We start from the raw sequence: 135,113 nt of genomic DNA on the forward strand, positions 1-135,113 counted from the left end.
TTTGTACAGAGTCATGAGTGTTTGAATGAATGAACAGCTTGAGATCATCAGCATATACCAAAAATTTTGGATTTTCTGACAACAGTGGTTCAAGTGCTGCTGCAAACAGTGTTGAGGACAAAACTCCACCCTGCGAAACTCTCCTAGTTCTTTTAAAAGTCAGCTGCCCACCGTTGTGGTGGTGGTACACTAGCAGTACCCTATTGGTTAGGATTCCGGCCAAGACCTGAAGGAGGTTCCAGTAATATTGAAATGAAGCTGCAGTATGTGCAGGAGAGCATTTACTGAGAGGTATGCAGCCTTTATATCGAGGAAGATAACATCTAATTGACTTTTATTGTGGAATGCCTTTTGTATTTCAAAGAGAGTTTGGAGCAGGTTAGTGATTGTAGACCGCCCATTGATGGCATTGCGGCGATATGCAGGTCTATGGCTGAAACAGTGATCAACGAGCCTTGTGTGAATCGTTTTTCGTAAAATTTTCAGAAGGGAGCACCCAATCAAGATTGGTATGTAATCCTTCAGAGATTTTGGACCCGGCTTGACATAGTAGGATTTCCAGATTAAAGGCGTGGAGCCACTTTTAGAATTTCATTAAATATGTAGTAAAGTATATCAATAATGTAAATACTTATGAAGTTTAGGTCTGCGCGTAAAGTGGAATTTTTACGGAAGTGCTAATGAGCAAGCTTTTAATTCTAGTCCTGGATGGTTTTATGGCTTTAAATGCAATTTTCAATTAAAAAGACCTTTACAAAGAAAAATAACTGAAAATCAATTCTTTCTTTAAGAAAAACGAGGCCGCAGCATCTGTCAAGTCCTTTTTACAAACAGTTTATAAACAGTTGGTGACTCGAGAACACGAATTATGTGGGAGAGAGGGCAAAATGTACACGGAGTGACGAAGGGGTTGAGCCACCAATTGTTTTCTGTTTAGTAATATTTTTATACTTTGTTTCAAGCGATAAATAATATCTTAAAGAACGTCTGTACTTTTTACGCACATAAATAATTCCCCCCTCCCCTTTTTTTCTCTTCTCAAATATATGCCATTGCAAGTCAGTACATACAGAGGTTGATCGACCCCATTGTTCATCGCGGTTCTAAGAACGTAATTACAACGAACAACGAGGATTTCCTGTATTTCATAAGGCAGTATGATCTATATGATATCCTCGCGTACATTTACTTATCTCCTAAATAGACACAGTTAACTAGCAGGGCAATGGAATAATACATTCATAGGATAATATATATTGTATATTTTTACCTCATAGTTCGCACTCCAGTTTTCAACTTATATTTCTTTGTACTTCTACTGCTCTCATATGTTCATTGTACAATTCAGTCTTCCATAATCATGTCATCTTATTAGTATATATTACTTTAAGCTATACCTTTTTTTCCCTTCTTTAGTTCATTTTAATATTCTATACTTATACGTCGATATGTCTTCCAACTGGCATGGAGATTCTTCATCCAGATGTGGCGCCTGCCACACATATGGATGAGGAAATCTTACAATTTTTATAATGTTAACTTATGGCCAATAACAACGTATGGGTGCAATCTACGCAACCATATATTGTGATTGTTGTTGCTAGAAAGCTTTCATATATTTTTACGCAGGTTTCCAAAAGTTAAGTTGCAACCATGTTTTGGTTTTATTTAAGCTTAATTGAATCAAGTTTTTCATAAAATTTGACCACCTTATGTAATCTAGTATTAGTATTAGTACTGGCAAAATGATGATGCAAGGAATATATAGAAAAAAAAATTTTTTTTTTTATTTTTTTACCCATTTCATTTGTCCAATCCTTTAAATTTAATAAAACCGACCACCTTCACAAACTAAGTAGAAGTTTATTCCAACGATCAATTATTCACTGGCTGAAAGAATTTCCTGGAGAACGTTGGCAACTAACTTAGTAATGGTGTCCTTTAGTTCTTAATTTCAATGCAGATAAGATATTCTCCCCCCCCCCACATACACACAAATCAAGAGGGGTAGGTTGATGGCCAAAGTCCTGCATTTACGGCATCAAACATTCTTAGGGCTATACTAGACGAGCGCTCGAAGAGCGGCGTCGACGACGCCTTCCAACGCCCAGTTTTAAAGGAAGCAGAGGGTGAAGGCATGCAAACTAGACGTGCACTTCGAACGCCGCGTATGACGACGTAAGCGGGCGTAAAACGCCTATCAAAGCCTTCGGACGCGTTACAAGCGCGTACGCCTCGGCATTTGCATAGCCTGAGGAAACATTCTCCCCTTGCATGTGGTAAAAAAAAAAAAGGTAAAGTGCAGCCATTATCAACCCACTGCAGGGTGGAAGCCTCCTCAACAATTCATGCTGAGGGAAATGGACCCTAATCTGCCACGCTGGTCCAGTGCGGGTTGGCAGATCGACCGTATTCAGCAGTCAGGGGCTTGAACCCCGGTCTACTCAAAGAGCGTGTGCTACTGCACTCCCGCTCCTGCCCACTCGGCTACGGAGGCCGTGCTTGCATGTGGTGGTTGGCCTTAATTGGTTTGTTTATTATACTTTGGGGAAGACGATGTTTCGCACAGAGGGGTTCATTTGTGAGGTGGAAAGAAGGCCTCCCTTGTACAATACGTCATTAAAAGACTACTCCAGCAAAGAAATAAAGGCAAAGTGTTGTATTGAAATTGGAAAAGAGATGTTTCTGAACTGAGATGAACTATTCCCTTGTATAAGGCAATGGTCAGGCCACACCTTGAGTACTGTATACAGGTCTGGAGGCCTCATTTCAAGAAGGATGTAGAACTGCTGGAACGAGTACAGAGGAAGGGCAACAAGATTAGTGAATGTAACAAAGGGTTGCTCTTACGAAGAAAGGCTTAAGTTTTGCAAATTACAGTGTCTAGAGACTAGGCACCGGCGAGGTGATCCGATAGAGGTGTATAAAGCTTTGAATGGTTTGAACATGCCCAGTGCCGATGGGATTCTTCCTCTTGCTCAGAATAATCACCTGAGAGGGCATAAATTCAGATTGAGGAAAGACAGATGTAGGATTGATGTGCGGAAATTTTCCTTTAGCCAGCGAGTAGTTGGTTGGTGGAACAGATTTCCACCCCTTGTTGTGGAAGTTGATAGCCTAAATAAGTTTAAGGCTCAGCTGGACAGGTATTTCGAACGAACGGAGGGATGAAATGGAAGTGGTTTTTTTTTTTTTTTTTTTTTTTGGCTGATGCTGCATAAGCTCGCTTTCTTGCATCATATGCCTCTATTAATGCTAATGCTATGTAATGATGAGAAGAATCAGAAAGCTCAGTTCTGAACCTTATATTTATTGTAAATATTACTTCTATTTTAGTACTGTTCATTAGTTAACGAAATACAAGTTTGTTCACTTGTAGGGACAATTTATTGGTAGATTCTGGGTTCTTTGTGTACGGAATCACGAATGTACATAATTTAAGTCTATAAAGAACCTTATTAATATTAAATAAGATGAAAACAGTAATCGGAAAACTGCTAAAGAATATCCACTGCAACAGTACAACTAATGTTGGCGTTAACAAATGAGAATCACGTACGGTCTCTCTCTGTCTTCTTCCAAAACGAATTTTAAACCTTTCGTTTCAAACATAACTTCGGTGTCTTTCTTTTTTGAAAAGTATTGTGAAAGCAATGCAAGGCATGTAATAAACCACAAAGTGCAGAGTCGTTGCCAGCCTGATATAGGAAAAAAAAAAAAAAAAATAATAATAAATGCACGCAACTGTTTCGTGGCATAAAAAACATGACCGAAAAAATTGCAACGTATTGTTTTTGAAAAACGAAAAGATCGTCCTTCGTATCTTCAATGTGTATTGCATCTACTAACACAAAATCGAGGAAATTCATAAGAATCTAGGAAATAACGATAACGTATATATCCAGTAAAATATCTAACTTTAATTATAAATACTTTGGAGCTTTCAAGTCTGAACAAATAGAATGGAAACTTTAGAGGAAAAAAATATATATATATATTATTATTATTAATTATTATTATTATTATATTATAATAATAATTATTATTATTATCTGTTTATTAACCTTAGGTTCACCCCTTGAACAGCCAGTGGGCTAGGAGGATGTACAAATATATATTTTTTAAATACAGCGTACAATTTTATACAAATTTTTGATATTTAATATTGTTTAGAAAATTATATTCACTTAATAGCAGTAACTTTAAAATAAAATTGATGTTAAATTAATATTGTAATTACAAATACAGATTGTCCTACATATTTTTTCTGTCATTACAATTTGTTTTGCTTTATATTTTTGCATTAAAAAATTATTCACATTTCTCATATAAGTATAGGCGCCTCCGTAGCCAGGTGGGCAGGAGCAGCAGTGCGTAGCACACGCTTCTTGATTAGACCGAGGTTCCAGCCCGTGACCACCAAATACGCAGGATGCGGAAAGGTCAGGGAATGACCACTGCATATCCCCGGAGCAATATGGCCTTAGTTGCTAATGCTCCTAAAAACCAAATAACAACAACTCATATATGTTTTAACGGACACAAGAGTTGTGCGTGCGAGGGCACAAGGTATGCCATTCAACCATTAAACTGGTGTTCATTGTTGCTGCATGGACGTGCGTAGTTTTGCCTCCAGCGCTTATCTAGACTTAAAACAATTGCCTCCAAGATGGGGTGTGGTCTCATGACTTGGCAGCAGTTCATGGCTCTCGAATTACACAATATATTAAGTGACTCTAACCAGAGGTGGGGGCGAAAGTGTTGGGACTGGTCAATCACTTCGTAGTCGTGCTTGGGATTGAGGTCATGGTGGGTCGACCAGAAGTGTTCCGCGATTGCCGACTGGTCGGTCTCAACAAGGCGAATCGATCTGTCGTGTTCTGGAAGGCGGTCTTGAAGACGTCTCGATGTCTCTCCTATGTAGCAGCTGTCACAATCTTTGCAGGATATGCGGTATACTGTCTGCGTGGGTAGCACAGTGGTATCGTCACCGTCCTCCCCACACCGGGTGGAAAAGGTCCGAGTTCGAATCCCGTCGATGACGTGAGGAACTTTAATGGGCTTTTTTCACTCAGCGTAGATAGCAAGGTTTTTTCCTCAGAAACTGGGGTTTTTCGTCCAGAAAAACAGGCAAATCGACCAGAGAACATACGCAATTTACAGACATAACACATAAACGGGTATATGTAATCATTTACGGGAGACCCTAATATAATAATTTGATTATGCGGTATACTACACTGCTGCGTAAGAGACGGGTGAAAGGAGTCTTTACGTTGGAAACTAGAGAACGGAGTCTTTACAAGGAAATTCATAAGCCTGGCTTATGAATCTTAGTTGGCAGCGTGTGGCATGAAGAAGCCACCGAGTTGGAGCAGCAATTTTCTTTTCTTTAAATCATGGATTGACAAGTTTATTAACATATGACTCCAGATGTCCTAAGACTTTGATGGGTGGATCCGTCACGGATTCATAGACGGTGAGGTCTTGTAGCAGGACCAGGACTTTCTCTAGGTAGGTCGACTGGTCTAATCTATTAGACCCGTCGCATGGTTTAAAGCAAAGAAAATTTCTGCTCCGCCTCGGTGGCGTCTTCATGCCACAAGCTGCCAACTACCCCAGTTTTATGGCCTACCTAAGATTCATAAGCCAGGTGTTCCTCTCCGACCCATAGTGTTCTGCTGCAATGCACCTACATATGAACTATCCAAATATATTTCACGACTCCTTACACCTCTTGTAGGAAATACCACCAACACTGTCACTAACAGCGGCAAGTTCATTCACCTTATTAAAGAGCTCTCAATTTCTGACAACGAGGTTATGGCGTCATTCGATGTAGTGTCCCTGTTTACATCGATCCCAGTCCAACAGGCCGTAAACTGCACCAAGAGGTTGTTGTTGTTGTTTGGTTTTTAGGAGCATTAGCAACTAAGGCCATATTGCTCCGGGATATGCGGTGGTCATTCCCTGACCTTTCCACATCCTCCGTATTTGGTGGTGACGGGCTCGAACCCCGGTCTATAATCAAGAAGCGTGTGCTATGCACTGCTGCTCCTTCCCACCTGGCTACGGAGGCGCCTACACCAAGAGGCTTCTAGAGAATGACCCAAACCTACCAAACAGAACATCACTGTCCACAGACGACATCTGTACCGCCCTCAACCTGTGCTTGTCAGGCAGCGTCTTTACCTTTGAGGATTCCTTATACCAGCAGGTACATGGCACTGCCATGGGAGCCCCTATTAGTTCCGTCGTGGCCAACATCGCCATGGAAGAATTGGAAGAACAGATATTCCTGAACCCACCAGTACCTATTACAACATGGTGCAGATACGTCGATGACATCTTCACCGTCACCCCACTTGGCTCTGAAGCAACATTGCTAGAGTATCTCAATTCCTTGTCAGTGTTCATCCAGTTCACTCTAGAGTTAGAAGTAGACGGATCTCTCCCATTCTTGATGTCTTGGTAAAACGCGTGGGCCCACATCTAGAAACTTCAGTATACCGTAAGCCAATGTGGTGTGGACAATTCACCAACTACAGATCCAGCCATGCCTCTAGCCATCTCAACAGCATTGCCCGCACTCTAAAATCCAGGGCTTCGAGCCACTCCAGCACAGATGAAGCTAGGCGCAACGAGATTTCCAGAGTGAGGACAGACTTGATCAATTGTGGCTATCTAACCCACATATTGGCAACGCACATATCGACAATTGCTTATTACAAGCGCAGGAGCTCACAGTCCACCCGAGACCGCCATCAACTCATACATTCCCTACTATCCGGCATGTTGGGCCGTATCTCAAAAAGTTTCCGAGAATACCACATAAAATGCGTGCAGCTGCCTGGTAGAGACTTTTCGTTCTCTAGTTTCCAACGTAAAGACTCTGGTCACCGGTCTCTTACGCAGCGGTGTAGTATACTGCATAGCCTGCAAAAATTGTGACAGCTGCTGCATAGGAGAGACTTCGAGGTGTCTTCAAGACCGCCTTGCAGAACACGACAGAATGATTCGCCTTGTTGAAACCAACCAGTCCGCAATCGCGGAACACTTCTGGTCGACCCACCATGACCTTAATTCCAAGCGCGACTACGAAGTGATTGACCAGTCCCGACACTTTTGCCACCGCCTCTGGTTAGAGTCATTTAATATATTGTGTAATTCGAGAGCCATGAACCGCTGCAAAGGCATGAGACTACACTCCATCTTGGAAGCAACTGTTTTAAGTCTAGGTAAGCTCTGGAGGCAATGTTGCCGCACGTCCATGCAGCAACAATGAACACCAGTTTAATGGTTGAATGCCCTACCTCGTGCCCTCGCATGCCTCACTGCACACAACTCTGTGTCCGTTAAAATATATATATATTTTTTATCTCTAAAGTTTCCATTCTATTTGTTGATAAAGAGGCACGTTCGGCCTTGAAAGCTCCAAAGTATTTATAATTAAAATTATTTTATTTATTTATTTTTTATTTAAAACGTGAACAGTAGATACATTTTCAAAAACAACTATTTACATTCTATGTACAAAGCAAAAAAAGGAAAGATAAAACTTTTTAGAATGAAATACAAAAGTTTCAACATGTTAATTTCAGGAATTAAGAAAACAGTTTCTTGGCGTTGGATCATTCTCATATTAAGTGTCACACGTTGAAGGTGATGGACTGTTCAGTGATGGTGAAGAGGTGACCGCCACTGTTCCATTCGTTATTAAGATGATCCACAGTTTCTGGTTTTTTGCTGTGGAATTCGAGTAGAAGTCTGCTCTGCAACTTCCTCCGTAGGCTCCACTTCACATGTTGCGCCGATGTGTCGACAGGAGGCACGTCGTCACTGCTTCTTTTGTGCTTTGGTAGAAGTTGTAAATGACGGCCTTGGCCGCAATGAATAGGAAGTTGCAGGTGGTGTGTGCTGTCTGCTCAGAGTGAAGTAGGTACCAGTAGTCCACCGGAGTGTGTGGCGTGGTTGCAAGCAAGCTTTGCTGCATCCAAAGCGTATTTGACGAGTTCCTTGTTCACAGGGCATGCCAGGTATATGTATTCCAGGGTACCTGGGGTGGCGCAGAAGAGGCAGTAGTTAGAGGAGCGTAACCCGAAGATTTGTAATTTGACTGGGGTGGGAAGGATGTTGTGCCACAGTCTCCACTGGATGACTGCGTCCGATTTGGAACATTTCGTCCTGTACGGAAGGTTCCACTGAAAGTTTGATGGTGGCTTGTGGCGAGTGGAGAGGAGTGTAGGGACAGCTTGTCAGGTGGATGACGGGAAAATCGTGGTTGTATGGCGAGACATGATTAGCTGATAGACTTTTTTGGAGGGTGCAGGAGACAGAGGTACCGTGTCTTCTGGTGATGTGATGACAATGGTTGGTGTAGGCGAGGATCCAGTGATATTTCCAATCCCTTTAGTTGTAGTGATGTTTGGAAGAGCTTGTGTGATCGCCGATTTTAGATGTATGTGTTGCTGCTTTGCATTAATGGTTTTAATGGGCAAATCTTCTGATCCTTTCCATTCAAGGCTAGGTGTCAGGAGGTCTCCTATGGAGGTCTTCCTGCCCAGTTCCACGTAGGGAAGAAGAGAATATCATCATTTGCAGGGTCTAGTATTCTTTTATTGTAGAAGAGCGGTTCTGAAAGTATTCCGGGAAGGGATGTTCTCTCAAGATTATGGTGAAGGTTTAGCTTTTTCCAGCGGTATAGTGCGTCTTTAGAAAACGGCGGTAGTTTGAGTGGTGCTGGTGCCATATCCATTCTCAACATTGTTGAAAGAGATAGTCCTCTAGTGGCTGTTGCTAGTAGTTTATCCGTAGTGTTGGAATGTGGGTATTTTGTTTGCAGCATCTTAAGAAGAAAGGTGATCCGGAATGCTGTGATTTTGTCGTCAAGAGAGACCAACCCTTGACCCCCGTGAGTAAGTGGTTGGCTAAGTTTGGAGCAGGACATCCAGTTGGTTTTGTTCCAAAGGAAGCTTCGGACAGATGCCTGGATTTGGTGGAGGAAGTCAGCAGGTGGAGTGAGAATTTTGAAGGTGTGCCAGAGAACGCTTGCCGCCATATGATTGACCACAAGCACTCTCCCTCTCAGCGAAGATGTGGCGCACACGCTTCTCCATTTCCCGAGTACTTTGCTGAAACGACTCAGCAATTCGGGCCAGTTCTTCTGGGAGAAAAGGAGGGTATTGCCGAGGTACACACCTAGGTATTTGTGTCCCTCGCTGGACCATGTGCCTTGGATGGGGGGAGTCGGTTCTAGTTTTCCAGTTGCCAGCCCACAGGCCTCTGGTTTTACAGTGGTTGAGTTTTGCGCCTGATGCTTGAGCATAGAGATCATGAGCCTAAAGTTAGATATTTTACTGGATATATACGTTATCATTATTTCCTATACACTATGGATTCCAGTACAACAGGCTCATTTACTCTAATCTTGAAATATGTCTATATTCTTGTCTACTTACTGCATTAAGCTTAAAATATTGCTCCAAGGTACTGTGAAATTGCATGCGCATGATGTGTTCTATCATCTCAAAGGTTTTTTTATTTAACTTTGAAGCTTTCAATTAACACGTCAACCAGATTAAATGTTCCCACAAGTATAAGAAGAAGAAGAAGAACTCTTTATTGCATACAAAACGCACATGTCGTACACAATACCTGGCTACAAGCCAGGGGTTTAGAGTAAAGGCTAATACAAGGTTACAAAGGCTAATACAATATTACTAATAGAATGTAATAAACAAGGATGAGATAGAGAAAAAAATAATATTATTACTAATTATACAAGTGTAGGAAAGCAGATGAAAAATTTACATATGAACATATATACACAACAGCGTGTTATCATGTTAAATTATTCTCCAGGGAGCAGTCCTTTTACAGTGCTGGAGTCATCTGAGCAGGCGCAGAAAGTTGGAACAATGTAGTGAGGGATCCATGGGAGTGATGGACAGGTCCTTGGGAGCAGTTTCTAATGTCCTGTGACGTAGTCCTGAGAAGGAAGTCGATGGAGTAAGTTCTGCCTGTATTTTTTATCCAGTGCGAACTTGTAGAGGTCGCCATCCAAGGAGTGTATGTACTGCAGCATTTGCACGGGTGTGTGGACATGTGTTTTTGTAAAGGGCGGCTCCTAGAACGTGAGTTCATCTCCGCCTCGTATCTCTGTGAAGAACAGTATCACTACAAATGGGCCAGATGTGTGTGACGTCGGTTTGTGTGTATTATGTGTGTGTTCTGTTGTTCTGTTCTGGCCTCTTGGCTACCCAGAAGCATCAGTCACCTGGACAGATGATTCTGGGTACTCGTCCACACCACGGGAAGAAGCGATCGGATAACTTTAACCGGTTTGGGGTGGCCTGAAGGACTGGATTGGCCCGAAGGCTTTGGACTGGGATCCTCCAACCGCAGTTAGCCCAGAAGTCTGGGTTCGAAATAATGCCAACCATCATTTTTACAGCAAAGACGAGTCTTCTCTCATGGATAATGGCAGGAAGACGTCTGATGTTTAGAGCTGATGCCATTTGGGTGGTCCTTGGTGCAGGGGGAAGCCGAAATTTCCATATGGCCCACTTCAGTAGCCAAAATTCGCCTGCAAAAATCCGTCTGAGATGCGTTGCGGCAGTTGAGTGGTCCTTGGTGCAAGGTTGTCAAAAAAAAAAAAAAAGCTCCCAGAGGTGAAGTGCTTACAACCAATGTCACGCCCCAAGGAGAAGAAACCTGCTCGTGGGAGGTATCAATAAACAATATACTAGATATCGCCTTTCATCCCCACAAAGACACAAACGGAGGAGCAGATCCAGACCTGCAGGGAAAATGATAAGTACAGAACAGATAAAGCAGAACCGCAATTCACTACGAATGAGCTCATCCTGGCGGCTTCACGTATAGCGGCGAAAAAATGCCCAGGTCCGGACCTCCTGGAGCCGGAAATAATCAAAAAGTCGTAGAAATAGAACCGGAACTCTTGCTCCAACTCTTTAACCTACTATGCCTGACAGTGGGAGCATACCCGCAACATTGGAAAATGGCCAACTTTAAACTAATAATTGAGAATCCAAACAAACCACCAGAACAGCCATCTTCCTACAGACCGATCACACTACTCACAGTACTAAGTAAACTTTTTGAACGACTACTGTCATCCAGAATAAATCACCACTATCAACAGGCAAACCTACCTTCACCAAACCAGTACGGATTCAAACCAGGTCGATCCACAGTTGATGCACTCCAAAGCCTAATTGCCCAAGCACAAGGATCTGAGAAAAAATACATGCTAGCTATCTTAATTGATTTTGCCGGGGCGTTCAAAACCCTATGGTGGCCGAGCGTCCTGGGCCGGCTCTGGGAGGCAGGGATACTGGCAACCTCTTCAATGTGCTTAAAAGCTATCTCACCGACAGAGCAATCAAGATAAAAGCTCCCTACAAAGAATTAGAAAGAAAAATATACAGAGGGTGCCCACAGAAGTCAGTACTTGGACCAATATTGTGGAACCTCCTGATGGACCAGTTTCTAAACAAGGATCTGGAAAAGGTCCGCTCACAAGCCTTCGCGGACGACCTCATTCTAACAATAGAAGCTAACTCCAGGGCACAACTGGAAATACTGGCAAACCGCGCTGTGCAAATTCTCCAAGACTGGGCTACACACTATTTACTACAAACTCACCGACGAAGACCAACTCCATACTCTAAAAGGGAACACTGAACATCCACAGACCACCCCAAATTAAAATTGGTACTAGAACAATAAAGCTCAGCACAGAGCTCAAATACCTGGGCGTCATCTTGGATATCCGCTTATCCTTCAAACCGCACCTAAACTACGTAAGAAGAAAATTAAGAAACTGCACTGCATTAATAAACAGAATTGCCCGAAGAGACTGGGGATTGAAACAGAGAACGATGATGTTTTATTATAAAGCAGCCTTCTTACCAATCGCGACATACGCAGCTGGTGCCTGGTAAAAAAAAGCCAGTACAGTTTCAAACCTAAGAATACTTGATTCCATACATAGAATCATGCTACTCACTGATACTCGCGCCTGAAGCACAGTGAGCACACACGCTCTGCAAGTCATCGCTGGAACCCTCCCCTTAGACCTAGAGGTGGTGAGGATAGGCATCCTCCACAAATTCGCTAAAGGCAATGCTTGTACACACCTTGACTTCAACGGAGATCCAGGAAATAACCGCATTGCGGAAAAAAGAAGACTCCAGACCCACTTGCTGCAAGCGTGGCAGGCACAAGTGCAAAGTGCAAAGTGTGTTAAGTGTCTAACAGCACCAGGGGTTCCCCCCATCTCCGCGTTGCTTTCATTGTGAGTGTACCAGTTCACTGGGAAGGCCAGAGATTTAAAAGTGTATGGATCATGTGAGTGTGTTGTGTTATGTACCGTTGTTCTTCTGGCCATTTAGCCGCTGGACCCCAGCTGAGGCCCAACGTTGCCCGCACTTCGCCCCGTGGAGGCAGACCAGGTAACCACTAGTTTAAATTTGCACTCTGGCAGGTCCTGCCACCTAGTTTCCTGGGATTTCAGTGGCTAGGACCTTAAAAAAAAAAAAAAAAAAAAAAAATTTTTTTTTTTGCATGGGAATATTGCGCTAGAATTAGAAAAGCCAAAATGGTGGGCGAACAGCGTAATTTAGACACGGTTATTTTTGGCGTGTGGGACATTCGCTTGCATACAGATAGAGTTGGGTAGGGAGAATGAAGACTGGAGGGATAAAGACAGAAGAATGGGATCAATAGGGGAGACGACCCCAGGTAGAATCAGTGGGGCATGCCCATACCCCACCAGAGGGAAGAGTGGGGTCGGCAAGGAGGGGAGGAGACAGGAAAGCCGTCACCTCCCCCCGCCGGGGTAAGGGAGAAGAAAGGGCCGAACAAGGGAGCCGGCTCAGATCACTAACATGGCGTGTATGTAGCAAAGCTGTGGCTTCGTCAGGTCCATGACAGTGTACAGTCCATTAGTTGGTTAGTGTTGGGATAGGATCCCATCCACTGCTGTTCCAATAATCAGGGTGTCAGTGTGGGATGGTGTCACTAAGGGGATATAGGTCTCCTCCAGTTAAGTCCTAGTCATTGTTGTCCGTTTCAGTTGTCAGAGTTCCAGTGTCGAGTTTAGGGAAGTTGTGGTAATGCTCGTAGTCTGCTGAACAGTTCGTGCGCAAATTTCGAGAGGGCTCTATAGTACTCCTCTTCCGACAGTACAAGGTGTTCCCGATCCTTCGGGTTGAAACATATTTTTATTATAAAGTGACATCTTATATCATCAAAGAGGGGGCATTCATGCATCAGATGTGTCCATGTCGGATTTTCACCGCAGTGGCGATTCTTTTATTCCGAAGGTCGAAAGTTTGGCATTAAAGGAACCATGTCCCGTTAGAAGGAAGGTGGTGTAGAGCCCCGGTGAGAACCAGGCCGGCTGGTGGGGGTAGACTTGGGTAACGTCCGGGATAAATTTCCGGGTTATGGCGCCTTTAGTTGATTCTGCCCATCGGGACTGCCAGGTTTGCCGGAAATGGTTGATAAGACGTTTTTTCTCTATGTTGCTGTTGTTGGCTGGATCGGTAGTGAAGCCGATGCAGGATACACTTTTACCTCTGGACAGTTGAAAGAGCATGCCGCAGCGGACAATTTCCAGGTCCAGGGGGAGTGATCCTGCCAGGGCCTGCAGCGCATGAGAGCTGACAGTGCAGCATGCTCTTGTGATGGTGAGCAAGATGCTACGCTGTATTGATTCTAATTTCCTTTTGTTCACAGCCGTGGTTGCTTTGTTGTACCAAATCCCTGCAGCGTATGAGATGGCAGGGATGAAAAAAGCCTTGTAAAAGAGAGACAGGGTCCGTTTCCGTAGTCCCCAATCTTTTCGTGTGACTCTTGCTATGAGGGCTGAGTAGTTCCTGATCTTTCTCTGGAGATAGATGAGATGTGGGGTAAAGGATAAGTTTTTATCCAATACGATTCCGAGGTATTTTAGTTCTGTAGTTAGTTTAATCGTGGTTCCTTCTATTTTGATTTGTGGTGGCCCTCTCGTGTCGAGAGAACCCTTGAGGAGTATTGAGGATGTATTGAAGTAGTATTGAGGTAGGTCTTGGTTGGTGATATTGTTAGGTGGTTCTGTTTCGCCCACGTTTGCAGGGAGTCAATTGCCCGGTTTGCAGTGGCTTCCAGTTGTACCCGGCTGTCCCCCTCCAGCATCAGGACGAGGTCGTCTGCAAATGCTTGTGCATCTGCCCCATTAAGATTCTGATTGAGGAAGCCATCCATCACCAGATTCCAAAGGAGTGGCCCCAGGATTGAACTTTGTGGGCACCCCCGGAAGATAGGCCGAGTAAGTTGAGAGTAGGGAGCACATACTGAGATCCTTCTATCAGATAGGTAGGTTTTGATACAGTGGTACAGGTTATTGGAGATATTTGCCTCCCGGAGTCTGCCGAGGACACTTGGCCACCAGAGTGAGTCAAATTCCCTGGCAAAATCGACAGAGATCATTAGGAAGTATTTGCGGTTACAGTTGTTAGCTGCGGTTATTATGCGTTCCAAGGCGTCTACAGTGGAGCAGCCTCTACGAAAGCCAAATTGTTTGGGGGATCGTAGCCCTGCTTCTAGGTAGTGGGTTTCTATTCTGTTGTGGAGTAAGTGTTCAAATAGTTTGCTCAGTACCGGTAATAGTGCTATAGGTCTGTACGACTCCGGAAGTTCCCGTGATTTTGTCGGGTTCTTCAAGATCAGTCGGATCCGTGCAGATCTCCAGTCGTGAGGAAAGTAGCCTGCAGAGAGACAGTGATTGAACAGATTTAGGATAGTTGTTGGTATGTATTCTACGGCCTTTTTTACGATCTCTGGTTCCAGATAGTCTTCACCAGGCATTTTCTTGTTTCGTATTTTGGCGGTCGCCAAGTAGAGGTCTGCTAGTGTGAATGGGTCTTCACGTTCTACTGGGTTGTAGTTTGCATTTTCTTCGCAGAGACGGAGCTGCTCCAGGGAGTGAGCTGTCGGGAGTTGCCGAAAGGTGGTATTGAGGATATTGTCTATTGATTGGTGCCATGATTTTGTATAGAAGCCAGCAGGTGTTTTAGTTGAGGGAACTACCTCTCCTTTGGGCAGCTTGTTCATTGCGACTTTATATACAGTCCCCCAAGGGTACTCGTTCCCGGTAGTTGAAACTAGCATTTCCCAGGATCGTTTCTTCCGTGTTCTGATCAAGGCGGTGTATTCATTCCTGACCTCACGGTATTGCTGCCTGAGAACCTGCACCTCTGCTGCCGGCCAGGATCTTCTTGCTCGTTGAAAATTTTTTCTGCGTGTATTTACCTCATGTCGGAGTCTCTGAAGCTCCGGGCACCACCAGGGGACCGCGCCTGGGGATGGTTTCTTCCTTCTGATGGTTGCGTTTGCAGCCTCTATAATTATGTTTACAATGGCGCGTTGGTGTTGGTCCGGGGTAAGAGTTGCATAGTCAAAAGTTTGGACAGAGCCAGTCAGTGCTTCTTGAAATTGTTCCCAGTTGGCCTTTTCCACGGCGAATCTGTTGATGGTTATTCTAGGTGTGGGTTGTGTGTTAAGGACACGGTGCATCTGGAATGTAGTAACTCTGTGGTCAGAGGTTGTCCAATCCTCTCTGACCTTCCATGAAGATATATGTCCAGCAATGGAGCGGGTAGCAAAGCTTACATCTATTGTTGCTTCCCATAATGTGCTTGAGAACGTGGGCGGATTGTTCGGCTGGTTTAGTATTGCCAGGCTATTGTTGGTGAGGAATTCTTCGAGGCGCTGGCCGTTAGTAGTACCACGTCCGTCAGGGGTTGCACTGTGCCACGCCGGCGACCTGCAGTTAACATATGCACAGACAATTACTTTGGCGTTGGGGAGCTCATGGAGAACGTTTTGCAGGTAATGTATTGCAGGGAGGATGTCTTCGCTAGGTCGACAGTATAATGATATTGCATAGAATTCTCCTAATGGGGAGATGATTTGAGCACAGGCAGCCCATTTATTGCAGAGATGAGTTATCTTTGTTACCGTGAGGTCAGGATTGCGAACTATCAAGGCTGCCCAGGGGGTATCTCCGTCATGCTGAACTATTTTATACGTGAGGGGATAGCCTTTCACCTCTTTCTTGTGCGTGTAAGGCTCCTGGAGAAAGAGGACATCAAGATTGTCTTCATCGGCCTTCTTCTTTAGTTGCGCGGCAACAGCTTTAGCCCGTTGTGCATTATGTTGAGCAAATTTCATTGTGTTTACATTATTGCTTTTATGAAGAGTTCCCATAATCGGTTCTTGATTGTTGAGCACTTTTGGCTTTTATGTATACGGGGCAGTTTCTGTCTCTAATGGAGTGATCTGCTGGTAGTTTTAAGGCTTTGCAGTTTGCGCATACTGGTCGGGCGGTTTTATTAGGGCAGGAGTTGTAGTTGTGGCCTATGTCTGCACAGTGCCCACAAGTTGGGGAGGTTTGTGGTTGCACACACGTATGTGTGATATGGCCGAATCGGCAACACCGGAAGCATTTGGGCACAGCCACGTGCTCTCTAAAGCGGTGGCTGCCCCAATTGATATAAATCCGTGTCTGTTGGCTGATTATCTTCCAGGCTCTTGGGGCTAACTCAATCACCCAGTTTGTGGCGTTACCGTTTCTGGGCTTTGTCTGGTATTTAGGTGTGATTAGCACCGATGGGTCAATATCTGGAACGTCGTGCTGCAGGTTTCTTCTGTAGATTTCGTCCTGTAGTTGGGTTGGAGAGAGGTCACTTCCAGTGTCGTAAATTACAATACTCGGTCCCTTTCTCTTGGGGATCTCTGCATGGAGACCCAGGGAGGGCACTTTCTGGTTTTCAATGATTTTATTCGCCTCTTCCTGTGTCTCAGTTTCAATAATAACGCCGACGTTGCGAGTCTTCCTCATCGATTTTATTCTGGTTTTAAAATCTTCACCAAGGTTAGTAATTACCGAGTTTTTCACCTCTTCGCTTGTATGGTGAGTCTCTGGTGTGGCTGGCCTTAAGATGACCAGATGTGGGCGTTGTAGTAGGGCCCCCTTCTTCCTGCTGGGGGCAGCAGGAATCGGCTGTTGCTCTATTGTTGTGGTCCTCAGCGCTTGCGCGTATGTGGGGACGCGCTGTGGCATTTTGTTCGCCCCACAATCAATATAAGCCTGGAGCTTTGCTGTTGCTCTTTCACTCTCTAGGAAAGTTTCTATCAGGAGTGTATCCAGCTTATTCCACAAGTTGACGATTTGGGCTCTAAGCCCTGTGGTCACCCTATTGGTTTGCTCCTTGAACAGTGTTTCCAGAGCAGCCTTGAGGAACATTGATTTTTCATGTACGGTGCCCTCTGGCAGGGTGGGATCCAGAAACAACCGGATCCAGAGGCAGATCCGGTTGTTTCTCCTCGCTGGCGTCTTTTTGACTTTGCTGGTTGTCGTGTATTTCTTTTGGCTCCTTAGGCTCAGTGTGTGAGCGTGTCTCCCGCTGCAAATTTGGCACTATTCCCTTCCTATTCTTTCTCTTGCTTGTCTGGGGGCCCCAAAGCGGGGGTCCACCGCTTCATCCTTGTGTTCGATGATAATGGGATCATCGTTTGGGTTTTGCTGCATGGTGTCCTGGTTATTATCAGGTTTTCCCTCCATGTCGGGTAAAATCCGGATTATTGAGCCGATTCGGTTTAACGGGGTTTTGTGGGTTCTCGTGAGAGGGCTCCTGAAAACGTGCTGATTGTCGCCGGTAGCAGGTCCGTAGGTGGAATAGCGGCTGAACAGTCCGTCAGCGAGGTTTTGTGCTGGCCCCCACTGTCCACAGGTGGGGGGGAGAACAAACAAATGTTAGAATGCACCTAGAGCAGTGGAATTAGTCCCCTATAGCGTTTTTGGGGCTGCTGAAGATGATGGTGATGCCAAAAACACAATAGAATTCACTGGAGAAGAGTTGCTCCTCACCATGAAAAGTTTATGGTTGCGGGGGAGGAAGTTCACTAAAAACATATTTCTCAGCTGTTTAAGACAGTTAAAAGCACAAATTGTTGTAGCTCTCTTTCAGCCCGATAAAAACACTGTTGGGGCACCCTCCCCAGTCAAGTGCACACTACCAACGTGGCCTTCGCTTTATAATCGGTGCCTCTCTATGGCCCTGCTGCCAGCCACATGGTGACCATTGTAGTCTGGCAAACAAAGGACACAGATAAAAACGCTGGTAATTTGCTAAATTCCCAAAAGTTTGCAAAATTGTCTCACCTCGGTAATCCTCAGATGAATGTCTTTCGACTGGAACACTTTTTTTGGCGAACTAAACACTTAAAACTCATATTTTAACACAAAAATCAGGAGCTCGTAAAAACGTGTATACTAGTCACTAGTCTGCAGCGCCCTCTCCGCGTGGCAGGCACAATGGGATGTCTCCATCAAAGGTCGGATAACAAAGAAATTCTTTCCAAATGTAGATAGATTCCAACCTAAATTACCAACCTGGTACGCACCTGGTCTCTTTGTGACGTACCTACTCACTGAACATGGTGCCTTAAACGCCAAACTAACAACCCTGGGAATAATTTGAAATTCCAAATTGTACTTGTGGCGCTCCAGAAACTTGGTCGCACCTAATGTATGACTGCCACCAATACGACGACATCCGCTTCCAGCTGGTGACAGGACTACAACATTCACCCAAGGACCAGGAGCAATTCATCCTGGACGATAAAGAACCATATATGGCATTAATCGAATTTGCACAGAAACTGTTTAACAGACGCCGAGCCACACTAGCCCAACAAGCAAATAACAACACAACTGGAAACTAAATGGAGTGACAAATGCAGAAAGACCTGCAGACCAAAACGGTAGAGGAGGAACAAGTAACAAAAAGTAACTAAGAATGAAACAAGCAACATAATGACAATATAAAATGGGACAAGCTACTATTACCACAACAAATTCCATACCTCCAATAAGAATAAAAGGACATGGTCTACAACTCTGTGACTGACTGAACCCTGAATCTGCAAAAGGGCCACACGGACCTGAACCATGCAGCTTCGCTGCCATCAAGCCTCGTTGGGGATCAGAATCGAGCACCTGACTCGATCCAACCCTACCATGGCGGGGAGGAGACACCTTGTCTCCCCCGCCGACCTCCCCTCTTTCCTCTCTGGTGAGGCATGGGCATGTCTCACTGACCAACTGGGGGCACCTCCTCTATCGCTCCCATACTTCTGTCTTTACCCCCCAGTCTTCTGTCTCCCCTCCTATTCTATCTATATGCAGTGCGAACGCCCCACACACTAAATTTAACAACACTCAAAATAATCTTCGCCCAGTCTCGGCCTATCCATCTACGTAATATTAAACCTCCCAGCGGGGTGTATACAACATACAACGTATGTTGTATCCAGACAAGCGAAATGAGTATATACATGTGTATATACACATACATATTATGATTTTTTATTTTTATTTTATTTTTTGGTCCTAGCCGCCAAAATCTTAGGAAACTAAGCGGCAGGACCTTCCAGAGTAACTGTCTACTGGGTTCCTGGGCTGCCTCCACGCGACGAAGGTGGGGCAACGTTGGGCTCCAGCAAGGGTCTAGCGGCTAAATGACCAGATGAACAACGGTACATGACATTACACATGTACAATACCCACACACTTTTAAATCTCTGGCATTCCCAGCAAATTGGTACACCCACAATGAAAGCAACGCGGAGATGGGGGAACCCCTGGTGCCGTATGACATCAATATACCTTACACCTTACACCTTATTGGTTTATTATATTATAATTAAGATAGTTTAAAGGAAATTTAACGTACCGTGGACCCACTTTCATTGAGCAATATCTGGTGACAAAACCCAAATGTGAAGTATTTCTACTCGCTATGTACGTACTATCGTTCAAAACAACTGTATTCTCTATACTGGAGTTTGCTTCTCCTATATGGAACCCACACTATGCATACTTGATACAGCAAATAGAATCGCTCCAGATGAAATTTATCCATTATCTTTCCAGACGTAACCCCATGTTTTACCACAGAATCTTTTACCGGAATCCCTGTTCCTACTTCAAGCTTCAATCTCTGGAAACCCGGCGAATTGTTCTTGATTTAAAACTGTTGTACCATATCTTCGTTGGTTCAACTGCCTGCCGGATCTTCTATGCCATATTGACGCTCAAGCGGTGGCTACTAGACAGAAGACTACATTCCACATCGGCAACTCTAGATTAGAGATATCCAGGAACTCCTTCTTCAAAAGAACATTGGCACTCATGAATAAGTTTGACTTGGATATGGCTGTGAACAAGAAACAGTTTCACAGAACTACTTGGAGTAGGTTGACTGGTTGACGGGTGAGTTCTGGGCTAAAGACGTCTTCATTAATTCGTGTGTGTGTGTGTGTGTGTGTGTGTGTGTGTGTGTGTGTGTGTGTGTGTGTGTGTGTGTGTGTGTGTGTGTGTGTGTGTGTGTGTGTGTGTGTGTGTGAAGATTTCTCCTGCAGCAACCTGCTCTCTGCGATTTTTCATGGCGATGGACTTGAATACTCGTCCTAATACTCGTCATGAATATCTTTTTTATTTCCATGAATTGGACTTTTCCCGTTTGAATGAACTTTCATTGCACATAGTGTATTATTCTACTATTTATTTTTGTTTTGTGCAATCTTTGTTCTGTTATCTTTTTTTCTGCTCTGTTATACACTTTAACTGGGCGCATGCCTGTTGTGTATATTATACGTTAAAAATAAAGAATGTAAATGATGCAAGAAACGCATTTCTGTTGGAGCGATTAACCTACAAGCGTTCGGCGCTTATGACCCCATCACCCTTGGAATATCTGAAAAGTATCTCTGAACACGAGACAATCCAGATTCGAATCAGTACCAAACTTCTATAAATCTAATCAAATCTGGACGCTTTGCGGGGGCCCAATGATGAACAGCAGGACAGTTGCAAGTTGAAGTTAAACTTGGTTATGGCAACAGCATCAGCAGACTAGAAAGGTCAAGGTCAGCCAAGAGTTTAAATTATCATTCCTGCTGGCTTTCAGAGGTCGCAGGAACGACGCAGTAACGATACATAATTACGTAGTAATACATACCAGTATATACTCTTGATAAAAATGTTATTAGCAAGAAGACATAATACTCGACATACTAATACTAAAATTATATCCATCCACATACTAAATCAAATTATATGTATAATGTAAAATGCCCACATTTTTCATATTAATTTACAGATATTTCCCATGCATTTCCCCCCCCCCTTTGCTGTGCCCCTTCTTGCTAAAGAGTTGTTTTGACCGTTTCAGCAGAAAATATAAATGCCAATCGTACATGAGTAACCGCTATCAGTTTCTTGTCAAATATAGAATGGTAAAATTCGACTTAGTTGCTTTCTCAGTTATAAATTCCCTTTGCCATTATTTTCCTAACTGAAGATAACAGTCGCTACGTAGAAGTAAGTTCACAAGTCCACGAAAATACGAGCTTCGCTCTCCCTGACAAATACTGGTCAGTGTGTCTGATGTTGACCGCGTGAGAAAAGTGTCCCACCCTAGTTCAAGCTCGGTGTGAGGCGAAAGTTCATGCGATAAGGAGCATATACCCTGGTGGACGATGAGCGAAAGGTTGTTGTTTTGTGGTGGCTTTTGGTAGAAGCAGTCGGTTAGTTAGTCTGTATGAGAGAGAGTGAAAAAAATACAGTAAGTTTTTGGAAACGGGAATTACGTTACAGAATGACTGTACAGGGAGAAGCTTGAAGAACAGCGCAAGAAGATACAGAATGAGCGAGCGAAGATAGCAGAACCCGAAGGAAGGCTGCGAAAGCACGGAATCCCCTCACCGAGTTCCGCCCCCCGTAGAATGAGTCATCCTTACTTAGGTAAGTTATCCCACAGCTATGCATAAACCTTACTCCTCAATAATATAATTAATTATGTTAGCATTGATAAATTGTAAAATGTCTTAATACTGCTATCTTAAATAGCGCATCACTTAGATTGTCAGTTTCACAAATTAACAATAGGTAAATGATGTATCTTAAGCATGCTATCCTAAATAGTGCAGTATTTTTAGTATTGACCCCATCATGTTTGTACAACCATTATGTCATATGCTAGTCCTTGCCTGAGATGAAGTATCCACACGAAGAACACCTATGTGAAGAACCCATTAATTTCCAAAACATCAATAAATGCTAAGAACTCTTAAATACTTCCATAAAGTCAGTTTATATTATTGTAACCAAATGATTTAGGATTTGCTTGTCACTGCCGCTAGGGCAGTAGTTTTCATACATGTATCAATTCTATAGTGGAGTATATTAAACTATATTTTGTTTTAAACATATGCCTCAGGCCTATCCTCTATTCACACGAATGAGTAAGCAAAGAATTATATAATAGAACTGATACCGCGGGTACTCGAATTTCTACCTATAACTGGACAGAGTTTGAGTATTTTCACAACGCCTGATCGAAGCTGCAGTTCCTATTCCCTTGAATAGTTTACCGAGGGCCGAGATCATTGTCCTAATATGAAAAACCACTAGACAATCACATGAGTATACTGGGGTTATCATTGAACAAATGATTAAGGAAGGAAAGTGTCCCGCCATACAGATGTGTTGTCCAGAGAAGTCCGAACGAAAGTAAGTAATTAATAAGCAAGCAAGAAGCATAATAAATAAAAACACCCCAGTATAACACTTGTGCCAATTGTGTCCAGGATTAAATATTTTGCGGGATGAAAAACTGTCTACACAGAAGAAGAAGTCACAAAGAGAAAGAATCTAAAGGGATTACTGATAAGTAGTAAGATTGTTGATTTCGTGCACTAAGAGAATAGGTAGGAGGCATTACTCCTTTGCAACAACACAGGACATCTACACTAATTAATAAATTATTGCTATTTTTATAATTAGATTTAATAAACAAATGACTACATGCTATAACACACTCTTGTTTTAAATAAGTGATTACTAACATCATAATTTTGTTTCAGCAACAGGTAAGTCACATTATTTTGGAAGACAGGGGCCCAAAATTAGCAATTAAATTTCCCAATTCCTAGTAAATTTAAAAAAAAAAAATGGAGGATCAAATTCCTCAAACAACAGGAATATCATCCCCCCTACCTCAAACACAACAGCCACCACCCACCCCAGAACCAGACAGACCGCATTCAGCGAATATCACAGGATTTTTAAGTCTTGTGCCATTATTCTTTGGCAAAAATGATGAAGGCCCTTCAGTCCAATTGTTTTTCGAAACTTTGGAGAGTGTTGGAGAATTAGCACTCTGGGGACACAGAGAACGTTTGGCAGTCTCGAAATCTAAACTTCGCGCTTCGGCAGCCGACTTTTTAGCCCAATCCTTTGAATTACGCGGGGAAAAGAATTACAACATATTTAAGAATGCTTTTTTAGCTCAGTTCGAAAAAACGGAACCAATTATCACTTCCCTCCAGCAGTTCGCCAGTGCTGTGCAAGAACCTTCGGAAACCATTGCGAGTTATAGCGCGCGCGTGAGGAATTTGGCAAGGGCAGCTTTCAAAATTCAGGGAGAGACACCTGAAGTATTAAACATTTTAGACCAGGCAATGCTGGCCCAATTCCTTAGGGGCATATCTGGAAAAATTAGAAAAATGGTGCTCACACACAATCCTTTAACTTTTTCACAGGCAATTGAGATTTCGAAAAGAGAGGAAATTAATGACCAACTTACTCACACAAAAACTGTCCCTGTACATGTTATTAATAGTCCTGTAAGGGCCGAGAATGAACGGGAGCGACAGGAAAATAATCCCAAACACATTCTTGAACCCATTCAAGATCAAATACGCGACTTACAACAATCGTTAAGTTCATTATCAGTAAATCACGCAACAATCAACAATTTAGAGACACAAATAGCTGCCCTGAGTCAGCAGATGCAAACTATGAAGGTGGGCAAATTTTCCCCTCCCCACGGTCAAGCAGCATTAGGCGCTACCTACCTCCACTCGGACAGCGCAGTAGATCCGCTAACCGACGCTAACGTGACCTTCAGACCAGAGGTCGTTGACCGCCCGGAAAGACGCATAATCTTGCCATACTACGGCCGGCAGCAGGCAGCCAGAAATATGGTAAACAATCGCGAACGAAGGGAAAGACGCATTTTTGACGACCGTCCGAGCTTCCATCAACCCACTCAACTTTTCCGCAGTCGCCCGTGCACGAATTACGAAACGGACATGTACACTGCATCCCCAAAAATTAGGACGCCCTATGCTAATAATCAATATTGTAATTTTAATGAAAATCGAGATCAAGCTGCCAATAGAATGTATTATGCTGATCATAATAGGAGTAATATAGACTCTTATTCTAGGATAAGGAGAGGAACATATAGGAATGAGCATATTCAGGGGCAAATTCGGCCAAAAACATTTCAGGGCAGACAAAATAATTATACAAATACTGGAAGCTACAGGCGAGATAGAGATAGAAATTTATGACTAAAAAGGGGTTCTAAACTTAATAGGAAGGATTCGCGATGTAATAAAACCCTTTTGCCAACCCCTAACTTTAGTAAAGTTAGTAAGCCAGAAGTCAGAGACATCAGAACACAACATGGCATTTACATTCTGGAGGATAATACTAAACTACCTGTGGTATTGGGTTCTGTACAAAACATTAAAACTAGATTTCTTTTAGACACAGGTGCTGGCGTTTCTTTAATGAGTGCAGATTTATTTAATAAAATTAAAAATGATACATCGTTAGATTTCAGACCTCCAGAATTAACTGTAACCGGAGTTTCGGGAAATATTGTGCCAATACACACTACAGTAACTGCTAATATTAAATTAGATAAGGCAACTTTTAGGGAGAAAATTCTGGTTACTTCAAAAAATTTTAGTGGCAAATATGATATCATCCTCGGCTTGAACATATTAAGGAAGTTTTCATTCAGCCTAGACTTAGGTAAAGGGATCATACGATCAGTTCCATTAGGGATTTGCCTGAGGGAAGAGGATATTCGGCAACAATTGGTGAATTCCACACCCACAGTTGCTAAGCTTACATGTAAACATGTGCTCCCAGCAAGCACAGAACAGGTGGTAACAGTATCTTGTGACCAGCTTGCTGCTCCTCCCAAACAACTAGTATTAGCAGGGCCAAATTCAAACTTAAGCCGGGATGATTTAGCAGTGAAATATTCGGTAGACCAGGTAGACGAAAGTGGGAAAATATCTGTGCTCGTCGCCAATTTAACAGCGGAACCGCTGCATCTTCCAAAAGGCATGGGTATTGCGTGTCTGGAGAACCTGAATCCTCAATCAATTAACCCTAAGAGCCAGGAAAGAGGCAAAAGGGAAGTTTCTCCAGTGACCATAGAGGACTTTAAGCTTGATCACCTGACTGCCGATCAAAGACACCAATTATCAGACCTGTTACGCAAATACTGGGATGTGTTTGCCAAATCACCAGCCCAACTAGGCAACTCAAAAGTTATCCAACACAGAATTAAATTGACAGACAACATTCCTGTTAGACAGAATGCTTACAGAACCCCCTTTTTACTAAAGGATGAGATTCGCAACCAGGTCCAAGAACTCCTAGATTCAAACATCATTGAACCCAGCTGTTCTCCGTATGCCGCGCCCATTGTTCTGGTGAAGAAGCGAGGTGGGGGATACAGGTTATGTATTGATTTTAGGAAACTTAACGCCAAGACGATCTCCGATGCATACCCGATCCCTTCCATGAGTGAGATACTTGAACTTCTGGGAGGCGCGCGCTACTTCAGCTCTTTGGACCTCGAAGCCGGATTCCACCAGATTGAAGTGCACCCCGCGGACCGCCACAAGACAGCTTTTACTACAGGGGAATCGCTGCTACAATACCGGCGCATGCCTTTTGGGTTAAAAAACGCGCCATCTAGTTTTGTGAGAGCAATGGGGCTTGTCTTGGATAATTTACAACGAGATTCCATTTTCGCTTACTTAGATGACATAATCATAGTGTCGAAATCTTGGTCCTCACACCTTTCGAAGCTTGAGAAAGTTTTCCAGCGCCTGAGAAAGTACGATCTGAAGCTGAAACCAAAGAAGTGTGAGTTCCTAAAAGAGCAAATAAAATACTTAGGTCATCTCATTGATAAGGACGGTGTCCGTCCCGATCCAGCGAACGTGAAGGCCGTTCGAGAGTGTCGAGAGCCAAGAACAATGAAGCAAATGCGATCGTTTCTTGGGATGACAGGATTTTACAGAAAGTTTGTCCCAGAGTACGCAGAGATAGTCAGGCCGCTAACCCAACTTACAAAAAAGAACACCCCCTTTTTATGGAACAGTGCCGCCCAAGAGGCATTCGACAAGCTGAAGGTCGCTTTGACCACACCACCCCTATTGATTTACCCTGACTTTTCTAAACCATTTTTTGTGTCCTCTGACGCATCTAATTATGCAATCTCGGCTGTGCTAGAGCAACAAGTTGACGAAAATCAAAGACAGCCAATCGCTTACGCCTCCAGACTACTAAAGAAAGCAGAGACTATGTATAGTACCACAGAAAAGGAAGCTTTGGCAATAGTCTTTGCGGTATCACAGTTCAGACCATTCTTAATAGCCTCCAGTTTCACACTAATAACAGACCACCAACCATTAAGCTATCTTCTTCACTTAAAGAATCCATCCCCCAGATTAGCTCGCTGGAGTATGCTTCTACAAGAATACAATTTCAAAATCATATACAGGCCGGGTCGACTTCACTCAAATGCCGATTTCCTTTCAAGGCCAGTGTTAGAGGAAGAGGAAAGACAAAAGGGGCTTAAGAAATCCAAAACTGCTGAATTAGTTGCTCCTATAGCAGCAAATCCCACCATAGAGTCACTGATCATGCCGCAACAACAAACCAGAACTTTGATTAGGAATCTCCAAAGAGAGGACCCTAATTTGCAGGAGTTAATTGAGCAATTAGAAGGAACACTACAGGCAACAAGCAAAGTCCCAGATTCCTTCTATCTGAGTGAGGACAGGATACTGTATCACTACACTTTACCTGACCATGGAGCTACTCGCTCAGAGCCCTGTGAACAGTTAGTAGTTCCAACCAGCTTGAAAGCAGAAGTGTTGAAGTCCTGTCACGACGGTTTTCTCAGCGGGGGCCACCTGGCCCTACACAAGACGTTAGAGAAGGTTAGAAAACACTTTTTCTGGCTAGGCCTTTTTGGCGACGTCAAGAATTATGTGGAGACTTGTCCATCGTGTTTGGAGCGTAGAGGGTATAACCCTAAGGCAAAAGCAGCCCTGATGAGAGTTCCTAATGAGAACTCACCTTGGGTCCGAGTGTCCTTGGACATTTTGGGACCCCTTCCAATGACTTTGAAAGGGCACAAATATTTACTGATGGCAATAGACAATTTTACCCGTTACGCAGAAGTAAGCCCGCTTTATACCCAGAAGGCTGAGGAAGTGGCCACAGCTTTCATAAACAATGTGATCTCGAGACATGGGATTCCTAAATACATCCTAACAGATCAGGGCACTAACTTCATGTCATCACTGTTACGACAGGTGTGTAAAAAGCTAGATATTCATCAGCTTCATACGAGTTCCTTCCACCCCCAAGCCAATGCAAAGGTCGAACGTCTAAACCGCACCTTGGCAAACATCCTGTCTCATGTAGTGAACGAGTCTCAAACGGACTGGGATGTCATGGCCCCACTAGCAATCGCTGCGTACCACGCGGCAACCCATAGTTCCACACAGGAATCGCCAAACTTTTTAATGTATGGCAGAGATTTGGTGTTGCCTTCCGACTTATGGCATTCCAAAGAGAGACATTCATATGCGTCTTTGGAAAACTATGCAGAACTATTGTGTGCACGCCTTCGCAGATCCTATGAAATCGTCTCTCAGCACCTGGAAGAGGCAGTGCAGAGGCAAGAGGATCGTAGAGCATCTGTTGCAGTAGACAAAAACATCCGTGTAGGAAGCCTTGTTTATCTTTTTACCCCTAAAATAAAAGTGGGCACTACAAAGAAATTGGCTCGATTGAGCACAGGTCCCTACCGTGTGATCAGTCAGCCATCATTAGTGAATTATGAAATACAGCACCTGTATAACCTTAAAGATAAACAAATTGTGCACGTGGACAGATTGACAAAGGTTATTGACAGGAAAGTGTTTCCCGAATTGAGAGTAGAGGAATCAGAGGAATCAGAGGATAGCAATTCACCAGACCAAACAAGCACTACATCAGTGCCCAAAGAGACATGGATCTTTGATGAACCTTTAGTGGAGGATTGTGATCTTATCCCACCTATAATTCCCCGTCCAACTATGTCCAGGCCGACCAGCTTACCCATATCAATCCCGTTGTCATCCCTCCCACAAAGAAATCAGGAGAGCCAACCAAGGACAGATCAGTTAGTAAGACCAGAAGGAGCTGTGCAAGCACCTACTCAGACCCACGGATATAATTTACGTAGTCGCGACCGAGTAACTCATGCCCCACCAGAGGAAATTGTGGTGTCCCAGTCGCAAGTAGAGGAATTAGTGCCAGAGACAGCTTCAGTTGAAAGAGCAGATACAGTGGTTGATACTCCCAGCAATGTAGCTGAAGCAGAAAGAGGTGTCACCCCAGATCAGAGTAACAACACTCAAGCAAACACAAGCCAAAGCGAGCCACCAGATAGGATAGAAAGAGCAGTTCAGTGGATATTGGGTCCACATCTTGCTGAGAGATACCTGCGACCAAGCGAAGGCAGTAGTTCTGATCTGGCAAGTATTCTGAGAGATGCCTGGAGAGACTAAAGTGAGGATAGTGAAGCGTATCGATTTCAAGGAGAAACATGCCATAATTACAGTTACTAGCAAGGTGAATGCTTTGGCAAGACAGTTGTGTACACCGAACGACCAGTTTCAGAACCAGTACCAGTAAAATTCAAAAAAATAAATAATAATAATAAGAAGATTGGTGACAGAGAGTGGAAGCGGGAAAAAGCATTGAGAAGTGTAAATGGCACAGGTGAAAACACAGAAGAGAGAAGATACAAAAAGAAAGGAGGAAGGGATATACACCTGTATACACATCCCCTGCATAATAATGCATGAGATGAAAGGGACAGAGAATACTGAGAACTATAGGAGCAGATGTGAAGAGCAAGCACAAGTCTTTTTTTTGAGGAGAGAATGAGGAATGATTGGGAATTTAATTTGCATTTCTGCTTAAACTGTGGTAGGACCATTGAGAAAAGGTTTCTTTTTAATTTACATATCACTTTACCAGTACAAAAAAAAATTTATGACATCAGGAGATCAAGATTTTAGATAAGTAGATCATCTTCCTGTACTAATGTGAAAAAAAAAAACACTTGTGTTATTTCAAGAGAAAGAGAGAGGGGATAAGCGAAGTTATGATAAGAAAAGGATCAAAGTACATAACTGACCACAGAGGTGAAGAAATTGATCAGTTTTGTTGGATTCTGGCAGTGTGTTTTATCAGCAGCCAGATAAATGGATGGCAAATTGAATGACATGGCACAAGTAGGAAAATAGAATTAATTTATCTTTATAAATCTCACGCAGAAGCACGAACCACTCCAATGAACCTTGAAAAAAAACCCAGAGATTTTGTATCCGAATTCTATTCAAATATGACCATTGAGCTAATACTATTAAAGCAAACACCTTTCTCCACCAAATATATCTAGACTTTATGAAATTATGCGGTATAAAAATGGAGAGAGGAAGGATACAGGTGGCTGAGGGAATGTCCGGAAATCCCCTAGTCACTTTTTGTTTTCCCTCTCTCTCATTGCACATCGAAATCCAAAAGTCAAGAGAGAGGATCCTAAAAAAAAAAAAAAAAAAAAAAAAGGGAGAACAAGAGGGAGATAATATTTGGTTTCTTTTGGAGAGAGGATAGGGCAATTGGCCTGGGGACGGCTGGTTCCTCCCAGTCACTAGTTGTTTTTATCACTTTCCAGAGAAAAAAAAATTTAAGTGAATAGGAGGTAACTTCTGAACTTCAAGATCTAGACTTGGGATCCATCTTCTTGTACTACATATATATAAATAATATATATTAAAAAAAAAAAAAAAAAAAAAAAACTTTACTGTGGAAAGAAATCCTCAAAACAATATTAATCAGAATTCTAATTCCGTCAATAATTTCTTTTGAATAAAGTTTACCTACTAATGAGAACTTCATCATGTATGACAGTGCATCATGTATCATGTATGATAGTGCATTAATGTAAGAAGGTCAATATAGAACAAAACATATAGGTAATATTGACTATAAAAAAAAAAAAAAAAACAGAAACAAGATTGCTGAAGTAGTGTACTCATGTTCGTGCCTTCAAAAATCCAGGCTGCTGATAAATAGAACATTGTGCTAATCAGGAAAATCAGGGGCTATTTTCAAAATAAGAGAATGATTTCTAAAGATTTTTTTTTTCTGATGAGGATCTTATTATTTTTCCATGCATGGCATGTTTGATTTTGCGAATGAATTGAGTGATTCGTCTTCGGAAAGGTATGCAGGGAAATCAAGAAAGTGACATTTGAGGTTGTGAGGAGAACAGGAAGGATGAATGAAAGGTGTAAATGTGGAGAGTGTGTGTTTATGGCACCAGATACTCCCTCACCCGGGATTCGAAAGTATAAGGAGGAAAAGATGTGTAAGTGGGGCAAATCTTTAGTATGGAAGAGAGGATGGATGGAATGCATAAACAGAAGTATTTTCTTCACTAACTAGTCGTGTTTATCCGTCCTTGTTTAGTCGCGATGGTGGAGTTTCACAGGTCTGTACGATGCCTCATCGCTAGAATGCTGACCTTCCTCCTAGCACCTTTACGTTGGATACAGAGGGTGACCACCACAGAAAGGGAGATCCCAGCGCCTAATCAATCCATGTCCTTGTCAGGAGTCTTCTGGAGCTGAGCTGATTCTAACCCCGCAGCAGCTTTCCCAGCAAGAGCGGAAACAAAAGGAAGTAAGGCGGTCTCAACCCATGAGGAGGAAACTTAAGGCAGCCCTGGAAATGCGTTTTCCCTGCCACTATGAGAACCATGGCACGAGAAGTTTCCTAAATTGGAAAGGTGAGGTGCAGGTTTCAAAACATAGACTTGGGATGGTGAATCGCTTTGTCCGCCCAACCTGGTGCACACCTGCCCTTCCCCGGTCACCAACGACACACCCCCTTGGATCACTTCCTCCTTTCTCGAAGTGGATCGTCATTGATTTTCTATTTGCCAGTAACCAAGAAAGTGCACTCAAAGTAGAGGAGATTGCCCTAGTAAGTTGGGACCATCAGTATATTGCATCAACCCCAAAGGCAGGAGCGTTTGCATCTCAGCATTTCGGATCATGGTTAAGCATCCTTACGAAGCCATACCAAACGATCATAGCTATAGGAGAAAGAAAGGCACGAAGCCTGGAAAAAGTCCTTCCCTTCCGGACTGTGGTGGATGCTAAAGTCTTCTCCTGTCCCGATCCAGAATTCTTGCCTGATGCAAGAAACAATCCCTTTCATTGTCCCTGGAACCACCCGGCGGACCACTGTGCAGTCCGCACAGTGAACCTTTGCACCCAGTGGCTGGAATTCATCGGTCTAGTGAAGGCAAGAAAAGCTCTTCCTGAGAACTGAATAGTGAAAGTGGTTTACCACAAGGCCATGTGTTAACAGCCAAGAAAGACAAGGCCAAACGTGGAGACAGAAGAGATTGTAATTCCATTCACTTCTGTGTAAGGAGATTGCTAAGGTCTACAATATTCAAAAGAAAAATTATATATATACATATATATATTTTATAGACCTAACTTTAATATTTTTATCAGCTTTACATATATGATATTTCTTTTATGTATGTTGCAGTGTTCCATTTTAGTTATTAGTTCATGTCTATGTTATTGTGATGTTTAGTTACATGTATACAATTATAATGTACTTGCTTAATTAACTTCAGATGCTTTGTGTCCATGACCTAAGGACAGTTACTAATTGTGTGATTGTTTATGTTTTATGTCGTGCCTGTGAGCCAAGTAAGGACTATGAACAAAAGCAGTGCCCAGAACATTCCTTGGAGGGATAAGCTCCTTTTGTGTGTCTCCAGCCTGCTGAAGAATAACCTCACCGAATCATGGACTACAGAAGAACTTTTCTTTTACTGCCTGACAACCTCAGCCTGGAAGTCCAGATCTGTTTTCTGTTGTGCTTCAAAATGCTCACTTATTTAAACCAGGGAAACTGTTAACTGAAGCACGGACTTTAGTGGTGAGAAAAAAAAAAAAAAAAAAAAAACAATTTCTCAACAGATGGGTGCAGACAATGGCCTCCATGTGGAGAGCGAACAGCATTGAGAAGTGTGAATACATTAAGTCCACACAGTGAACTAAGTGCTATACGCTTTGTTTTGTTTGTCTTGTATTTTATTTGATTATATCCATATAATATGTTAGTAATTAAGTTTCTTTTACATACTGTAAGAGGAGAAATGTTTATGTTGTCCCCCCCTGACAAAAGTCAAAGCCCCAGTAGGGACGTTGAGAATTTCAGTCTTAGTTGTGTACCCCGACTGAAATCCTCAGCGGTAGTGGCGAGGAGTGTAAAATGCCCACATTTTTCATATTAATTTACAGATATTTCCCATGCATTTCCCCCCCCCCCCCTTTGCTGTGCCCCTTCTTGCTAAAGAGTTGTTTTGACCGTTTCAGCAGAAAATATAAATGCCAATCGTACATGAGTAACCGCTATCAGTTTCTTGTCAAATATAGAATGGTAAAATTCGACTTAGTTGCTTTCTCAGTTATAAATTCCCTTTGCCATTATTTTCCTAACTGAAGATAACAGTCGCTACGTAGAAGTAAGTTCACAAGTCCACGAAAATACGAGCTTCGCTCTCCCTGACAAATACTGGTCAGTGTGTCTGATGTTGACCGCGTGAGAAAAGTGTCCCACCCTAGTTCAAGCTCGGTGTGAGGCGAAAGTTCATGCGATAAGGAGCATATACCCTGGTGGACGATGAGCGAAAGGTTGTTGTTTTGTGGTGGCTTTTGGTAGAAGCAGTCGGTTAGTTAGTCTGTATGAGAGAGAGTGAAAAAAATACAGTAAGTTTTTGGAAACGGGAATTACGTTACAGAATGACTGTACAGGGAGAAGCTTGAAGAACAGCGCAAGAAGATACAGAATGAGCGAGCGAAGATAGCAGAACCCGAAGGAAGGCTGCGAAAGCACGGAATCCCCTCACCGAGTTCCGCCCCCCGTAGAATGAGTCATCCTTACTTAGGTAAGTTATCCCACAGCTATGCATAAACCTTACTCCTCAATAATATAATTAATTATGTTAGCATTGATAAATTGTAAAATGTCTTAATACTGCTATCTTAAATAGCGCATCACTTAGATTGTCAGTTTCACAAATTAACAATAGGTAAATGATGTATCTTAAGCATGCTATCCTAAATAGTGCAGTATTTTTAGTATTGACCCCATCATGTTTGTACAACCATTATGTCATATGCTAGTCCTTGCCTGAGATGAAGTATCCACACGAAGAACACCTATGTGAAGAACCCATTAATTTCCAAAACATAAATAAATGCTAAGAACTCTTAAATACTTCCATAAAGTCAGTTTATATTATTGTAACCAAATGATTTAGGATTTGCTTGTCACTGCCGCTAGGGCAGTAGTTTTCATACATGTATCAATTCTATAGTGGAGTATATTAAACTATATTTTGTTTTAAACATATGCCTCAGGCCTATCCTCTATTCACACGAATGAGTAAGCAAAGAATTATATAATAGAACTGATACCGCGGGTACTCGAATTTCTACCTATAACTGGACAGAGTTTGAGTATTTTCACAACGCCTGATCGAAGCTGCAGTTCCTATTCCCTTGAATAGTTTACCGAGGGCCGAGATCATTGTCCTAATATGAAAAACCACTAGACAATCACATGAGTATACTGGGGTTATCATTGAACAAATGATTAAGGAAGGAAAGTGTCCCGCCATACAGATGTGTTGTCCAGAGAAGTCCGAACGAAAATAATAATAATAAATAGTAAGAAGTATATAAACCTCCCCCCCAGTATAACAATAATATCAAGTTTCCTTATACGCCCTACGCTATTCTTAAGTTTCGTAAATATCCTATCGCATTTCATCAGCTGCCAAAACTTATACTTACATTATAAGTACTGTAAAACGTTCAAGTCTGTCCTTGGAAAATCATTAAGTCACTTTAACTTTAAAACGCACCACTTCGGTCTTAATTTAAGACTCTTAATCCTTAATAATAGCAAGAGTAAATGAATGTACTAAAATGTTAACAGAACGCTATATTTCTATTATTTCCCCCAGAGAGGCTCGGAAAGAATAGGTTGACAAATTTAAAACTAAACTCATTTCGATCTTACATATTGGAAATATTTTATAGGCTTTTGTTTATTCAACTGGTAACCAATCTTATGTTCTGAGTACGTCTTTTAGTAATATTTTATCTTCATTTCACTTTCGATCAGAAAATGTCAATAAATTGCAGTCAGTACCAGTCAATTATTATTTAGATATGCGCAGATGATTTAATACAGTCAATTACCCATAATTTTCAGATGGCATGCTATTTATCTACCCATTGCAGTTTATTTTAAATTTGACTAATGACTCTACAGACATCATTAACTGTTAGATATGGAAATATTATAAATCATTTATACATCAAAAATGCAATTCCATATATCTACAAAAAATGATGATTTCAATGTTTAAATTTCAATATTGTTGATACATTGGACTTTCATAGTTGTTAAACATGCAAAGTCTCAAACCTTGGTGAGTATGTGTGCACATCATAGAAAATAAAAGCGATAATGTGCAAACACATTATTCTATAGGATACGATTCTATAGGATCGTTAGTTGATTTGGAAGTAGATTATTATATAAAGATTTTTATATACACTCATGAGCCAAAACATTATGACCACTGCTGTCTCCACGAGTGTACGCATCCCACAGCATTTAGGAGTGACGTCACCGACTGGAACAGCATATATAGTGATGGCATGGGTAGTGTCTGTCAGTACAAAGCCCGTGAAATGGGAAAAGGAAGAACATGACCAATTTTGAACGGGGAATGATTTGCGGGGAGAGAAAGGCGTGGGACAGCGTCTCAGCAACCACAGGCAGTCGGCTGTTCGAGGGCCATTGTAGTGAAGGTGTGGTGGAAAGGGTCCGAACAGGGACATTCAACGACCCAACGTGCCGGGTTGATGACTTGAGTAACAGTCAAATGTACAAGTGAAAGAACTTTGTTTTCTACGGGGAGACGTCCTCCATTGGTTGAAGGTCAAGGTGAACGGCGGTTTGCGGTGTACTGTTCGGGACAACAAACGGCTCGCGAGCCCTCAATTCACGGCAGACTGCAACCAGGGCGAATGGAGAAACGTTTCTGAGCACGTCATCCAGCGGAGGCTCTGGATGACGTGCTCAGAACCGAAGTTGGCGACCTATTCACGTGTCCATGTTAACTGACAGGTGGTAGAGGTAGGTGTAATCGACACCTCCCAGTTCCTGCACTGGTTTCAGAGTACTGTTCCTGGATATCTCCTGGTCTGATGAATCATTCAAGTTTTCAGCTCCATCATGCCGATGGACGGGTAGGGTATTCCACGGCGAGCAGGTGAACCGCTGAAGTTACTATCATGATTGAAGTGGCATACTTCAAGTATCTATTAGTTATATGATGAATTATTAACATTGTTAACAAATTAGTTTTATAACCTAGTGTACAACGTATATATTAAATCTGGTACTCTAATTTTACAAGAAGATACAGTTCCTGAAACACTAGTAAGTATTAAGTTAACTGGAGGATATGGATTTGGCTGAACATTTTAATTATTGGTTTGAAACTAGTTTCTGATGACCCGAGTAACAGTCAAATGTACAAGTGAAAGAACTTTGTTTTAAACGGCTTTTATGGGTTTTTCTCTGTATTATCACGCTGCCTCTAGTATCAGAACAGTTACGTATGTCGCTGACTTCGTTGCTTTTTTTTTTTAACCCTCTGGGGTGGTTTCTTCTTTTTTTTTTTTTTTTTTCTCATAATCTGAGACCGTACGAGTCCTAACTACTGGATGGAACTGGCTCACCTTCCTGTGATGTGGAAGAGTACCCAAAAGCAGCTTTCCAGGAGATTGCTTCTTCTTGGTAGCCAACTGGCCAGAACATCATAACAACTTAACCTACACAACACACGCAAACATTCACTACACACACATCTGTCCTTTTTGCTGTCTATTGCATCATCATAGAGGAAACGAGGCGGATTTGAACAAACGTTCTAGGTATCACCCTACCTACACATATTTATTGTAAACTCCTAAGTGGAGTTTACAATAAATCAACCAATACAAATGTTAATCGTATTTTGCAGTCACGGGCTTGAACCCCGGTCCACTCAAAGAGAGTGTGCTAGCGCACTCACGCTCCTGACCACTCGGCTACGTCAGGCCTGTTCCCGGACATCGGACAAATGTGAACGAGTCGCCTGGTCTGATGATTAATTCAAGGTACCAGCTCCATCATGCCAATGAATGGTTGTGTATTAGACGGCGAGCAGCTGAACCGCTGCAACCAGGCTATACAGTTAGACAAAAACAGGCCGGCGGCAGCGCTAGTATCATGGTTTGGGGGAAATTTTCATAGACCGGACATCAGTGGGTACTTTCCCTTAATCCTCATTAAACATATTTTTACCTTTAGGTCGTCTGCGCGGGGTAGCACAGTGGTATCGTCACCGTCCTCTCCACACCGGGTGGTGTGGAGAGGATCAATGTTGAAACAAAGCCGTGAGTTATGGTTGAATTTGAAAGTTTCTGTAATTCTGCTCAGAAACGGTAGGAGGGAGTGAATTCGGCCCGGGACAGATTGTGCAAGGCTCAAGGGGTAGAATTTTTCACAGCTCGGTCTGTGCTTGTTAACAGGAGAGACTGTTTCTGCAGGGATGGGTACACTTAAATAGAAAGGTTGCAAGAATATTTGCTGATGCTATCGAAGCAGTGTTAGGTGTCGGAAAATTGCTACTTGTGGGGAATGTACGAACTATTAGATTAACAATAGCCTCTGGCAGAGGTGAAAGTGATTCTTGCACTGCTATTAGAATGAGCAGCAGCTTGGAAAACAATGTGCAGGGGATTTCAGAGACTGCTTGGAGTCATTGTGGAACAAGTAAATACAGGGGCTGTGTTGGGGTAGCTAAGAATATCAACAGGTGCATGTGTACTTGCGTGTACACCAATGCTAGGAGTTTCGTAAATAAATTTGATGAATTTGAGGTGTTGGTCAAAAAAACAAAGGCAGATATTGTTGGGTTATCAGAGACGTGGTGTCACACAGCTATGATAGTACGCAGAAATTAAATTTAGGGAATAAATGTGTACAGGAAGGATAGACAGGATAGGAAGTGAGGAGGAGTTATGCTATTAGTTAAGAAACACATAAAATCCAAGGAAGTATAGCCAGTCGACATGGCTGGACAGTGCAATGTCGAGTCAGTTTGGTGTGACATAAGCACTGGGAAAGCAAGTTTGAGAGTAGGAGTGTGTTATGGGCTTAATGACTCTGTGTACAACTGTGTACAGTTGTACACAATATAACAAACAACTCTACACAGAGATAGTGGTCCTGTAAATCAGAGTGTCTTATAATGGGGATTTTAATTTCCCAGATATTAACTGGAATTTGTGAATTGGTCACTCACACACTAGCAAGACTTTTGTAGATTTATTGGGTGATTGTTTTCCACACAGCATGTTCGTGAGGCAACTAGAGGGAGTAATACCCTTGATCTCATTATCAGTAGTCATTCTTCATGCATTAAGAATCTGCAGATAAAGGAACCACTAGGTGGCAGTGACCACAGTCTGCTGAAGTGGGATTTACTCAAAGAGGAAACTACCACCAGGAGAAAAGGGAAGGTTTTGCTTTCGTAAAGGCGACTACAGTAGTCTGAGACAGTATTTAAATGCAAACAATAAATATTGGAAGCTACTAGGCTTTTCATACCAACTAAGAAATATTGTTCAAGGTTTAGGCCTAAATAAATGTCAGATGAACTAATTAGACACTGCATGGGTTTGTTAAGGGGAACTCTTGTCTGACCAATGTGATTGGATACCATGATGTAGTCACAAAGCAACTGGATGCAAAGAATAATTTTGATATCATATACTTGGATTTCAGGAAAGCTTTTGATACAATTGCACATGGAAGACTGCTGTACAAATTGGAGCAGTAAAGCATTAAGGGTAAGTTGCTGCAATGCATAAAGGGGATGGTTGAGTGGGAGATGAGAGTGGTAATCAATGGACACTGCTCTTCGTGGACTAATGTTATTAGTGGAGTCCACTAGAGTTCAGTGTTGGGTCCATTGTTGCTTTCTGTATTTATTAATGATACTGATCATGGTATATCAGGCTTTATGTCCAAGTTTACAGACGATAAGCAGGTCAGCAAGGTTGTTAATCACACTAATTACAGTACGCTGCTGCAACAGGATCTAGAAAAGTTGAGAAAATGGGTTGAGAGGTGGCAACTGAAGTTTAACATTGACAAATGTAAAGTACAGCATATGGGAAGCAGTGATCCCAGAGTAACGTTTCAACTGTGCGGCACTACACTGACAGTGGTAGAGAATGAAAAGGACCTGGGGGTAATTGTGCAGGCAGATATGAAGTTTTCTGAGTAGTGCAGACGGTCTGCAAGAGTAGCTCATAGTATCTTGTCAATGATATACAGGAATTTTTCTAGTAGGGATAAGGAGGTGATTATCCCCTTGTATAAGGCAATGGACAGGCCACACCTTGATACTGCATACAGGTCTGGAGGCCTCATTTTAAAAAGGATGTAGAGTTGCTGGAATGAGTACAGAGAAGGCAACACGATTAGTGAATGGAACAAAGGGTTTCTCTATCAGAGAACGGCTTAAATTTTGCAAATTACTGTGTCTGGAGACTAGGCACCTGCGAGGTGATCTGATTGTGGTGTATAAAGCCTTGAATGGTTTGAGCATGCTCAATGCTGATGAGATTCTTCCTCTTGCTCAGAATAATCGGCTGAGAGTGCATAAATTCAAATTGAGGAACGACAGTTGTAGGATGGATTTGTGGAAGTTTGCCTTTAGCCAGCGGGTGGTTGATTGCTGGAACAACTTCCATCAGTCGTTGTAGAAGTTGATAGCTTAAATAGATTCAAGGCAGAACTAGACAGACGTTTGGAGCCACTGTATTAAGTATGTTTTCATAATGCGCTTCTGTAGACTTAAACCAGAACACCTACTCCTGCTTTACAACAAGTTTTCTTTTTTTTCCTTTATGTAAACCCCAAACACGAGAGGTATTAGAACCTATGGTACAAAGTCTTTGGAGTGGTAATAGACCACAAGCTGTCTTTCCTGCTGCACCTGCAGAAAATGGCCACTAAGGTTAAGAGGTTCATCGCAGCCATTGTTAGAGTACCCAGAAGTGACTTGGGCCTCTCTAAAAGAACAATCCTGATATACTGTAAAGCGGTTTTTCTACCTATTGTATCATACGCTGCTGGAGCATGGTTTCACCGAGCGGTCTTTGTGAGAATGCGAAATAAACTCCATACCATCCAGAGAAACATGATTCTTGCAATCCACGGGATCTGTCACACTGTATCCACGGCTGCCATCTAGGTAATTGCAGGGACACTTCCCCAAGATCTTTTCATTATCTACCGAGGGCTCTGTTTTAGACAAGAAAAGAATACCCACTTCCGTTCTGGATATGCAGATCTTCCTTGAGGAAGATATAACTAAAGAAAAAACTCGGTGTTTCAACGAGCTTGTCAAGGTGTGGCAGACCTGATGGAACACCTCGGAACTGTGACTAAACGATTCCTCCTAGACGTAACATTTAGAATGAATAAAGTATTGAGAAGGTGGTTCTCACTGAGCCTTGAAACGTCTTTCCTGGTAACGGGGTACGGCTCCCTTAATGAGACGCTATTTCAGCTGGGACTCTCAAACACGGATTGATGCAGATGTGGGGAAAAAGAGAACTGGTTCCATACATGATTGGATCGTTTTGCAATGTCCCTTCAGGGGCTAACACTTATAGAGATGATGACAAGCAGATATATTACAGAAATATATCTGCTTGTCATCATCTCTATAACAAGCAGATATATTACAGAAATAAATAAATTGCCATTAAGTGATATAGGACATAAAACAAATTAAATGAAATAACATCAAGTGATATAAGATATTAATAAGACGATACTTCCATAATGGCATTAGGTTACATAAAAATATTAAGATGACATAAAAATATTAAGATGACATAAAAATTACATTAAATGAAATTACATTAAATAAATACTGGTGTAACGTAACATTTAGATTAAATTATCAAAATGACACTTGAAAGTCCCGATTTTCGTCTTCGCAGCTCGTGGGAGAGGACAGCATGAGCAGAGGCAGTTGATGCACAAACCTCTGGCTACTTTCCCGGTATACTCAGTAGTTAATTGGAGCATTAAAGTGGCGAGTGCAGGGCATGTTGGCTTGGATGCGATGAAGAGAAGGCTTTTCATTTTGCAGACTGTCCGAGTAGTCATTGACTATTCCTTACTGAAGGGAAGCTAGGGTGAATTTGCATGTCACTATATTGCTTCGAGGACGCCCTCTGTCTGTGCTGAGTGATTGGAGGGCATGGGATGTGTGGGATCCAGAATCCTCTTCCTATAGTGTCGGTTAATAGCAAATTTCTCCAAGTCGGCATCGATGCCCTGGATCCTTCCGAGTAGCTGGTAGGGTAGGAAGAGATCTGATAAGTGGAGGCATGAGTGAAGAGGGCAAATTGTTGGAGTGGCTCGGACCTGGACAGGTAGAATCCTCCAGCCACAGAGATCCCAGAATGAAGGAGATGTGATAAGACCGGTCAGCATCTTTATCGTGATTACCAGTCTCCTTTGTTCAATGAGAGAGGGGTAGCCTTGGAATTCCCAGGGCCAGGGCCAGTTCAGTCATATGGACTCGGGGTGGTATCCTGTGTTTGTAGGTTACCACTTGAGGAGCCAGTACTCTGCTGCCCAGATGGGTTTTGTGTTCGTGGGTGCTGCCGACGCCTAGATTTCTGCTGCATAAAGTAGCGGAGGGTATATGATGGTCCTGACATATTTTGTTGCAGTAACCTTGTCTGAGACCTAATGAAGGTGCTGCTTCGCTCTTCATTTCAGGTGCGCCGCTCGCCTGATGAGTTTTTCGATATGATGGTTAAATGTCAGCTTTGTGTCAAAAACCACCCCCAAATCTAAATGATATGAACCAGGAAATATGGATACTGCATTAATCTTTGGCGAGATGGTTGTCGGTTCTTTCTTCAAGGAGGAGAGCATGCACTCAGACTTTGCTAGGTTGATATTAAGGCCAAATTGTGTGAGGTAGCCTACTAGTGCGAGGATCACACTGTTAATTTCCTCTAAAGGAAATTAACAGTGTGATCATATTGGAGTCTGCATTTTTTTGGATGGTGGTCAGTATTTTTAAAACGTCAGCATAAGAAAATATATCTGGTCTCTGGATTATAAAAGGGGAGATAGTGGCAGTAAAGAGGAGGCTGGAGAGGACTTCCCCTTGTGGTACTCCTGTAGATATTTGCTTAGTATCGCTTTTGTCAAAATTATGGAGTATGATTGTACGGTTCTGAAGGAGTGATGAGAGAAAATACAGTATCTATGGAGTAGTGGTCATCAAGCAGTCGTAGGAGAGCAGATACTTGAACGGTATCAAATGCTGCTTCGATGTCGAGATAGGTTATGAGGAGTTCTTTTCTCTCAAAAGCTGTAAGGATGCTGTGGGTGGTGTTGGTAATGGTGGACCTGTTTGGTAGTGATGAATGAATTTGTGGTGGAGCATCTGGAAATATGTGAGCTGTTAGAATTGGTAGGAGGGTCCTTTCTAGTAGTTTCTCTTAATGATGGCGTTCTTATTTTCGGGTGTGGCCTTACCAAATAGACATTCCATTGATGGGGAAAGGTATGTTTGGTTAGTACTGCATTGAAGATGCTAACAAGGGGCTGGATGATATATAGACCCACGCATCTCAGCATGAACTGGGGTATTCTATCTGCACCCATAGCTGTAGAGGATGGGGTTGAGTTCACGGTTGCTAAGATTTGGTGTTTAGATATAGTGATGGATGTCTGCGAGTCCTGTCTACTACGATTGAATATGTGGTCGAAATTATTGTTGGATGCCGCAACATCTTCAAATCGGGTAATGAAGTCAATCTATCTCTGGGAGTCAAGTTGTTCTGGGAAACTAGTAGTTTCTTCTAGTTTTTTGAAAATGGCTCGTGCTCTTGAAAAGGCTATCCTATCATTAATTTCGCCAGATTGCTTCCATCGCTTATGGAGTTGCTGTTTTAATTGAAAGCTGGAGTTTAGATGTGGGGTCCACCATGCTCTAGAGCGGGGAGTGATTGTGACTCTCTTTGAGGCCGAGTATTGAGCTACCGTGATAATCCATTTAGTTAACAGGTCGGTCGCTAGTAGGGCATCATATGACTCAAGAACATACCGTGGGATGAGAGATGCTGCTGTAATGCATTTGAAAACATCGAGATATTTGGGACTGTAAATTGTTCCCCGTATCACCTGTTCTTTTGCGTTAAAAATTGGGGTTGGTGATTCCAGTTGTATTAGGATTGGGTCATGGTCTGAATTAAATCCTGATCCTCACATCAATACCACGTATTGATGTGAGGATCAGGATTCTTTCTTTTTTTTTTTTTTTTTTTTTGGTCGTAAATTACTACAAATTAGAAATATACAATTCATATTCCAGTTCACAATGTGAACACACACCTAAATAAAATAAGCTTCTAGGATGTGAGGATTATTAGTATTGTAGTAGTAGTATTGTAATTAGCTTGTTCGGAATTCGCACTACCAGAATTAAACTTATCATATTAATTAATATTGGCCATTTTATAAAGTATTAATATTTTAAATTAAAATAAATTCTTAAATTAAGTTATATATATATGTACTGTGATTAATAGAAATGAAAAATGTATGTAGTTTATTTCCTTATCAATTAATTACTAAGATAATAACTTTATAGAATACTTCATACAACTCTATAGGTTTACGTTCTCTAAACTTAGCCATTGATATTTTTATAATATATATGATGCAGTCCCTATATTATGCGAAACAGCAGCAGCATGTATTTCCTCCTCTGTTTTTCCATGTTCTCATCCGGGTAAATCAAGAAAGCACAGGCTTATGACTCATGTCTAAGTAGAAAAGATGTTTCGTAAAGCATTTTCAACACAAAGCATTTGGTTGTGCTCCCGTCTTTGTGCTTTGCAATTATCGCTATGTATAAAAAAAAAAAAAAATACTGATTTTTATTCCTTTCCATGTTTTCGCCTTGAACCTTTTATGCATGGTTGGATTTTACCGTGTATTTCTTTCAATAGCGCACCACGTAATAGGGCCGTAATTTGAACTTTCACAACCGCAAAGGGCCATCTAGAATACTCCAAATGTGTTCCCCAATCTCTAATTACTGTGAGATGCGTAACTTATGAACTGTGTGTGTGTGTGTGTGTGTGTGTGTGTGTGTGTGTGTGTGTGTGTGTAATTAGCTTGAGGGATCGTATTGTGAGTTCGCCGTTGTTATAAGTACCTGACGCAATGAAATAATATGATCAAGTCAGCAAATTACACAATGACTTGAAACTTAATCTTTTTTGTCGTTTTTTTTTTTTTTTTTTTTTTAATGGTTTTGAACTGGTTTTACTTATGCTTATAAGCTGTACGGAAACTCAGAGCATATGAACTGCAACAGATATTTTCGAAATCCATTCTTTCATCCCATGTAATGTCCACTTGATTACCCGTAGCCCATATACGGGCCTTCATTTTTTAAACTCATAGCCACTTAGTGGCTAGGCACTTATTTACTGAAACGATTATCACAGACTAAAACAGCAGAGAGGGTAAACATGAAAGTTTGGATTTATTGATGTATATTTAAACGAATGGAATCAAATCTTTTTAATTTCAAGAGAGAGAAAGAAAAATCATCTTTGTTGTATCTAAAAGACATACGAGTTAACAGTATTGTCCTTCATAGCCAGACTATGAAGTAAAATACAACGGGAGTATATAGAATGTTTACAACGGGAGTACAGTATACAGAATGAATATAATAGATAAAGACTACAGAAATATATCTTACCCTTTTAAAATTAAAAAGCCAACCGAAGCGGTTGTTCTCAGTCCCGCTGGCGAGACTCTCCAGAAGCAAGTTTCCCGAACTGGTGGGACAGAGATGATTCCGGCCAGAACTGATTTGGCCAGAACTGTGTAAGAACGAATAATCATTGTAAGAACGAACTGTAACTTACCTTGTATTACTGAGAGGTTTGTATTTGTTGTCTGCATACAACTTCTTAGTATTAGCTTGCCATATTGTCATTTTTATTTGTAATTTTTCTTTTCATTCTTGCTATTGCAGTAAAGTCTGTTACTCAAAGGTAGATGAAAGCGAAAAGAATTTTGAATATGTGCCTTGAAAGGTATGGATAGATACAGGTAGCTTTTGTGTCTTGGGTGGAAAATTAATTGTGGATTCCGCATTTTCATAAATAAGTCAAACACTCAATCAGACTGCTTAATCAGGGAAGTACATTTCTAAAAGCATTTTATTTACATTTAAATGAACAGAAATGTTTATCAGAACTCTCGTTTTCCAGTTCTTTCCTTCTAAGAAGGCATCCAATAAAGGAAAGAAGAACGGCAAGTGTTAAGTTCTAAATTAGTTAGCCTTGACCAGAGATTAAATTTTCTCATAAATACATCCATGCTCTCCCTGGTATTTAATACAACTTGTTAAATATCAGGGCGGAAGAAGGACTTCACTAGATAAATATTAACAAAAAAAGTGGTTATTTTTTCAACTTTTTTAAATCTAAAATAATTTTAGACATTGCCAAATCTCCTGGATATGCTTTCAATGCCATTAAATTATCAATTGCTTCGTGCAGGTTCAATGCACAAACTGTTATATTCATTTCCACAGAAATCGAAAGTTTTATTGAAGCAGCTGCAACTTAATAATAAAGTTGCAGCATCATCGTTTAGGCCATGTGATTCAGTTCTGTCTGTGCGAGAATAATAAAGATTAAAAAACAGATCTACTTAAACAAGCACGAATAGTTGTAAAATTTATTAAAGCTCGAGAAAGCAAATTCAGTAAAATCACGTTACAAGGAATACCGTTTTAATGAAAATATTTCCAGGTCCCTGTCGACCTTACGCTTTGTAAACCTCGTTTGAGCGAAATAGTTCGAATGACAAATTCAGTGCACAAAATTAATTTTAAGTCTACCTATACCTAAAGTAAAATGAATTTGTTCAAGAATATACACGTAATAGTCGAAGGATTTCGAACTGCTGGGAATGGATAAGTTTTTGAAAAATATTGCTGTTTTATTGACCTAATTAGCGTATTAAATTGTATTCTATAAATAGCTTTAAATTCATTCCATAAATAGCCTTACAGTCTTAGTCACGTTTTAGTTGGTTAATTTTTAATTTTAGTTAGAGTTTTAATATACGTAGAACCTTTATATTGGTGATATGGCATGAATATCGTATCTCGTGATTTTTTACTGTAAATAAATTTTCTGTTTATACTCCGGCACGACAAACAAGTCAGTAGAGTTTACAATAAATCGTCAATACAAATATTTATCGTATTTAGTAGTCACGGGTTTGAACCGCGGTCCATTCAAGGAACGCGTGCTATGCATTCTCGCTCCTGACCACTGGGCTACGTATTGCTTGGTAGGGAGTTCTAGTGTTTTAATTCTGGCAAATAAGTATCTGGAAAGTTCGAATTACGCACGTTGGCGTCAATACACTGGTGTTCAAAGAAAGTGCATCACCCCTTAAAATTGTAATTGTCGTCCGAATAACGTAAGTATATGGCAATATTTCTTACAGATTGCATCAGATAAGATCGACACGCGTAGGTGATGACGTAATATTGCATCGTGTGCTACTTTCAGCTATATACCTAGCAGTTCTGTTGGAACATTACAACAGAACCCAACACAAAACTAGCCACATGCAACACACCACTTTTTCTGGCTTTTACAGAGTTCTGTATACATCACAAGAGTACTGATGGCGCAGATTTGGGAAACCACATTTTTTTTTTTTTTTTGGGAAACCACAGGTGGCGCCTTACGCAAACACTATGTAACAGTTGTTTCTACGGAAACTGTTTCTCCCAGCCTTCGTGATCAGTGCTTTACTGATCGCCAGATAAGTGTTTTTATCTTGATTACACCGGATTTATATTCGTTAGGCCTAGTTGCCTTCCACATCACTTACATGCCTGGATTGTATTTTTATTTGTAGTTATTAGAAATTGTCAAATCACTTTGTGTGAAATATTATAAAGTTCAAGTAATATAGTTTGTGCTGCATCAATCAATCTTCCATTGCTGATGCTTCTGATTGTGAAATTGTGAAAGAGTTCATCCAGAATGATCGCACAGAACCTATTCCCTTTCCTCCTGTCATACATCCTAAGCAGGTTTCCTTCAGTGATTCTCATCAATCAGCTGAATCTGTAAGTCCTGTCACGTCATTAATATTGCATTTGTATGGTAAAGCTACTTCCAATCAAGTTGCTCACCTGTCTTTGGATGCTGCCCAGTTACCTAGTCCTCTGTCTGACAATGTCAAGTTTTACACTACGTCTTCAAATATATTTCTCGATTCTACTTCCTCTTCTGGAGTATTCATGCTGAATAATGTGAATAGCCCTATAAAAGCAACTCTGACCGTCGCTTTGACAGGTCAGTTCTTGTCCTGCGAACAGTCTTCGCCCCACAAATTATAATTAGCGTCTATCTAATAAACAGTCCACAATATCAACTGAAACTGCCAGCTTGGGGAATAAACAGACTAAAAGATTAACAGTGGCCGCAGGCAGAGGCAAAAGTGATTCTTGCCTCTTTTATTATTTTATTATCACTGCTTCTATTAGAATGAGCAGCAGCCTGGAAAGCAAGGTAATGGAGATATCCAGGACTGCTGGGAGGCATAGTGGAACACGTGAATACATGGGCTGTATTAGGTTAACCAATCTCGTTGGTTACTGATCTCGTTCTTTATATAACGGAAGTAGAGCGCCTCCTATTTGCCTTCGGAACTAATAAGAGCTCAAGATTTCAAGCTGTCCCTTGTCAGTCGGCTTGCTCCTTCCACAGATCTTTCAGATATTGAGGATTTTCTCAACATTGAATAAGGTCTTCACATAGTGGAAGGCATATGAGAAAGTTAGCCACCCGTTATCCAGACTATGCGTCGTTTCTAGTAATTCATTAATTCATCAGAGCAAGCACGTATATTAGATACTGATATTTGGCCAGTCAGTGCTATTATTAAGCTGTACAGGTCGTCTTCTGGCACTGCTGCCCATCTTGTCAGACCTACTCATACTAGCTCGCAGTTATCTTCCCGATGTTTATCAAGATCGTCATAATTATCGTAACTATTTTATGTAAATTGTAGAAGTGTTGTAAAAAATATGACGAGAGCCTTGTCGATCAATTCGGCCCTGGAGAGATTGTTCAAGGCTCAAGAGATAGAATTTTTTTCAGTCTGGTCTGTGCTTGTTGACAGGAGAGACTGCTTCTACAGGGATAGGGTACACTTAAATAGAAAGGGTGCAAGAATATTTGCTTATGCTATCGAGGCAGTGTTACGTGGGTCGGAAAACTGCCAGCTTGGGGAATAAACAGACTAAAAGATTAACAGTGGCCGCAGGCAGAGGCAAAAGTGATTCTTGCCTCTTTTATTATTTTATTATCACTGCTTCTATTAGAATGAGCAGCAGCCTGGAAAGCAAGGTAATGGAGATATCCAGGACTGCTGGGAGGCATAGTGGAACACGTAAATACATGGGCTGTATTAGGTTAACCAAGAGTAGGAACAGGTGCATGTATAAATAAATAAATTTTCTGTTTATACTCCGGGACGACCAAACAGTCAGAGGAGTTAACAAGATAGACAGAATACAAGAAACAGCACCGTATTCAGCAGTCACGGGCTTGAACCCGGGTCACTCAAGGCACGTGTGCTTATGCACCCCATTGCATTTACACCAGTGCTAGGAGTATAGTTAATAAATTTGATGAGCTTGAAGTGCTAGTCAAGACATCAAAGGCAGATACTGTTGGGATATCAGAGACGTGGTATCACAGAGACATAAGCAGTGCAGAATTGGAATTTGGCGAGTACAATGTGTACAGGAAGGATAGACAGGACAGGAAGGGATGAAAGGTTATGCTGTTAGTTAAGAAACACATAAAACTTAAGGAAGTGCATTCAATTGATTTTGGTGGACGATGCAGTGTTGAGTCTGTTTGGTGAAATAAGCACTGGGAAAGGAAAAATGAGAGTGGGTGTGAGTTATAGGCCTACTGAATCTAATGAGTATAATGAGCAGTTGTGCAGAGAAATAGAGTGGGCCAGTAAATCAGAATGTCTTATAATGGGGGATATTGACTGGAACTTGTGAGTTGGTCACTCGCACACTAGCAACACTTTTGTGGATTTACTGGATGACTTTTTTCTACAGAAACATGTTCGAGAGGCAACCAGAGGGAGTAATACCCTTGATTTGATTATCAGCAGTGATTATTCATGCATTAAGAATTTGCAGATAAAGGAACCACTGGGTGATAGTGATCACAATGTACTGATGTGGGAATTACTTAAAGATGTAACTACCATCAAGGCTAAAGGGAAGGGCTTTTGCTTTCGTAAGGGTGACTACAGGGGGTCTCAGACAGTGTTTAAATTCTATACAGTGGGATCAACTGATGATGTTACCAACGGCCTATAGGGACTTAATTTTGGAGGCTACTAGGCTTTTTATTCCAACTAAGAAATGCTGTTCAAGGTTTAGACCTAAACGGAGGTCAGATGAATTAATGAGGCTCGTGGCAGAGAAGAAGAAGAATGTGTGGGATGCATATAAAGTATTAGGTAACACAGAAGCCTATGGCAGGTATAAACTAGTCTGTAATCAAGTCACAAAGGGGGTTAGGCAGGGCGAAGGCAGATTACGAGAAATCTTTGTCAAAGGATGCAAAGAAAAACAGTAAAGAGTTCTTTACTTATGTAAACTCTAGAAGGAAAGGGATGAATCAGATTGGACCACTTAACATAGATAGGTTGACTATTGATGATCATGCTCAGGTAGCTGATAAACTGAATGAGTATTTTGCATCTACATTCACACATGAGGAGTTATTCAATGAGGGGAGTGCCAGAAGTTTATCAAACGCTAACTGGGAGCTAAGTGATTTTGTAATAACCGAGAGCAAAGTGGAGGACAAATTGTTGAAGTTAAACATAAGAAAGGCACTTGGGGGTGGACGGGATCTATCCAGTTATATTAAAGGAAGTAAGCAAACTCTTAGCCATAATTATGAGGGCTTCCTTGGATTCAAGGGAGGTCCCCATGGACTGGAGGTGTGAAAATGTATCACCAATTCACAAAGGGGGGTTCAAAAGGTGACACAAGTAATTACAGACTTGTTAGTTTAACTTGTGTTCCGGGGAAAATAATGGAACAGCTGGTTAAAGAAGCATTGCAGGATCATCTACACAAGACTGCAGTAATAATTAAGACACAGAATGGGTTTGTTAAAGGAAGGTGTTGTCTCACCAATTTGATTGGATACTATGATTTGGTCACAAAGGAACTGAATACCAAAAATAATTTTGATATCATATTCTTGGACTTCAGGAAAGCTTTTGATACTGTTGCACATGGAAGACAGCTGTACAAATTTGGGAGGGATGGCATTAACGGTAAGTTGCTACAATGATAAAGGGATGGTTGAGTGGGAGACGACAGAGAGTGGTAATAAATGGTAATAAATAATAACTGCTCTTCGTAGATAAATGTTATTGGTGGAGTTCCCCAGGGTTCAGTGTTGTGCCCATTGTTGCTTTCAATATTTATCAATGATATTGATGAAGATATATCAGGTTTAATGTCCAACTTTGCAGGTGATACAAAGGTTGGCAAGGTTGTTAGCGACAGTAAAGACAGTATCGTACTCTAACTGTATCTAGATAAGTTGGGAAAATGGGCTGAGAAGTGGTAACTGAAGTTTAACATTGAAAAATGCAAAGTACTGATATGGGTAGAATAACCGAAGAGAAACGTACCAACTGTGTGGTATTACACTCAGGGAAGTGGAAAGTGAAAAAGACCTGGGGGTAATTGTGCAGTCAAATATGAAGTTCGCTGAGCAGTGCAGACGGGCTGTCAGGGCAGGTCACGGAGTCTTGTCAATGATATATAGGAATTTTGCTAGCAGGGACAGGGAGGTGATTATCCCGTTATACAAGGCAATGGTCAGGCCACACCTAGAGTACTGTGTACAGGTCAGGAGGCCTCATTTTAGGAAGGATGTAGAGTTGCTAGAACGAGTACAAAGAAGGGCAACAAGATTGGTGAAGGGAACAAAGGGGTGCTTTTACCAAGAAATGCTTAAGTTCTGCAAATTGCAGCGCCTGGAGAGTAGGCACCTGCGAGGTGATCTGATTGAGGTGTATAAGGCGTTGAATTGGTTGAGCAAGGAATGCTGTTGGGATTCTTCCTCTTGCTGAGACTAAGGATATGAGGGGGCATAGTTTCAAATTGAGGAAAGATAGTTGTTAGTTGTAGAATAGATGTGCGGAAATTTGCCTTTAGCCAGCGGGTAGTTGATTGGGGGACAGGCTTCCATCTTTTGTTGTGGAAGCTAATAACCTAAATAAATTTAAGGCTGAGCTGGATAGGCATTTGGAACGAATGGAGGAGTGAAATGGGAGGGATTTTTTTTGGCTGATACTGCATAAGCTCGCTTTCTTGCATCGTATGTCTCTACTAATGCTAATATCACTGCTTTTTTGTCTCTTCCTTCTGCAACAAACTTTTGCCCTAGTAACCCTTACTGAAACCTGGTTACATCCACACGTACTTGACAGTGAAATTTTACTTCTCTCCTATTCTGTCTGTCGTTTGGATCGAGGCTCCAAGGGTGGTGACGTTGCTATCTTTACCTATTACTTCGTCAAAGTGCTGCAGTTCACTAAACATTCTTCCATTGACGGGATCTCTTTATTAGTGAATCATGCTGTTGTTATTTGTTATTTGGTTTTTAGGAACATTAGCAACTAAGGCCATATTGCTCCGGTGCGGTGGTCATTCCCTGACCTTTCCGCATAGCTCCGTATTTGGTGGTGACGGGCTCGAACCCCGGTCTGACCAAGAAGCGTGTGCTACGCACTGCTGCTCCTTCCCACCTGGCTACGGAGGCGCCTAGTGAATCATGCAGGAAAGCTTCTCTTGCTTATGCTTTTTTACCTTGTTCCCCCAGTTTCTTTAGCCACCATTCAACAATTAGAGAATATTATAGATGCAACGATCTTTTTGAAACCTCCGAAAGCAGTACTGTACCGCGTATTCTGGGTGATTTTAATGTCCCAACTGCTTTTGACCCCAATTGTTCACTAAATTCACTGGCTAAGCAGCCGACTGGGCTAGTCGGGCAGGTAAAGTGCCTGCCTGGTGACCCAAAGGTCGCGGATCCGAATCCCTCCTTGGGCTTGGATATTACGATGGTGCCGTACTCTCCGGTTGGACCTCACTGCCACGATACACGAAGGAAGCAGGAAAAAACTGGTTCCTTCGTGTATTGCTCACATCATACGATAAAAAAAAAAAAAAACTGGCTAAGCAAATTTGCAGCATTTGGCTTAGTATGCCCTAACTCAAATCTGTAAACTTTCCCACCCGGAACTCTTCTTACCTTGATTTAGTTTTTACTCATGAATCAATTCTCTTCTCAATTTCTAAGGGTGATAATTTCATCCGATCAGATCACTCTCCTGTTGTCGCAGATTTCCTTTCTTTTATTTCTGAACCTTCCTTTGACAACTACTTTTTTAGCTTTAGACACACACACAGACCTGACTTCGTTAAATCAACTTCTGGGCAATCTTGATTGGATTCCAATCCATAATTTTGAATCGATCGATCATTACGTTGAGTATCTGTACTTAATCCTCCATTCTGCAATTTCCGAGTTTGTTCCCATCAAATTCTCTTCCGCTAATGGTAGTAACTTCCCGCATTGGATGTAGAATAAGCTTGTGTATTTAATTCGTCGCAAAAATTACCTCCACAAAAGGTATTTAAAACTTAAAACTAACTTTAGCTACTTTTCCTTTTGTTCCCTTAGACGCCATGTTAAGAAAATTATTAAATCTCAATATTCTCATTATCTTCACTCAGTTGAAGCCGCACTTACTCGGAATTTCAATTGGAGACCATTGTGGTCCTATCTCAAACGGCTATCGAGATCTAGAATTCCTATGCTAATTAATGATTCTAATATCTCTATTAACTGTCTATCGAGATCTAGAATTCCTATGCTAATTAATGATTCTAATATCTCTATTAACTGTCTATCGAGATCCAGAATTCCTATGCTAATTAATAATTCTAATATCTCTATCAACTGTCCTCTTGGCATTGCTAATATTTTTGCTGTGCACTTTTCGAAACTTTGTTCTTCCGAACAGCAAAGTTCTATTCCCTGTTATCCGTTTGAATATAATAGTAATGACGGTTTTGATAGATTAGTTAAAGATAGATTAGATAGATTAGCTAAACGATTTTGTGATAACTAAGAGGAAAGAACATAAATTGTTGAAGTTAACATGTTTTTGTGTTAACTTTTTTATCGATGGGATCTCTCCAATTTCATTAAGGGAGGCAGCAAAGAAGGTAAGTAAACCCTTAGCCATAATTATGAGAGCATCGCTCAGTTCAGGGGAGGTACCTGTGGATTAGAGATGTGCAAAGGTATACCCAATTCACAAAGGAGAGTCAAAGGGTGACCTTTGACCCTCCTTTGTGAATTGGGTTAAAGAAGTAATGCACGACCGTCTAAACAGGGGATGCAGTTCAGTCACAACATGGATTTGTTAAGGGTGCGTCTTGTGTGACCAGTTTGATTGGATATTATAATGCAATGACAAAGGAACTGGATGCAAAAATAATTATGATATCATATGCTTGGATTTCAGGACAGTTTCTAATATTGTTGCATAGAAAAGACTGCGAATTGGAGTAGTGTGGCATTAAGGGAAAGTTACTGCTGCGATAAAGGGGTGGTTGAGTGGAAGAAGACGGAGAGTGATTATCAATGGCTCTTCGTGCTCTAATTTTATCAGTGGAGTCTCCCAGAGTTCGCTGCTGGGCCCATTGTTGTTTTCATTATTTATTCATGATATAAAATGGGTCAACACCAAGCTCCATCTTCTCCTAACCCTCAGAACAACGCATTTAGCAGATGTCCTTCAACTGTGCAGGCTGCGATCCTGCATTGAAGAAAGAAGGCTGTTATTCACTATCAAAATGGCCATGGGTAAAATTACAGAGATTATTGCTCTTGGCACATTCCTCCCCTTATCTCCGGTCTTTAGCACAACTAATAGCAGACCATAACTGTCTAGTACTCACCGGTAGATTCCTGCCAAAGCAAATGCAGTTCTGATTTCAAGTGATCGACGGTGACCTCCAAAAAAAGGGGCAAACAACAACAAATGCAGAAAGGAATCCTCGCTACACTAAAAATTTATAACTGCGCTTTTGCCTTCCAGTAGTAACATCCGTGACCACCACAGATGTGTCCTCATTACGCCAAACGTCGCCTGCACATGTGACCCCGTGTGAATATTTCAGTGCCAATTTACGTTTAATGAAATTATTCAATTGTATATGTATCTATAGTTGTATTTGTATGCATATACAGTATGTATAAATGCATACAAATACAATATAAATTACGTATTATGTACATATCTATTTCTTATGTCTGTATGGATTTGGAATGTATTTGTAAAACTCTTGGCACAACCATGCCATGACGGGATTAATTGTATATCTTATACTGCAATTAAGATTCTATTCTATTTTATTATGTTATATATTGGCGTTTGACCGTTGATATTCAAGTACTGTGCGGCATATTATTATGGCTTTTTTTTTTTTTTTTTTCAGTTTTGTTCTACTTCAAAGCATAAATTGAAATACCAATTATTTGAAAATTTTATAAGTTACTGGATTTTAAAATATTTAAGATGAGATGGAAGGAAGTGACGATTACCACGAGAAATAAGACCGAAGACAGCGTTGATTCTAGCATCAAAGTCTGGAAACTCCGAAATGGATAAGAGCTTCAAGTACAAAACGAATGCTACTGTAAAGAGCAAAGAAGCCCTTGAGACGTAAAACTGCAGTCCGTGATGAGACTGCTGAACGATCAAACGTACGAAGGAAAATCGAATACAATCAGAAATTCTAGTCAAATAGAATTAAGTAAACCGAATTGAGAAAAGAAGCCAAAGATACCGAAGAACGAAATATTGAACCACAATTGTGTGACACACCATTGTGAATTTTGACATTTATTCGTGAGTTTTGCAACTGAGAGAGATTTTCTCAAAGAAATACTTTTCGAAACCCGTCAATGACGCGAAGAATTTTGATAGGTTTTTTTTCACAGTGCGGCTGAGTTAGTTGGTCCGGAAAACAGCAAACCGACCGAAAAATACGCGCAGTTACAAACACAATATATTGATGCCTTATAGCCCTAGTTGCGTTGACTGGTAAAATAGCCAAGAGCATGGATCTTTGTATACTGAAAAGTTTTCATTTAAATCTGCTGTGGAACCATGCCCCCTGCGCCTTACGTTACCATTTGGAAAAAAAAAAAAAACCTGCAAGTCAATAAATCTTTAAAATCCTGGAAAGACTCCGTTTAACTGTGGAAATGCGAACAAAAGCTGCGAAATTCTGAAAAATAAGATAAATGTAAATCAAAATTCCAATTATGGTCAATAATAACACCCAATTATTTTGCATCGTTACCAGTGGTAATTGCTTTCGGTTAATTCTAACTTGAGGTGGTCGATCTAGATTCAATTTATGCTGCTTAAAAATTATCATTTTTGTTTTAGCTACACTAATACTTAACTTATTCTGGGTGGTCCATTCACACTGTTTATTCAAAAGTCGATTAGGCTGCGATTTCAAGAGCATTACGCGATCCTCCTTCAATCAAAATAGTAAGATTATCCGATCCGCATAAATGGTATCCTTGGTTTTAGGAAAGGACCGAGGGAGCCAATCTTGAAAAACCAAAGTTTTCTTTCATGAAATTGTCACATACAGCGAATTCTCATGCAAAGAATTGATGAGCACCCAATTTTAACTTAAGTTTTAATAATGTAATAATATTTTCAAACGTAATAAACATAATAAAAAGGTTCTTAGTATAATTTCAGCGATTTTCATCACTTATTTTGCAGTCTATAGCACTTTTGTTATTTATACCTTAACTTTTGTTCAGCAGTGTATAAACGATTACAGGCGTGGACAAATGATGAATGCCCAGCAGACTTTGCGAAATTCTTTATAAACAAAACATTCTACGTTGAAGTAGCGTTAAATTATTATCAGAATAACTCAAGGGTTCTCAAACTTTGCGGTACTGTGAACCTCTAAAATGATAAATGAATTTGTGCAACCCCCCCCCCTCCCTATAAATAAAACTAAATTCCATTCGGATTAGAGCTGGGCAAGAAATAAATATAATACCAGAACCTGAAAACTTGTATAAAATAAAATCTTTGCATTGGAAATAAACAAAATAATAATTACATTTAAAAACTGAAGCAAAGTTTTAAAAAATTTTGCCCTCCCCCTTACCCAAGTTATTCGTGACCCACAGTTTGATAACCGATTGTAATATTTCTAAGTGGATTTTAAAACTGAGGATAATACTAGAGCGAACGCGACCATAAACTACTCAGTTCTAAAATAACATAATTAAAATTATTATTATCTACTGAAATATATTTAAAATTGCGTGCCCCCAAACAACGGGCCTCTAGAAATTTTTCCCCTTAAGCAATTTTAGACCAGTCCAGCCAGTTGTGAACACGCATAGAAACAGAAGAGCACATGCCCTAAGTGAACTCTGATAGCACAGAAAGTAGAAACATTCAGGCTATTGCCTGACATTAACGTGTTAAACAAATTTGAGAATGACAAATAATTCAAACGACTACAAACTAAAAAGCGTGGGACAAAAGTCAACTTTGTTCCCATACTGTTTAAAGCAATAACCAGAAAACTGGATTTCAGCCACTTTCATGAAAGTGAACTAGCCTATACCCAGAATTACTGTCGTTTATTGAAGCTTTCATCGTTCTTGTATCAGATTTACAGCCAATAAAACAAAACAAAACAAAACAAAATACCATCATTCATCCACTCCCACGAGTAAATATGAATCATTTAGTTATTATAACAGCTTGGAAGGAGATGTATTGTCCTACTTTAGCATTAGCCGGATGCTCGACTCATGAAAGTCGGATCTCCGTTTCACTTTCTTCACGCGATTTATATCAGGCTAAACTCACAGCTTATCTTAACGTTGTTGTGGATGCATGACGCACGTGTATGACGACCTTGGAAAGTCAAAGCGGTTGCGCACAACTCATTCTCCACCTGGTTGGCTTGATACATAAGTGCACATGACTATAAAACATTGGAGTTTGGATTTACTTTTGCTGGGTGTTTAGAAGTTTTAGGATTTTGTTCTTGTCGGTTGTTTAGTGCTCATATACGCAGGGTGAATTGCTTATTTATTTATTTTTTTTTTGTTATCATAATGCCGGGAAGACACGAAGAAGAAAGAAGAAAAGTTGATTCTGAGCAGGTTGAAGAATTTAGGAAAAAACTGTTAAGTGAGATTGACATCCATCCAGGTAAGTTATGCAATGAAATCATATGACAGCTGTCAAAAGTTTTCTGCTCCCTTTTACGTATAATTCACGCCTTCTTTGAGGCAGAGGGGTAGATAGGGGCATTTTAAGATCAACTGCACGAAACTTGAATATTCTACGAATAAAGTATTGCTTTTTTTTTTTTACAAAATTTTACATTTTTATAATGTTTTTATTTTTTGGTTTTAGTTTTGGGGGGTGGAAAAAACGGACATTCATGTATGTACTTTTATTAGCACTGGCGAAAGCTCTAACATGCATAATACGAATGCAAAGAAGACAACTCCCGAAAGACAAATTAATCTTACTGCTGTAGCTGAATTCAGGCAAAAACTGTTGGAAGAAATAATTTCTGAACCAGGTAAGATAAATGTAGGGGCACAATTTTCTTTATCATAATTGTGGAACTGATTAGAACGTTTTTGTGTACTATTTGGCTTGATTAACTTACACGAAATTATGAACTTTTTAAATGATACCGCTGTTCGATTGCGTCCTATAATTATGGTGAATTCAACATCTTTTCATGAACGCGATTGAAATCATGCGCTTATTTTTACCCACGTATATTTGACTCTTCCCCCCCCCCTTTAACATCTATTCACCATCGCTTTATTCATTACTGACCCTTGCATATTAAAGCAAAATATCCGTTTTCTTCTTACCTGTGCCCTGGCGTGTAAAGGCTGCGTGCTGTCCATTTCTTCTTTGTCCAGTCCACAACATCAGGTGTTATCCATCCCTGTTTAAAAGTAATGTCATATTATAGTATCAAATTGATTTAAAAAAAAAAAAAAATCCCTTTTTTTTTTTTTTTTTTTTGTAACATTCGATTTTTCTGCTTTGCTTTATGTTTTATGTAACTTCCTCAGTATTTGGTAATCTTATAAACATATAATAAGAATGATATTAACGTCAGGTTGGATCTTCGTATTTAATTAGTAAACATAAAATTAACAAAAGTAATTTGTGATAAGGAACAGTTTTAGCTTTCTGATACCCTTACTGACGACATTCGTCACTTTCTGTTTTGGTCCCTAGCTGAAAAATGTCGGACATCCCTGTATTAGCCGATGTGAGATGGAAGGAATAGTTTCTCATCCGCACAATATGAAAAATCTCTGTAAACACACTTATACAGATACACAATGAACCATATATTAACTGGCGCACGGACGAAAATAGTCGATGGTCCAGATGGATCCTAAGTCATGAATTTCACCACTTCTCTTTGAATATAGTCATCAATTGAAGTGGATAAGAAAGCTGACGCAACAGTCAGCTCGCCTTGGTCTTGAGTAAGAAAGAAATCAATTGTTCAATAGTGGACCTTTCCGATTGTTGTATTTTAAACCACTGGCTCCGTCGGCGTTTTGCCTACTGCGTTCCGAACGCTGCTGGCATGCGATTCCGTTAGTTTGAACTGCTACGATTATATTGCTATCGGCATTGAGGATACTGTCCCAAAATCTGGAAGGAGACTAATATAAAACTTATCATCAAAGGTCCTGAAAAACCTCCAGACATTCCAAATTCTTACAGACCAATTGCCTTGCTTCCTGTCCTCTCCAAACTGCTTGAAAGGCTTCTACACACTCGGATGGAAAGACACTACTCAGAATCAAACCTGGCATCCAAACCCACCAGTTCGGATTACATGAATGTCCGCTGTTGAGTACCTTATTGCTTCGGGCAAAAATAGTCCTGTGAAATACTCCCTTGCCACCACAGTGGATTTTGCTGGTGCTTTTGATCGCCTGTGGTGGCCAAGCATCCTCAGGAGGCTTAGAAATGCCAAAACTCCTATCAACCTTTACAGATGCATTTCCTCATACCTCAACCAGAGGAAGATCATGCTCACGTCCAAGTACCAGCAAGTCTCGAGGCTGGTCACCCGGGGTTGTCCTCAGGGCTCTGACCTTGGACCATTCTTCTGGTCCATTGTCTTGGACCTTGAGTGTGCTGTGTCTTTGGCCTTTGCAGATGACCTAGACTTGGTTAGCTATGCTAGTTCTCGAGCCCAGTTGGAAGTCAATGCCAAACTGGCCCTCAGAAAGGTCCAGAGCTGAGCCTCCACACACCAGCTCACTATTTCTGAGGAGAAAACCAAGTCTATTTTGCTCAAGGGATCGCTTCAACTAACCAGACCACAAACCATAAAAATTAATGGTACACCCATAAAATTGTTCCCTGAAATAAATAAATTTTCTGTTTATACTCCGGGACGACCAGACGGTCAGAGGAGTTTACAAGATAGATAGAATACAAGAAACAACACCGTATTCAGTAGTCACGGGCTTGAACCCCGGTCACTCAAGGCACGTGTACTTATGCACCCGCGTGCCTGACCACTAGGCTACGGCGGCCTTTGGGCATCATCCTCGATATGAAGTTGACATTTTACCCGCAACTAGTTCATGTCGCAACAAAAATTAGGAAATACATGGCACTGATTGCTAGAATTAGTAGGGCAGACCGAGGCCTTAAACGACGGGCGCGGCAGTGTGGTGTACCAGAGCAAACATCCGGCGAAGTTGGACTCAATTCACAGAGTTATGCTGTCGCACTGTTAGTACGCCGGCGCTTCAAGTCCTCGCAGAATATCTACCCCTGTATCTTGAGGTGATCAAGAGAGGCCTATTTCAAAGACTAAAGAGGTATTCCCTCAGATTTTTTTTTTTTTTAATGAAACCCCAAAACACGAGAGGTATTAGAACCTATAGTACTCAGTACCGTGTTTGGGTTCGGGATTGAGAAGATGAAAGAAGATATTTGTTGACATTAGACTTAAACTTCTGTAGACTAATTTTCAAGAAATACGAAGGAAGGTTGTTCCGGAAAACGGCAGTTGAATGAATAAACGAGGAAGATGAAAAATTGGTTCTGTGAGTTTGAAGTTGGACAGTAAATGGATGTTGGCTGGTGGTGGCACGTGTTCGGACTGTTTTGAAAGAGAGCGGGAATTATCGAAGCCAATTCAGAGGAACAGTGCCCATGGAAATATCTGTAGGAAAGGCATGCAGCAGAAACAGTACGTCTATGAGACAGCGAGTGGAGAGACCGTAGCTACCATGTAGGCAGGCAAGGCAATTGCCTTGCGGCCCGGCGTCTTTGGTTATCTCCTGTTTTTGCAATTTTCATTAATTAAGTAGGGGCCCGAACATGTTCTTTGCCTCCGGGCCCGAAAAAGGGTAGCTACGCTAGTGGGAGAGAATCTGTTAGAGAGGAGTCATTAATTAACATAACGTCTTCTGAATGGAATCTAGAAGCATGAGAGAGGTTTTGGGGGTACCGCCCCAGATATGGGAACAATATTCCATAGTAGGGCGGATTTGCGATTTGTACACAGTGAACAGCTGTTTGGAAGAAAAGTAACACCGAGAGCGAAAGAGAAAACCAAGTTTTTTAGATGCAGAGGAAGCAATATTTGTAACGTGCTTCTGCGAAGAGAGAGATTAAAGTCAGGGTAATCCCCAAAAGAGATATCATTTTGCCTAGAAATCGGAGTGTCACCAAAGATAAGCATAGGAGCAGAAGAATCCTTTTTGCAAGATATAAGACAAGACGGAATTTTAGGAGGATTGAAATCAACTAAGATGTCTTTGCTCCACTGGAGAATTACCTGGAGATCGGCATTTAAGGAATTGGTAGCAGATTTTCGAGAAGTTGAAGCTGATTGAGCAGAGCAAGGTTTTTCAAAATGGAAAGTGGAATGCAATGTGCTATCGTTGGCAAAACTATGGATAGGATTTCCAGTCAATGGAAGAAGGTCATTAATATACAAGAGGAAAAGAGTGGGGGAAAGAACTGAACCAGCATTAGTGGAGAAGTTAGAGGACAGTGAGCCATCTGCCATTACCCTCAGTGAGTAATCAGAGATAAATCTGGATAACCAATTACAAAAAACGGTTGGCAAACCATAAGATGGAAGCTAGTTTGGAAGACCTTTCCAAAAACGATCGAAAGCATTTGAGATGTCAAGACAGCTGCTTTTGTTTCACCGAACTTTTCCATTGAATTTGTCCATAAATGGGTAACATAAGCCAGAATATCACCAGTGGATGGACACTGACGGAATCCATACTGGCGATCGTTGATCAGACGGAAAGTTTCTAGGTAGTTTTTAAGAGTTGACGGTTACTTGATTTCTCCATTATTTTAGAATTAGTAGAAGTAATTGCAATGGAACGATAATTGGATGGGAGGGATTTGTCACCCTTTTTAGGAACTGGCTGGATATGAACAAATTTCCAAGCAGAATGAAAAACGCCTTTGGAATAAGAAAGTGAAAAAAGGCGGCAAAGAACAGGAGTAAGTTCAGGAGCACAGGTTTTGAGAACAAGGGGAGAAATACAATCAGGATCTGGAGCTTTCTTAGCATCAAGATTCGTGAAAATCCTTCTGACATCCTTTTGACGGAAGACCACAGGTGGCATTAAATGGAGGGTGTTGGGAATGGTGGGAGGTGTTTTACCAAGATTAATACATGAATTGGAAGAAAAATGGGATGCTAGCATGTCAGCATCCCATTTATCCTTGGCTGAAGTGACAACAGATTCATCTGGTTGGTTTTGACAGTGTGTGTGTGGGGGGGGGGGGGGGGGGGCAGAGATGGGCAAAAGTTGCGGCCAATAGCTTTGGCAAGAGACCAGAATGCTCGGCTACCATTAGGGCAAGAAGCAAGTTTTTCATTCTTGGCTTGTTCAAAATCTAGTTTGGACTGATTAATAACTGCTTTACAATTGTTGCGAGCTTTGGTGTAAGCAGAAAATGAAACTGAAAAATTGGAAACAAGCCAATTACGATATGCAACGTTGTTCTCTTGAACAGCCTTAGCACATTTATTGGAAAACGAAGATTTAGTTAAAGGACGAGATTTTAAAGTGGAGTGTGGAATAAAGGATTCCATTCCTACAAGAATAATTTCACTGACACGATCTGAGCAAACGTTGACATCTGAAGTTTTGAAACAGTAATCCGACCAAGGAAAGGAACAAAAGGAATCTCGCAGGTCGTTCCATTTTGCATTCTTGTAATGCCAAACAATACGTGGTTGAGAATAGCAATGAGATGAAGGCTCCATTGGAGAAGAAACAATCACCAAGTTGTGATCTGATGTGCCTAAATGACCACTCACTTCGACCGTGTACTTACAAGGGTTGTTTGTAAGAAAAAGATAGTGTTGTTTGTATGGTTAGGATTGTCCGGTATTCTTGTAGATAAATGAACAATCTGTGAGGTTATGAGCATCAGTAAGAAGGTCATTAGTAATTGCAAAAGCCTCAGCGTCTCGATCAGCTGGGTCCGTGTGACTAGAAAACGGAAGCCAGCTGGAGTTGTGAACATTAAAATCACCAAGGAAAAAGTATCTCACTGTTAGGGAAGTTGGACTGCAGAAAGTCAAGTTGCAAAGTGAGGAAGTCAGAGTTCCAAGTGAATAGTGGAGTGGGAGATTGGAAGACACAACAGATGAATTTGACACAATGAAGTAGAGAGATTTTAAGTCTCTGACAGGGAATATCAGAACGGACAAATGCACTAGTACAACCTTTGAGGCGAAAGGAATCGTACAGCAAATAGTTTGGGCAACTGTTCGATGAGTAGTAGTTGAATCAACCGCTAACTGAGATTCTGTCAGAAAAGTACATGGGGTCTCACAGACTGCAAGTGGAAATGGACATCGTTGAGATTAGAATTGAGACCACGTATATTTGTGAAATGAACTAGAAAGTGTTTGGGAGGTTTAGATGTTTTCGAAGATAAGCTTACTGTATTAGTTTGACAATTCATGGTGTATCCAATAGTAAGAAAAAGTGGGGGAGGGACATACTGTATGCAGTAATAAAATTTTTAGATATGGCGTACACATGTTAAGAATATACCCAGATACTTGACATAACGTGGCCTCGACAATGCCCCTCGCATACACACTACTCGGACTCCCTCCAGTCACTATCTGGCAGAATAGAGGTAGCAAGATTATGCACTATCTGATGTGGAAGCCTAAAGAGTTACCATAGATTCTATCCAGTGTACTAACTAGCGGCCGGCCTGCGAACACCGTTTTAGAGCTTTACCCTCGAAATGTAAGAAAGATTGAATCTCGCCATGATGTTCATAACTTCAAAAGTCATCAATCATACTGCATGATGGAAGAGATGGGGAAGCGTTGACCGGAACTTAGCTCTGGAGACTAAACATGGGTTCCACCACTTCAAGCCTCCAATAAGCAAAGTGGTGGTATTGTACCGGATGATGAGTCATCTACTACCTAGTATTCCTTGTAACATAGGGGCCGCATTCTTACCTGTGGTGTGGGTGCCACACCTCTACCCCTGCTTATGTTGGTTCACACCTGGGTGGTCACCCACAGTGTGTTTATGCATTGAGGTTATACCCAGGATTACTAACAGTCCCACCATCGTGAAGGTGCAAGCAGAAGGTTTGGCTAACACAGACCGTACGGATTTCGCCGAAATTGAGTCCACTGACTTGAATGTCACCCGAATATGAGTTTCATCAGCGTTTTCGACGCCCAGGTAGCAAGTACAGCTTGTCTGGCATATCTGAGAGAGAATGTCTGTGACAACCTTAGCATCCACCATGATCTGGCCAACGATTGCAAAAGAGAGAAAACGTATTGCAAACAAAATCGTCGAAATTTGGCAAGACGCATGTAATAACACAAGCAAAGGAACTATTATCAAAATGTTTCGACTTTCTGTTGCCCGCACATACCCAGTCTCCTCCCTGGTTTTCCCCCGGCCTCCAAGTAACTTTCTTACTGGACACGGACCCTTCAGGAAAAAATTAATAGATCTGGGTATTGAACAAAACCCACTTTGCATATGCAGACAACCTGAAAGCATGTAATGTACTACTGTCCTTATTATGAAGATTACAGGACAAGACTGATCACATAAACACACGGAAACCTACACCATCAGGAACATTTATTTCTGCAAGATGAGCTCTACTATCATGCCCAAACCGAGTTTGCTCAATCAACCTTCCAACTCAGACAACAATCTCCTAGGCAACAGTTTGACATTAGTACAAAAGGAATCCACCAAAATGCAATGCAAACCCCTACGGGGTAGGATAAATTAGTTCTTCTGCCGGGATATGATAAGCTGCAAACCCCATCCAGGGTAGGATTAACTTCAACCCTGATGACACCTTCGGGTGTGGGATCACTTTGCACCTGTATACTGAAAGGTGGGTCAGGTTCTACAAACGCCTTCGGGTGTTAAACGCCAAGTGGCACTACTTTGCAGGGTAACTGCTACTTGCAATCTTTTATCTTTCCTTGGCTCTGGGTGAGTGAGCTCCCCAAGCCAGGGGCTCCAACGGTCATTCCCTCCCTACTTCCATCATCTGGAGGACGCCTTCTTTCCATGTCCTTCTTCCTTCCCATTTTAACTTCCCCTCTTTAGCTATCCCCTCGTTTTTTTTTTTTTTTTTTTTTTATAACTTGGTCTCTGTTAGGAAGCCCAGGCGACCCTGGCAGAGGCCAGCCAGAGTATTATGAGCAGCCTGGCTCACCTCCCAGTGGTAGGCAACGTGGGGTCCTATTAGGGGTCAAGCAGCCAGTGACATAACAACAGAACATTGCACTAATGACACAAACCAGACGTTACATTTTTTCTAGCTTTTACAGAAATTCTGTACTTCTTCACAAAGTACCATGGCACAGATGTGGGAAATCACCGGTGGCGCCTTCCACAAAACCCTTATGTCCAGGAATCTCAGCCCGAGTTGGGTTTTCTTCTTGAAAAGACAGCCTAAGCACCAGTCTGGATATAGCAATGTTATATTTCTCTAATTGTCTTCCACCCTCACCTTCACTGGAGAATTGTGGCGCACTATAATAGTACCATTAAAGTTTGCAACTCACTGGGATCAAATTGCTAAGTATACAGTTTGAGTTTGCATCTTTTCTATCACTTAGGCTTTCTTCATTCCAGCCATCAGCTATGCAGCAGGGATCTGGTTTAAAAAAGCAACCACCGCAGTCAATAAAAGAAAGCTAAAAACGATACAGCGCAGCATCTTACTCACTGTCTCCAGAGCATGCTGCACGGTCAGCTAACTTATGCACTGCAGCCCCTTGTGGGTCTCCTACCCTTGGACCTGGAGATTGTCTGCTGTGGTATGCTATATCAACTATCAAGAGGGAACAGTGTAACTTGCATTGGCTTCACCACATACACGACCAGCAACAGCAACGCAGAAAAGAAACGACTAACCAAATATCTTCAACAAACGTGGCAGTCCCGATGGGCAGACTCAACTAAAGGTGAGATAACCCGGACGTTCATCCCAGACATTACCCAAGTGTATCCCGAACAGCCAAACTGGTTCTCACCGGGCTCTACACCACCTTTCTTCTAACAGGGCATGGCTCTTTTAATGCCAAGCTGTCAACTTTCGGCATCAGGGATTCCCCATTATGTCACTTCGGAGAAAACCAAACATGGTCACACCTAATGCACGATTGTCCCCTCTTTGAGGACATCAGATATCATTTCATCACAAAGATACGCTTTAATCCGAAGGAACGGGAGCACCTTATATTACATGAGGAGGAGCACTACAAGGCCCTCTCGTGCTTTGCACATGAGCTGTTTACCCGGCTAAGGGCAATGACCCAACCTCCCTAGGCCTGATGCAGGACCTGACTACAACTCATCGGACGGGACTCTGCTCTCATGAGTGCCACTACTTTGTCAACTGTACCAGAAAGATCAAAGTACCACGATATCGGACGGGACTTTTCTCCCACGAACATCACAATCAAACACGGACACCCTGTCAACTGGACCGACAGCGCATGTAATTTACCCAACGAACTACCCTAGAATGTGACAATCACCATATGCAGGAGTGACTGTGACAACATCGACGCCCAGATAACAGAACAAACAGTGAAAGTGACCACATACCAACAATGACCACCCAAAATGGAAATAGAAGGACCATGACCATGATCAAACTGGATAAGACCTTGATCCCATGACTAACGCCGGCATTCAACCGATCTGTGAACAAGTCGGTAGAGACCTTGTCCCTCGATGTGCCTCCTGGTGGGGGCCAGTGTTGTGATGCTGTCCTGAACCTGCTAGCCTAGCCACCACTCTGCAGCCAGGCTGCACACACGCCATATTGGCGACCTGTGCTGGCTCCCTTGTCTGGCCCTTTCTACCCCACCCCGGCAGGGGGAGGAGACAGTCATACTGTTTCCTCCCCTCCACGCCACCCCCATTCTTCCTTCTGGCAGGGCATGGGCATGCCCTGCTGACACCAAATTGAAGCCTCCTATTCTATTGGCCTTATCCTTCCTCCTTTAACCCCCCAGTCTTCATTCTCCACCCCCCTCTCTATCTTTACACAAGCGAATTCTCCCCCACACATAAATTCAATGAATCCAAATTAACTTACGCCCATATTTCGGTCTTTCCTTATTCAAGCGACATCACCCTACGCAATCGAGAGATATCACACATATATGTGTAAAAAAAAAAAAAAATTTTTTTTAAGGTCCTACCCACTGAAATCTCAGGAAATTAGGTGGCAGGACTTGCCAGAGTGAACTAAAGACTATCGGGTACCTGGTCTGCCTCCACGGGGCGTAAGTGGGGCAACGTTGGGCCTCAGAAGAGGTCCAGCGGCTAAATGGCCAGAGGAACAACGGTACAAAACACCACACTTCCATAATCCATACACTTTTAAATCTCTGGCCTTCCCAGTGAACTGGTACACCCACAATAAGAGCAACGCGGAGATGGGGGAAACCCCTGGTGCCGTTAGAAACTAAAAACACTTACACCTAAGTATTAATAATTATAAAGGCCGAGTTCGCTCAGTTTCTTGGAACCAGTTCTGGCTTGTTACATGGTGCATTATCCTATTGGACGAACCCATTTGCAGATTCATTGCGGCCATGAAAGGGATTCTCTCTTTGGAAATTATCATTAGCCATATGGTGAAAGGAAGCGTTGAGGCTTATGCTGCACCATCCAAAAAATTTTTTTCTGAGAGAGAATCAGTCAGAAGTAGAAGGGAATCACTAAGAAAGAAGAATGATGATATCCAGCTCAGGACCCTAGGTGTGCAAAGCCCATAATCACCAGATGTGAGCCCCTAGGGTAAATGTCCAGGTTACCTGTGGCATCCAAATGTTTGCTCCACTTTTATCAAGAATACCAGTGTGCAGCAAAATATGGGCTCAGAACACTAGTGTTGGTCTTACTGTGCACACTTTAACTGTATCTTCTTGCTTTTTGCTGACAGTTCGATCTTCAATTCGGCTGACACACCATCCTTGACAAGGTACGACGTTGTGCATTTTGAAGTGGCATAGTGTAGGGTGCCACTGCCAGACCAAGGTATTTTCGTTCCCTGGGCAGAAAGATTTTTCAGTGCCCTCTTTACTAAGGATATATACAGGGTGATTCACTACCAGTGCGACAAACTTGCAAGAGGTGTAGGGGGCACAAAGACAAATCGGAATCACATAGCAGTGCAGGGTCCGAAATGCCTTCGTCATGTGGTAGAACGGGAGGTCGCGTGAACAGCGATCCCGCTGGAAGTCAGCATTTGTGAACCGGTTCCTGAGGCAGTAGGATGGACGAGTATTCAAACGTTGAACTGGCCGACATGCACCTCGCGTATGGAGCTGCAGACTGTAACGGGCGCGCCGCTCTGCGCTTGTACCAGGAACGTATCCCGCACAGGCGTGCTCCTCATCGTACGATTTTCGCACGTGTGCACAGAAGGTTACGTGAGACTGGTTGTTTCACGAGAGGTACCATGAATCGAGAGCGAACGACGAGGACGCCGGACAATGAGGAGAATGTCCTACGTCTTGGAGAAGGCAATCCGAGTACGAGTACTCGAGCGATAGGCCAACGATTGGGTATTTCCCAATCCACTGTATGGAGGATACTGTCAACAAACCAAATGAGTTCATACCATCTGCAACGCATCCAATCATTGGAGCCTGAGGATTATCCACTCCGGAGGACTTTTGCTACTTGGTTTCTTCAACAGAAACGGTTCGCAAATGCTGACTTCCAGCGGGATCGCTGTTCACGCGACCTCCCGTTTAACGTCCTCTACCGCATGACGAAGGCATTTCGGACCTGTAATGCTATGTGATTCCGATTCGTCTTTGTGCCCTCTACACCTCCTGCAAGTTTGTCGCACTGGTAGTGAATCGCCCTGTATATATTTATTTATATATTTTTTCATGATTTGCAAAATTTGGCACCCCGGTCAAGGGCCCTGCAAGCCCGTGCCTTAATCCAGCACTGGTCACCACCAGTGGTTTCCCACAACTATGCCATCGGTACTCTTGTTAAGTAGCAGAAGTAGGAGTAATATGTTTTATGTATTGTTGTGTTGCTCTTCTGGCTACTTAGCCACAAGTCCCCCCCCCAGTGGGACTCTAAGTTGCCTGCCCCGACAGTGAGTGAGCCGTGCAGTCCATTGTTCTCTGGCTAGTATCTGCAAGGGTCGCTTGAGCTTTCTGACAGAGACCAGGAAGAGAAAAATATTGGAAGGAGAGCACGAGGATATACATGGTGATTCACTACCAGTGCAACAAACTTGCAGGAGGTGTAGGGGGCACAAAGAAGAATCGGAATCACATAGCATTGCAGGGTCCGAAATGCCTTCGTCATGCGGGAGGTCGCATGAACAAAGAAAAAGAACAGAAACAGCAACTCGTTAGTGTAACAAATCATTTAATGACAAGTTTTTTACATTGGCAAAAAGTCATGCTACAGAAGGTGTTCGAAAGTTCGACCAGAAGTAGTCACACAGGCTTCACAGCGCCGCCGCATGGAATCCCTAACGTTCTGGAAGATTCCTGGTGTGTCTCAAATCTCCCCGGCAGCTACAGAGATGAGAGCGGTGAGGTCTTCAACTGAATCAACGGGGGTCTCGTAAACCAATCTCTTCATTTGACTCCAGCAGAAGTCCAGGCATGATAGGTCTGACAATCTAGCAGGCCAATGAACCGGACCATCACGACCTATCCAATGCTGTCCAAATGTAACGTTTAGGTGTTGGCGGACGTCATTGGTGTAATGTGGGGGAGCCCCATCATGCTGGAACCACATTGAGCGGTGCAACGACTGAGGAACATGTGCTTCTTCAATAAGTTCGGGCAGGACTTGCTGTAGAAAGATCAAGTATGCCCTACCGTCCAGACGAGGGGGCAGAAGGTACGGTCCAATGAGGTGGTCTCCAACAATGTTGGCCCAAACATTGACAGAGAAACGGCGTTGAGTTGCACGTGTTTGCGTACCATGGGGGTTCTCCAAAGCTCACAAATGGGCGTTATGTTGATTGAAGGTTCCCTCTCTTGTGAAACTTGCCTCATCCGTGAACAATATGGATGCAGCAAATGCGCTATCTGCCGCACTCTGTTGAAGAAACCAAGTAGCAAAAGTCCTCCGTAGTGGATAATCCACAGGCTCCAATGATTGGATGCGTTGCAAATGGTATGAACTCATTTGGTTTGTTGACAGTATTCTCCATACAGTGGATTGGGAAATACCCAATCGTTGGCCTATCGCTCGACTACTCGGATTGCCTTCTGCAAGACGTAGGACATTCTCCGCATTGTCTGGCGTCCTTGTCGTTCGCTCTCGATTCATGGTACCTCTCGTGAAACAACCAGTCTCACGTAACCTTCTGTGCACACGTGCGAAAATCGTATGATGAGGAGCACGCCTGTGCGGGGAACGTTCCTGATACAAGCGCAGAGTGGCGCGCCCGTTACATTCCGCAGCTCCATATGCGAGGTGCATGTCGGCCAGTTCAACGTTTGAATACTCGTCCATCCTACTGCCTCGGGAACCGGTTCGCAAATGCTGACTTCCAGCGGGATCGCTGTTCACGCGACCTGCCTTTCAACGTCCTCTACAGCATGACGAAGGCATTTCGGTCCCTGCAATGCTATGTGATTCCGATTCGTCTTTGTGCCCCCTACACCTCCTGCAAGTTTGTCGCACTGGTAGTGAATCACCCTGTAGAGAAGAAAATGGGTCAGAGTGCATGGGTAAAAAAAAGTAGGCTGCAGAGAAGAGGACCAAATAAAAGGACAGTGCAAAAAAAGTGAGGGAAGAGAAGGGGATTGACCCAAGGAGATTCATGGGAGGGAAAATGCTCCCATGTGATTGCCATTTGAGGCCCAAATGTCAGTAATATCCTACAATACAGTGTCAGCAATGTTTCCTACCTCCAGAGGAAATTTGCAAGAGGTAATCTTGCATTGTGGAAAAGTGCCTGCCATAAATCCTACCCCAGCTGGGGTAAACAGTGAATCCTATCCCGTGTGGGACCTACAAGAAGTGACAGTCCTGCACCATGAAATAGCGGCAACAGAGACTCCTACCCTGGCTGAAGTTTTCCACAACAACATAGAGCCCTCAGTAAGGCCTACTCCAGCTGTGGTTTGCATGACAGGAATGACCCCATTTCTGGAGTAGAGGTGTCAGGTAGTGGTCTGACACTAGGAGGTATGCATGAGGTATTGAGGTGGTATTTCAATTGTAATCTTCAGCGATCAGTTCAGGGTAAGTCATATGTGAGGTTTCGTTGGCCTAATTTGTTTATGTCATCTGGGAATTTTTTGGTGGTTGGCTCTTATAGTCTGGAAGACCCTTTGAATAGGATTTTGGTGTAGAGCCTGAGCCGGAAGTCTTCATATAAGGGGCATGTATACATAATGTGATTTCAGCTTCACGAGAACAAAGAAGGTAGTTTTCAATCCCTAGCATTGTCAGCTTAAAAGGGTACATCTTCTGTTAGGAGAAATGTTGCTTGTCAGCCTGGTGAGTACCAGGGAGAAGAGGTCTTGGACTCGTGAACCCAACTATAGGTAAAATTTCTTAGTGATTGATATTTTCATTTGTATGATCCCAGTTTTCCTGCCACAGTCGGGGTGACCTTTTCCACCGATTCCTTTCCTTTCTAGCTAGGGGCTATTAGCAAGTGTCAAATGTAATACCCACTATCTCTGTAGAGATGCTCTTTGGACGTTTAAAGAGACCTCTGGATGACCACTAAATGCAGAGGCATGTATCCTGCAAGTACCCAGAGCACTGGGATGCTAACTGTCTGTCATGCCCTGGTGACTGTGAGTAGCGTTGTTCTTTGAATTGAGTCCAGCTTAGATCGGTTACAAGGTTTTGTGCTAGAGTAGCCCTGGTGCACCAAGTACCTATTCTGTAGGTGACAATGGGAATGAATATGGCTTTATATATTAACATCAAGGCCCATCGCTTGTGCCCAAGTCTACCTAACTAATTCGGGCAATCATGCCGAATACTTTTTATTGGCTAGGTATTTTAGATGTGGATGGAAGGTGTTTCATATCGAGGATAATTCCCAGCCATTTTATTTCTGAATAGTGCCTGACAGGGGGTGCTGGTGATTTTGATGACTGGAGGTCTAGTCAATTGCAACGTTCCCTTTAGTAGCATTGATTTGGTCTTCGTTCCTGCGACGAATAGCTGGTGGATAACTACCCACCTCTAATTTTTCAAATGAGTTTTGTGCGTTTTTCAAGGCGTGTGTCAGGGTACACTACCAAGATCAGCAAGAGACTCAACATGCTCGAAGTCCATCCCAAGAAACTCATGCAGAACAGTGGAACAAAAAAGAAAAATCCAAGGACTGAGCCTTGGGGGAAACTTCAAGGGACCATTCTAGACTGGCTAGTACTTGGCGGCGAGAGCAACCGTCCGATGACTGAGTTACGATCTGACAGTTGTAGAGGTTGAGTGGAATCTTAGCATACTGAAGTCTTCCCAGAATGCTGAGCTACCATAGTTGGTCGAAGTCTGTTATGATGGCCGGTGAGTACTTGGTTTCTGTGTTTGTTGACATTGTTATTAACTTTAAGACAATATCCTCTCTGCTGGACCCTGTTTTGAATCTGAACTGTGCTGGAGTAGTTGGGATTCCTTACGTGTAGTATATGGTAAGCTAGAAAAGAAGCCTTTCAAAGAGCATAGCTGAGAAGGGCTAAAGGTCTGTACGACTTCTGTTGTTCAGGTGGTTTTTTGACACTTTTCAGTATCGACTTGAGGTTAGCTTTCCTAATGTTTGGAAAGATACTTTCTGCAAGGTACTTTTACGTAGTAAGGAGGAAGTTTGGAAAGTGGTTGGCAAATTTCTTCAGTATGTCAACTTTAAGGAGGTCTCTACCAGGGATCTTGTTTTCCTGGGTCTTGTCCAGTGCAATTTTAAGCTCAACTGCCTCTTATGTCATCTGACTAATATTTGACTATCTCAAAATTGCAATACTTTTAATATTTTCTTAAGCGCTTCTAAACTGTCATCTGAAGACGCTATTACATCATACTGTAAAACTAGTGTGGCAATGCATCATCTTGTTTTAGTGGCGGTTCCAGGATTTTGTAAAGGGGGGGGGGGGATATAACGCTTTATTTGTGTTTTGCCCTTGGGGCGCCATCGGTGGTTTCCCAGAACTGCGCCATCATTTCTCGTGTGAAGTAAACAGAACTCTGTAAATGCCCCAAGGGCATTTACAGAGTTCTGTTTACTTCACACGAGAAAATTTCAACAGGTTTCCACTGCTGAAATTTTCTATTTCAGCAGTGGAAACCTGGGTATAGCACTGTTAGAAGAATTAAAGCTTTAATATGCAGCAGTAAGAAATGCGCATTATTCTGGTTATAAGGGGCTATAGTCCTTACATGGGACTGCTACGGTCTTGTTTATAAAAGCATCCCCCTGCTGCTATCTGTCTTTACTTCTTATTCAACAGCGGTATGGTGTTCACTCGTTGAACTCCAAGGAAGAAAGGCGTACCTATTGCTCTTGATGGAGAGGGCTTTTCTAGTCGACATATAGCTGCAAAAGTTGGACTGTAATGAGTCCACTGTCAAGATTACTTAAAAAGAAGAAACGTGAGAAGAGAATGTCAAAATAAAATCTATAACCGGACTGAAACGGAAGAGTACTCCAGCAGAGGACAGAGTTTTGAACCGTCTATGTATCCATGATCGTCGTGCAAGTTCCACATACCTAAAATCTATGTGGAAGGAACATTGAGGTAAATGCAAGTGATAGAACTGTCCGACAAAGACTTGTGAGGAGTAGCCCGAAGGCATATCGATCTAGTAAGAAGCCTTATTGACAAAATCCCCCTGGGCTAAGCCAATTTCAGCAGTGGAAACCTGTGATATTCTTTGAATCCAATTTAACCTCCATGGATCAGATTATCATCCGATGCTAGATTCGGCATAGATCTAACGAAAGCTATCACCCTGACTGTATTCAATAAAAAGTCAAGTTTCCATTGGACCAGATGTTTTGGGTTTGCATAACGAGAAATGGTGGTCAGAGTACATTTTGTAAATGATGACTACTGTGCAAATTAAGGAGACTCTTTGACCTCCCTCAGGGAGGAGTAAATTGTTTTCCGACATGACTGAGCTTTGCCATTGCGCTTAAGGTTAGTATATTGTATAATCATTTAATACAGTTTCTGATATGTTAATTTTAAATTGTTTCAAACACTGTTTTGGCATTTTTATTATTTTTTTTTTTTTCAGGTGAAGTTCATGCAAGACTGCAATATCCGATGTTTATCATGGTGAGGAAATAGTACCGATTTGAAACTGCTGGCGTGTTATGGGAAAGAATTGCTGCTAAAAAGCCACAAGCATTGCAAGAAATCATTAGTGTATCACCATGAACTAAGCAGCGATCATCAAGAATCAGATATACAATTCCAGACAGGTGCAAGGCAGTAATTAAAGCTCGTGGTTGGGCCAATAAAATACTGTCCGTTATAGAAGACCTAATGATAATGCCACCGTATTTGATTGCCTCTGGCAAGGGCAGGCCATCCTGAGGGTGGCGGGGTGAACTACACTCGGGCGCCAACGTTCAAGGGGCTCCAGAAACTTACATACACATATGAAGAAAATTTTAAAGGGAACGCCAAATTTCAACTGGCACCCGGGTGTCACATACCCTAGGAAAGCCCCTGGTATATTTTTTCCATATTAATTACATAACGTTAATTTTTTTTTTTTTTTTTTTTTTCACAATGCAAAGGCGTTCATATTGGCCTGCAGTGTGTTTCTGTGATTATTGGTACTGTCTAGATAGTTATTTATTATCAATAAAATGCACAATTTTGTCTTTTAGTGTAGAACAAATTTGAGGTTAGGGGCAATTATTTTAATTGTAATGCTTGTTTTGAGAGAAAATCTACAGTGATGCAATTTGTTCTTGCTACTGTAGTTGTAAAACTTTGCAGTCTGCACCTTCTAAGCTGTTCTTCATACTGGCATTGATTAGCACCCTTCACAATGTGGCCTCCCTTTCTAGAAGCTCTATCTTTTACTTCAGGTTTAGCATACAGAAATGAACACAGTTTTTCCTAAATGCAGTTGCACTATCTTATACAGATGGGCAGTGACATCCTTTTCCCTACTTGATGTCCTACATATCATAGACAGGATACCATTTGCCTTCCTAGCCACTTGTTTATGCTACATGAAAAAGATTGCTCTGGCAGAATCCCCTAAGTCTTTATCGCCCTGAACCACTTTAATTTCGCTCTGCTAGCTCTTATGTTATGCTATTTCTGCTTTCCAGATGCAAATTTAATCTTATTTAGAAGCATTAAACTGCAGTCACCATTTTGGCAACCCAGCTGTCATTCTGAAAGAAAACTGGGCTGCTTCTGGTTGTTAACCACTTCTTCCTACCTTTTTTACATCAAATGTTGACGACTTACCCTGCACTCATCAAAGAAAATGAGAAATAAAGTCTCCCTGAGAAACTTAACTTACTATTCTGGGACACCTGAGGAATGACTATTTGACTAGTATCAATTGTTTCTGAGCCAGCCATTAATTCAACGAAGGGTCCCAGTAATTCCAGTTTTCTTTAGTTTGTATAACAGCCTTTCCTAGGGACTATAGTAAAAACTTTGCGAAGTCAAGATAAATAATGTTAGTACTCTTGCATCGAACTCTTTTTATAACTTCATAATAATTAACTAGGCAGGCAAGACAAGATTTTTGCCACATACCCTTCACGAACCATTCCTGTGTAGATGGTCCTGTATCCTTAACCACAGACTCTTTGGTCTTTAGTACTCCACGATTTTGCATCTCCTTCATGGAGACGAGAGACATTAGAACACTTCTCCAGTCCAGGGGGTTGTTCCGCAGTTTTGATCTCAATAACATTTTAAACGGGATGATGCATTCTCGTGTAGTCCTTGTTAGTATAACGGGATTTATACATCCAATCCTGGAGGAGCGTTACTTTCAATTTCGGTAAATCCCCACCCCCGCAATACTCTTCTAGTCTGATATCATTTAATTTACAGCAGTCTGAGTTCTTATCGCCATTCACTCGTAATTTAAATGGTCTTTTCACTTTAAAGATTGCAGCAAAGTCAATTCGTCAGCCACTTCTGTGCTTTTCTACTTTGATAGAGTAAGCGACCTGTGTGATTCACCTTTTTTTTTTTTGTTCACGTATGAGAACTCTTCTCCACTTTTAGTTCTTTGCTGGTTATTTATTGTATTCGGCTTTTGCCTGTATCAGTAGGTTTGTTTATCATACTCGTAATTCAGTGTTTCGCGATATTCTGTGTTTCCATTTTTTTTTTTTTTTTTTTTTATTTGAAGCCTTAACTTCTCTGGTTATCCACTTGGACATCTTTCTTTTGCAAAACTTCTCCACTGGAATAAATGCATTTAGTTTCAGAATAAATCCTTGAATACTTCCCATAATGAAATTTATCCAGTAATGTTGAGTTCTCTCCCGGTAATTGGATCCAAGAAACACTGCAAACTACTATAGTTCACTCTCTTGAAATTGAAACTTTCTTCTTCCTTTTACCACAGAAATCATTGGATACTACTCATTTCATGACATTCTCACTCCTTGCTACTGCACTATCCAGTTTTGGATACAGTTTGGATCATTGGTGAGAACCAAGTCAATGATGTATTGCTGTTGTACTGGTTATTACTTGACTGACTGTAGTCTTTCTAAAATAGATACGGCCACAGGAGTTTACAAGAAAGTGAATACAAAAACGGCACCGTATTTGTCAGTCGCATTACCACGATCAAGTCGAACATGTACCTCGTGTTTGACCACTTGGCTAGCCTTGTAGCGAGACTCTTCACGCATCAAAGAGCTGTTTCCGAACACAGATCGCCGTTGGTCGGATGTTATTTGACTAATCTCGATATAGCCAAGACACAGATGTACTTGAAAACCCCAGCAGTTCGCTATTTCCGAGATACTTATATGTACTTGCATGTCTAGTGCCGACAGCCACGACACGTTCATAGTCATTTAAATCATCTCCCATTGAATTGTATATATCTGGCCACTTGACTTATATCGCATGTTATGAACATGTGGTGCTATTACTGAAAGAGCGCCCCATTTTATGAAAAAGGTGGGTGTACCTGATAACTACTTCGACTCCCATCTGAATGGAAAGGATATCCGCATTATTAAAAATCTTTATTGGGGTCAGAGTCCGAGCCGGAGGAATAGGAACAAACAACCTCAACATCCAACGAGGAGTTCGCTGCATCCTTTCACCTCTCCTGTTCAACCTATACTCCGACAAAATATTCAAAAAGGCCCTGGAAGGTTAGATCTGGGAGTAAAAGTCAATGGAGTGGTCATAAATATGCAGACAACACTCTTTCTCTTCGGCACCAATGAAGGTGCCGAAGAGAAAGAGTGTTGTCTGCATATTTATGACCACTCCAATAACTACTCAAGAGGATCAGTTCGACTGGAGCAGAACTGGAACTCAATATTAATTAAAAAAAAAAAAAAAAAACTAAGTTCATGATTTTTAAGCCGCAGACAGTATGAAAATGCAGACCTATCACTCAATGGCAATCCAATCGAACGTGCCAGTCACTTCAAATACCTGGGAAGCACTATCACGGAGAACTTAGACCCCGCGAAAGAAATGCGAAGTCGAATTGAAATCGCCAGAGCAACCTTCATGAAAATGAGGACACTTCTTTGTAATAACAATTTCGAACTGAAATAAAGGCAACGTATGGTCAAAAGCTACATCTGGTCCGTACTTTTATATGATGTTGAAACATGGATTCTCAAGGCAAGTTCACTGAACTGGCTAGAGGCGTTCGAGATGTGGATACATCGCAGGATGTTGAGAATACCATGGATTGGACTTAGTAAACAACAACGAAGTCCTCTGCAGAGCAAGAACGGAAAGAACTTTAACTACCATCAAATGCAGGAAAATCTTTTTTATCCTGGCCATATTCTGCAAGGAGAGAAATATCTACCTCAGTTGACAATAAAAGGCAAGATTGAAAGAAAACGGGGGATTGTAGAAGGCGAACGTCTTGACTGCATAACATTCAACAATGGACTAGCATGCAAAATGTAGAAAAACTATTCACACTAGCGGAAGACAGAAATGCTTTCTCCTTAGTAGTGTGTATGTTGCTGGCAAAGTACAGAATGCTTGCCAAAGTGTGAAATTTCATAATTTCCTAGTCATTCTATATAATACCCGACTTTTATGGAAACTTTCCCATAGATATATCTTGGAAAACTCAAATTACCCTGCGATGTAAGTGAATCAGTTCCCGAATTTTAGACAAGGGTATACGAGGAAATACTCCCCCCCCCCACAATTATCTTGCTGTAAATGAACCGGATGGGATGTGAATCAATATGAAATACCTTTTTCTCCTATCGCCCTATGATACTGTTATGTGAATTGCTGTTTCCGACTTTTATACAGCAGCGTGTACCGCGGGGGGGGGGGAAGTAGACCATCTGTTAAAATTAATGTCTTATGGGGAAGGGTGGTATTTTTTCGCTTATGCCTCTGTATAAAAGTCCGGGAACTGTGATGGAGGATTGTAATTTTCCAAGATACACAGGAATTTCCTAGATTCTACACTTTATCATTAACATATATAAGCTGTATAAAAATTTACCTTTTTATACAGCTTATATATGTTACACCATATAAATAAAATATTAATAAATTTTCTGTTTATACTCCGGGACGACCAAACGGTCAGAGGAGTTCACAAGATAGACAGAATACAAGAAACAGCACTGTATTTAGCAGTCACGGGCTTGAACCCTGGTTACTCAAGGCACGTGTACTTATGCACCCGCGGTGACCACTCGGCTACAGCAGCAGCTTATATATGCTACACTTCAACATTAACATATTAAGGCTGTCTAAAATACCAAAATGCTTTTACACAGCTCAAAACCAAAAGAAAAAAAAATATTTTCTATAATAACGGTTCTCCAGATATTGGAAATATCTGGAGAACCAAATCACTCAGATTTTATCGCTGTGTGTAAAGGGATAGACCTTTATCTCGGGTGGATGGGTCAAGGTACTGGACAATTGACACAGTTTCAACTTAATTTCTCTCTAAGGTACGGCATTTCCCTTTCTCTCTGCTGTTTTCAGATGTACTTTTCTTCTCTTAGATTTTTTTCTTTTCTTAAAAAAGAGAAAAATTCACCATGAACCATCGTACACTTAGACATGCCTATCTGATGTAATCTAGATTTTAAGACGTCACTATTTATCTTCACTTAGTAGTTTAGAAAAACATTTAACTCTAAACACGAAAGGTTATTGGAACCTACGGTACTCTAGCACTGCGTATGGGTTGGGAAGACAAGATATTTGTCTGTTGCGTAATTTCAGGAAGTGATCAGAAGGATGTTTGCGTCGTTATTGCCAAACCTTTCCTTCTCCGTCAGGGAAATGATAGCAACTTGCAGAAAAAGGTTGCATCCTCATTTATTCAACATGATTCCATCTGGAGAAAGTCCTTTTATACTCTACATTTTTTTTTTTTTTTTTTTTTTTTTAAATCTCCAGTACCGTATTATGTATTGCAGTGGCATTCATAATGCATCCTGAACTGTCCGAAAATGCCATTTGCTTATAATTTGAACTTCTTGCGATTTCCATAATTATCTAACTTTCTTTGCATAAAGTACGGTTTTTTTTTGCGTTTTTTAAATATAAAAACCTGCAATTTGATAAAGAAAAGTTAACTCCTAACAATTGGCAGCCCACAGCTTTTCAAATATCTTTCAATATTTCATTCTCTACCACTGACAGTGGTAGAGAATGAAAGGAACTTGGGGATGGTTGTGCAGGCAGATATGAAGTTCTCTGAGCAGTGCAGACGGGCTGCAAGAGTAGCTCATGGAGTATTGTCAATGATATACAGGAATTTTTCCAGCAGGGATAAGGAGGTGATTATTCCATTGTATAAGGCAATGGTCAGGCCACACCTAGAGTACTGTATACAGGTCTGGAGGCCTCATTTCAAGAAGGATGTAGAGCTGCTGGAACGAGTACAGAGAAGGGCAACAAGATTAGTGAATGGAACAAAGGGGTGCTCTTACGAAGAAAGGCTTAAGTTTTGCAAATTCCAGTGTCTGGAGACTAGGCACCAGCGAGGTGATCTGATAGAGGTGTATAAAGCCTTGAATGGTTTAAGCATGCTCAATGCTGATGGGATTCTTCCCTTAGCTCAGAAAAATCACCTGAGAGGGCATAAATTCAAATTGAGGAAAGACAGATGTAGGATAGATGTGCGGAAATTTGCCTTTAGCCAGCGGGTGGTTGGTTGGTGGAACAGACTTCCATCCCTTGTGGTTGGAGGTTGATAGCCTAAATAAGTTTAAGGCTCAGCTGGACAGGTATTTTGAACGAACAGAGGGGTGAAGTGGAAGTGGTTTTTTTTTTTTTTTTTTGGCTGATGCTGCATAAGCTTGCTTTCTTGCATCAAATGCCTCTGCTAATGCTAATAAAGTAATCTTTTCAAAAGTATTCACTTATATTATTTATGAGTAATAGAAAGATCGAAAATAAGGTTCGCGTTTAACTTTCAGTGGTGGCTTATTTAGTCAAATTCCCATCCCAGTGACCTCCTTTTTAGAGATAGGAGGATAAAAACCACCTACGACGGCTGGATTTGATCAGGTATATCCGAAGTAATGAAACAGTTCTTACCCATTACACTACTCGTTTAATTGCTATTGTTATGTTTTACAATAGCCTGATTTGCAGTGTCAGTTTTTTGTGCAAAAGCATCAATTGCAATTACTAATTTTGTATTTAATAATGAACTCATTAAATCTCAGTTAATGGGCCTCCGTAGCCAAGTGGTCAGGAGCGGGAGTGCAGTAGAACCCGCTCTTTGAGTAGACCGGGGTTCAAGCCCCCTGACTGCTGAATACGGTCGATCTGCCAACCCGCACTGGACCAGCGTGGCAGATTATGGTCCATTTACCTCAGCATGAATTGTTGAGGTGGCTTCCACCCTGCAGTGGGTTGATAATGGCTGTACTTTACTTTTTATTCCTGGTTGAGACTTTCGAATGTCTGATTTATCTTTGTTAGTTCAGAACTCCTGATCAGTTTCGTGAACAAACAAATTCAAGGACAGTTTTGATAACGCATGATAAATTCTGAAATTGGGGTGGGGAATAAGTAATATTAAATTTCTGCCATTTGGTCGAGTGTTGGCAGTCGAGGTAAGCGGACGCGCTTCGTCAGGGCTCCTCAGTTAAGTGGATTGGATTACTGTTGATTAGTGCTTTTAAATATTTGATTTATTTAGATATTGTTGAATTATTTTGTTTATAGGTTTTCCTGTAATAGTTTTATTTTAATAATATTATAGATATAATTTTTTTAAAGTTATTTTATAATGGTAGGTACGAGATCTGCCTTAAACACGTCACAGGGTATCGTGACTCACACGGAAATAGCCGATGGCGATTTACGGGCGAGTCACGATTTAATCTGTTGCGGAACCTGTGGAATGTTTTCCAAGGTCGACCTGGTGACTAATCATAGCTCGCCTGGGGATTCTTTTTCTTTGCGATCGATATAAGGAGTGCAACGATCTTAAATTACAATTTGGTGCACTGATGGAACAATTTGAGTCCCTGGAAAACCGGGTGCTTACCCTCGAGAATAATGCATCTGGGAGCTCGTCAGGGACTCAGACTCCAGCTATCTACCAAGTGATGCACATCCGATTCGGGCCTCAAAACAGAAAAACGAAGTGCAAACTACTCTGGTTAAAAAGGACATTGTTTTATTAGGAGATGCCTTTGTCAGGGAAACAGGGAATATTTTTTGTAATAAGGATAGATGGAGTAGAACCAGGGTATGTCTGCTGGGAGCAACTATTAATGATATCACCAACAGATTGTCAGATTTTAAGGGGGTAGAGTGTATTTAGTGTCAAGCGGCACCAGGGGTTACCCCCATCTCTGCATTGCTTTCATTGTAGGTGTGCCAATTCGCTGGAAAGGCCAGAGATTTAAAAGTGTGTGGATATTGTATATGTATAGTGCTATTTACCGTTGTTCTTCTGGCTATTTAGCTGCTGGACCCCTGCTGAGGCCCAACGTTGTCCACACTCAGCCCCGTGGAGGCAGGCCAGGGGTATATCAGCATTATAATTAATTACTCTGGCAGGTCCTGCCACCTAATTTCCTGAGATTTCAGTGGCTAGGACCTAAAAAAAAAAAAAAGATTTGATCTTTCGCGTGGGGGGGGGGGGTAAGAGTGCTAGGATTTGAAAGGCCGAAACTATTGGCAAACAGTAATTTGGACATGATTAAATTTGGATGTGTAGGGCAATCGCTTGTGTACAGATAGTAAAGGAGGGAGATTGAAGACTGGGGGGGGGGAGAGACAGAAATATGGAGTCAATAGGGAAGGCGACCCCAATAGGTGTCAGTGGGCCATGCCCCACCAGAAGGAAAAATAGTGGTGGTGAGGAAGTGAGGAGACAATAGGACAGGCACCTCCCCCCCCGCCAGGGAAGTGGAGTGGAAAGAAAGCCAGGAAAGAGTGCCCAGCTCGGTCGCCAGTTGGCGCACTGGCAGCAAATCTGCTGCTCAAGGTGGGGAAAGAGATATGGGTCCAACGAAGCAGTCGGAACCAGTTCCCTGATGTCATTCATTGGCTATGTGTCCATCCAGGTAGGTTGAGGTCAGTCACATTTATGGGTTATATACATGACCAGGGTAGTCTCGTGGAGTGTCTCTTTTACATCCCGGATGGGTCTGGTCCATTGATCCTGTTTCCATCATTAGGAAGGGTGGTCTAGTGCTGCTTATAGTCCGGTGTTGTGGAAGTTTAATGTCTGCTACAAGGTGTACTGTGCCCTTAGTTCCTGATCGCAGAACAGGTTCTTCTCCTGGCAAAGAGTTCCTGTGCAAATCTGGTGAGGTTCTTATATTCTTTGCTTGTGTCCAAGAGATGATGCTCCTGGCCTCGCGGCACGTAGGTCAATCTTGTTATTAGATTTCCACGTAGGTCCTCGTAGTTTGTACATTCGTGCATGAGGTGGGTCCAGCTTTCCGGTTCACCACATGAACAGTTGGGGTTTTGGAACAGTTGGGAAGCCCAGAGATGTTAGTTTCTCGTTGAAGGGGCCGTGACCCGTCAATAAGTAGGTGGCATATAGGCCTGGGTGGAACCATACAGGTAGTTTTGGGGAAAACCTGTTTACATCAGGTATGAAGCGTCATGTCACCTCTCCTTTGGTTGAGTCTGTCCACCTGTTTTGCCATTCCTGTTTTAAGTGTGCCAAGAGCTGAGCCTTACACGATCTGACGACTTGTTGGAAAAATACAGGACCATGCTGAGGAAATGCCGCGAGCTAGGCCACAATGTCTGTGTCTGCAATTCTGCCCAGACACGATAGGAGGGATTATATGTTAAAAGCCTTGTGGATTAACTCAAAACTTGAACTCTGCAAGGCTTTAGGGGGGAAATTTCTATCAGCATGGCCCACACTTGTAGGTAGAAGGAATTTGTTTTGTAGAGATGGGATACACTTAAACAAAGGTGGTGTAAAAGTTTTAGCCAGTATTGTTGAGGATACCTTAATGGTTCAGGGAAACTGCTAGTCAGGAGGGATATGGGTTATACTGACATGTGTTTATCTGATAATATTGGTCAAAGTAACTCTTGCACATACCTCAAGAATTCTATCTGTTACCCCAACTGGACATTATCTAGATGTTCTGGGGACAGAAACATTTCAAGTGAGTGGGTAGCTAATGCCAGGGAAGAGAGCCTAAAAAACTTCAAGAGTTGTGTTAGGGTTGTTAAATATATAAGAACAGTAAGTCTTAATTGTTTATATAGTAATGTTAGAAGTGTAGTCAATAAAATGAGCGAATTCTAACTGCTGGTTAAAACAAGTAACGTGGACATAATAGGGCTTACGGAGATATGGTGCCACCCGGAAATTGGGGATGATGAGTTTTCAGTACGGCTTGTATACAGTAATTAGGAAGGATAGGGGTGATGGGGTAATGCTTCTTATCAGAAGCAGCCTGAGTGCAACGATAGCTTTCCCAGATTCAGATGTTTCACATACTAATATAGAATCTGTATGGTGTGAGATAGTTGGAAACAAAAGTATAATGTGAGTAGGAGTAATCTACAGACCAGGTGATTGTGAAGATTATGACGAAATCCTCTACATGCAAATGGAATGGGCAAGTAAGCATCAATGTCTTATTATGGGTGATTTCAAGTTGCCCCTAAGTGAGTGGAGTAAATGGGAAGGAAACTCGTCTTGGGGAACCAAATTTTAAAATCAACTAGATGACTGTTATTTGTATCAACATTGTCAGGGAAAGTACTAGAGAAAAGAATATCCTAGACCTCATCATCACCCATGAATCAGATGACATAACATAGCTGACGGTAGAGGAACCAGTAGCAGGAAGTGACCACGGAGTTCTACAGTGGATGATGATGAGAGAGGTAGCAGCAGTAAAAGGCAAAGGAATAGTTTTAATTTCAGAAAAGAAAATTACGATGCCTTGAGGTACTACATGGCCTCTATTAACTGGGTAGATATTACACAGAGAATGAATACATTTGAACTGTGGTATGCTTTAAAAACATTAATCACAGATGCCTTGAATGCATATTTACCATTAAAAAAAATACTCCATGAGGAGGGTTCCAAGCTGGATGAATAGTGAAGTTGCCACATTACTAGTGCAGAAAAAGGTGGCATGGAAAGGTTACAGAGCAATAAAAAGTACTGATGCCTATAACAGCTACAAGATGATGATCTGTAATAGAACCACAGAAAAGTTTTTGATAGGCAAAGGCAGTTTATGAGAAATCACTAGCAAACAGAGGGGATAAGGAATTCTTCACATATATAAATGCCAATAAGAGCAGGACAAACCAGATCTGACCTTTATGTAAGGGACAGGGGAGAGTATTAAATGTACAGCTGCCTTTGCAGATGAACTGAACAGTTATTTTGCATCGATATTTACAAATGAAAAACCTTTTGTGGCAATGGGAAATTGTGGGAGCGAAGTTGAAAAAAAAGTAATTAATGATATTGAAATTTCACAAGATTATTTAATGAAAAAACTTTCGTGTCTAAAGGCCAGTAAGGCTCCTGGAGTTGATGGAATATACCCTATAATCTTAAGGGAGGCTGCAAGTGAGTGCATTGAACCATTGAGGCTAATTATGCAAGCATCACTAGACTCTGGGGAGATTCCCTTGGATTGGAAAAGTGCTAATGTATTTCCCATACATAAAGGTGGCTCTAAGAGTGAAGTGGGAAATTATTGACCTATCAGTCTGACTTCAGTGGTAGGGAAAATCATGGAGGCAATGATCAAGGGTGGAATTCAGGATCATTTAGATCGAATTGAAATTCTCAAGGATACTTAGCATGGTTTTGTAAAGGGAAAATCATGTTTAAAAAATCTGGTCCACTATTTTGAAAGGGTCACTCACGAGCTGGATTTAGGGAATAATTTTGACATTGTTTATTTAGATTTCAGCAAAGCTTTTGACTCAATCCCACATGAGTGGTTGCTTTATAAGCTGGAACAGGTTGGAATCACTGGGAAAATCCTTAGATGGATAGCAGGATGGCTTCAGGGCAGGAGGCAGAGGGTTGTGATAAATGGCTATTCCTCAGATTCGGTTGATGTAAGAAGTGGGGTTCCCCAAGGATCAGTATTAGGACCACTGTTGTTTTTAATTTTCATAGAGGGCATGATGTCTAAATTTGCAGATGTTGAAATTGTAGAGTAGTTAATGATACTGTAAAGCTGAGCTTCTTCAGAGAGACTTAGATAGACACCAGGAATGGTCAGAAAAATGGCAGCTATGCTTTAATCCACCAAAGTATAAAGTAATACACCTGGGAAACAGTAATTCCAAAATAACTTATTCACTTGGTGGAGTTCAACTAAACCCAGTACTGGAGTAAAGGGACTTTGGTGTTATGATACAGTCAGACATGAAATTCTCTGAGCATTGTAAACAGGTTGCAAGGAAGGCCCATGGTGTCCTATCGAACTTTTGCAAGTAGAGATAGGAACATGATCCCATTATATAAGGCTTTTATTAGACCATGCTTGGAATACAGTGTTCAAGTATGGAGACCGCACCTAAAGAAAGACATCGTGCTTCTTGAAAGTGTGCAGAGACGAGTAACTCGCCTGGTGAGATCGGCAAAAAGGCGTCCTTATGAAGGAAGACTTTGAATATGTGGGTCACAGTGTTTTGAAACTAGACACCTTAGAGGAGATTTGATCGAAGTTTTTAAGGCTCTGAGAGGCATCAGTAAAATGAATGAGGACGAAATTTGCAAGATTATAAATGATGCTAGAACTAAGGGACCTAAATTCAAGTTAGGGGAAGAAATGTTTAGATTGGACTGCAGGAAGTATTATTTTAGCCAGCGAGTTGGAAATTACTGAAATAAGTTGCCTACATGTGTGGTAAGAGTACCTTTGGGTCAGGGAAGTGCATAGGATGATAGGTTTAATTTCCTTTTCTTTTATTAATTATTATTATTATTTATTTATAATTTTTTTATCATTGTTTTCTTCAGGTTTTTTTTTTTTTTTGGCTGGTGCAGCATAAGCCATAGGCTTTCTTGCACCATGCGGCCATTACTAATACTAAATTGATAGAGGAAGTTAAAACAGTCGAGGTATTGTTTTCTACTGCCAAGTTACTGTTCGTTTGAGAAAATTCTATTTACATTACTAAAAGATGATAACAGCAATTACTGTACTCCAATATTAATAGTGAATCATCTTTTTCTTTTACTGTATACTTAGAGATGGTTTATACGCATATGCAGATCAGCAAGAGAATGAACTAACAGCACAACATCAATGACTTGCAGCGCAGTTAGATTCAGTGTGAGTATAATGGACCCTGACAGAATGATCATGTACAATAGTTAATGGGAATGGTCAAACAGAACATCCAGCCAATGGCAATTCTGTGCCTGGAGACAGCTTATTTTAACAGCTGAGCTATAATTGGTGAAATAACAACACAGCAGCTGTGTGTAAAGAGATGTAATGGAATACACAGTGAATTGGATTCTGTCCTGAAATAGAGTATAGCAGCAGCAGATGGCCTCAATAGATCCCCCTCTTTTCAGCAAAAAATCGAGCAGGTACAGCGAGCTCAGGAAATGCTCACTATCACACACTGGCAAAAAAATAAATAATAAAATAAAAATATGAACCTTTTATCAAATCGGGCAGTCTTTGTTTCTAAAAACGGCACGTGTGCAGCGTGGCATGGATTCTTAAGATGTTTTAGTGTGTTTTGGTCTAATTGTAACTATTCTATTAAAAGGTGTGGTGACAATTGGTGATTGAATTTCTTACTCAAAAGCACAGGCCCAATTCAACAGACAAAAATCATCAGCGATTGCCAATTTCTTCAATGCTCAGCTTCATATGGTGAAAATTCCCTACTGTCATAGGTGCCTTAGCAACAAAATCCCTGTGTTGATCCTGACCAATGGATGGACCACATTACGAGATTTCAACCGTCAAGTGTGCTGCCCCCCGAAACTTAACATGCCAGATCACATCTTATCTGGATATCCTTCACCTCAACTTATAAAAGCCATCAACTCATTGGCTCCCGCTGCTGTTTCAGGAGCTGATAATGTTCCCCAATTCATTGTGAAGTGCCTTAGCCCCTTTATTACAATGACATCCTGAAGACCTGCTCCTTTCCAGTGGAGTGGAACAGCTATACTGTCAGGCCTATACCCAAGGTCCGTAACCCATCACTAATTAAACATTACCACCCAATCTATAAAGCCTCAACTCCCCTTACAATGACATCTGTATCCAGGTGTCATTGTAAGGGGAGGCATGGCGACCAGTATTTTTGTTTTATTTTAGAATGCCTGCATTCTGTTTCTTTAATTTTGAATTTTTGGTTAGGGGGGAGGTATATGCCCCTGCCATAACTTATATTGAGGCTTGTGTTTGATGCTGTGAATGTCCCTTCTCTTTTGTGGCTGTTACAATCATACTATAACATCAATGGAGAAATGCTGTGCTTTCTATCTGCTCTCCTTAGCAAGAGGTTGCGACTTGACACTGAAGGAAGAGGCTATTGGAGGACTGTTACCGCTGGAGTACTACAGCGGTAACCTCTCTGGATTGTTGTTCACAGCAATTATTGCCCCATTGGTGTGGAATAACCAAAAAATCATCTATGCAGGTGACCTTAAGATTCTTACCCCAGTCGGGCCCAGTCCCAACTTCATCACAACCACTAACCACATTAATAATAGTCTTTTGAAAATAGCGTCCTTTCTACAGCACTTTGGCCTGATGATCAATTCTGGGAAGACCAAGATGTTTTCTCTGAAGACCAGTCCTTCTGTGATTGCTCCCACTTTTGGCAACATCCAAATCCCTGTTTTTAATTCACATTCCGACTAGGTGTAATGTTTGACCCTAAACTCTGTTTTAATACGCAGCTGGATGAACTTGCCCCATGGGCTGTCTTCGTTGGACAACAAAACAAAATTCATTGCATATTAAAGATCCCAAAATAATCAAGAAATACATCAGAACAACTATCTACCCACCTTTACTGTACATGTCCAAAGTCTTGGCTTCGGCCACCCGACTAAAAAGTCTTTCATTGCATCTGAATATTGGCTACTGAAATAGGCTAGTCAGAAATGTAATCTGTCACCAACAGCATTAGCAAATGCAATGGGGGGGGGGGGTTCCACGTCTCTCCGAGCTTATTGATTCCTGAAGGTTTGTCGTCACAGGAAAAACGGTTGCATGATTTATCTCCAAGCCTTCCATATGGGATATGTGCTGCTGGAGAATCCTGATCTCTGCCTTGCGGACAACCCCTAGACTGGCCACCTGGAATTTAAGACTCTTCCTGACAGATCGATTCCTCCCTTTTCAGATGCTCTTTCTCTGCAATCTTGATGCTGATCTTAACAAATTTGCATGTGATAAGACATAGAAAGAAGGTGCTTTCCATGCCAATGACATTAGTTGGACTGAGTTTTTTTGTTTGTTTACTTCACCTTTTTATATCTTGCCATTGTTAATCCCTGGCCTGCATGCCGTGATGGTTGCAAAATTAAGTTCTCAGTAACATCTTTTTCTTAGGTTGCAATAAATATTCTCTCTTCCAGCAAAATACCTCATAGCTGCGATAAAGTTTGAAGGAAGTCTAAGTTTTCTTTAATAACCACTTTTATACTACATGAATATTAAAGGTAATGTTTTGGTAACCTTTCTGCAACCCATCCTCAAAACATTCATACTATTGCCAGCCTTCTGCTTGCTGAATGTCTCAATGAGACTCAGAATTGAATCGCATTGAGACTCTTGGCAGCCTGTCTGTACGTCTCATACAACTCATCTGGCAGTTATTCTTAGGTATTTTTCATTGAGTTTCACACTGAGTTTTTTCATTTCACTACAATGAGTGTGATACTACCTAGTATGTTAAGCTGGGATTACTGTTGCCCATATGAAGTACCTTGCATATGTCAATATTAAACTTCAGTTCCTACTTTTCAGCAAATCTGCCTAATTTGTCTATATCTGAATGCAGTAGTATACTCTGATTACCGTGGTTAATTACCCTGCCAACCTTTATATTATCTGCAGACATAGATATTAAGCCTGATATGCTTTCATCAATATCATTACATTAAACCTGGGGGGAACGACTGCTAATAAAACTGCTCCAAGGAGAGAAGTGCCCATTGATAACCACTGTCTTGATTTTTCTTAAACATTTGTATATGTTGGATAAAGCTCAATGTGGTATCAGATAACTATACCTAATCCTTTAATTCATAATTATGGGAATTATTTTGGTTTCTGGCGATGGTTGGAGTTTATTTAAGAGAGCAGATTATCAGCTTTATCAAAATTTAGGAAGAGGATAAACCTTAAGCGGTTCAGCCAAATCGTCAAGCTTTTGGTTGATTTGGGTCACTGCAATTTGAGGATTTATTCATTGGGATAAAGATGTGAGAAGCATGTTATACATGCAAACACCTTGGCGATTTAGAAATGGGGCTAAGAACTGTGAACAGTAAACCAGACAAGATCCTGCCTTGTTGAACTCCTGTAGTTATTTTTCTATATAGTGAACCTTTTGCAATGTGGAGAATTCCTCATCTGCACTGCACTTAGGAGAGAATGCAGAAATGGAAGTAATTTCCACTGACATTGAAGGCATTTTCAATCAAACTAAAGCATTGACATTCAGGCTGATGAACATCAAGTATATACACTAAAAGGACAGAATTCATAGGATATCTGGTTCCTGGGCAATGCGACGTGTTGTCACCCCCACTTGCTAGTGGAACCCACTTGGCAGGTATATAGGTTCACCGAATTCATGTAGACAGTAATTAGATGGATAAACATAAGTTAACAGACTTCGAAAGAGGGATGATAGTGGGTGCATGATGCATGGGTCACTCTATCATGGTGTGTTACAGAAATCGCACTATCCCTGTTTGACAGTATCAAGAATTCATCAGGAATACTCCATTTTTGGAATAACATCTCATTGTAGACAGCGCTATGGGTGGATGAACGTGGCTGTCGACGTGTCTTGCATTGTTTCAGCCAACTGGAGAGCGACAGTGGCACAAATCATCACTGACTTCAATGGAGGTACCAGAAACGTCTCCACCAAATCATCAAGAGCGCCTCCATAGCCAGGAGCAGCAGTGTGTAGCACACGCTTCTTGATTAGACCGGGGTTCGAGCCAGTGCCCACCAAATACGGAGGATGCAGAAAGGCAGTGAATGACCACTGCATATCCCCGGAGCAATATGGCCTTAGTTGCTAATGCTCCTAAAATCTAAATAAACAACCAAATCATCAGGCAATCATTAGCCACAATACATTATGGGAGTCGAAAGAACATTGCCACTGGACCTCGGAGACGCATCTCCTGGTCCGAATGAGTTCAGTTTCCAGTTATTTAGAGTAGATGGGGCAGTATTCATATCTTGCGGAAACTGCACAAAGCTGTGCACTCATGTCAACAAGGAACTGTTCAGGCAGGTGGATGGTCAGTAATGGTTTGGGGCTTGTTTAACTGGCACATGTTGGGAACACTGGTACATCTAGATGCATCTCTGTATAATCCAAGTTACATGTCCATCCTTGCAGACCATCTGCATCCCTTCATGGTCATTGTGCACCCACAGGCAATGGACTCTTCCAGCAGGATAATGTGCCTCCTCAGAGCCGTGGTGAATAGAACATGGTTCGAAAAGCATTCTGCAGATTTTGCAAACAGTCCAGATTACATGTCCATCTGCACCCACAAAGCAATGTACTCTTCCAGCAGGACAATGCCCCCAGAGCCATGTTCTAGTCACAACTGACTAGAACATGGTTCAATGAACATTCTGCAGATTATGGCACCATGGAATGGCCTCCCTGTTCATTTGTCATGAACCACATGGAGCATCTTTGGCATGCTATGGAAAGGTCCATTCAAGTTTTGGATCCTCCACCCAGGAATGCAACTGAATTATGGACAGCAGTGCAGCAAGCATGGATGGAATACCTGTGGAATGCTTTTGTGAATTAGTGGACTCAATGACTCATGTGACTACCCTTATCTGGGCAAAAGGTGGGCCTACCTGTTACCTGGTAGGTACCCCACGATTTCTGTCTACTCGTGTTACAACTGAGAGTTCAGACTTGATTTAAAAACTCCTTCAGAATTTATACTGAAGGGCTGGCTGATTAGTACAGCAGATCTATTTGAACAGCATAAGAATAGGGAAAAATTTGAATACAGACTCTAGATTTTAGCCGGTGGTGGTGAATCAGGAGTCGGGAAATTAATTTACACAAAATAAGCAAAAATAACAAAACAAAAACACTGCATTATGAAAAGTAGGCATTTAATATATAAAAAACAAACTATACATGCATGTATTCATAGGTTCTATTATTTATTGAAAAAAATAATAAAAACAAAGATAAAGAAGTTTGCTTCTAACTGAAACTCTACTATATGCTGATCTGAGTAATATAATTTTATTAAATCTTGTACAGTTTGTTCACCAACATTGTACTCTGTCATTAGCTGAACTCCAGCACCTTTTTCATGATTAGTGATGAGGTTGTTTTTGTTGTATTGAAATTAAGACTTCTGCTTTTTAACATGATGGGCAACTTAAACTTTTAAAATAAACAAACAAAATAAGTATGTATTTATTGAACAACTGAAACTTTAAGTGTGCCTGCCAGCTTAACATGCACTAACTGAAGAATACATAACTGTTTTGCTTTTATGCATGCACCTAAGGATTGCGCCTCCGTAGCCAGGTGGGAAGGAGCAGCAGTGCGTAGCACATGCTTCTTGATTAGACCGGGGTTCGAGCCCGTCACCACCAAATACGGAGTATGCGGAAAGGTCGAGGAATGACCACCGCATATCCCGGAGCAATATGGCCTTAGTTGCTAATGCTCCTTAAAAAACCAAAAAACAAACAAACAAACAAACCTAAGGATTGAAGGAATCCCTAAGGAACAGGAATTGTACAGCAGATTAGGGATTGGTGGGCCCTAAGCAGTATATTTTTAAAATATTTGAATTTAGAAATTATTGTAAGCAGGTACAGTCAGTTCTGCTATAACGTGCATTTTTGGTAATGCAAATTTGCTCAAACACGACTGAACAATGCAGGTATAATGCAATTTTTGCATTGGCTCATGCGTGGTTTCATCTAAGAGTAACATCAGGTGAATGCAAAACCTGGCATCAAGCTGAACAGTGATCTGTTCAGCAATACATGCAAGTTCACAAAGCTTAAATGTCAAATGTGTGAGAGCTATATTTCCCATTTACTGTAGTTGTATTGGTCGGAGACACTGTCATTAGCTGTATTCACAAAATATATTGTAGGCCAACTCGTGTCTTCAGGAGCTCACATTTTTCAGTTCCAACTGAAATTTCATGAGGCGTTGATGGCTTAAGCAGATTTTTGGAGGTTACTGCCATAAAACAATTTGAAGTTCCTGGTTTATTGGGCATGTCTGTCAGTGCAATCTAATTATAAACAGGTAATCAACTATCTTATTGTATTTGCAATAATACCGATAGCTGGAATTCTGCCGGAACTTTATTATGGTGAAATTTGTTTCCCCTTCCATGAAATCTTCAAACATAAAAAACAAATTTTTCAGAATCTTCTCTTCATTCCTAGTTTAAGTTTCCTATGTTTAATGCACAAAATTGTTACTGCATATCTCACTTGTGCAATTTATACATGCTGCGTTTCTTGTTATTGATTGCTTATCTTTTACTTTTTTAAATTTTACAATCCAAAAAAAAGCAGTGAACAGAAATATTAATATTTCTTTATTAATTAATATTATAGTGCTGTATTTACTATAATATTTATTTATTAGAAACTTAAGATGTTTAAAGTTGTATTAGCAATTTTATTGGGTTTCTAACCTTTTTAGTGTTTTACTTTCCACACTGCCTGTCCGTCCATCTGTCACAGTAATGTATTTCTGGAACCACTCATCCTATTGACATGAAATTTTGTATGGGTTTGTACATCATGTGGGCCAACATAACTGGTTGATTGTTGTTAAAAAAATTTGTCTAAGAAATAGGGGTAAAACGTGGGGGGACAAAAACATTTTGTCGACAACCTATAGCTTATTATAAACCATTGGAAAGAGCCCAAGGAGTAGGTTTAAAATATAATTTTAAAATTAAAAATGGTGGTGCCAGACAGGAAAATGAGTAATTTTTGTGTTCCCCCCCCCCCTCTATTTCTGTCACTAATGGAGCTAAAAATTTAAAAATCACATTAGCTATGCATTATTCAATGCTTATCAAGGAAAACTATTCTGATTGAAATCTATCATTTACTTTGTGTTAAAATTAAAAAACCAATTTTTTATTGCACTTCGACAGTGTGCTTCATTATACTAAGTAACTCTCCTTTTGGTGACAAAAAGGTTGCTAAATAGTTAGTTAATAATTCTATAAAGGTCATTTATAAATTTTTTTTTTTTTTTTTTTTTTTTTTTAACAATTTTCAAAGCTGGAGTTGTCCCGGCAAGGAGGTACTCGAGCCAGTGTTGAGGCTGTGGAGGTGTCTGTGCAGAGTCTTGCATGGCCCTCACCTGGCAGTTGCTTCTCCCCCAAGACTTTAATTGCTTCTCCCACCCTTGTCATTCACAACAACTGGAAAGACTCAAATAGACAAATGTTTTCATGAGTTCCTCAGTTTTAGGCCAAGCTGGGGTACTGGAAATTTCCCCCCCCCCAGTTACCATAAAGCTCTCTGTGAGATATTACACTAATGACCATTTGTGACTACGAACCCTTCATCCTGAGTGCCTGGCACTCAGTAGTTGACAGATTTTATTTATTTATTTCTTTGAGAGCTTTCCCTGTCCCTGTTTTTCCCATAAGCCCTGTTGTTTTTAATGCACAAAATGCCATAACACAGATTTTTAGGAAACACATGTACCGCATTATAACAGAACTGTACTGTAACTGATTTTAAGACATTTAAATCAAAAAATTTTTGTCTCCGCTTAATCCACAACCCGGTTAAACTGCGCCCCCCCCCACCCGAGTAATCAGAAGTCTAGTGTAATACAAATATCAGTTTGCCTTGTCTAGGAACTTATGAAAATACCCAAGCAATCTACTTATGAACTCTGGTAACTTTTCAGAAAATGCTCATCTCATTCGGTTGGGTAATTAATATTTTATTTTGGTTAATATTAAACTCTAATCTTTCAAGTGATATGCATTTTTCTAGATGCACAAATGAGGGCAAGATCGTGGACAAGCATTGAAGAATGGTTTGATAATGTGTAATAGATTTAAATATGAATTAATAAGTTGAGATTAATGCTACAATTATTCTATTAATTGCACATTAATACTAATTAATTTACTTCACTTCATACCTGTAGTCAAAACTAGCTTTTTTTTCACTACTTCCTCTAATGTCACATTTATAAAATGATTTTTGTTGAATAGCAATATCAGATTATTTCACTGTAAGATCAGAATCTCTTTTCTCTTTGAGAGAGCTCCTATTTTTAAATGAATGCATTTATCTGTAGTATGAATTCCCTTTACTGAGATGTAAAAACATCTCAGTAAAGGGAATAAATGAAAGGAAAATAAAGGGAATAATAAAACTACATTATCATGGAAAAACTTAAGTAATATGGTTTTGAATTAATTTTTTTGTGGGACTGGAAGTTACGCATTGCATGCACTCATCGTGCAGTTTCAATTATGATTATCAAATAACATTATTATTATTATTAGCCATATTGTGCAAGGAAGCCTGAGGCTTATGCTGCACCAGTCAAAAAAAATTTCTGAGTTACCCTGTGTGTGTGTGTGTGAGAGAGAGAGAGAGAGAGAGAGAGAGAGAGAGAGAAGTAAATCACCAAGAAAGAGAAGAATGATGATATCCAGCTGAGGATTTTATATGGTAGTCTTTTTGATTTATTTAGTTTTGGTATAATTTTGATCTCTAAATTTAAAGTTTTGCTCTCTTGTTTTGTGAACAAGTAGTGTGGGTAGCAATCCCAACAAAATGGCTTTGTTTGTTTTTGACGGTGCTTGGTGATCCATTAATCTGATCAAAAATAATATTCTTTAATAAGTTAAATGGTATACATTTGTGATTCCATGCACAGATAACCAGAGGAATCTTCTTTAATAAGTTAAATGGTATACATTTGTGATTCCATGCACAGATAACCAGAGGAATCTTCTTTAATAAGTTAAATGGTATACATTTGTGATTCCATGCACAGATAACCAGAGGAATCTTCTTTAATAAGTTAAATGGTATACATTTGTGATTCCATGCACAGATAACCAGAGGAATCTTACAAAAATGCTAACTATACATGTGAGTCATGATGTGACCAAGCACAGAAATACAAAGTTCAGCTACAAAATGACCATTAGAAACAAAATATGAGAATAATATAAAAATAATAATTAAAACACACAAGACTACAAATTAAGAATGTCATAAAATGACATCAGCATACTGGGTCCCAGAACTTGTACATCTGTCCTTTACATACAGTAAGATAGCCCAAGATGTCATCTCAATATGATTTGTCAATACACCATAGGTAAATGTCTGTTGAGCAAGTTGAGTGTGTCCAAAGTCACATTTGGGAAGTATCTCTTGAAACTTTATAACCTCTGGAGCCTTGAACACAAAGAGGGAATACTGCTAAGGTGTCTTCCTGGCAAACACCAACCAATCTTGTTCCAAGTGTTCAAGTAATCGTGCTTTGATGAACACAGATGAAGGAATGCTTTTATTTTCCTCACATGGGCTCTGTGGACTGTGGGTGTGTATTGCAGATTTGGATGTTGTGTAGATCTGGTGAGACCACAAGTTGGTCTATTTCAGCACCCAGAATTCTAGACCCTTCTTGAGGCTGATGAGAGGAGTGGCAGACCAAATTTCCATGGCATGATAGAGAAGTAAGTTAAGATATATCCTGATTGCCTGTTTATTCAAGCAGTGGTTCAACTCAGATGCAAAACAAGCCTTCAAGCTTAAGAAGAACCTGGAAAATAAATGGATCACTGTAAGACCATATCTTTTATGAGAAACAAGCAGCAAATTTCCTGTGTGTAAGGAAGAAGGCCTGCCTTCAGTTCATGCACTTAGAAGACTTTGGCAGTCCAAGGATATCATCTCTAAATGTAGCTACGCATTAGAAATAGACTATGAAACCATCCAACACTGGATGCAAACAATCTTCAACATCTAACTGGAACCACACATACTGCTCTTTGGATGCCATTACAGATACGGCTAGGACCTCCCTTGTGCATATTAATGTCATGGGAAATAAAGCAATTAACAGCCTTTCAAACAAACAGGTCTTGATGGATTGCCACTTTATTTTTGGAAAATATACAGTGTATGTGATTGATCACTGCATGACATTTTTAAATGGATCCTTGAGACCAGTATCACAGCAACAATTTGAAATGTTTATCATTCTGTACCAGCTCCAAAAACCAAGACTGAAGGGCTACAGGGCAATCTCCAAATCTGAGTTGCTAAAAGTTTGAGACTTATCTCATATTAGCTGACCACCCTTTCAGTGAAAGGCCACAACATCTGTCATTCTTAGGTGTATGTTGTCAAATCTTATGGTGACCAGCTGGACACTTATTTATTAGTTTATGCGGCCCCTATTAAACCATGACAACTCGGTATTTAATGTGTAGATACTATACAGATCAGTGTAGTGGCATAGGTGTACCATAGTGTAGTGTTGAGTAATCCAAAATGTCCTAAATTCTTAGAAACAATTAGACATCTTATTCCTTGATATACAAAGCATTTTGATATGCTTAGCACAGTGAGCCGGTAAAAATTTTGAAACTTCATTCCTGGTTGAATCGAAGGAAATTCTCTGGCTATTCACAAATGACTGCTCACCAACAGGCAATATTTTTATATTGTATAACCATAATGGAAAGGACCACTATAATCTCTGTCAGTGTCCCATGAGGGGAAGAGTACTTTCCTCATGGGTTTTTGCCACAGCATTGGAACCCTGCCTTGTAAAACAGCCAACTTCCTTATATATGCCAATAGTTTAAAATTTTCACCTAGATAATCCAGAAAATGTAGACAGCCATGTGATACTCAAACTGTCCTGGTTGCAACCACAAGATTATCTTGATGTCTGGTGTAGTAATATGCCATATAGTGCAAGGAAGCCACAGGCCTTTGCTGCACTGGCAAAAAAAAAAAAAAAAAAAAAAAAAAAACCCCAACCAAGTAGATAAGAAAACAAATCATATGTAATCATATCCTCCTCACATAGGTAACACTGTAGTTGGTTTGTTACTTTACTTTTCCCTCCTTTGGGAGAAAAGTCTGGGTTTGAATCCTGTTGGGAATTCTTAAAAGGTCTCTTTACTGTCATTGACCTTCTGAGATGGAGATACTTAAGCAGTACAATACTTCATTTACTATACTAATGCTAAGAATCCATTTACCTTGACAGCATTGCATAGCAACTCTGCATGTCATTGTAACTATATACAGTACATGCATAGTTAGAATGACAGGATGAAAAAAAAAAAAAACTAAATTGTTATGAAAGCTACAAGAAAAATCTTTAGCCTGAAATTCACCGAACACATACTTTGTATTAATGATTTTTTAAAAATCATTTTACAGCAGGCATGGCCTCTTACTGTACTTAACTATGAGCAAACTGAGTTTACTACTTAGTGCATCAGTCTCATAATGTGGAGGCACTTTGCCATGGTATTGCATGGCTTGCCAAGTGGAATACCATGGCAAAATACCATTGCAGTGCAATACCAAGGCACTTTGTCTTGGTATTGCACTGCTTGCAATAAATGGCTTCTTCAATAGAATTTTTTTTTTTTTTTTTTAATTCTAATTGTATGCCCACTACTTAGACCTGGGTTCTGATCCTTTTTTTTGAGATCTTATTGGTGGGTAGGTAGGCATTGTGAAGACCTGAACAACACAATGATGAGATATTGTGGATATCTCATCATTGTGTTGAGATATTGTGGATATATTTTATCACTAGTCTGTCCCCATAACTACCTGCCTCTTGTGGGGACAACAAACTGGTTTCAAGGTTTTATGCCTTTTTATAGTTAATTTACCCACTTCTGGTAATATATTTTTTAATGCTATTATTATAATTAGTTAAGCTGAAAAGTATAAAATTCTTGATAGGTGTCTCAATATGTTTTTTGTAGAATTATATAATACAGAAGATGCAGAGGAAATAAAAACAGATGACTGGTATTGCCAGCGGTTTATAAATCATCAAAAAGGAAATATTAAAAATGCTGTTGAAATGGCAGTGAAGGCACTGCAATGGAGAAAAAGTTTTGGAGTAAATGGTAAGTTATTTGATTAACATCAATTTTACTGATAAATATTGTTCAATACAGTCTTGGATCTCTCTTGGATAAACCCTGTTCTTTCAAACTTGTTGAACCATTGTTTAACCTGGCAGCAGTATTATATTTTCCTGACAGACTCTGTGGGAAAATGTTTAATCTTGGTGAACTTGGTTTGGGAATTAATAGTTGCACCTTTTTGAGCCCCAGGGGCTCACATCTGCTGAGTATGGGCTTGGCACACCCAGGATCCTGAGCTGGATATCATCATTCTTCTCTTCTTGGTGGTTCCCTTCTACTTCTCTCTCTGGATAACTCGGGAATTTTTTTTTTTTGGCTGGTGCAGCATAAGGCTCAGACTTCCTTGCACCATACAGCTAATAATAATATCATTAGTCATGTATGTGCTACTTTTCTTTTTTTTTTTTATCCATTTATATTCACTTTATGAAAGCTGAGTGGCCTGTGAGGGTAGGCCAGACACAGTGGAGTGTCATTTATGTTACTCCATTATGTCCAGCCTAGTACAGTTCATATAGAGAAACACTTCTCATTGCAGTGGTATGTTTTCTGTTATCCACTGTGGGTGGGCCAGTAAATTGGCCAACCCACAGTGAATTTTAATGTAGTGAATATCATGAGAAACCTGGGGGGGGGGGATTGCTTTCATAAAGGTGACTACAGGGGTCTCAGACAGTTTTTAAATTCTATACAGTGGGAACAACCGATGATGTTTCCGACGTTGAAATCTAAAAGGGAGCCGTCAGCGACTTAATCTTAGAGGCTACTAGGCTTTTCTTAATTGGTATGAACTATTTTCTATCTGCCATAGGCTTCTGTGCCACCTGATAATTTATATGCATCTCATACATTTTTCTTGTCAGATGAATTAATGAGGCTCATGGCAGAGAAGAAAAATGTATGAGATGCATATAAATTATCAGGTGGCACAGAAGCCTATGGCAGATAGAAAATAGTCTGTAATCAAGTCACAAAGGCAGTTGAAGGCAGATTATGAGAAATCTTTGGCAAAGGATCTAAAGTTCTTATGTGAACTCTAGAAGGAAAGGGATGAATCAGATTGGACCACTTAACATAGATGGATTGACTATTGATGATCATGCTCAGACAGCTGATAAACATAATGAGTATAATGCATTTACATTCACACATGAGGAGGAGTTATTCAATGAGGGGAATACCAGAAGTTTATCAAACTAACAGAGAGCTAAGTGGAGGAGAAATTGAAGTGAAACATAATTAAGGCCTGATGTGGATGGGATCTATCCAGTTATCTTAAAGGAGTCAGCAAAGGAAGTAAGCAAACCCTTAGCCATAATTATGAGGCCTTCCTTGGACTCAAGGGAGGTCCCCATGGATTGGAGGTGTGCAAATGTATCACCAATTCACAAAAGGGGTTCAAACGGTGACACAACTAACTATAGACCTGTTAGTTGAACTTTTTCAGCGGAAAATAATGGAGTTGCTGGTTAAAGAAGCATTGCAGGATCATCTAGACAAGACTGCAGTAATAGTTAGACACAGCATAGGTTTGTTAAAGGGAGGTCTTGTCTGACCAATTTGATGGAATGTGGCCACAAAGGAATTGGATGCAAAAAATAATTTTGATATCATATACTTGGATTTCAGGAAAGCTTTTGATACTATTGCACATGGAAGACTGCTGTACAAATTGGAGCAGTAAGGCATTAAGGGTAAGTTGCTGCAATGCATAAAGGGGATGGTTGAGTGGGAGATGAGAGTGGTAATCAATGGACACTGCTCTTCGTGGACGAATGTTATTAATGGAGTTCCCCAGGGTTCAGTGTTGGGTCCATTATTGTTTTCTGTATTTATTGATGATGGTATATCAGGCTTAATATCCAAGTTTGCAGAAGATACAAAGGTTGGTAGGGTTGTTAATGACAGTATGCTGCTGCCACAGGATCTAGAAAAGTTGAGTAGGTGGGCTGAGAGGTGGCAACTGAACTTTAACATTGACAAATATAAAGTACTGCATATGGGAAGCAGTAACCCCAGAGTAATCTATCAATGATGTTTTACTACAATGACAGTGGTAGAGAGTGAAAAGGACCTGGGGGTAATTGTGCAGGCAGATATGAAGTTCTCTGAGCAGTGCAGATGGTCTGCAAGAGTAGCTCAAAGTGTCTTGTCAATGATACACAGGAATTTTTCTAGCAGGGATAAGGAAGTGATTATCCCCTTGTATAAGGCAATGGTCAGGCCACACCTTAAGTACTGTATACAGGTCTGGAGGCCTCATTTTAAGAAGGATGTAGAGCTGTTGGAACAAGTACAGAGAAGGGCAACAAGGTTAGTGAACAGAATGAAGGGTTGCTCTTATGAAGAAAGGCTTAAGTTTTGCAAATTCCAGTGTCTGGAGAATAGGCACCTGTGAGGTGATCTGATTTGAGTTGTATAAAGCCTTGAATGGTTTGAGCATGCTTTAATGCTGATGAGATTCTTCCTCTTGCTCAGAATAATCGTCTGAGAGGGCATAAATTCAAATTGAAGAAAGACAGTTGTAGGATAATGTGTGGATATGCCTTTGCTAATGCTAATATTTGATACGCCTTCAAAATTGTGATTTTACATGTTAGTAAATTTATAAGAGGAGTTTACCTCTTGACTATTTCATTCACTTCCTGTCTCTCCAGTAGTATACAATCGATACACACAATTATGGGAGATTTTTTTGAATGGCTTGGTACAAAATTACATTAAATCTACACTAAGGTACTCGGCCCAAAGTTACCATATTTCTTTCCTAAAATATTGCCTTCAAAACAACATCGTTCCGAAGTTTGCCAGGGTGAATTTAAATCAAAAAATTTCAGCCACGTACTATATTGAGGTAAACTCCTCTTATAAATTTACTAATATTATTATCAACGTAGAACATATTGAGTATTACAGCTCTGATTCATACTATCTAATTGATTTTACATGTATATAAATCTGTTTATTAAAAGTTATGAAACAAGATTTGAGAAAAAAAAACAAAGATAAGATATGCACATTATAACCTTTTTCTCATTTGATTCTATAAAAAGGCAATGCCTACATTAATGCTAACTATTCCTATTTTAGAAATAAAGGAGAGCACCTTTCCAGTAGAATTTTTCACTAAAGGAGTGTCGTACCCCTATAATCATGACAAAGAAGGCAGTGCAATATGTGAGTAATACATTCTTTTGTAGATTATAATATACAGTATTTTGAAACATAGTACTGTATTTTTACTGAATTTTTAAAAAAAAAAAAATGCAGGCTGTTCAATTTTTAAACTGTTAATTTCTTCTAAATTGAATTTTCCTAATTGGCAGAGTGGTTGTTAATGGGCACTACTCTTCTTGGACTAATGTTTTTGCAGATGATATGAAAGTTAGCAGAATGGCTAATGCAGAAATAAGAATATTCTGCAACAAGACCTAGAAAAATTAAAGTAGCTGTTGAGGTTTAACATTGAAAATGAAATATTATTGCATATGAGAAACGGTAATCCCAGAATAACATGCCATTTGGGTAGTACCACCCTAAAGGTAATGGAGGAGGGAAAAAAAGACCGGGGGCAATTAAAGCCTGACATGACGCTTTCTAAACAGTGTAGACAGGCTGTTAGAACAGTCCATATGTCAATTATATGCAGAGATTTGTCCGGCAGGAACAAAGTGACTGTACCATTTGTATAAGTTAATGATTAGGTTGCATCTTGATTACTGCATACGGGTCTGGAATTCTCATTTTAGATAAAATGTGGATTTGTTGGAGCAAGTGTAAAGATAAACAACAAGATTAGTCAGGGATACAAAGGTACTTGTCATCAATAAGCCTTCAGGTCTGTAAATTGCAGTGTCTGTAAATTAGGCACCTGTGAGGAAACCTAATTGAAGTGCTTAAGGCCATAAAGAGATTGAGGAAATTTAAAAGCAGATGGCATCTCAACTCTCGTTTAGACAACATATAATAGGGCAATTTTTTTTTCTATGTGAAAACATCTTTGGCGACACCTAAATTTTGGACTGAAGTAAAACCAATTTGTCACAAACATGCGAGACATGACTCAAATGATGTCAATTCTGTCTTGCATTTTTGTTACTAGTTGGTTTTACTTCAGTCCAAAATAACAGTGTAACGTTTTATGCTCACGCCCACTACTTACTCTACTAAATCAATGTTAGTGACTGCATTAGTCTCATTTAGGAATTGATGTAATTTGTGTCATTTCCATTTCCCTTATTTGCCAATGGGCTGAACACTGACTGTCAGACCAAAATTTAGTAGGTGTGCCACCAAAGATGTTTTATGTGAAAACATCTTTCTTGCATACAGGGTACATGTGTGCAATTTAATTATTTCTTTTTTTTTTTTTTTTTTTTTATTGAAATTGGTTGTTTGTAGGATGGGTGAATGAAAACTTTCAGCACCAAAGAGTGATTAATTGTTGTGAAAAAAACTTCATCTGATGTTGTGAAGATTGTTAGTTTGAATACATTTAAGAAAGAATTAGATCACTATCTGGGTATATTTTGCCTTCAGGTTATACACAGGATATGATCGCCTTTTGGAGACTTAATATATAATTGATAATATGAAAAATGCAGTTTTGGGATGATTGGTAGCTTTATGCCAAAATCTAATCTTGTGCATAGATCCAGATCAGATATTAACAAAGGTGAGCATAAGGGGGGGGGGTTTCAGGAGTAGATTTTTCTAGCATTTGAAACTATAATTATATCCTGAATGAGAGAATGGATATGGAATCTTCATATAAGGTTAGTGAAGGATGTGTAGAACAAAACTTATTAAATTGTAGAGTGCTATCATCAGAACTTGATAGAGTTTAACTGATTTAAAGATGGGTGAAATGGAGTTGGTGTGCAGTCATGGGGTTAAATAGATAATATAAATAATTAATTTTGGATGGTGATAATCTGATCAGGTTATGTTTATATAAAATATAGGGTTCCTGACACCTGAAGCTAAAGTTGATTCAGAATATAAGATGGAAGGAATAATGACTTCCAAGATTATTAACACTTAGTTTTTGTTTTTTTAGATGTGGAATTATTGAAATTAATTTGAACTTTGTTGTTCATACCATTTTACATGTACAATTTAATTTGGTGCTTATTGGTTACAGAACTTACTGTTATGTCTTTTAACTGAACTTTATTGTAATCATTGTAGTTCTTCTCAGAGTGAGACTTCACAAGAAAGTTTCTGAAGAAGCAGAGCTTGCCAATAAATTCCTTGTGTACTGGATAGAGAAACTTATCCGAGAGAGCAATGGTGGAAAAGTGTCGGTCATATTTGATTGTTCAAATTCAGGTTTAAGTAATATGGTAAGTTTTTTTTTTTTTTTTTTCTTTTATATTTGTTAATTTGAGATACTTTGAATTTTCCAACTAGTTGGACTAAATATTCTAGTCTTATTAGACTGGAAGAAAGTTCCTGTCTCAGACTGGAATAATTAGCATTAGTAGAGGCATATGATGCAAGAAAGCAAGCTTATGCAGCATCAGCCAAAAAAAAAAAAAAAACCCCTTCCACTTCACCCCTCCATTAGTTTGAAACACCTGTCCAGCTGAGCCTTAAATTTATTTAGGCTATCAACTTCCACAAGGGATGGAAGCCTGTTCCACCAACCAACTACCTGCTGGCTAAAGGCAAATTTCCGCACATCTATCGTACATCTGTTTTTCCTCAATTTGAATTTATGCCCTCTCAGGTAATTATCCCATCACATGAGAGGCAGTATCCCATCAGCATTGAGCATGCTCATACCATTCAAAGCTTTGTACACCTCTATCACATCACCTCGCCGGTGCCTAGTCTCCAGACACTGTAATTTGCAAAACTTAAGCCTTTCTTCATAAGAGCAACTCTTCGTTCTGTTCACTAACCTTGTTGCCCTTCTCTGTACTCATTCCAGCAGCTCTACATCCTTCTTGAAATGAGGCCTCCAGACCTGTATACAGTAGTCAAGGTGTGGCTTGACCATTGCCTTATACAAGGGAATAATCACCTCCCTATCCCTGCTAGAAAAATTCCTGTATATCATTAATAAGACACCATGAGCTACTCTTTCAGCCCATCTGCACTGCTCAGAGAACTTCATATCTGCCTACACAACTACCCCCAGGTCCTTTTCATTCTCTACCACTGTCAGTGTAGTACCACAGAGTTGATACATTGCTTTGGGGTTGCTGTTTCCCATATGTAGTACTTTACATTTGTCAATGTTAAACTTCATTTGCCACCTCTCAGCCCATCTGCTCAACGTTTCCAGATCCTGTTGCATCAGTAGTGTCCTTAACAACCCTGCCAACCTTTGTATCATCTGCAAACTTGGACATTAAGCTTGATATACCATCATCAATGGCGCCTCAGTAGCCAGGTGGGAAGGAGCAGCAGTGCGTAGCACATGCTTCTTGATTTGACCGGGGTTCGAGCCCGTCACCACCAAATACGGAGGATGCCAAAAGGTCAAGGGAATGATCACCGCATATCCCGGAGCAATATGGCCTTAGTTGCTAATGCTCCTAAAAACCAAACAACAAACAAACCATCATCAATATTATTTATAAATACAGGAAACAACAATGGACCCAACAGTGAGTCCTGAGGGACTCCACTAATAACATTAGTCCACGATGAGCAGTGTCCATTAATTACCACTCTGTCTTCTGCCACTCAACCATCCCTTTATTCATAGCAACAATTTGCCACCAATGCCACACTGCTCCAATTTGTGCAGCAGTCTTCCATGTGCAACAGTATCAAAAGCCTTTCTAAGATCCAAATATATAATATCAAAGTTATTCCCTGCATCCAATTCTTTTGTGACTACATCATAGTATCCAATCAAATTGGTCAGGCAAGACCTTCCCTTAACAAAACCATGCTGTGTCTGAGCTATAACTGAATTCTTGTCAAGATGATCCTGCAGTGCTTCTTTAACCAGTGCTTCCATTAATTTTCCTGGAACAGAAGTTAAACTCACAGGTCTATAATTACTTGTGTGAGCCTTTGATCCTCCTTTGTTGAATTGGGGTCACATTTGCACATCTCCAGACTGTGGGTACCTCCCCTGAGTCCAAGGAAGCTCTCATAATTATGGCTAATGGATTGCCTACTTCCTTTGCTGCCTCCTTTAATATAACTGGATAGATCCCATCCACCCCAGGTGCCTTTCTTGTATTTATCTTCAACAATTTCTCCTCCACTTTACTCTCAATTAATACAAGATCATCTAGCTCACTGCCAGTGTTTACTTCATCTATGGCATTCCCCTTCCTGAATAACTCCTCATGTGTGAATGTAGATGCAAAATATTGATTTAGTTTGTTAGCTACCTGAGTAGGATCATGAATTTAGTCCAACAACTAGTAAGTCTTATAAAGATTGTATTGTAACTTAAGCAGTTCTAAAAGACTTGATAAATTCAGATTTTGTATACAGTTTCTGTATTTAAATTTTTTGTGAGTGAAAAAAAAAAAAAAAAAAAAAAAATCTACACAGAAACTTGCAACTGAGGAAGCCTAAGCTTTAATCTGCTTTATGAAACATACCCTTTGCATACCTTCAGTGATATGGCAACTTAAATTCCCACAGGACTAGTGCTAGCCTGAATGATATCCTACATGAGATGCTGCATTTAGTGACCCTGAGATATCTCCTAAATGGTTCCTAAGCTGGTATCCAGATCATTCTAATTGCACCATCCTTACAGATGAATATCTCAGGAAAATACTCCTCTTGAGGAATATTTTAAGTAACTCTTTGGTTTTCACTCTGCTATTTCTCTCAATAGATCCTCTAATAAATTTTTGGTTAAGAATTAAAATTGCAGAATACAATTAACTGAACCTTTTTATTTTTCAAAGGTATTAGTACTTCTCAAGAACATGGATGTTTATTCAGGAAACTATGTAATTAAAGACAATCATCTGCTTGAGAATATCAGATGCCTACTATCATAAAGCATGCAGTTGGTAATACTTTGATTTGGTTACTTTGCTTTAGTCTTCCTTCAAAACAGTCATGGCTGTGCCCTAATATAGCCTATACCAAGGATGTGCCACAGAATTTGCACTAATACCTACAAAGCTGATTCTTGTAGTTCAGAGTTGCCATGTTGATAGAACTGGCACAGTATGGAATCATCCAAAATGTCATTGTGGCCTGAGGCCACTGCAATTAGTAGCTCTCTACAAAACCATGGGAATTAGTCCCCCTGTAGACTCCTCCAGATCTAATTGTTCTGGTAAGACATGTTGTTTAAATCCATTCTTGACTATCTGAGGAATAGCATTTAGTATAACATTTGGTCCTTGCAACTTTATACTACTGTTTCAGAAATTATGGATGAACCAAGTGAGGTTCATCCATAATTTAGTATAGTCTGCTTCAAAGAAGCACTGCACTTATTGTCTGTTCAGATTTTTGCCCTAAGTTATAGAGAAAGGAGGGAGGTGATGCTAATAAAATGTACAAAGAAAACAAAAGTAATGACAAGCTAGCTGATGGAATGTACAATTAGAATTGACTCACTCCAGTTCTGGGACTAAAGCATATGCTTTTTTTTTTTTAAAAGGGAAAATTTTTTTTTTTTTTTTCTATATATGTTGTGGCATAATTAATATGGATAGGATTAGAGGGAGAGGTTTTAGCAGTGGCAAATGATGGAAGAAGGCAAGCTTATACAGAATCAGCCAAAAAAAAAATAATTTTTTTTTTCTCCAGGGAATGCTTGTTTTTCAATCTATAAACTGATCACATTAACTAATTGGAGAGTGGAAAGTAGGAGTATTCTTAGACTTCAGTGAGAGCTTAGAAGAAAAGGGCAGATGAAGTTAGTGGTGTTCATGGAATCTTATGAGGGTTTGGAGATCTGTGAAATGGGAGTTCCCATTTTGTTTAAGTGAAAAAAAAAATTTTTTTTTATTTCAAGGAACTGTTTCCATATGTTAAAACCATTTAACAAATTGCAGGATAACAAATTGTGTGGCCTTCAAGGCCATCTAAATGATATGTAATTTCAACTGTTAATCATATAAAAAAAGCAAGTGCACAGTTGTTATATGTCCAGAGTACAATCACACATAGAATTTTAGTGCAATAAATTTGTTTCTTAATATAATCCCAGAAGAAAAAAATCTAGGAGTCAGTTGGAGGAGTAAAAATGCAAGAAATGGGTCCTGAACAGTGAATCAGCCTGAAAATGTAATTCAGAATTCTCACTTCCTGACCAACATAGAGGAGTGCCATCCTGTTGGAAAAAACATTTTAGTTAGATGTTCCTTCTGTAGGATAGCATATAGCTGAAACATATCCAAATAATTAGCACAATTCTTTCTCACAAAAGAAGACCCATCTCTTTGATGGTAGGGGAGGGAACTTCACACCACATAGTCAACTTGTAACTACCCTCTGAAACTCATGTGGGGTTCAGGTTACACATTTCTACAATTGTCTTAACTTATCATACCACATACATAACAGGTTACTTGTCACTAAAAATAACTGTCAATAAAATAACTCAGTTTCAAGTCTGCCTGAAATTTCTTTTTTGAAAGCCTTTTGATGTGGGTGATCATCCAGTTTCAGTACTTGCACAACTTGAATTTTATATGTGTACAATTTCAGATTAGCATAGAAAATCTTTAAAAGTTTGATTGGGCTAAATTAACTTCTCTGATAGGAGTTCTTTCACGAATAATTGCCCTTTCATGATGCTATCTATGTGAATGGCACATTAGATCCCAAGACTTCAGCAAATTTTTGGTCATGGGACTACCTTAAATATCTTGTATCTAGAGGTAATCTGACATATCTCTGCTATCTGAAGGTATGAAAAGCAAAGGAAATTTCTTTAGAACAAACAAAATGCCATAAAAATATAAAGGTATGGTCAACAGATATCTAGTAAAAACTAGGTATTTAGCTATATATAGCTAAATTTAAAAATAAGCTAATGAATGTAACTAAGACTATTAAACTATTTATTGAACAATTTTAATATCTTAAAAAGACTTGTGCTCCCATGAGCTGAGAAAAATTCTTTGATCACATGCCTACTCTTGTAAGCAACTTGGGCAACAGCAAAGTATAATTACTTCTATATTATTTAAGAAATTAAAATTATTGGGAGAGGTGGATATAAATACTTAAATTATGTCCTGTCTAAATATTATTTCTTCTGAATTAATTTTTTTCTTTTATTGCTTTATTTATAAGTTCATTTCTTTGTATTTATTTTTTCACAGGACTTAGACCAAGTTAAGTTCTTAATAGGATTGTTCAGGTTCTACTACCCATCATCACTAGGTAAGTGTTATTTTAATTTCCTGAGAAGCAGGAGCTATCTTAAATTCTATGTTCATTTTACACAGAATTACATTAAGCCATGGTTACACTATTTGGCAGTCCCAAAAAATGAATGAGGTTGTGGGGACAAATGGAAAATTAAGTCAGTGTATAATAAAATATTCCTTTAATATCTTAAAGGAATTGCAGATAATTCCCAGAAGTTATTGTACTTCTGTATTGCTTTTCCACTGGCTGTATTGCTTTCCTCAAACTGTTTCTCACAATAAACTAAACAAAAAACTTAAACTTGGAAATGTTGCTTTAAGGACAGCAACATCTGAAAATTGTAATCTTTTTAAAATGATTACTTCATTTTTAGATCTAAACTGAAGTTCAACAGAATAAAATTACTACAGATTCTACTCTGTAGGCAGAATTATATACTTTTCTTTTTTACTTTTCTTAATTTTGTCTTACCTCTGCTCAGCTTTACTAAAAGATCATTTTAGAAGGTAGCTTTTTTTTTTTTTTTTTTTTTTTTTCCTTCTTACTACAGTTATTTACACTGATCCAAAACATTGACCAGAGAGTTGTTATGCAAATCAAAGCAACTGCAGGTGAACTATGGCATGGGTCAGGACACAGTATAAAAAAAACACCTGATACTGAGCTCCGTTAATCAGTGTTACTCTTTTTCTTCAGATGGAAAAGACAGCGGACTTAAGAGTTTGACAAAAGCCAAATTGTAATGGCCAGATGACTGGGTCAGAACATACCTGAAATGGCACGGCTGGTGGGATGCTCATGGTCAGCCATCATTAGTACCTACCAAAAGTAGTCTGAGGAGGAAAACCTGTGAACTGCCGGCAAGGTGTTGGACGACCACGGCTTCTCGATGCTAGAGGTGAGCAAAGGCTCTCCTGGATGGTACTTGTGCAACAGAAGGACAACTGTGGCACAACTTGCAGGTAATTGGAATACTGGTGATGGGAGTAATGTGTCACAACACACAGTACATCTAACCCTGCTGAAAATGGGCTGCGTAGCCACAGGCACTCAGAGTGCTCATGCTGACCACAGTTCACCGGCGACAGTGCCTACAATGTCATCTGATCATTGAAATAATTAGTAAGCAACCAAGGCACCCACTTGAGCTTTTATGAGAAAAGCTTATTTAAGAGTTTTCAGTTTTTCTGGACATATGATCAGTTAAAGGTCTTCCCAGCATGGTTACTACTTGCTAAACTCTTTCCTCTTGGAATATGTGCCACCATTCAAATATGATAAGAGATGGAGAACCCTCTCCATAAACCTGATGTTTCCAATATTTCAAAAGCAGATTTTCCGAAGTGTTGTCAAATTGTTTCTCCCATATTCCAAATTTGAGATTTTTTTTCACACACAACTATGATAAAAGAAATGCACAACAAAACATGTAACTGAATGATTTAAACTTTCGTGTACATGCTGATTGAAACTTTCAGTTTTACAATTGCTCTTACTTTTATTAACTGCAGCACTGTGCAGCCAGTGACTTGACTACACAGATACCAGGCAAGTAGAATTATTTGAGATAATTATTGAAAGTAACAATTCCTCTGTGAAAACTTCACATGTATTCAACTAGTTAATACACCGATGAGCCAAAACATTGACCACCTACCTAATATGATGTTGGTCCTCCACGTGCAGCCAAAACCACTCTTACCTAGCAAGGCATGGGCACTACAAGATTTCTAAATGTGTCTTGTGGTATGTGGTACCAACACATAACCAGCAGATCCTTTTAACTCCTCTAAGGTCTGTGGTTGAGAAGCCACAGATCAGAGTTGCTGTTCCAACACAAACCACATGCTCGATGGGATTGATGTCTGGGGAATTTGGAGGCCAGGGAAATACTTGGAAGTCTTCCTCGTGTTCCACGAACCAATCTGGAACAATCCAGGTGGTGTGGCATGGTGCATTATCCTGATGAAAGACTGCACCGCCAGACGGGAAGACCATTGCCACGAAAAAGGTGTTACCTGGTCAGCAATGATATTTAGGTAGGTGGTAGACAGTGCCTGGGACCTGGGTGACTGCACCCAGAGTATCTCAACAGAATCACTGCCACTGGCTTGTTTTTATCCCATGATGCATCCAGGCACCATCACTTCCCCAGGTAAATGGCGCACATGTACCCAGCCATCCACATGTGCAACAGGAAACGTGATTCATCTGACCAGACTACCTTCTTCCAATCACTCAAGGTCCAGTTTCTATGCTTGCATGCCATTGTAGGCACTGTTGCCGGTGAACATAATGGCATCAATAAGTTCTGATGAATAGTTTCATCAATGGGATGAGACTTGGAAATGGCTTCATTTTTTCCTCTCTGAATAACCACTATTATACCATGTGACTTTTTAAAAGTTTAATTTATTTAGCCTTATTGAGTAAATGTACTATACAATTAGGGAACCTTTCTAGAACCCATCATCAAGCCATACTTGGCTGTACTGTTAACAGCCTCCTGCTTGTTGAATGACTGTCCCCTTTGTTCAGTCCTTGGACTTAATGAAGGAGACTTAATCATTGAGCAAGCAGGAGGCTGTTAATAATATAGCCAAGTATGGTCTGATGACTGGTTCCCAAAATGTTACCTAATCTTATAGTATATTTAGTTAATAAGATTAAGTAAGTTTTAAAAAAATCACTTTATATAATAGTTATTTTAGAGAAAAATTTCATCTCCATAGTAGCTTGATTTCCTAATCACAAAAGGGAAAGATGTTAGGTTTTTGACTACCATGACATCGTGCACTAGGCATTCATTCATTCACCCCCCCCCCAGTGTGCAACTGTGAATAAGGAAAAATACTTGTTGCACTAATTATAAAAAAAATCATCAAAAGCATCCAGAAGGCAAGCAACAGCTTTCAATATATTGAAAGCTGTTGTATGGCAATGCATTTCTGGTACAAAAACAATGTACTAAACAATACTGTTGTGTTACCAAAACCTTCCCCTCCAGTTACCTGACCTTTCAATTTTCTCAAAAAAATTTACTTTTTTTTTACAAGGCTACTGCCTCAGCAGCAAACAAGAAGTTCTTGATGCAAGTAATTTTAATTACTACCACTTGGTGGCAAGTTCATTACTGCTCTAGGTTTAGTTAGTCTGGGAGCTTTCTGACTGTACCATGTAACAGGAACGAACAACTTTAAAATTTGTTAATTTCTTTCATAAATACGCTGATCCTTAATAAATTTCACGTTTTCATTCTTTGAACTTCATAGGAATCCTGTCCCTTTTCTCAAACTTGTACATTTGGATTTTCGACATAATAATAAGCAAAGTTTATATCAATGTCTGCATTTGACTTGTAGTGCATGATATTTGAACAGAATATATTGTATGCTGAAGCACATTGTATTGTATATCTTACAGTATAAAGTGATGGTCAGGCCACACCTTGAGTATTGCCCACAGGTCTGGAGGCCTCATTTTAGGAAGGATGTAGAGTTGCTAGAAAGCTCTTACCAAGAAAGGCTTAAATTCTACAAGTTGCAGCATCTGGAGACTAGGTACCTGCAAAGTGATCTGATTGAGCTGTACAATGCCTTGAATGGTTTGAGCAGGCTCAATGCTGAGGGATACTTCTGTTTGCTCAGATTAAGAACCTGAGGGGCATAGATTCAAACTGAGGAAAGACAGTTGTAGAATAGATGTGCAGAAGTTTGCCTTTAGCCAGCAGGTAATTGATTGCTGGAACAGATTTCCATCTGTTGTTGTGGAAGTTGATAGCCTGTGAAGTATTTAAGGGCAAAGGCCTCATGCTACGAGGTAGAATGACTATTATGTAGGTTACTGTAAATGCATCATTTTAACATAGCCATCTATCAAAGTTGTTAAATTAATTAATTAAATTGGCATCGTTTTGGTTATATCTCATATTGTGACTGCCTTCAGAAAGAGTTGCCATGGTATTGTACTACCTCAAATAAATAACACTTCACCAGTGAAGACTTATTTATTCTCAATGCATACCACTACCCAGACGGCACAGTTTCAAAGCTTGTTGGCTTCTCTTCGGTGGGTGGGCAGGTACCCTGGTGTTGCAATAGTGACAACCCAGTTATGAAGTATAACTTCACAATGAAAGATGCCTGATGTGTAGTGATATAGACTATAAAGTATTTATGGGCAAAGACCTCATACTATGAGGTAGAATGACTACTATGTAGGTTAGTTGATAGCTTAAATAAATTTAAGGCTGAATAGACAAATATTTGGAGGACTGGGATGGGTGAAATGGGAAATTTTTTTTTTTTTTTGCTGATGCTCTATAAGCTTATTTTCTTGCATCATATGCCTCAATTAATGCTAAATTCTCAATGATGCACTCCAGTACCCAATTGTCTAGTGCCTAAATGTTCAGTTAATTTCTGTTTCTTTGTCCATATTGAGTTCTGATTGCTTGTATCAGAACAATGATCACTTCTAATCAGTGTCCTTACCTGGTCCATATTTTCACTTTCCATGGATGCTGGCCTAATTGTTTATAGTTCTTGCATTCTTTCTTCCTTCTAAAAATCTATTATGCCACTCAAACATGTGATCTGTTATCATAGTATCTTCCTCAAACTTGACAACTCCAAACTTTCAGTTGGTGTTTTTTTTAGTTTCGTTAAAAATTTGAGGTTGATCTGTTCAATTCTTTTGTCTATCAAATGATATGCAAAAACCCAAGGTAATGAAAACCTGTCTCACTGCAAAGCAAATGGGTGTGTTGTAACATGACTTGGCAGACAAACAGGGAAAGGCTCAAGTCAACTGCTGTGTGTTTGTTTTGCAGGTAGTGCTTGGTGTGTAATGGCTGCACAGTGAGTCTTGTTACTTAATAGCCACACCTTGTATTAATAAAGCTTAAGTCTAGTCATATTTTTTATTTATAATGTAGTAATATTTATTTGTTTGTGTCTTAAAGCTAGTATTTCATATGCCACTTGATCTTTTACAGGTTATATTATAGTCTACGATATGCCTTGGCTATTTAATGGTAAGTGAACTAGCATTAATTTATTAATATTTAACCTTACATGTCATTTAGTGATTCAAATATAAAAAGTAGGACTTGTTTTTTTGGCTAGATGGATTTAAACTGCTTAGTAAATGCAATAGTTATAATGCTCACATTATAACTTATAATGTGAGCATTATAACTCTTATAATAACTCTTAAAGGCATTATAACAATAGTTATAATGCCTTTTTAAGAGTTGCCTTGGTGGTGACATATTTATAGTAAATGGCATTGCTGAAGGAGTTCTCCCATTTGTTAAAAGATAACTTTGCTATTATAGTCAGTTTATGGACTTACTGGTCTATCATTGGATAGTAGGTGGCCTCTAATGACAATGACAATTCCATGACAAAACAGTGGTTGTTAAACATCAACTATCATGTGGTAGATTGAGCTAGAATTTAAACTCTTTACAAAATTATAAAAAGTAACCCGTTCCTAAAACAGGTTGTCATAACAGTCACCTTTTAAAGACACAGCAAATGTACCTTTCAAAAGACCTCCTGATATATAAAGGACAATGTGCACAGGAATTACATTGTATGTAATATACAGTACAGCATCAAATTTGAATCAATACAGTAAGTCCCAGTCTTATATAAGCCAGAGTTACGTAAATTTTTTTTCACTAAAATTTTTTTTTTTAAAGGATAGGCTACAAAATACATATCAATTTTTAAGTACAATAACATGCATTCTTTCTTCCTTTTATGTTTTCTCTTCTTATATGCCACTCTGGTTACTTCATGACTGTTCCCAGAAAAAGTTTATAATTTAACTAATTAAAAAAAAAAAAAAAAAAAAAAATATATATATATATATATATCTAATTAATTGAAAAATACAGTACATAACTATTATTCATTCATCTGAGGATATTATGTAGTTTTAGTAATTTTGGCAAGTCTGGGATATAGTAGCAATATTTTATTAGTCATTCCTGAGTTATGTAAAACTCTACTTATGCAAGAAGTCCTGGAATGTATTGCTTACATATGTCAGGGACTTACTGTAATTCAAAATTTCAATCATCTGAATAAGCCAGCATTGATTATTATTTTTTTTATGCTGGCACCATAAAATAATTGCAGTAAATGCTGGTTATTGTGATCACATTTGCAAATTGAATTTTGATTCTATTAAATGGCAATTGGATTAAGTGAAAATCAGAAACACATTATCCACAGGCTATAAAAATGAAGATATAAAGCACAAATTTATACTTTTATTTTACCTTACCAATTAACAAAATTAAATGATCCATGAAAATTGGAAGAATATTATCCATAGGTTAGAAAAATAAGAATAAATTTATTCTTACATACATAGCTTAATTAAATGTAACACTTTGTAATCTGATATTTCTGTTCACTGACTTAAATTTTACAACAAAAAAAAAACAGTAAAAATAGATAAGCATCAATCAATAACAAAGAACATGGCATGCAGAAATTGCAACTAACATGATATGCACAAATGATATATGGAGAAAAATGTTTATGAAGTTTAGATATAGGAATGAAAAGATTCTGAACATTTAGAGTTTTGCTTTACTGTACTGAAGTTATGGTCTTTTTTTCTTTTAAAAGGAAGTGGAAATTTTTAACAATTAAATACAAGACTACGTCAAACAAACTTTCAAAGGGAAAAAGAGGGTCTTTGTTAGCAAGGCTTTACGAGATGGGAAAGTCTACCATAATAGAAATTAAAAACAAAAAGGAAAAAATTTTAAAGTTCTCGTATAAACTTGATTCAGATGGTGCAAAAAAAAAAAACTGAGAAATTACCCATCCCTCGAAGATGTTGTAGTTGGATTCTAGAAGCATCAACAACTAAGGCCATATTGCTCAGTGTATACTGTTTGTAAATTGCATGTTCTGTGGTAGATTTTGTTTGCTAAACAAAAAAAAACCCAAGTTTCAGGGAGAAAAATCATGCTACCCTCCCCTGAGACAGACTACTTCAGCCACGTTATGAAAAAGGCCCAGAAAAATTCCTCTCATCATTGATGGGACTCTAACTCAGGTCTTTTAAACTCTGTGGGGAGGACGGTGATTCTACCCATGAGAGCTAGGTACGAGCAACAAGCTGAATACTGTAACTCAACTCTTACTGAAAAGAGTGAGAGATCTGGCAACACAAATAAAGTTTGAAAATGGTGCAGCAAAAACTAAGTAATTTTTTTCATTAAAGGCCTATACATGTGTTATTGTGGCTGAAAGTTCCATTTGTTTTGTTACCTATGAATAAAAATATGTAAGTACAACTTAGTGTTTTTATTACTAAACTTTTTTATTTTAGTCTCCAGAACTGTATTTTTGATAAGTTCAAAAATCTGAACAAATTGGAAGTCTGGACTACCCCCTGGTCCCAATTAGTTGATTATTGATGCTCTACTGTACAACGTATTGGAGTTAATCTAATTCCAAATGTGCCATTAGTTTATTTGGAGACTTTTAGCAGAACTGTAATGGTTGATGCCAGTTGTTTTTTGTGACTCTATTCTATTTTTGGTTTTCAGCCTTTTTCTCTGCTATTAACAGTAATGCTCACTATGAAAGACTTCTTCTGATTTGCAAATTTCCTGGGATGGCTTTTTTTTTTTAATTCCAAAGCTTTTTATTATATCATAAGGAAGATGCAGGTTCTACATCTTTATAACAGGTTTCCTTTATACAAATGAGTGTCTAGGTCTTGTTTGTCTATTGTAGGTTATTTTATTTTTTTTCAAAACAACAGTTCTGCCTAAGGCTTCATTCTGATTTGGAACTCCAAGAAGGTACACTCTGGGGATATTTAAGAGTTATTCCATATATCGGTTCATAACTTGATAAGTACCCACTGATGAGGATTTCATAGCTTCTCAGCCCAGCCCAATGCCAGAGTTCAAGAGTTACTGAAATGTATGTCCTCCAAAATTTCCCCCTCCCCATTCACTGCAGCCTTCTGGTTCCTGATGACATGTTCTAGTGGATGATTTTTAGCTTTATATTCTTTTATATTGCAAATTTCACACCCTCTGAAAGCAGTCTACAGAGATAAGATACTGTGTATTTTGACATATTTACAATGGGGAAAAATAGCATTTACTGTTTTGTAATTTAAGTATAGCAACTTATTTAGACTTTTTTTTTTTTATGGTCATTAAAAAGTACTTTAATTTCATTTCAATAATTAAGCATCTGATAATGTTTTGTAGTCTGTTTCTAAAATTGTCCATTTGTGTAAGGTGTAGTTTAGTCTCTTGCAATTCTGTACCAAGTTCAACATGCTCAGCAACTTGTTTTTCATAAGCTAAAGGAATAAAACCTTCAGAATTCTATTGAAGAATGAAGTAGCTATGTGATGAAGTACATATTGCCAAAAGCAAAGTTTGAGTGGTTACCAAAACAAATTGGTGTGCTGGGTAAAAGGGATTTTATTGTAGTATGATAGATCACATATATCTCATAATTGGAGATAGCATTTCAAAACTTTCACTCAGAATCATAAAATGTACTTGATCTTCTGATCAGGTTGATTTATCTGGATTTTTATATGCTTAAAAGCCATTGAAGATGTCTTTTATGATGCTAAATTGTGTGACAAAACTAATGCAACCCTTGCTTAGGGTTGGTGGAAAAAATTACCATCCTTTGTTGTGGAAGTTGATAGCCTAAATTTAAAGCTGAGCTGGACAGGTATTTGGAACGAATGGAGGGGTGAAATAGGAGCGGTTTTTTTTTTTTTTTTTTTTTTGGCTGATGCTGCATAAGCTTGCTTTCTTGCATCATATGCCTCTAATGGTAGTGAGCTCTTTCAAGGAATAAAAATGACTAGTGTTAGAATCTTATATAGCTACTGTAAAGTTGGTATTCATTTGACGTTTGATTGTTTCTGTAACTTATTCCAAAGTACTTCCAAGTATGGTGGTTTGAACTTGCCACTCATCTGGGGAGGTCTTGGTTCAAATCCTGTTGCAGATGGAATTTTAGAAGTCTCTTCAACTGAGGCTATAATTATTTCAGGAGAGGGATTTCCCACGAATTATTCTAGTTTTTCAGCATGCGCAATATTCAAATTGACCTGCAAACATACAATTATTTGTATAAGCATAGAGTAAAACAGAACTGAAAAACTATCTGGACTCTGACACAAAGTAGTGTGGAAACAATGCATTCTGTAAACATGGTTAATTATTTATAAATATTAATTATTAATAAATAACTTCCAGAAAAGAATAAAATGCAAAAACATTGCAGTGTCTGAAAGTATTGTAATGTTAGGCTTATATTGTTATATTTTACTGCCAAATTGTTATGTAATTAAAATAGAAAATTACATCTGATTCATGCATTCTTTTGAAGTTAAATACTTTGATTTATTTACAAAATGCTTCAGCTTAACTAAACAATATTGCATTAGTTAAGTCCATACCGTTTTCTAATTGTTTTTTTCTTAATCTCAGCTGCTTGGAAGATTATTAAAACATGGCTACCCAAAGAGTCTGTGCAATTCATAAAATTTGTAACAAAGGCAACCATTAAGGACTTTGTAGATGAAGATAATCTCTCTGTCGAAATGGGAGGAACAGTAAGTAGCACATTATTCCCACAATCTAAATATGGTTTTGAAATTTTTAGTAACAGTAGCCTCCTCCCACCTTTTTGCTGGGGAATGAAACTGCTCCAAATCTAGTGTTACCAATTTATAAATGAATTTTGATTAAAATGATATAAGATGTAAACTGTATTTATTTTAATTTCTTTGAATTTTATGAATAGTGAGTATAAATTGTAAGAAGTGGGCTCCATTCTTTGAGAAATAAGTCATATAATAGATGAAAGTATCAAAGTTGTATTAGTTCTATCACTTACGGCCAAAACCAATGAAGAATTTTAATTTAACTTGTGGCTAAGACTAATACATAGTGAACACTTAAATAATAGCACATTAATTATTAATAACACTCAACAAGGCTGCTATGGTGACATTTAAGGACTCTTAGTATAGGTGTTAAATCATTGACAGTATTATTTTATAGAATGATTTGTACTGATTAGCAAAGGCACATGATACAAGAAAGTAAGCTTATATAGCATCAGCCAAAAAAACCCCCTAATTTCACCCATCCACTCACTCCAAATGTTTGTCAAGTTCTGCCTTGAATCTATTTAAGCTATCAACTTCTACAACAGATGAAAGTTTGTTCCAGCAATCAACCACCTGCTGGCTAACAGCAAACTGCCGCACATCTATCCTACAGCAGTTTTTCCTCAATTTGATTTATGCCCTCTCAGGTGATTATTCTGAGCAAGAGAAAGAAACCCATCCGCATTGAGCATGCTCAAACCATTCAAGGCTTTATACACCTCAATCAGATCACCTCGCAGGTGCCTAGTCTCCAGACATTGTAATTTGCAAAACTTAAGCCTTTTTTTTGTAAGAGCAACCCTTTGTTCCATTCACTAATTTGGTTACCCTTCTCTGTACTTGTTCCAACAGCTCTACACCCTTCTTAAAATGTTTCTCCAGACCTGTATACAGTACTCAAGGTGTGGCCTGACCATTGCCTTCTACAAGGGAATAATCACCTCCTTATCCCTGCTAGAAAAATTCCTGTATATCATTGACAAAACACCATGAACTACTCTTGCAGACTTTTTGCACTGCTCAAAAAACTTCATATCTGGTGCACAATTACTCCCAGGTCCTTTCATTCTCTACCACTGTCAGTGTGATAGCACAGAGTTGATACGTTACTCTGGGATTACTGCTTCCCATATGTAGTACTACTTGTCAATGTTAAACTTCAGTTGCCATTTCTCATCCCACCTGCCTAACTTTTCTAGATCCTGTTGTAGCAGCACAAGTATTTCCACCTGTGAAGTTCTTTACAGAAAATTTCATTTTGACTTATCATGGTGCTGACTAAGAAAAGAAGTAACAGCAATACTAGTAAATCTACCAAGAAAAGGAAAGCAATCAATTTGGATCAGAAAATTAAAATAATAAGGATGTATGAAAATTTTATACGATACTTGTTAATGTAAAACATTAACAAATATCGTGCGGAATTAATTTTGTCAGTGTCAACAGTGAACACAATAAAAGATAGACAGAATACAAAAAGTGCCGAAGGGATCAGCATCAATGAAGTCAACTATAATAACCAAGGCTATGAAATACATATCAGTTTTTTTGCAGTACAATAACGTGCGTTGTTTCTTCCTTTTATGTTTTCTTATGTGCCACTCCGGCTACTTCACTGCTGTCCCCAGAGTTTTTAATTGAACTAATTGATTTGATTTAATATTTAATTAATTGAAAAATATAACTCTTCCTTCATTCTTCTGAGGATATGTGGTTTTTGTAATTTTGGCATATTAGGGATATAGTAGCAATATTTTGTCATTCCCGACTTAGGTAAAACTTGACTTTCATAAGAAGTCCTGGAACGTATGTCGGGGACTTACTGTACTGTACTGGAATAGTTATTAAATCATTTAATTTGACAATCTGATATTCAGGTAAACTCCAGTCAAGTGGACAAAATTTTGGCGAAGTCCAATCATTCTGTGACAACCAAATCCTCTGCTTGAACCTTTGCAATGGGACTGTTAGTAACTTTGTATTGGCATTGTTTTGGAAAAATTTAAAATTATCTCTTTTGCTGCTTATTTTATTATACAGAGACTACATCATCAGCCTTCCAGGTGTCTTCACTTTTAGCTTTAACAATTTTTCTTCCACTTTATTCTCAGTTATCACAACCATTTAGCTCTCAATCAAAACTTGGTATACTTCTGGTATTCCCATTCCTAATAACTTCTTTGCAGGTGAATGTAGATGCTAAAATATTTAGTTTGTGAGCAATCTGAACAGGATCATCAACAGCAATGCAATTCACATCTAGTGGACCAATGTGGTTTGTCACATTTCCTTCTCATGTTAATGTAAGCCAAGAATCTTTTGCTACTTTTCTTTGTATCTTATGTGTATATCATTGACAAAACTGAGCTGTCCTAGCAGCCTGTCTGCATTGAATGCACATATTTAACTCTTTGTTCGATTCAAAAAATCAACTGTTATTTAAACTATACATCATAAGCACTTCTTGGGTCTTTAACTCGGATTCTGTTAGAAATCACTGTCAGCTCTTTCCTGGCAGAGTGACTTGGGTAATAATAGTATAGTGCTCACTTTGGGGAACTGTGGCTGCCAAAGCAACAGCCTTGGAAAAGTTTTCTCAGTACAATATCCTGAACTTAAAAGTTAATTATTCCCCCCCACCTTGAAGTTTAGGATGTCAAAAATTGTTTTTGACCTATTTATGATAGAATAAATAACAGCAGCTGTTGCTTGTATTTTGAAATGTAATGCTTGAGAATTTCCTAAAATGAGTTGTTATAATTGCCATAGCAGCAAAGTTGTTTTGCTGTTCCATTGCAATATTGCATAAACTTTTCTACATCAGTTTGTGGACATCACTACTAGAGTAGTCTGTAGACGACTACCATTGGAGCCAGAAGGTATTAGGTTAAAAAAAAATCTTTAATTTCCTTCTATTGCTTTTTACTAAGTTTTAGCACTAAAACTAACAGAATGGTGTGACATAATGATGAATGTTTGTTTCGTTACATTAAGCACTTTTTAATATACTTTTTTTCCCTTCTTCCTCCAGGATACTCATGAATATATCTATGAACCAACGTCAGTCAAATCTTGAATTAGCCATTGTAATCGATCCTGAGCACAATGTTCAAGTCAATTTTTATAACAAGAATTTTAAAGCATTTGAATGCATGGAATAATTAATGTATTATAGTCTTAATGACATTGTTAATTATGTATATAATTATGAGTGACTACAATGCATGCTTGCATGTATGTAAAGTTTAAAATAGTATTTCAAATACTGTATTTGTATTATTTCAAATAAGGTATTACAGTTTACATTATTGACTAATCAGTTCTTGTTTAAAGTAGTGTTAATGTTTTATTTTTGACTCGTATACCTGAAAAACATGGTGAAAAATATTTTACACCAAAGATCCAAATAAAATAGCAAGCTATTTGTTTTTCAAATGTATCTGTATTTTATCTGAACTCTATCCCTTCCTGACCTTATTATATTATTTTTTTTTAATGTGAATCATACTATGTAAAATATTTCTTATTACCACATTTAACTAGACACCTGCAGCAATTCCAGCCATTAGTTTCTATTACAAATTTGAAGGCTTTTTCCAGTATTCAGTGAATCATCTTAGCCCTTCTTACCTTTTTTTTTGTTAACTAATGGATGAAAAACATTCTACAGTACATAAATAAAATTTTACTGTGCAAGCTACTTTCAAATTTTCATCAAATTATAGTATAGAGAAATGGTATTAGTAAAAAAATGTACAGACAGTGTATATATATTTAAATAATATTTTGTTTGCTTTCCTCTACCAGTGCTAGAGGAAAGCAGATGTATGTAGGTTCTAATTTTTTTTTTTTTTTTTTTTTTTATGAAAACTGGTACCTGACTAGCCCTGTCAGAATCATGTTACATAACTGGTGCACAGCATATAATCCTCTCCATCCATCTTGCCCACAACTGTATGAGTGGAGAGAAATCAAATCCTAGCTGATTGCTCAGCAGCATTGTTTAAAATTGAACTCTAGCTCCCCTGTTCTGTGTCCTTCTTTCAAGATTTACAAAACCTTTTATATAAATATCATATATATATATACACACACACAGGGCATAGCACATCCAAGTCATATGGCACTTAATTTTCAAAGTGGTAAATGAAGTATTGCTAAAAATATTCCTTTATACAGGAAATTTGTACCTTTCTTACTGGTTGGACTAAATATCTGATTAACTGCAGAACCATTATGGATGTTAAACATTACTATTCTGTTATGACACTTTTTTAGTGGAAGAGCTATAATGTATGAAAAAGAATTAAAGCTCCAAAACCAGAGGAGTTCAGCTTTCACTAGGATTGTAAGAAAACAAAACAGTTACCTGATGTTCTTTCAGTTATACCAACTTTTGATGGATGATACTGACTTTGCAACTTTTTACTGTTTTTCCCCCCCTACTACATAGTCATTTAAATACCTTACAAAAAGTAATGTTCTATATAGTATTTTCAATATAAAAAAAAAAACAATTGCATACTACAAATAAGTCTGTTCTTGACAGAGCAGTTTATTATACATGACTGTTCTTAACAATTTGGATTTTTGTTGCAACAGAGTATTGATGTGGGTGGCTCTAAATTTGTCCTGCACCTTTGATTTTTAACAACTCTGCAATTACTTTGCAATAGATTCATCGCTGTTAGCAAACTTGAGAGAAGAGGTTAGGACTAAAGTTTGCTTCCATCATAGCATTTGAAAACTACCAGAAAACTGAGTAGCAGCTCTTCATCAGACATTCAGTACTGAAACAAATTTAATATCATTTTACAGCACTGCAAAACTAAGAGTCACTCAAGTTATGCTGGATTCCAGAATATCCTGGTATCCCAGCAGGTGAATTGGCAGGGCCAAGATGAGGGGGGAAAGGGGGGTTTAGGCATATAAGTGACTTAGACTGTATTGCACTGTATGTATGTGTGTGGGATGAAAAACCTAAGAGTCTGGGAGAAAACCATGCTACCTCATCTGCAACCAACTAACTCAGCCACCTTTGTGAAAAAGGGCCACAAAACTTCCTATCATTGACAGGATTCAATGCAGTTTGCACTTCCCAAATTCATGATCCTTTCAAACTTAAGTGAGATTACATTTGAAAGGGTCTTGAATTTTGCAGATATGATTGGAGTACTCATAAGAGCCTTGTGAATCAGTTTGGTCATGGAGAAATTGTGCAAGGCTTATGGAATAGAAATTTTCTCTTAGCATGGTCTATACTTGACAGGAATGAATGTTTCAATAGGGATGGGATACACTTAAACAGAAGGGGTGCAAGAATATTTGATGATGCTATTTGAAGGAGAATTAAGTGCAGTGGTGAGCTATAGTGGGCTCATGAGAGCCCATTGTTTTTTTTTGAAAACTTGCAAGTCCATTGGGAATTTATTTTACAAATGAAATCCTGAATGCAATTAGTGAGTATCCAGAGCTGAAACTACAGTGGGGACCCATCCTCAGCATTTTAATGGTGCAATCGATCAGTTATGTATTTTAAAATTGCTTCATTTTTGATTTAATAAAAATTTAGTAAAAAAAATTACCCCGTGACAAGTTATTAAATGCATTGTTTTATCCTTAAAAGATAAGTTAATGCAACAGGGTGATTTTAAATAAAATAAAGAAAATAATGATACCATTGAAGAAATTTTAAACATATGCTACCCTAAATTGTGGAATATGAAAGAACTTTCTTCTTAGTGGCAAGACAGTGAAAACTGAATAAGAAATTTAAGTTTTCTGATAAAATGCAAAATAAAAATTTAATGATTTTAGAGATTTTGTCAAAGATAGTTTATCTTTAAGTGAAATTCCCTTTTCAATTAAGGAAGCCAGAAATATCTTTGAAACCATTGCGATTAGCAGTGTGAAGCTCACAGCTTTCAGCGTAATGAATAATGTTGATGTTGACAATTAAAACATGTTGCAGATTATGATGACCATACATCTAAATGGAAAACCATTGCTTCAATTTGAATGGTTCAATTTGATTGCTACGTCAAATCATTCCTCTAATCATCGCTCAGCAATTGAGCAAACAGAAGATCGACACAAATATTAAAGTAAATTGTATATGGCAATTTTTAGAATAAATTTTAATAATTTTTTTTTCATGTAATCTGATTTTTGTGTACTTTTCTAGAAAGTTTTTTTATATTGTGGAATGTTTTATGATAGTTTATTTGTGATATGGGAAATATTTCATGTTATTTTTTATTTGCAATATTAAAATTTTATCATGAAAAAATGTATCCATTATATTTCCCTAGTTAAAAAAAAAAAAAAACACCTAATAAAAAAAGTTGCATGTAGGCCGAGCACACGCTTATATGGTTTATGTGAAACATCTGTTTCTTTAAGGTATTTTGATTTTTATATATTGATTACAAAATAAGAGCTTTTTTTTTTATTGTAAATATTTTGTTGATCAATCACAAATTTTCATAATTTCTGGAAGATATGATACGATGGATTTATGATAACTTATTAATGAAGACACTGGATTTATGATAACTAAAGTAAAAGACATATTTGCTACTGCAATGTATCTAAATGTCTCTGGAAAACAGCATTAATTGAAGTACCAATCTTGTAGTTGAAACGGCATACACAGCTGTTAGGGGCACTTAACAATGGAATGTGACGAAAATGCAAGACAAAAAAAAAAAAATTGTTGACAAAATATTTGTATTGTTGCTCGTTGCAATCATACTTACTGCAGTAGTAACTTCAGGAAGCACAATTGTGACATCATACCATTAAAAAGTTGGAACTCCAGACACTATCGTATCCAGTTATTGTAAGGAGAGGCATGATGACCAGGTTTTCAAATTTTTTTTTTTTTTTTTTTTTTTTTTTTTGGTAGACCTAGTGAATGTTTTACACATTCACTTATACGCATGGTTAAGGGGTAATAAGCTCCATGTGTCCACCGCCTGGACTTGAGATCTCATACTCATAAGTAAGCAAACCCTTGCCATAATTATGAGAGCTTCCTTGGACTCAGGGGAGGTGTGCAAATGTGACCCCAATTCACAAAGGAGGATCAAAGGCTGACACAAGTAATTATAGACCTGTGAGTTTAACTTCTGTTCCAGGAAAATTAATGGAGGCACTGGTTAAAGAAGCACTGCAGGATCATCTAGACAAGACTTCAGTTATAGCTTGGACACAGCATGGTTTTGTTAAGGGGAAGTCTTGCCTGACTAATTTGATTGGATACTATGATGCAGTCACACAATAACTGGAGGCAGGGAATAACTTTGATATTATATACTTGGATCTTAGAAAGGCTTTTGATACTGTTGCACATGGAAGACTGCTGCATAAATTGGAACAGTGTGGCATTGGAGGCAAATTGCTGCTATGGATAAAGGGGTGGTTGAGGAGGAGACAGAGTGGTAATCAATGGACACTGCTCATCATGGACTAATGTTATCAGTGGAGTCCCTCAGGGTTCAGTGTTGGGTCCATTGTTTTCTGTATTTATAAATGATATTGATGGTATATCAAGCTTAATGTCCAAGTTTGCAGACGATACAAAGGTTGGCAGGGTTGTCAAGGACACTACTAACACTATGCTGCTGCAACAGGATCTGGAAAGGTTGAGCAGATGGGCTGAGAGGTGGCAAATGAAGTTAAACACTGACAAATGTAAAGTACTACATATGGGAAACAGCAACCCATCAACTCTGTGGTACTACACTGACATATCAACTCTGTGGTAGAGAATGAAAGGGACCTGGGGGTGGTTGTGCAGGCAGATATGAAGTTCTCTGAGCAGTGCAGATGGGCTGCAAGAGTAGCTCATGGTGTATTGTCAATGATATATATAGGAATTTTTCTAGCAGGGATAAGGAGGTGATTATTCCCTTGTATAAGGCAATGGTTAGGCCACACCTAGAGTACTGTATACAGGTCTGGAGGCCTCATTTCAAGAAGGATATAGAGCTGCTGGAATGAGTACAGAGAAGGGCAACAAGATTAGTGAATGGAACAAAGGGGTGCTCTTAGGAAAAAGGCTTAAGTTTTGCAGATTAGTGTCTGGAGACTAGGCACCAGTGAGGTGATTTGATAGAGGTGTATAAAGCCTTGAATGGTTTGAGCATGCTCAATGCTGATGGAATTCTTCCTCTTGCTCAGAATAATCACCTGAGAGGGCATAAATTCACAGTGAGGAAAGACAGATGTAGGATAGATGTGTGGGAATTTGCCTTTAGCCAGCGGGTGGTTGGTTGGTGGAAAGACTTCCATCCCTTGTCGTGGAAGTTGATAGCCTAAATAAGTTTAATGTTCAGCTGGACTGGTATTTTGAACCAACAGAGGGGTGAAGTGGTGTTTTTTTTTTTTTTTTGGCTGATGCTGCATAAGCTTGCTTTCTTGCATCAAATGCCTCTACTAATGCTAATACTGGTCACGAAAAGTGCATGTGCTCTAATCACACTACTAGTAGTGTGAGGGTGGTAAGCACCTCTAGTGGAAGCCGTGGATGACGTCACTTCCGTGACAGACCACATTTACTCAGTAGAAAGTCGGAAAAACTGTAAGCCCATTAAAATATTCACAGCTCGCCACTGATTAGGTGGATTGGAAACTAGTTTGAGGGATAGAGCAATAGACAGGCTAACAGTAGCCATAAGCAGAATCAAAGCTGATCTGTATAGCACTGTTGGAACATCCAGCAGCCTCAAAAGCAAGATGTGAGGGATTTCAAGGCCTACTGGGGATCCTCATGCAAAAATGTGGCCTGTGTTAGAGATATTAAGATTAAAGAGGCATACATTTACTTGTGCTAAATAAATTTGACAAATTTTGAAGTAGGGTTAGTTTATCAAATGTGGACACTATAGGCATAAGAGAAACATAATGCTACTCAGATATAGGAATTTGAATAGGGTGATACAATGTATATAGAAAGGACAGATGGGAGGGGGTTGAGAGGATTTATACTTTTGGTTTGGCAGTACATCAAATCTAAGAGGGCACCTCAAAAGGTGTTAAATGTGGATGGTCAGAGTAGTAAGGTTGAGTCAGTTTGTGAAATAAACAATTGAAAAATAAAAAGGGTAGGAGTACATCATAAGACCAAATTACTGTGATGAGTATAATGAATTCTTAAACAGATTGGGCCAGTAAATCAGAATGTCTTACGGGGACTCTAACATTTCAGATATTGAATGGAACTTAGGCCTTAGTCACTCATTGTGTCTGGCTTTACTGGATGATTGTTTTCTATATTAGCATGTAAGGGGTAATAGTAGAAAACAATACTGATTTTACAGCTTTATTTAAATTATTTTTGTTAATAGGACCAACTTCTGAGGTTATCAACTGAAAAGTTAGTGTGCAGGGAAGTAATGTTCGAAGCTATAGAGCTTTTTCTACAACACCATTGTTCAAGGTTTAGACCTAAACGGATGAGACTAGATGAATGTATATTAATTAAATTTTTCAGCAATCTGAACTGGATCGTTAGTAGTTATGTCATCCATATCTAGTAGAGCAATGTATTGTTCCTTTCCTTCTAGTGTTAACATAAGCAAAGAATTCTTTGCTGTTTTTCCTTCCTTCACATTCTTAGCCAAAGACTTCTTGTATCAGCCTTAGCTTGCTGTAACTCCCTTAGACTTGATTTCAGACTAGTTTATATTTAACTTTAGTCATCAGTGTTCCTGATAATTTATAATCAATTCATGATACAATTCACACACAGTTTGTAGGGCAGGGATAGCAGAAGTATATGTAATTTGTACTTGGGAGCTAAATGATTTTGTGATAACTGAGAAGAAAGTGGAAGAGAAATTGAAGCTAAAAGTAAATAAGGCACTGATAGACCACACTTGGAATACTGTGTTCAAGTATGGAGACCGCACCTAAAGAAAGACCAAGCTTCTTGAAAGGGTGCAAAGAAGGGTAACTCGCCTGGTGAGATCGGTAAAAGGGCGTCCTTATGAAGAAAGACTTCGAATATGTGGGTTGCAGAGTTTGGAAACTAGACACCTTAGAGGAGATTTGATTGAGGTGTTTAAGGCTCTGAGAGGCATCAGTAAAATGAATGAGGACAAAATTTTCAAGATTATAAATGATGCTAGAACTAGGGAACATAAATTGAAGTTTTGGGGGGAAATGTTTAGATTGGACTGCAGGAAGTTTTATTTTAGCCAGTGAGTTATAAATTACTGGAATAAGTTGCCTTCATGGGTGGTAGAGGCTGACAGTTTGGGGAAATTCAAAGGTCATCTGGATAGTACGTTCGGGTAAGGGAAGCGCATAGGATGATAGATTTAATTTCCTTTTTTTTTTTAATTAATTATTATTATTTAGTTTTTTATTTTTTTTTTATCATTGTTTTGTTTGGATTTTTTTTTTTTTTTTGGCTGGTGCAGCATAAGCCATAGGCTTTCTTGCACCATGCGGCCGTTACTAATACTAATCTCTCCAGTTATACTAAAAGAAGCAGCATGGGAGGTAAACATAATTAAGACAGCATTCTTGAATTCAGGGGAGATCTCTACAGATTGTAGCTGTGTACATGTTTTTCTATTTACAAAGGGAGATCAAGGGGCAAAATGAATAATTACAGACCTGTAAGCTTGACTTCTGTTTTGGGGAAAATAATGGAGTCTGTGGGTCAAAATGTAAGGCAGGAGCATATTGCTGGGAATGCAATTATATGTCACAGCATGGAGTTGTTAAAGGGAGTTCTTTTATGACTAATTTTATCAGCTACTGTGACAATCACAAAAGAACCAAATTAGAAAAATAATATTTACATACATTTGAGTATAGCTTGTCATATTCTTCTGCACAAGAGACTGCTATACAAACTACTGTGACTTAATATTATTAGCAGCATTCTTGAGGGTTTAGCACCAAGCCACTTATTCTTTTTGATATTTATATATTTATTAATGATTTTGATGAAGGTGTATCAAATTTAATGTTTAAGTTTTCTGATGATAAGTTTTCAGTACTCTAGATCAGGACACACCTAGAGTACTGTGTATAGGTATGGAGGCCTCATTTTAGGAAGAATGTAGAGTTGCTAGAATGAGTACAAAAAGGGCAACAAGATTGGTGAGGGGAACAAAGGGGTGCTCTTACCAAGACGGGCTTAAATTCTGCAAATTGCAGTGCCTGGAGAGTAGGCACCTGCGAGGTTTGTTATTTAGTTTTTAGGAGCATTAGCAACTAAGGCCATATTGCTCAGGGGATATGCGGTGGTCATTCCATGACCTTTCTGCATCCTCCGTATTTGGTGGACACAGGCTCGAATCCCGGTCTAATCAAGAAGCATGTGCTACGCACTGCTGCTCCTGCCCACCTGGCTACGGAGGCGCAGTCACCTGCGAGGTAATATGATTGAGGTATATAAGGCCTTTAATGGGTTGAGCAAACTGAATGCTGATGGGATTCTTCCTCAGACTAAGAACCTGAGGAAAGATAGTTATAGAATAGATGTGCAGAAATTTGCCTTTAGCCAGTGGGTAGTTGATTGGTGGAACAGGCTTCCATCTTTTATTGTGAAAGCTAATAGCCTAAATAAATTTAAGGCTGAGCTGGACAGGCATTTGGATCAAATGGAGGGGTGAAATGGGAGGTTTTTTTTTTTTTTTGGCTGATGCTGCATAAGCTTGCTTTCTTGCATATGCCACTGCTAATGATACTAAAGTTGGCAGAATGGTTAATGAGAGGAACCAAGGCATTCTTGAGGCAACTGCAACAAGACAGGAAAATTAGATAAACTGGCTGTGAAGTGACAAATGAGGTTTAACATTCACAAATGCAAGGTACTACATTTGGTTTCAGTAATTGCATAATAATTTATTGTGTGGTTCCATATTCAAAGTAATGGACGTTGAATAAAAAAGATAATTATAAAGTCCAACATGAAGCTTTTCTAGCAGTGCAGGTAGACTACTGATATGGTAGTTTGAGGTTCTTTAGCAATATATATATAGGGAATTTGCCAGCAGGCATAAGGAGTTGATTATCCTGTTATACAAGGATAATATATATTATTATAATATATATAAGGCAATTAGTAGGCTGTATCTTGAGTATTGCACTATAGGCCTGAAAACTTCATTTGAGGGGTAGGATGTAGATTTCTTGGAATGAGTGCAAAGAAAACTAACAAGATTGGTCAGGGGCACAAAATGGTACACTAAAGAAGCGGTCTGTAAATTACTAGTGATGTGGGGCATAGATTCTGCCAGGATATCAAGTGTTCTAGTAATTACACGAAGTAGTTACACAACTCTAATGATGAATTTGTGAATGCAGGGAATAATTTTGCATATATTTGGACCTTAGAAAGGCTTTTGATACTGTTGCACATGGAAAACTGCTGCATAAATTGGAGCAATGTGGCATTGGAGGCAGGAAGAGTTGTTATTTGGAGCATTAGCAACTAAGGCTATATTGCTCTGGGGATATGCTGTGGTCATTCCCTGACCTTTCCGCATCCTCCGTATTTGGTGGTCACAGGCCCGAATCCCGGTCTAATCAAGAAGCGTGTGCTACGCACTGCCGCTCCTGGCTACAGAGGCGCCGGGCATTAGAGGCAAATTACTGCTGTGGATAAAGGGATAGTTGAGTGGGAGAAGACAGAGTGTAATCAAATGACAGTATGCTGCTGCAACAGGATCTAGAAAAGTTGAGCAGATGGGCTGAGAGGTGGCAACTGAAGTTTTAACATTGACAAATGTAAATTACTGCATATGGGAAGCAATAACTCTAGAATAATGTATCAATTGTGTGGTACTACACTGTCAGTGGTAGAGAATGAAAAGGATCTACAGGCAAAAATTAATTTTTCTGAGCAGTGCAGATGGTCTGCAAGAGTAGCTCATGGTGTCTTGTCAACGATGTAGAGGAAGTTTTCTAGCAGGGATAAGGAGGTGATTATCCCCTTGTATAAGGCAATGGTCAGGCCATACCTTGAGTACCGTATACAGGTCTAGAGGTCTCATTTTAAGAAAGATGTAGAGCTGCTGGAATGAGTACAGAGAAGGGCAACAGATTAGTGAATGGAACAAAGGGTTGCTCTTATGAAGAAAGGCTTAACTTAAGTTTTGCAAATTACAGTGTCTGGAAACTAGACACCTGCAAGGTGATCTGATTGAGGTGTATAAAGCCTTGAATGGTTTGAGCATGCTCAATGCTGATGGTATTCTTCCTCTTGCTCAGAATAATCACCTGAGAGGGATAAATTCAAATTGAGGAAAGACAGTTGTAGGATAGATTGTGTAGAAGTTTGCCTTTAGCCAGTGGGTGATTGATTGTTGGAACAAACTTCCATCTGTTGTTGTAGAAGTTGATAGCTTAAATAGATTCAAAGCAGAACTAGACAAACATTTGGACTTAGTGGATAGGTGAAATAAGAAGGGTTTTTTTTTTTTTTTGGCTGATGCTATATAAGCTTGCTTTCTTGCGTCATATGCCCTTGCTAATGCTAATATTAAGGAACTTAGTTATTAATGTTATAAAAATAACTTGATTTTTATATCTGTTCTGCACATTCTTCTATACAAACATTCAATCTCTTTAGGGTTTTTTTCCCCTCTGACTTCACTAGGTGTGCAGTTTTCCCCTCTGACTTCACTAGGTGTGCAGTTAGAATACATTTTTAAAATGTGTAATCTTCATACTGCCATTGTATTTAAATTAACACGTCACGTGATGTTTAATTTAAACAGGTACATTCTGTTTGGAATGACATGCTCTAACATTTTCTCCTGTAAGTGTAAGTCATTGTCTGTTTTGTATTTTTAAGAATTCTATGGTTTTTCAAACCTCAAGTTTTATCAATACATTCTTTTATATTTAAATTGAAAACTTTTTCATAGGCTTTTTTTTTTTTTTTTTTTTTATGAAAACTGAAACACGAAAGGTATCAAAACCTATAGTACTTTGTACCGTGCATGGGTTGAAAGTATGGGGGGGGGATACCGGAAACTTTGCTCTATAGACTAAACATGGGTTTCGCCACTTCAAGCCTCCAATAAGCAAAGTGGTGGTATTTCACCGGTTGATGAAAGTCATCTACCACCTCAAACATTTCCCGATTTTTGCTGGTGATTTTACAGTGCCAAACTGAGAATACAATGTTTGATGTCCTTCTTTGAAAATAATGATTGGGTTACATTTAGGTTACATAAGCACTTCTATTAGTAAAATAATAAGAGGAGTTTACCTCAATATAGTGCGTAGAACACTTCCGTATGATACCCTCCAGAAATTAAAACGGAAAAAACGACAACTTACCGGTACATTAGAGTAAAATATAAATAATTAAATAATCAATTTAACACAATTCAAATCAATATAAAACAATTAAAAATCAAATTAACGCAATTAAAAGAATCTAACGAAAATATTCAAAACGATTTTCCTTCCTTAAGCTGACAACGCTTTTCGACCGTATGTCGTGATCACAGGAATGAAAATTACCGAATCGGGTTAAACCTAGTACTTAAATAGGGATTATTTGTCTTCGCGCATGCGCGTAAAGGTCCACGCATCGGAGATCAAATATGGCCGCCGAACATTAACAGAATTAGGTGTAATTTAATTTCAACAGTTTCTGCAATTAATAGTCGCGTATAATTACGTTGAACGTTAAGTATTTTGGCTTTGTTAAATAAAAAAGTATGTTTTTCGTTAATGGCATGAAAGGCTAATTCTGACTCTGCTGAACGAGAAGCACGAACTGAGGCTTCATGTTGATTTACATGAATATTAAGAGAAAATCGGGTCGAACCCTGATAAGACGAGTCGCAATCACCGCAAGAAATGTTGTATACCAGATCATTAATTTGTGTTGCGAACGCTGAAAGAACCGAGCGATTGTTCAGTATAGTGTGTAACTTCCGTATTGGCCTAGCTACAATTTTAAATTCGGTATCTAGATAAGCACTTCTATATGTGGCTGAAACTATCTACTGGTAAAAAAAATTCCATCTTCCCAAAAAGATAGGTGATACAACTTTCAATCAGTAGCACAGAAAGTGCACAATACTGTTTGCTGGACATCAACAGTAAATGGCACAGTTGATGTATTGATAGCAAACCAGAAAGACAGTTTTGTAAAATCCTCATAGCTCACTTGATACTTACTTAAGAAATGGAGCTGAGAAGTTGATGTCCGATAACTCTACTTACATATGTCACTAAATACTATCATATGACACCTTTCATTTTTGGGTTGATATCCAGATTTAACTTTGTTTGCATGAAATATGGATACTGTTTTTGGAAGTATTTTAGTAATGTTTTGTCTTTAATTTCTCAGATCTAGCTAAAATGAATGCAAAATGATCAAGTCTATTAAAAAAAGTATTTATTTTTTGAATAAAGATAAAAATGAAAGCTGTTTTTACAGGTTTGCTCCTCCCTTATTGTATAACATATACACAGTTCTGTTACAAAGAAAGTTTGGCACCCTTAGCTAGAATATCTCAGCTTTTTTTTTTTTTGTACAAACCTGAATGGTTGGTACATTTTGTCAGGTAGTGTACCTACCTTGTTCTTTTGGAGGCATGGTGTGCAGATAAATCAAAATGGAGAGAAATTAAGCAGTTCAACTTGTGTAATGTTTTTAATTTCTTAAAGGACTACAGATTATTCTCAGATGTTTCTAGTATTTCCGCCCACTTTTTTGAAGTGACTGAAAGGACAGTAGAACAGGTAAATGTTGGTAACTAAATTTAGTTACCAACAAATGAGGACGTGGTTCTAGCGTTTTGAGGGATTTAGAGGTAATAGATTTTAATGATTATAGAGTATTAACAGATTAGGGACAAGCCTTCTGACTTACTGCTATGCTTTGAGAACATCTTAACTATGTAGGTGGATCAAATGACAGTGGGGTTTCTTTATTGCAACTATTGCTTGTTTTTTTTTTTTTTAGACCTATTATTATTGGTTTTTCAATTCTTAAAAAACCCTGCTTTTGACGATATGAATGTGATTATCTATTTGCACTCCTTTATTTGAATGATTATTAGTTATGCACTGCATTTGTGGTATTCATGAGTGGTTAAGACTGTTTTTTTGAAGTTCCACTGGTGATCCTCACTCCAAGTGCAGTTATGCGGGATCTGATTTTCTTCTATTAATTCTTTTGAACAGTCTTCTACTGCTTTTTCCAACATAAGATTTTTTGCAATCTCTATATTTGAAGTTATACACTGGGTATTTTGTAAATTGAGCTCTTGTCAAGGGATGAGGGTTAATTATATTTTTAATGGTGGTGGCCCTGGTGAATCTAGTATGTAATTCATATTTCTTAGCTATATTCTTTCTCTGTTCACTAATTTTGGGGCATAGGGAATGGTAATGTACTGTTTTTGATCATCTATTGAGATATTTCTCTTTTATTTTAATAGTTCTGGTTATAAGTTTGTGGGAGTAACCATTGTTCTTCAAGATTTGGCAAGTTCTATTCATTTGTTTTTTTTTAAGGGCTTGGTCTTTACAAAAATGGCAGGCTCTTAGACTGAAACTCTTAGCAATCCATTTGATGGAGTTATACTTTAGGATATTATCCCAGTTTTTAGGTTTCCTGTATGTGTCTAGCAAGAGGAAGTTACCATACCTAGTGAACCACAGATCTAGGAATAGTAGACTGCTGTTTTGTTCTATTTCAATTTTAAACTTAATGTGGGTGTACGATATTTAAATAATTATGGAAATTA

The 135,113-nt window shown here is 39.6% G+C and overlaps 1 protein-coding gene across 1 annotated transcript; it reads left to right on the forward strand.

Annotated features, from left to right (window-relative positions):
* The first annotated feature begins 56,849 nt into the window (after positions 1 to 56,849).
* LOC150075987 (motile sperm domain-containing protein 2-like) lies at positions 56,850 to 121,517 on the forward strand. Its single transcript, XM_090387739.1, has 8 exons — positions 56,850 to 56,959; positions 98,194 to 98,340; positions 101,452 to 101,538; positions 103,552 to 103,706; positions 108,633 to 108,693; positions 113,678 to 113,716; positions 118,187 to 118,311; positions 121,403 to 121,517. The coding sequence occupies exons 1-8, from the start codon at positions 56,863 to 56,865 to the stop codon at positions 121,445 to 121,447; spliced, it is 756 nt and encodes a 251-aa protein (XP_090243865.1). The 5' UTR covers positions 56,850 to 56,862; the 3' UTR covers positions 121,448 to 121,517.
* The last annotated feature ends 13,596 nt before the right edge of the window (positions 121,518 to 135,113 follow it).

Source organism: Mastigoproctus giganteus, chromosome 13 (genome assembly GCF_048544385.1).
Source record: "Mastigoproctus giganteus isolate SK-2022 chromosome 13, ASM4854438v1, whole genome shotgun sequence".
NCBI classification, from domain to species: domain Eukaryota; kingdom Metazoa; phylum Arthropoda; class Arachnida; order Uropygi; family Thelyphonidae; genus Mastigoproctus; species Mastigoproctus giganteus.

Coding starts and splice junctions, on each gene's coding strand:
- LOC150075987 (XM_090387739.1), top strand. CDS start 56,863: ATGCCGGGAAGACACGAAGAAGAAAGAAGAAAAGTTGATTCTGAGCAG. Junction 56,960..98,193: donor TGAGATTGACATCCATCCAG/GTAAGTTATGCA, acceptor TGTTTTTTGTAG/AATTATATAATACAGAAGAT. Junction 113,717..118,186: donor TATGCCTTGGCTATTTAATG/GTAAGTGAACTA, acceptor TCTTAATCTCAG/CTGCTTGGAAGATTATTAAA.